The 139423-nt window shown below is 43.5% G+C and overlaps 15 protein-coding genes, 1 long non-coding RNA gene, 4 other non-coding genes and 3 pseudogenes across 24 annotated transcripts; 14 read left to right on the top strand and 9 right to left on the bottom strand.

Moving 5' to 3' along the window:
* Positions 1 to 956: 956 nt before the first annotated feature.
* Positions 957 to 2124, bottom strand: LOC133890121 (ribonuclease 1-like). The gene is made up of 2 exons (XM_062330566.1): positions 1777 to 2124; positions 957 to 1616 (listed from the first exon to the last, which is right to left on the bottom strand). Exons 1-2 carry the CDS (start codon positions 1870 to 1872, stop codon positions 960 to 962), a joined length of 753 nt encoding a protein of 250 aa, XP_062186550.1. The 5' UTR covers positions 1873 to 2124; the 3' UTR covers positions 957 to 959.
* Positions 2125 to 3594: 1470 nt separating this feature from the next.
* Positions 3595 to 3675, top strand: TRNAL-CAG (transfer RNA leucine (anticodon CAG)). The gene has a single exon. It is a non-coding gene; the product is annotated as a tRNA-Leu (tRNA).
* Positions 3676 to 16364: 12689 nt separating this feature from the next.
* Positions 16365 to 18273, top strand: LOC133891798 (transcription factor MYB30-like). Its single transcript, XM_062332553.1, has 3 exons — positions 16365 to 16835; positions 16945 to 17074; positions 17196 to 18273. The coding sequence occupies exons 1-3, from the start codon at positions 16703 to 16705 to the stop codon at positions 17860 to 17862; spliced, it is 930 nt and encodes a 309-aa protein (XP_062188537.1). The 5' UTR covers positions 16365 to 16702; the 3' UTR covers positions 17863 to 18273.
* An 11356-nt stretch (positions 18274 to 29629) lies between these two features.
* LOC133891318 (uncharacterized) lies at positions 29630 to 30970 on the top strand. The gene is made up of 3 exons (XR_009904177.1): positions 29630 to 29925; positions 30382 to 30546; positions 30860 to 30970. It is a non-coding gene; the product is annotated as an uncharacterized LOC133891318 (long non-coding RNA).
* Positions 30971 to 32121: 1151 nt separating this feature from the next.
* On the top strand, positions 32122 to 34909 carry LOC133891315 (origin of replication complex subunit 6-like; annotated as a pseudogene).
* A 1713-nt stretch (positions 34910 to 36622) lies between these two features.
* LOC133891316 (transcription factor BHLH062-like) lies at positions 36623 to 39289 on the top strand. Of its 2 annotated transcripts, none has more exons than XM_062332035.1 (5): positions 36623 to 37090; positions 37188 to 37290; positions 37754 to 37872; positions 38247 to 38374; positions 38695 to 39289. In XM_062332035.1, exons 2-5 carry the CDS (start codon positions 37220 to 37222, stop codon positions 39160 to 39162), a joined length of 786 nt encoding a protein of 261 aa, XP_062188019.1. In that variant the 5' UTR covers positions 36623 to 37090; positions 37188 to 37219; the 3' UTR covers positions 39163 to 39289. The 2 variants fall into 2 exon arrangements, with proteins under 2 accessions (XP_062188019.1, XP_062188018.1); XM_062332034.1 differs by having other exon boundaries at positions 37182 to 37290.
* A 110-nt stretch (positions 39290 to 39399) lies between these two features.
* Positions 39400 to 41406, bottom strand: LOC133891314 (pentatricopeptide repeat-containing protein At1g26900, mitochondrial-like). The gene has a single exon (XM_062332033.1). The coding sequence runs from the start codon at positions 41236 to 41238 to the stop codon at positions 39556 to 39558; it is 1683 nt and encodes a 560-aa protein (XP_062188017.1). The 5' UTR covers positions 41239 to 41406; the 3' UTR covers positions 39400 to 39555.
* A 2721-nt stretch (positions 41407 to 44127) lies between these two features.
* LOC133891670 (small ribosomal subunit protein uS4y-like) lies at positions 44128 to 46948 on the top strand. Its single transcript, XM_062332402.1, has 3 exons — positions 44128 to 44276; positions 44877 to 45258; positions 46520 to 46948. The coding sequence occupies exons 1-3, from the start codon at positions 44249 to 44251 to the stop codon at positions 46692 to 46694; spliced, it is 585 nt and encodes a 194-aa protein (XP_062188386.1). The 5' UTR covers positions 44128 to 44248; the 3' UTR covers positions 46695 to 46948.
* On the top strand, positions 45553 to 45643 carry LOC133891840 (small nucleolar RNA Z161/Z228). Its single transcript, XR_009904295.1, has one exon. It is a non-coding gene; the product is annotated as a small nucleolar RNA Z161/Z228 (small nucleolar RNA).
* On the top strand, positions 46036 to 46122 carry LOC133891841 (small nucleolar RNA Z162). Its single transcript, XR_009904296.1, has one exon. It is a non-coding gene; the product is annotated as a small nucleolar RNA Z162 (small nucleolar RNA).
* Positions 46949 to 53706: 6758 nt separating the features above from the next.
* LOC133889985 (transcription factor MYB124-like) lies at positions 53707 to 58129 on the top strand. Its single transcript, XM_062330417.1, has 14 exons — positions 53707 to 54016; positions 54341 to 54387; positions 54477 to 54533; positions 54645 to 54717; positions 55270 to 55325; positions 55440 to 55619; positions 55709 to 55887; positions 55969 to 56108; positions 56196 to 56338; positions 56415 to 56596; positions 56707 to 56857; positions 56937 to 57118; positions 57206 to 57567; positions 57683 to 58129. Exons 1-14 carry the CDS (start codon positions 53912 to 53914, stop codon positions 57785 to 57787), a joined length of 1962 nt encoding a protein of 653 aa, XP_062186401.1. The 5' UTR covers positions 53707 to 53911; the 3' UTR covers positions 57788 to 58129.
* An 866-nt stretch (positions 58130 to 58995) lies between these two features.
* On the bottom strand, positions 58996 to 59983 carry LOC133890391 (probable pterin-4-alpha-carbinolamine dehydratase, chloroplastic; annotated as a pseudogene).
* LOC133891738 (uncharacterized) lies at positions 59487 to 63383 on the top strand. Of its 2 annotated transcripts, XM_062332479.1 has the most exons (4): positions 59487 to 59599; positions 59906 to 60246; positions 60971 to 61383; positions 62648 to 63383. In XM_062332479.1, the coding sequence occupies exons 2-4, from the start codon at positions 59982 to 59984 to the stop codon at positions 62960 to 62962; spliced, it is 993 nt and encodes a 330-aa protein (XP_062188463.1). In that variant the 5' UTR covers positions 59487 to 59599; positions 59906 to 59981; the 3' UTR covers positions 62963 to 63383. The 2 variants fall into 2 exon arrangements, with proteins under 2 accessions (XP_062188463.1, XP_062188464.1); XM_062332480.1 differs by lacking the exon at positions 59487 to 59599 and having other exon boundaries at positions 59811 to 60246.
* An 87-nt stretch (positions 63384 to 63470) lies between these two features.
* LOC133891739 (uncharacterized) lies at positions 63471 to 64491 on the bottom strand (annotated as a pseudogene).
* Positions 64492 to 75423: 10932 nt separating this feature from the next.
* Positions 75424 to 76266, top strand: LOC133890539 (uncharacterized). Its single transcript, XM_062330941.1, has one exon. The coding sequence runs from the start codon at positions 75561 to 75563 to the stop codon at positions 76014 to 76016; it is 456 nt and encodes a 151-aa protein (XP_062186925.1). The 5' UTR covers positions 75424 to 75560; the 3' UTR covers positions 76017 to 76266.
* Positions 76267 to 78372: 2106 nt separating this feature from the next.
* Positions 78373 to 81025, bottom strand: LOC133890538 (very-long-chain aldehyde decarbonylase GL1-9). Of its 2 annotated transcripts, XR_009904060.1 has the most exons (3): positions 80306 to 81025; positions 78599 to 79317; positions 78373 to 78464 (listed from the first exon to the last, which is right to left on the bottom strand). XR_009904060.1 is itself a non-coding variant. In XM_062330939.1 (2 exons), the coding sequence occupies exons 1-2, from the start codon at positions 80543 to 80545 to the stop codon at positions 78781 to 78783; spliced, it is 777 nt and encodes a 258-aa protein (XP_062186923.1). In that variant the 5' UTR covers positions 80546 to 81025; the 3' UTR covers positions 78373 to 78780. The 2 variants fall into 2 exon arrangements, 1 of the variants encoding a protein (XP_062186923.1); XM_062330939.1 differs by having other exon boundaries at positions 78373 to 79317.
* Positions 81026 to 82272: 1247 nt separating this feature from the next.
* On the bottom strand, positions 82273 to 87027 carry LOC133890537 (developmentally-regulated G-protein 3-like). The gene is made up of 10 exons (XM_062330938.1): positions 86837 to 87027; positions 85761 to 85814; positions 85294 to 85467; positions 84823 to 84894; positions 84681 to 84740; positions 83837 to 83946; positions 83158 to 83457; positions 82876 to 83067; positions 82744 to 82795; positions 82273 to 82664 (listed from the first exon to the last, which is right to left on the bottom strand). Exons 1-10 carry the CDS (start codon positions 86876 to 86878, stop codon positions 82614 to 82616), a joined length of 1107 nt encoding a protein of 368 aa, XP_062186922.1. The 5' UTR covers positions 86879 to 87027; the 3' UTR covers positions 82273 to 82613.
* A 134-nt stretch (positions 87028 to 87161) lies between these two features.
* On the bottom strand, positions 87162 to 87233 carry TRNAW-CCA (transfer RNA tryptophan (anticodon CCA)). Its single transcript has one exon. It is a non-coding gene; the product is annotated as a tRNA-Trp (tRNA).
* A 3623-nt stretch (positions 87234 to 90856) lies between these two features.
* On the bottom strand, positions 90857 to 99103 carry LOC133889967 (E3 ubiquitin-protein ligase RKP). The gene is made up of 11 exons (XM_062330394.1): positions 98768 to 99103; positions 96980 to 98593; positions 95395 to 96216; positions 94767 to 94927; positions 94249 to 94387; positions 94077 to 94160; positions 93473 to 93751; positions 93218 to 93349; positions 92676 to 92875; positions 92128 to 92332; positions 90857 to 91701 (listed from the first exon to the last, which is right to left on the bottom strand). Exons 2-11 carry the CDS (start codon positions 98477 to 98479, stop codon positions 91405 to 91407), a joined length of 3819 nt encoding a protein of 1272 aa, XP_062186378.1. The 5' UTR covers positions 98480 to 98593; positions 98768 to 99103; the 3' UTR covers positions 90857 to 91404.
* Positions 99104 to 106809: 7706 nt separating this feature from the next.
* Positions 106810 to 108136, bottom strand: LOC133890390 (uncharacterized). The gene is made up of 2 exons (XM_062330776.1): positions 107916 to 108136; positions 106810 to 107845 (listed from the first exon to the last, which is right to left on the bottom strand). The coding sequence occupies exons 1-2, from the start codon at positions 108134 to 108136 to the stop codon at positions 106810 to 106812; spliced, it is 1257 nt and encodes a 418-aa protein (XP_062186760.1).
* A 2622-nt stretch (positions 108137 to 110758) lies between these two features.
* Positions 110759 to 112661, top strand: LOC133891663 (uncharacterized). Its single transcript, XM_062332396.1, is given in 1 exon segment — positions 110759 to 112661. A coding segment is annotated over 1 exon segment (1449 nt). The 5' UTR covers positions 110759 to 110988; the 3' UTR covers positions 112438 to 112661.
* Positions 112662 to 118842: 6181 nt separating this feature from the next.
* LOC133891181 (putative MYST-like histone acetyltransferase 1) lies at positions 118843 to 123973 on the top strand. 2 transcript variants are annotated; one of them, XM_062331899.1, is made up of 9 exons: positions 118843 to 119220; positions 119510 to 119598; positions 119783 to 119842; positions 120103 to 120315; positions 120907 to 120972; positions 121591 to 121752; positions 121918 to 122011; positions 122139 to 122281; positions 123614 to 123973. In XM_062331899.1, the coding sequence occupies exons 1-9, from the start codon at positions 118914 to 118916 to the stop codon at positions 123815 to 123817; spliced, it is 1338 nt and encodes a 445-aa protein (XP_062187883.1). In that variant the 5' UTR covers positions 118843 to 118913; the 3' UTR covers positions 123818 to 123973. The 2 variants fall into 2 exon arrangements, with proteins under 2 accessions (XP_062187883.1, XP_062187882.1); XM_062331898.1 differs by having other exon boundaries at positions 120904 to 120972.
* Positions 123974 to 129065: 5092 nt separating this feature from the next.
* Positions 129066 to 133809, top strand: LOC133890998 (probable inactive receptor kinase At5g10020). The gene is made up of 3 exons (XM_062331668.1): positions 129066 to 130222; positions 131150 to 132820; positions 133062 to 133809. The coding sequence occupies exons 1-3, from the start codon at positions 129301 to 129303 to the stop codon at positions 133640 to 133642; spliced, it is 3174 nt and encodes a 1057-aa protein (XP_062187652.1). The 5' UTR covers positions 129066 to 129300; the 3' UTR covers positions 133643 to 133809.
* Positions 133810 to 139423: the final 5614 nt, after the last annotated feature.

Raw genomic sequence — 139423 nt, 5'->3', positions numbered from 1 at the left:
AATTTTTGGAGAAGGTGGCGTTCGTGTGTATGAGCGCGCGGGGCGCGGCTTACCCGAGCTTGGCACGGCGACGGAATCTCGACGGTGGCGCTGGGGCATTGGGAAGTTGACGGCAAGCGGGAAGGAGTGGCTTTGGGATCCTACCGCTCCTGCTTGAATGCGCGCCGGTGGGGGGCGAAGCAGAAGCGCCGCGGCGGTGTCGCTGCTCAGTTGGAGAGGGTGACAACATGATGAGCAGCTCGATCGGACGCGGCTGCTCCCTCCCTTTGGTGCGCGAGTCGAAGGGCGTCAGAGCCTCGGCGACAACGAGGCGAGTACGTGGCGCGGTGCGCATGCCTGACGACAACCAGCATTGGCATTCGTGTGTTAAGACTATCAAGTAGACTACTCCATCTTAAAAAGAGAAAGGAAAGTTGCAAATATATACCCCGTCATCTCAAATTGCAAATACCCATAGAAATTTAATCGTTGTATTTACCATCATATAAGTCTAACCCGATGTACGTACATTGCCAAGGTAGTAAGAGGTAATATTGAGAGTATCAATCACGCTTTGAAACCCAACAGTTTGACTATTTCATCTTAGTTTGTTCCACGAACTAGACCGAATGAGAAATCCAGTTAGCCTTATGTTGTTAAACTCTCTTCCATCCCTTACTTCGTATATTATAAGCCTATGTATAACATTCAATGTCACATCACAACAGATATGATGATATAAGATCGAATATGAACTCTTAGGGAGGATATTTGCAACTATGTAACTTATGGGAGGGTATTTGCAATATCAGGTTACTTGCAGAGGGTATTTGCAACTTAAAAAATAAGGTGCATGTCCAGGTATGAAGCTGGAAAATCCACATAGTCCTAGGACACAACACAAACGCGATCAAATCCGCCGGCCGGCAGGCCAGCGTGCCATGGACCGGGTGATGCATGCGTTTTAACACAGTTAGAACTCAGAAGACGGGCAGCTTGACCCGGTCGGTGCACTTGCTGGGCATGGACAACGGGCAGTCGATGAGCTCCTCCCCCTGTCGGTCCACGCACTGGTACACCTGGAACAGCTGCGCCTCGCCGTCCGCGTCGCGGTTGCACTCCAGGTTCGCCTTGAACCCGGTCCCCTCAGCGATGGCGTCCCTGACGCTGCTGAGGAAGTACGTCCTGGTGTCGGACGGCACGATCCCGGCGCCCACGAGGATGGACGTCAGGTTGTGCCGCGCCTTGAGCGCCAGCGCGGCCTCGAAGTACTCGTGCTGGTCCAGGTTCGAGCACGTGCCGTGCTTCTTCCACTCGTAGCTCCAGAACTCGAGGCTGCGCCCGCTCTTGCACGACAGCGTCGGCCAGTTCCGGTCCAGGGACGTCATGAGGTCCCTGATCTCCCACGGGCTCAGCGGGTTGCCGTTGCTGCAGTACTCCGGCCAGCACTTGCTACCCCGCCGGCCGACGATGGAGAAGAAGGCGTCGTCGCCGAGCACCGCGCGGGCGACGCCGCCCATGCGGCCCCGGCACTTGGCGTAGTTGGGCCACAGGCCGTGGATGCCGAAGTCCGCCGCCGGCTTGCCCGTGTCCGGGAAGCAGCAACCCTGCCGCGTGTCGCAGAACGAGCCCGGCCACTGCATGCATGCATCGGAGAGCACGTTAGATTCGTCGCGCTTCAAGCGTTCGACCGTGCATGCATGCAATGCGCTCAGAAAATAATCATGTAAATACACCAAAGTAATCTAGATAGTGATCGACGATCATGAGCTGATCGATGGATGAATCGTTTATCACCTGTTGAACAAGGTAGAAGAAATCGAACTTCTCCGCCGTGGACGAGACGGCGAGGTGAGAAAGCAGCAGCGCCAAGAAGAACACAAGCTTCGCCATCGTTGCCGGTCTTGGCGAGATTTCCCTGCAATATAATCGATCAGGACAACTACTTATAACCACAATTGATGCCAGAACAATATGCGAACATGTAATATATTGTGACGGATTAGGTCCAAGGCGAATATGCTCTGGATCAGGCTTCGCAGAAACAACATGCACTTAAGATAAAAGAACGGAGGCCGACTATGAGAGTCCATATAGGAAATGAGCAGAGGCGAATCCAATCCGGTACGAGTTCGGTTGCATTGTTTTCTCAATTTCGGATTTTTTTAGGCCATGTGAACGTGTCTTCATGTTACTTGGTCCGCTGCTGCTTCCTTCGGCATGCCAGGTAGGTGAAGGAACAATGGACCTGATCAGACGATGCAATACAAAAGAATATCATAGGTTTAAGCTTCACAATGACAACTTGGGCGACTAATGCCGGCAGGAACTCATCGCAGCTTCGCATGCATCAGCCGATGACACATTGAGAGTTACAGTAAAAAATACTCTAACTTCTGCCTACCTATAGTTTCACTCCAGTCGCTTCTTCCTTTTTACTTATTTGAAAGTGGGCGTCCAAAGGAAATTGATTAAGTGTCATTTTTTTTTTGAAATTAATTTCAGCCGTTGGATCCAAAGAATAGCTCCTAAGTAAGGGTATAACTAGATTTATTTCTAAAAACAGTTTCAAAATATTTTCAACTTTGCTATATTGGGGGTATATTTTAAAATAATAATTAATAGTCAGAGTAGTGGATTTAGGACTGTTTGGTTTTTTGGTTCGGGAAGTATGGTATATCGGTAAATACTATATTGTTTGCTCAGTTAATGCGGTGTTTCCTTGGTGTACGATGTGGTTTTAGGAAATACCATATATTACTAAACTTGATGTGAATTGTAAACACAACACATCACAGGTTAGCGATACAAAAACACTTCGGTGCGATTTTACAATCAATAGCCAGGAGAGATGAATACAAAAGGCAACACACATTACAAGCTATGTTATGATAGCCAAGAAACATCCAGAGGCATGCATCACAGTATAACAGAAAACAAACACGATTACGGGCTGCGTAACGCAAAACAAACATTCAACACTCGTGGCCGTGATGCTTTTTTGTATAACACAAAACAGAAGTGTTGGCTTGTTGCGGTGTTGCCTGTTGGCGCTTTAGAGCAGAGGAGCAAGTGCCGTGTCGGCCTGTTGGGCCAGGTGGGCAGGTGGGCTTGGCGCTTGGCAGAGGGACAGAGGCAATGGGCAGTGGGCAGGTGGATTCGGTTTACAACCGGTTTTTACCGAGAAAACCGAACCTTCAAAATCCCAGATTTTTAGAAACTGAACCGAACATGGAAAACCAATCAAACCGAGCTGACCGATCCGATTTGACTTGTTTGGTTCAGTGTACAATCTTAAGTGGATTAGTGACCTCGTGAATATCAAAAATACCATACTTTTGTGACTTGAGGGAGTATTAGATTCAACGTAAAGTATTATAAAGATGTGACTGTAGATATAATAAGATCACTGTAAAAAAAATATGTATAATACATAGATCAGTTGTTGCTCCACTTCCACCTCACGTCTTAATGTTCTCATCCGGTTATTGCATACGATAATACAAGTGTCCTAAGTTATATGCGCGATTTGAAGTATGTACATTTTACTGAAATCTGTGCTCGGTGCTGCGATCAGAATTAATAAGTAAAAAATTTATTGTTGATAAACAACACGTCAAGATGGCCGAGTTGGTCTAAGGCGCCAGTTTCAGGTACTGGTCCGAAAGGGCATGGGTTCGAATCCCATTCTTGACAAGAAATCTTTTTTAATTTTTTGTGCAGGATCGTTCCAAAAAACTCGAGGTTGTAATCGTTTCCTTTTCAAAGGAAGACGATATAATTCCCGTCTCGTACTCGTGTAAATTGTACTACGTAATCAGCCTTTGCATCTCTGAATCTGACACTGTCAAAATCCAACTTCAATTAGATGCTCAATTCGGTAAAAGAAAAATAGACATACCAAATATAACTTAAAGTCTAACATGAGTATAGGAATTTAGACTCGGATTCCATGTGTCCCATTCGACAACAAAAAATTGGACAGACAACACTGAGTACTAAGGCTTGCAACAGAGAGCGGATCGGCAGACTGCTTCATTTGCCAAACTCTTGTTCATTAATCGCATGTCAGTTTATGGCCGAGTAGCCCTCCACTACCTTCATGTGATTAGAAAAGGCACGGCAAATTTCAGGCATCTCTGACCCGTAAGCTCTTTTCGTTCAAGCTCATATCCATTGGCTCTCAGATTTGCTGTTTAGATGGAAATTCGACGGAGAAATTGGCAGCGGAGGGACAGAGGTCCACCGAGATATTAGTATCACACACTAAGGTTCACAAAATCGTTTAGATCTCGAAAAATGGTTACCAGAAAATCATGGTTATTGTAATAATTGGGTAAAATTCGGTGAGAATTCACTTAAAATTCACTCGGTTAAATTTGAAATAAAATTCGGTGAGAATTCACTTAAAATTCACTCGGTTAAATTTGAAATATGATGAGAATTCATATTGAATCAACCAAACGGTAACCGGTCAGTTTGCTACGGTTACCGACCGCATTTAGCGATTTATCGAACGACTTTTTCACATTTTTCACTCTAAATAAAATGAAACCAATTTTAAATATCCTCTTAAGATACTCCCTATGTAAGAAAAATATGTGTTTATATGTTAAATTTTTTCTTGATCTAAGTTAATAAATGAGCTGCACGTTTCAATTTTTTTCTTTTTTTCAAAATTCCTCCCTATAGAATATGATGCAAACTACATTATTTTTTTTAAAAAAAATCACATAAAGTCTTAAAATAGTCTCTAGTTTTTTGAATTTTTAATATTTTGTTTTTATTTTTTAATTTCTTTTAAATTTAAATTTGAAAACCGATGGATTTCTATTATTGATGCAGCACGGTGAGCTCGATTACCGTAATTTTCTAACTATAACTGTTGATAAGTTGAACCTGGCACACTCTCGCTGTATAAGGCAACAGTGGTGCTTTTGTTGTCTTCCTGAACTTGTTTCTCGAGATAATCATGTACGCTGCCTCGTTTTCTTCAGCTCCAGCTTGGCTTCCTACTACTTTGCTTAGAAACCTGTTCAGCTGTTCTTGCCCTACCATGCTCGCATTAGCAGAGGAGTCTTTTCCAAACCATGCTTTGTTCATTGCTGGCTAAAATTCGAGTTTGAAATAATTGAGCTTGATTCGGCATTGCCTGGCCTGATCTGCTAGATGCTGCAAAATCGCGCAAAACAGTTGCCTGGGATGGTCGGTAAACCAAATAACGACCACCCCCAGATGCAAGTTTGCCGTTGCCAGAGTCACAGACGCGTAAAAACTGCGCAAAAAATCGTGGAGAAGCGTCATGGAGCTCGCACTGCATCACACAAAAATTCAGGTTCTCGTACGGTGTGTGGAAGGAGAAAGAGAAAAGGAAATTGCTGCCGGGGGTGGTCCATACACAAGAAGAGGCCAAGTGGTACATAGTAGTAGAATCCATATATCATTTTTTTTCTTCTTTTTTGTTTTACGTAAAAAAGAAACACCTGTCATTTGTATTGCTAACCATTCTTGAAAGATTTTTTATAGATGAGCCCAACTGGATTACTTGTTTGTTTCAACAAAAAAAGCTGGATAGCTGATATGTCAAACGTTGGTTCAGTCCAGTCTGTTGGGCCAAATTCTACTGTCAATTAAACCTTCATATTCTAACTGAACAATCAATCTGTCGCTTTGCATTTCCGAGTCTGACGGCAGTAGCAGGCTTTCAACGCCTGGCTGATCAGCAGCCTCTGCAAACAATTCTCCATTTGTGTTAGCCCTCCAGCACCTCCATGTGTGAACAAACGTTACAGCAATTGCAGACATGTCTGAAACGTCAGTTCTTCGAGTCAAACTCGTATCATGGCCTCATCTCCATTTTTTGATTCGCTGTTCAGATGGCGATTGGCTGTCAATGTCAGCATTGGTAGCATTGGCAAGGAAGGTACAGAGGTCCACGGAGATCTTGGTACCACACACTCATCGCTTTCAGAGCAATTAGATGATGAAACAACAGTGGTGATTTTTTTGTGGGTTCGAGAAAGAAAAAAACAGTGGTGATTTTGTTGGCTTCATCAGCATCTCGCAGTGTTAATTCTAACCGCTGCCACGTTTTCTTCAACTCCGGCTTCTGTTCCTGTTATATCACAAACTTGCTAAAATTGCAGAAAAATTCAGTAGCGCCCCGAACTATCCTGAAAATTTTCAGGTACTAAAACTGTCAATTACACTAAACAGCTATCTGCATCTGCTCTCGACATTCATGATCATGCCAGTACACTACACTCCTTGTTTGACCTCATGTACTCTTGCTGCATCGCTCGGTTTTGTGGTAGCAACTAAAGCAAAATTCTGACGATTTGTAGTGCTTTTATTAATCAGTTAGTCGTTGATTAGTCTGTTCCTGGAGGTTGCTAACCCAATTAAAACCCCTTGTCATCTGTGCCTGCAACTCTGAATGTCTGAAACTAGCTTCAGGTCGGATAGTAGTGCTCAATTTGCCTTCTTATAGCCCTAACGAAACTTCTAGAATCGGTTGATGCTCATCAATTCATACTGCAATTTGTAATGTTTAAGTGGATATGTAATGATGCTATCAATCGTAGATTCATAAATGAAGTTTGACACCCGAAGACGACTTTGTGAAGATTTTCGCTAATTTTCAACATTACTGAATAGTACTACTCAGTACTCACTACCTACTCCATGATCCATACACAAGGAAGAACATATCATTGGCATTTCTTAGCATTCCTGAAAGATATCCACGAAAACCCAACTGAGTAGCTGATCCGTCAAATGCTGGTTCAGTCTATTCGGTTGGGCCCTATTAGGGTGTGTTTGGTTGCCCGAACGTCCTCAGTCTGGTTTGTATGACTCATGCAGGCTGAGTTGAGATAGGTTGTGGAGATGTAGTAGGGTATGTTTGGTTGACTGTATATGCTTAGCCTGGCTGAAAAGAGATTGTGTTTGGTTGCCCGTATGAGTATGTATTGCATAAGATTGAAATAAAAAAAATGTTAACATGATATTTATTTTACATAAATACACTCTATAATACTTAATTTATCATATTAAACCTTAATCTAATTTAAAATATACTAATATGAGCTAATATTTACTAATTATTCGTCATTAACGCTAATTCGTTGCATCCCGTCGGTCAGGCTCGGGAGAAACGGCCGAATCCGACGTTTCCCGCCGACCTGGCTGGGCGGATGTATTTGCACCGACGGGTGCAGCGTTTCCCACCGGTGCAAGCATCCAAACAGCAGAGCAGAGCGGACGACTGCATCCGTCGGTGCATGCACGGGCGGAGCATGGAATCCAAACACGCCCTTAGTTGTTGGCACACCCACAGCTCAGCGTATCAATGGACTTGTCGACTGCACCTTGACCTCTTCTTCTCTTCCAGTTTCAGAACATTGAAGCTCTTCCCAGAGTTGACGTTTGGGTGCCTGATGTGGGCTCAAGTGAACTGATGTTTGGGTGCCTGATGTGGGCTCAAGTGAACTGTTTGTTCCTGTTGTTGAGGAGGCACAAAGTGAGCCCAGATATTACAGTTTGTCCTTTCTTGTGCAATAAAAAATGAATTTCATTCTGTAAACCAACTAAGCATAAATATTTTGTTAAAAATATCTTTTTAGTGATGTTCAACTATAAACTGTGAGTGAAGAAAATGATTCTGATAGAGAGATTGACCTTTTGGATCCTGCAGTAATGGGCAACACAACAAACTGGACTCAAATTTTCATGGCGAAAGCGAAACTACATAGCCAAATACATGCAATATATTTTCGGTCTTGAACACGCGCCAGTATCTGGAGGCTGGAGGCTGCACAGGTCTGGTATCTGGCTAAGAGCAACATCGCTGTCGAATACGTATTTGTACACGGGAGACGTTGCCCAGGTTCCTGAAGCGTCCATGCAACCAAACGCTAGCATGTTGTTCACTTTTTTCTTTTTAAGAAACATGATGATTTTATTCAATTAGTAATAAGCAAAGTACAATCAGAGACCGAAAAGAACACAGTAATACAAACATAAGTTCTGATCAGCACCGCTCTGAAGCTTCTCCCAACATCGCTGTCAAGCTGGGATGAAGGAGCCGATACTGAAACCTCCTCCACCTACGAGGTAGAGCCATTAAATGCCATTAGATTTTTTTTAGCCACCATGAGCAGCGCAAAACGTTATTAGACCACTAAACGAACCGGACAACTCATCAGACCGGATAAGATACACCTTCATTTTTAAAGAAATAGAAACAACGACACCACCAGATACCAACATGACAAAACCAACAAATTAGAGAAAAAAAGATCATCTAAAATTCATCATCAGCAAAGAAGCCATAAAGTGACAAAACACCAGCAAATCTAGACCTAAACCCACTGAGAAATCTAACCACCTAACTAAAAAAACCCAAACTATAAGCTAATCTAACAAATTAAACTACTGAAATAAAACTCACCAGGGGCGAGCCACCTCCTTCTCCAACACCAAGAGGGAGTCAGAGACGAGGGGGCCGGCTAGATCGCCGCTAAATCGCTCCGCTATCGAGTCCCCTACCAAATCGTCTCTGTCGCCTCTCTGAAACGCTCAAGAGTCGACTACTTTGCTGTTGACTTCTTGAGAAGCATTGACTTCGTGTAAACTATTCATTGTGGCCATGCCCATGCCCATGCTCCTCCCGAATGGGTACAGATCGAGTGCAGAAAAGTGCAGCCTTGGGCCCGGGTGTCACTGGAGATCGACGACGCTGGTGGACCACGGCCGGCAGCCGGCCCAACCCAATCAAGGGCGCCACATCACAGTCGCGTGGCCCGGTTCAGGAGAAGGATGGGTCGGCGGGATCGCGCCCGTCACGTCCACGGACCCACGCGGCGAGTGGAGTGAGCATGGCGAGCGAGCTGCGGCGTCATGGCGCGCAACGCCCGCCCGTCCGTCCGCCCGTCCGTCGGCCTCGCACCACGGGACAGGAGCACGGCGACGCGCCCATGCGGCGTCTCCGGCCTCCACACCCTGCGTTCAATTCGCCCGCCGGCCGGCCGACATCGAGGAGTAATGCCGCGATCCCAAAAGTCGCTTTGGAACGGAGACCGTACGCGTGTGCGTGTGCGTGTGCGTGTGCCAGGCCGTGCGTTCGCTTGGCGTTTTTGAGATGCCACGCCATGTGCCGTTGTGCGTGACAAGGCTGGAGCGGGGTTGAGCTGCCGGCGGGCACTCCGGCTTTGCTAGCGCGGCATGCATCGAGGCTCCGGGAAACAGGGCCATCATGGACGTGCGAGCGAGTCACCGGATTATCCAAGGAACGGCCACAAGATGGGTCACGAGTGACGTTGCTGTTTTTCAAGGAGGTGCCTGCTGCCGTACGTGTCAGGAGGCTCCTGCATGCATGCGATTGTGCACCAGCAAGCATCACTGCGTGCCTCCGCTCGGAAACAAATTCTATCATCCGGTCTTATAGAAACACTTTTTTTATACCATATATCTCACTCATTATTTTCAGTTACACGTGCTAGCAGTTGTATCAGAAAAAGACGATATGAATTAAAATCTCATATGAATCTTTTGATGAAGAGTCTCGTAAAATTTCCTTCCGTCCGCTCGTGGTTTCCAGCCATCAACCTGCCGCTCTCTCTTCACTACTCGAGTCTGATCTGATTCTCCTCTCTCCTTCATATCGCTGACCACCATGCATTACTTCTTTTTCTGCTATCTTCACAGACTATTGGATTCGGTCCGGGTCCACTGCACCAGCTGAGGTATATCCCGGTCGTTCATCTTAAAACCAGCGTCAATGTAGCGGCATTATTCCACAGATCATCACTAACTACACTACTGATTTACTGAAACCGCAGGCGAGACTGCAATCTCACTATCTCAGCCATTGAATCGGCAACGGATGGGCATGCAGCATCGCGCGGAAGATAAACCCTAGCCAGGAGACCCTGACCTCTTCTGACCATTCACCGTTTCACTATTCCTGCACTCCACATCGATAGATCTTGTCCAAATGAACCTGGCCACCGGCGAGGACAGTCTTGAATTCAGGAGTCGCTGTCGCGGTGTTGAATTCGAGGAGACCCGTGAAGGCGGCCGGCCGATCGCGGATGGGTCGATGGCTCCATCCATCACCTTGACTAACCTATAAGCTAGCTGAATTCGATCCCTGATGCTAATCGAGCTCTACTAATGGAGTAATTAGCAGCGGATAAAGTCTAATCTAGCTAGCTTAACAGTGCGAAGCCACGAAGGGAAGTCAAATTACGATTGACACGATTCAGTTGGCGCCGTACACCTGGGTCTCTGGCCGTGTGAACCCTAGCTCATCGTTTTCCATAATTTCGGCTTACACTTCTCTTCTCCTTTAATTTTTTTGTGCCAGTTATGTACGCGCATGCTGCACGCCTAATTAGTTTGGAGTAAATTCGTTCATGGCTTTCCTTACCCAATTACTTTGGAGTAAATACTTCAATTTCATGTGCAAATCAGCTCATCTAGATCTCAATTCATGCCTTGCCTGCATGCTGCATGCTAGATTTACACTTGTCCTCAAGTTTGCCCTCCGACCAAATGGTCCAAAAACCTCAATGTTTGCTTAGCACATCAGTACAGATCGAGTGCAGAAAAGTGCAGCCTTGATGGAAAAGTGAGCTAGATTTTTCACGGACGAGTATTAACACGCGCTTAACACTCAACCTGGAAAGGGAGGTTCATTGTTCCTCTAACCGATCGGATTAAGCATCCTGATGTATAGCTCATGAATGCTCTCAGTATCACCTCGTTCGCACAGGTACAACTCACACGCAACAATAACGTTATCTAAACTGTCAGACTGTTTAGGAAAAGCAACGACCACTGAAAGAACAAAAAATAAAACCACTTTAATTTGTTGTCTGAAACACTGAAACCATCTGGTATGGTACCACCACTGCAGTAGTACTCCAGCTTATGAATAAAATAAGGCGCCAAATATATACTTAATCTTCTTATATACTCTCTCCGGTTATAAATATTTATCGTTTTGATCAAGATACAATCATACTTTTAAAACTTTGATCATCAATAATTTTTAACATATTTAGTTTAAAATATAAAAATCACATGTGTAGATTTATCTTGATAAATACTCTCATGATATTATATTTTTATTAGATATTATAACTATATTTAAATAAATAATAGTAATCGAAGTTATTTATCAAATATTATAAAAAATTCAAAACGATAAATATTTATAACCGAATGATATATATATGTATATGAGTATGTAACAAATATTATATATATATATATATAGACACACACACGATCTGCAGAATTCAGGGCTACAATCGTAAATGCTTTGTACTACTACGCAAATCTCGCTGTAGTAGTATAGTATTGTCTGATGGCAATTTCGCGGAATGTGCTGCTTGTACTTGGATAGGCATCCATACCAGTCGATCTGATCAATCGCCGCATGGTACGGTACACCACATTAATTCTCTGTGGCTGACCGGTGACCAAGTCTTGAGCCACCACGCTCGGCAGCCGTACCTGCTTGCTAGCGGCTCCAAGTACTCTCTCCAGTGCAGCATCTTGTTCGTTATCTTTAATCAAGTAGATTCTCCATCTAAATTAATCCCGCATTCAGACAGACGATCTGGCGCCGCAGTGCCATCAGTCCTTCTGTGATGTATGAACGCTGAACCAAATTGAAATCTGTAGAGGTGTTTTGGTTTCTGCGGATGTTCAGAATCACTATTACAAAATTCATGTAGTGAGATGTCTCTTACATACGGATCTATAATGGCATATGTATAAAGTTATCATAGATTACCTTATATTAGGATTGTATGAGAAAATAATAATGAACAATCCAATAAAACAAGACAGTTTGTAATAGTACGTATGTTACAAACTCTAACTGTTTATAGTAGTAGTATAAATAATTTTAATTTAGAACCGTATATACTGTTATTTTTATATAGACAATTCTAGTTTAAAATTATCTATACGTAAACAGTAATAACACAGATAATTCTAATTAAAACTATTAATATAAAAAATAATATAAACGTTTCTAAACTTTAACCATCTATATCAGAGCACTGGTCTCGGCCTCTGTCGCGTGCCAATGCTGCCGCACAAGCAACGGCGACATGATAGCATATGTACGTGGCCTATGTTTCTTTCTCTGTGCTGCTGCATGCTGACAGTAACATGATCTAGCACAGCACCCACAGCTGCCTTTGTGTCAAGAATAACTAACATAATTTTTGCCTACGCTTTTGTGTGTCACGGCAGTGGATGGATCCAGTGGACGAGTCAGTCAGCCACTCTGCCCTTCGCCCGCTCTGTGCTCGTACGGCGTCTCGCGCATGTGAACGGGTAGGAGTGTGTTCGGTTGGGCTGCTCCCGTCGGCTTGTATCGGCGGAGCCGTACACGATACAGTTTGGATGTCCGCACTAGCGTCCAGCGCATGCACCCGCGCGGGCAGGACGAGGGATACGCGGGATTCGGATGCGATACAGACCCGACGGATGCAGCCGGTTCTGTGTTGGATTTACTTGTGAGCGATAGCTATCCCCTACATGCAGCTTTAAATTCTGTCAAACATAAACTCAAATTTAATCTACATTCTCTCATCCAACCAACCAAATATTCTTCTTTTTTAAAATACAGCTCCTACATCCTACTTTCTCTCATTCAGGATATACGATATAGCTATACGAGACACCATGCAGACAACCAAACATACCCTAGACGGGACGATCCCACGCTCTTCTGTAAAAAAAATCAGTACATCCGTCTCTAATATTAGTATAGACAATTTCAATTTTAAAATCGTATATATTAATAGTGTATCACTTATTTTAAGTATATCTCTTATATAGATTATTTTTATACAGTGATCAGTAATGGGTAACAGGTGAGACCTTAAGGGAGGTTCGTGCGAGATTAGATGTTGCGGTTTCGACTTTTAGAAAAAGCATTTGTAGTATTTTGTATGAAAAATCGTGTGATTTGTGACCGTGCCTATATAATAATAAAGAGAGTTGGTATGGGTAGAAAAAAATATTTTTTAAGATTCTTTTTAGCTAAAAAAATATAGTACAGACGGTTCTAATTTAAAATTGTTAGTACAAATCATTTACAGACGGTTAAAAAATCATTTGTATAAATCCAATTTATACCGACTCTTTTACATATACGATTAAAAAAACATACTATATAGAATTTTCAAACCATGTATACAAATCATTTCTCTGATAGTTAATTTAATTTACGCATGCCTCCTTCATCCAACCTTTTCATTCCTGGAGATAGCTAGTACTGTAGTAGTACTACTTTCTGGAATGTTTTCTCCATGTAGTCAAGAGATAGAAGATGCCTTCATGTAGTCTAAAAAAAGAGAAAAATGTTTTCTTCACGTTCGACTGATGCTATGTGTCCTTTTATTAACTCTGACTACGCACGCGCCACGTCTCTTCAGTCTCATGTTAGACAGCCGCGGTGTGACCAAAAATTGCGGACTTGTTTCCAAGAAATGGAATACTGCGTCTACAACGTAGAATGCATCTCCAAGAAATGAAATACTGCGTCTACATCGTAGAATGCATTTACTTTGAACTTATCTTGAAGCATATTTTGTTTGACAATACACACTAGCACGCCTACTTCACCAGCAAAACTAAGGGCCGACTTAATTTGTTCATCGCCCAAGATTGCCTATGTTTGTCCCACTTGTGGCAAATAAAAAGCTCACCACGACTTAGCTTGCTTACGGGTATCTTCCCACAACTTCATGAATATATGACGTGTAGGACCACGCTAAGAAAAAATTGGCACGCCTAATTCTGTAAGTTGTGACCCGGGACCAAACGTTCGTCTAATGAGTCAAACTTGGGTAAAGATAATTGTGGCAAAGTGTTTGGTTAACAAAATATGTGGCAAAGCGTGGCATTGTTAGGCGTGACATTGTTAGGTCTCTAAGAGCGTCGTCTACGGAAGAGTAGCCAAATTAATCCATCAATATTTTCGTATAGAGTGCTCTCTAAAAAGATTGTATTTTTACATCTCTTTTCAGTTCAACATACTATCTATATTTTATTTTTTATATTTCACTCTTCTATATTTTAATAATATCTTATAATAAATTATATATTTGTAACGGTTATATTTGCAATAGCTATATTTTAATGGTTATATTTGTAATAGCTATATTTCAAATATCTATATATACAAATTTATCCACTATTACCGTTGGTATCTCATTATCTACATATGCATGTCTCCTTACTGTATAAATTCGGATCCTCTGAATTCACGCTTGTGAAGTTAGAGGTAGCACAATATGTTGCGAGGAGTGCTACAGTAGTTCAGGATGGTACTGTTCTCATTACTAGTACTGTAGAAATCATTTACTGAGAGGATTCCAATTCCTTACCACATCCGCTATCCTTGGTACTACTAGGAGTATTTTTCTTTAAAAGGAAAGCAGTAAGTGATGAAGGATTTAATCCGACCCAATCCCAAGAAGCAAGCTTTGCTATGCACATACGGCTATCTATCTGTCCGTAGGCTATAGCTATCCAAGTCTTGTACTCCTGTCCCGTGGGCTCTGTGTTGACTTTGAGTCACATCCCCTTTACTCCTGCTCGTTGACCTTCTAGACACGCAGCCAGCCAGCTCGCGCATGTGCCGGTGCTGCACTAAGTTAGACCGCATGCCAATCTAGTGAAAACAAATTTTATAAAATCTTATCCTATAAAAATTCTTTTATGTGTTGATACGCATTTATTTATTTTTTCTTCTTTAACTTAATTATTAGATCACAAAATGTATGATATAGATAAAATTTCACAAGAACCTTTCTAAATAAAATTATGTATAATTTATTTCCTGATCAATTGGTCTCCTCCCGCGTATTGGCGCAACTTTGATGCACCACATTAACTATGCTCGTATACATATATATATGGACACGATTAAAGTGCCAAGGCAACACGAGCCGGTCATTACTGTACTGCCACTTTATTCATGTTCACAGGGATCGTCGGTAGGCTGCACTGGAAAGGCCCCTTTTATAGCGTCCGGGGAACGTGACGTAGAGTCAAACTCACCGAAATGCTACTACGGGGTATGTCAGTATGCCTAGCTACTATGCCATGGCGGTCAAAACTGACGAAGGCGACCAGGTTTTGGCGTCGAATCTGGTAGGAGTAAAACCGGCTGGCTTGGCTTCACTTCAATGGGATGGCTTTATGAAATATGAATCGTGACGCAACAGTATGTCGGGTTCGAGCCGGGACGGACGTGGTGCTAGACTGACAACCTTTACAAACCGAGCAGGCGCTCAGTGCCTCAGTCCCGGTCAGTCACATACCTGCTACTTGTACCAAGCCAAAACAAGAGTTGGAAGTCAGGAGATGCAAGTGAAGACGAGCGACGCTACACGAACGGAGCTTTAGATCATCTTCAATCATATTCTCTTCGTTAAGTTCTATTTTTTTATTCTCTTTTTCGTTCTCATTTTTTTTATTTTCTCTTATTTACAACAACTTTCTTTTAAATAAAATCATAAAAGGAAAAGAGAGATAGTCTCGTCGTGAAGAGAATGATGTTAGAAATTTCTTCATGACAGAAGACGTAAAGAGAAACCGTTGGAGCGCTGAAGTGAACGAAAATTCCGTTGTGAAGAGATTCTAATTTCTGAAGAAAAACCGTTGAAGATAATCTAACGGAGTCAAATACGGTTGCCCACCATACACCATTCGTTGAAGGTCCACCACCATGGCCAACACATCACTACATCAGTGGGTAATATAGTAGCAGTAGTAGATTTTATTTTAAAAAATATTAATACAACTCATAAACATATATATACAATCACATCATCACGCGTACACACTCACGCATCTTTCTTCCTCCCCGGTTTTTGGTCTACGGGAGTCGAGAAGAGGAACGTGAAGGCCGCGCGCGCACATGAGATGGCTGCTGGTAGAGCTAACAAGCATTGAATCGAAGGGGTCGGCCGGTCGGGTAGGGCAGAGATGAAGATGATCAATGGGAAGGAGAGGAAGGAACACGGCAGCGCATGCAGTCTGCCTCGTCGCATGCATACGGCCAAGGGGATGGAAGCCAAGTGCGTCGCAACACGCCATATGCGGCCACACACCCGGCGCGATTAATGCGACGCGGCATCGCAAGGAAAAGGCGGGCTAGGGCCGGCCGCGCGGCACAGCCACTGCACACTGCACTGGTGTGTGCTGTATCGCCCCACCACCAGGCTGACTTTGCCACGAGCTCAGAGTAAATGCACACTTCTCTCTCTCTCTCTCTCTCTCTCTCTCTCTCTCTCTCTCTCTCTCGATGAAGCTAGCTGCATCGGTGTCCTGGCCGGGGAAGCTGGTTAGCCTTAGCCCACACAGCACAAAGGTCAGCGCTGTGCTTTGGCCGCGGCTACCGTTTGTGTGGGTGTGTATATATACGCACCTATACCTGACCCCCTTGGACCCGGCCTTGTCCTCGAGCTACCACAGACACCAACAACGCGCGCTGGCTTCTTCTAGCTCAGTCGCTCGCAACAAGACACAGATCAGAGAGCTCTCTGCCTCAGCCGCCTCGCTCTGACGGTCTCGCGCTTGTTCTTATACGGCGCCGCTTCTTGTCCACCACCGCAGTTCACTCGCATCACAAGCCCGCGCACGCACCACAGAGAGGATTCGCAAGGGAGCAGCTAGCTCGACGACCATGGTGAGGCCACCGTGCTGCGACAAGGAGGGCGTCAAGAAGGGGCCGTGGACGCCGGAGGAGGACCTCGTCCTCGTCTCCTACATCCAGGAGCACGGCCCCGGAAACTGGCGCGCCGTCCCAACCAGAACCGGTATGTGGTTGCCTAATCCGTGTCCGTTCATTTCCATGCATGCGTGAGAGATTCTAGATTAGATCGCGTCGATCTAGATTCTGAAAGATCGTATGTGCGGATGATGCAGGGCTGATACGATGTAGCAAGAGCTGCCGGCTGCGGTGGACCAACTACCTCCGGCCGGGCATCAAGCGCGGCAATTTCACCGACCAGGAGGAGAAGCTCATCGTCCACCTCCAGGCTCTCCTCGGCAACAGGTACGGAGATTAGAATACACATGTTGTTTCCTTCTTGGGTGGACTACTAGCTTGATCTTGCGGTGTGTTACATGGTGTAAGCAAAAAAATGCTGATGTGTCGAACGCATGGTGCGGTGTAGGTGGGCGGCGATCGCGTCGTACCTGCCGGAGCGGACGGACAACGACATCAAGAACTACTGGAACACGCACCTCAAGCGTAAGCTGCAGAGCGGCAGCGACGCGGCGGCCAAGCCGCCGGCGCACAGGCCGCCGTCGTCGTCCAAGGGGCAGTGGGAGAAGAGGCTGCAGACGGACATCAACATGGCGCGCCGCGCGCTGCGCGAGGCCTTGACGCCGCTAGACGACGTCAAGCCGCAGCAGCCCGACGCAGCAGGCGCGGGGATCGTCGGCGGCGACAGCCCGGAGTCGAGCTCGTCGGGCGCGTCGCTGTGCTCCCCCTCGGCGGCGGGGCAGTACGTCCTGTCCACGGACAACATCTCGCGGATGCTGGACGGGTGGGCCAGCAGGAAGGGGCGCCGAGGCGGCAGCGGTCCGGGCACGCCCGGCGGGGCGGAGAGCGCGTCCGGGTGCTCGGAGGCATCGGAGGTGTCGTACGGTGGCGCCGCCGTCGTGTCTGCGGCGCCGGCCAAGGGTGCGCCACTGTTCGAGTACGGGACGCAGCCGACCGTGGCGGCTCAGCAGACGCAGCTAACCGCAATCGAGTCGTGGCTTTTGGACGACGACAGCAACTACCACCATGTCCAGAGCGGCAGCCTGCTTGACGTCGCCATGGATTACCCTTTCTAGCTAGTGTGTTAAGCGATGCGGCTCAGCTCAAGTGAATCACTTGAGTGAGGAGTGCTGGTACTAGTGTCCTGTTCCCTAAAGAAAACTACATAGATCCTATAGTATGTCAGTGACTAATTGGTTGTTGCAAATCAACTGTCACTTTATCTAACTACTACACTTAGGATCTGCTTAGTTTTCATTTAGATTCGAAGAACATGGAGGCACTCCTAATCTGTTATTATCCTTACTATGAGTGAATATGTTCTTGGGGTTTTGGTTTATTGTAGCCTTCAATTTGGAGTAGATCCCCTTGAGCAAGTTGCAGATTGTGTGGGAGCGTGGCATCAATATGTCACATACTTGTCATAAATTGTGGTGCTGCTATTATCACTAAATTAGTACTAATTGATATTCTAGTAATTGTTTTCATACCTCTGGGTAATGCATATATATCTCATTTTTCTCATTTTTCCGCAGAAGTGGCACATATTCCTCTCAGAGATTCATATATGGCCCCAAAAAAGTATACTATCCTTGGCCACTCCTGCAGTTTCACACATCTAGCAATGGCACGCAGGGGCGAGCCAGTATTAGACGGCCACTGACATATTTCTCGCAAGTTTTTAAGAAAATATTTGACTCGTTACAAGTCACCTTGATATAAACAATCTTAGTACGAACCCGGCCACTAACTTTTCTAGATCCGCCCCTGAAATTAGAACAGCATGATGAAAGATATGCGTTAATCCATATTTATGCATGGCTCAGGATAGATCGACATGATACGTACATATATGTAGTTCTCATTAAATACAATGCACATGGAAATACATGTTAGGTTTGGTCTTTAGGATAGATCGACATGATACGTACATATATGTAGTTCTCATTAAAAAATATCTGTACAATGCACATGGAAATACATGTTAGGTTTGGTCTTTATAGCTAATAGTACTTCGGTACGGATTTGCCGTTTGGTACGCCAGATATATCTAGATGTATATATACTTAAATGCTTATGGGCTATAATATTCTTAATTTGTTCTTTTATACCAAGCAGTACTAGTTTGAATGCAGGATAGTCCTACTCCTACCTACATAGGGCAAAATTCTTATTTGCTATAAAAACAATTCCTCTTCCCTCTATGCCGCTGTAGAAAATGAAATTTGCTTATCTACCATTTGTTTCAATTTTTCTTCCTTCGTACCACTCTGTTAGACTTTCGGTCAGTTATGTCCTATAAATTCACTGTTCATTGATATTGTTCACGAGCACAGAGATTTTCGGTTTCTTCAAAAAAATACTAGAACTTTTTGTAAATATTCTATAATCTATGTGCAACCTATTTTAATTGGATTTATTTAAAAATTTATGTAGAAAAAATTCTAAAAAAACTACTTTTATAACTTATACTAATTGTTAGGACCACAAATAAAATTGCAAAAATCTTGAAAAATTCGCTAGTATTTTTCTTATGTGATGAACTAATTTCTAAAATTATTTCTAGCCCTAGCTTATATGGTGAAAAAGTGAATTCATGTGTAATACTCCATTTATACGCAAACCTAGGGCTAGAAATAAGTTTAGAAATTAGTCCATCATATAAGAAGAATATTAGTGAATTTTCTTATATTTTAATAATTTTATTTGAGGCCCTAATAATTAGTAGAAATTATAAAGCAGTTTTTTTTGAGAAATTTAGTTTAAATTCTACATAGTCTTTTTAGTGAATACAATTAAAATAAGTTATATATGAATTATGAAATATGTATAAAAAGTTATATGATTTTTAGAGAAATAGAAGACCATTAATTTTTAGAGAAACAGAATACCACTATGTTTGTGAACAATACCGGTGAACAATGAATTTAGATGGTAGAACTAATCGAAAGTTTAACAAAATGACATGAAAAGAATGAAATGGCCAACGGCTTGATGTTTAACTTGCGTAAGACGATGCCAGGTTTGTCATGAGAAATCCAGTACCAGAAACAAATTGCCATGTTTGTTGTGCCATATCACAGCTGCGTACACCTTCATGTTGGCCTCAAAACTCCAATATTTATCTATTTACCTCCAACATGTACCCTTCGGATCACCACATGATGATTGTGGATACATATTTTTCTTCTTCTTCTAAACTACGCTGTACTAGTAGTGGAACAATCAACGATTTGATGTTTCTATTAACATTATTTTTCCAAACTTCCCAAATTTCATATAGTTGAAATTTAGAAAATGTGATAAGGCGACGAAGGCCAACAACTGGTGGCGGGGTTAGGGGTTTCGGGATTTAAGGTGTCCTCCATACTTGCCGGACTTAGAAGATTTATGGGGGAGAAAGGTTGGCCTGACGAAGAAGGTGGACATATAAGCAGCAGTGGGGGTATCGTCGGCCGTGAGCGGCGGAGAATAGCCGATCGGCTAGGATGGGACATGGGCATCTCGACACATCAGATTAGTGTGGTGGGGGTTATGGGAGTAGATCTGTTGGTGTCCTCACTGTCGAAGATGGTCAGAGGCGGGCGGGGGAGAGAATGAAAACGGTTGTGAGTCGAAATTTTTTTCAAAAACAAAATTTAACATCTGCCTTATTTTTCATTTGGAGAATAGGAAGTTGCCAGACATTTAAATACACGACATGTGTGAAGACGACACAGCCTCTCGCCAACCCATGCATCCAACGACCCATCAACCATGCACTACGTTCATTTCCAAGCTGTAAAAATGGTGAAAAGGACTAAAGTGGCAGCCATTCATGGGCACCCTGCACTCCCAAATTGCCAAATGGCCATGTTGCCCTGGCTCTCGGTTCTCGCTGAAAACCTGAAGGGCCTCTAACCAAGGCAAGAGACTTTGCGTCAGAGGGCCTTGAATGCTCTGAGGATTGTGACAGTATACGGAGCATATATTCAAGGCACATGCCCCCATTACCTTCGAATTCAGATTAAACGAGACATTTTGAAAAGTGAGATTTTCCCCTCGCAATCAAAATCATCGTTTGCAGATATGTGTATTAGCATTTGGTTATTCTTCCATTTGATAATGACACAAGTCACAAATGGCCCATGCCCTTGTCTACATGACAACCCCCGTTCCTCATGGGGTTGCACTTGGAGGTCCCATGCCGTTCGTTTCAGATTTCGCATTGGTTCCTCAAGTGCATGCAACTGATGATAACCGGCTCAGCAGACAGACAAACAAAACCCACTTAATACTGTACCCGAGAATGCTAATCAGGCACTGTTAATGGAACAGCACATCCTGTGATTCTAAACAAACTTGTACTGCGTTTGCGGAATCGTCGCGTTATTGAAGTGAAAGAGATGAACCAGCTACAGGTAGCGCAAAGAGCAATTAAAGGAGGAAGGGAATCAACCTGATGCTGATGGCGTTTTAGATTCTGTTATCTGATAATAGAAATGGGGTTACCCGTGTTCGAGAAAAAGGGAGATGGCGTTCGCAGAAATTGTAACGGGGAAGGAGGAAGTTGAGGAGCAGGACCCCAAGGCTTGGGTGCATTGAGCTTCCTAGCGATTATTCTGTGTTTGTGTTGAATTCTCTCCCGATGGGAGTAGGGATAGGCGTGGAGTTGGGACGGCAGTTTCTCCTGTTTATTCACGAGTAAATATTTTAATAGATTCATATTTGTTCCTTATATACTGTCTGCGGATATATTTATAGGTATAAATCACTACCTAACATATATACAGGTACCAGTAAACACTTCAACTCCGACTCCACCCCATGCCTCCCCTCACACTCCAACTCCACCCCTGCCGCCCCCTCATACTTTCACACACAAGAACACAACACACCATGACACCAGCCCGCGTCCCTACTCCAGGCCATATATTCGCTGCGGGCTGCCATCACGTGTCGGTTTGCTGCTATCCGAGCGTCGTTGCCACCCAGCCCTATGGCTCCCCGGCTCCCCGCCCTGAGCCGCTCCACTTAGCACCACCACGCCGCTCGTCTGCCACCGTCTGAGCACCGTCGCCTTGAGCTGCGTCGTCGCTACCCTGCGTTAGCGGGTAAGTAGGTATACCTGTGGATGACAGGTTTGATCTTCGCTCTTCGCTCACATGCGAAGTAAAAACTGGTTAGTACAAATATGGGTGAGCACTATCCATATTCATAATATCTTATTGTCATTTATAGTGTAGAGCGATATGTATATCCACTTTATTTTAACTTAATTAACTAGTTAATTAAATTAAACTATAGCAAATTTATGAATATTCACGAGTCGGCCATCCCTACATGGTAGCAACCAGGGGGCTGCCTGTAACTGGATAGGTAAACCCCTCATGAACTATATGCTTTTCCTCTCTGAATGAACGGGCAAAAAAACTTGTACAGCGTTTGAGCTAATTGCTTTGGCTGAACACCTCGGTTGATTCGGTGCTGCCACTACGCACTTTACGGATGAGGACATGTTACAGTGCCACAGGTTATGTGTGAGTGACGACTCGAAATTGCATTTTGCGTTTATGATCACATTGGGGTTACTTCCCGTGATTGCACAAAGCAACAAACCAGACCAAGCGCGTCTCACCCGTGGACAAGCGTGGAAGAAGATAGTGAAAAAGAAAAGAGAGTTTTTTTTAAGAGAGAAAAGAAAAAGGTAGGCAAGCAAATGTATGGCATGTGACCATCTGTACAATATAATATGTATTTGAAAGGAAATTTTTATAAGATCTGATCTTATATAAAGACACTCTTTTATATATGTCACATGTACCTTTTCTCTTCTTTCTCTTAGTTATACGTATTATCTTTTAGATCAGAAAGAATAACATATAAATAATATAGATTAAAATCTTATAAAAATCTTTTGATAAAAAATATTATAAAATTTTCTTTTCGTGCATCCTGATCTCCCAGTCCCATGGGCCATGGCAGATTGGCCGTTCGGCTGGCTAGCTTGCCCAGGCTGGCCGACATGTCATGTTTCTTCATTAAGTGCCCTCCGTGCACCCAGCTTCAGGATACAATCGGAGAGCACGGCATGATTTCTTTTCTGGTACAGATAGTACATTTCAGCGTCGATTTGTCAAGTTTTCATTTTCGAGCCACTGTTCGAGCCTGAGCTAATCAGGCCGCTACACACGTTGCACATTGTTCAGTCCTTCTAGTGAACGTACGTAACAGTGTCACAGTACCCTCGTTCCTTTTTCTTTTTGACATGAACAGTGTGACAATCTGTTATTTCACCACCTTTGACATGCATAATCCTCATGGTTGCTAACACTTCCAATATTTTTGATTAACTAGCGAGGTTGCTCATAAGTATTTCATAATTAATGATTTAATGTAGCTACGGTATATTTTGGAGATAGATCTATAACCATCATGAGGTAAATAAGTTATGTACTGATATCTCAAATATGTAATCGTGTTCTATATGAAAAATCATACCTAGACTAGGAAAGATCTTCCCGCATATTCGAAAGTAATACAATATAGGAAGGTTACACTAATAGACTTTAAGAGCTTATTTGGCATAGCTTACAAGTAGTTCCTAGAGTGGAATCAGGAGAGCTATACCAAACAACAGTTTTCAGTTTTTAATTTCCCGAGTAGAATCCGTAAGAGTGATTTTCTTAAATGAACTAGATATTAGAAGCTGAAAAAATAGTTTTCCCTGATTCACTTATCATATAGAATCACTAACAATCATTTTTAGCTCCAGAACTACTTTCCTCAGAGAATCACTCCCTCTAAAGAATTTAGATCAGAAAAAACTCTACCAAATATATCTTAAATATAATACATCTCTTCGACTTTGACTATATAAGGAGATAACATCCAATTAGGAATCTAAAAGAAAGAGAGGACCAAGACTAAAGGAAAAAGACTAGGGTAGTTATCTATTGTATTCTATTCAAATCCGTATGTCATTGACAGATTTACACTGTTATAATCTGGATTAAATAGTTGGTATAAATCTTTTCTTTTTACAACGATTAACGGGGAAATTTCTAACTCTTGAGGATTAATATGGAAGCTCATTTTTTAAAATTTACTAACATAATAGATATCATCCAAACAACCACACTAATTACTCTCAACTCCAACTTGCAAAAGCTTCCGATAAAAGTTTTTTTTAGAAAAACATCACATAAAAAACCTAAAATGACATCTAATTAAGAAAATAAAACTAACTTTGTAAAACGCATCATATACATTTTTTTTAAAAGGACCTATTAATTTGTCACCGCCACGGTTTTCATTGGAGACCATAAATAAACTGACTCCACCCGTGAAGCAACTGAAATAAAAAATCCCGAGCTCAGACATTGAACCTGGGACGAAGGATGGAACCCAGTGACCCTCCCACTGAGCTATCACTCAGTTTCTAACATCATATCCATTTCACAACTGAGATGGAGAAATTTGTAGCGCTACAGTGCTGAAGAATATGATTCCGTGGAGGGAAAGTCAGCTCAGACTAACATGCCCCTCTCGATCCTCGTGATTACTGTTCACAACTGCATTATCGGAATGATCGAGCCGATGGTATTAATTGTATGTGCCCTGTCTTAATTGTGATCACGATACGTACGTACGCGCAGTCAATGGAATGAGTCCGCGGTGATCGCGACTCGGCGAGCGCGCGAGAGAAGCTGGTGCGATTCGTTTCCCTCCCGGAGAGGCAAAAATCGTCGACTAGGGATCGATCGGTCGACACGATCGCATTCGCGTGCCATGGGCGTGGCGCCGCACCTAAACCTGACGCCACCGACCGGGTTCGACAGATCCGCGGCGTGCGCGGAGTGTGCGTGGCCGAAGCCTGCCGCGCCGTGTCACCGCATGTTCCCGCGGCCACCCTGCCGCGCATATGCACTGCAGCCAACAGAAAAATAAATTTTATAGATCATATTTAAAAAAATTCTCGTAACATCTTATTTATATTATTTATTTTGTAATTTAATAGTTGGACTGAAGAAAAAAGAGATGAAATAGACATGTATCGTTACAGAAGAGCCGATCTTTCGTAGAATAGGATCTTATAAAATTTGCTTCCAAATATAACAGACTACTCCTCATCATCCGTCGTATGTGCCCGCAATGCCCCGTCCCGGTCAAACAAGGATGGCTGATGAGAAAAGCATCTTCAGTGTGTATACACAAATTATCTCATCCGTTCATACTTTTTACATAATATTCAATTATCTATTGGTTCTCTAATATATTTTATAGTTTTTTCTTTACTTTCCAACATGAATATTTTATAATTTTTTCTTACCTTATCAATATGAATCTTAACTTAAATGGTAAAACCGTTGTTTTGACTAACCCTGTGTAGAAACCCTTTTTCTAGTATTTACTAGAAAATTTCGTTCTTTCTTTCTCTTTTCTTTGTTATAGTTGATATAGTTGCACTTAATGACAGATACCGGAAGTCCATACGTACATAAATATTAGTAGAAATTTTCCCTTCCTATATGACGAGATGGTTGAGCTCACGCAGCTCTACAACTTTTGTGGCTGGCTAGCTAGGATGTTTTTGTTGCTTCGTGTGGCTCAGGACTGTCGATGCGTGGCGTCCTTTGGTAAGTCGGTAAGGGCCTGATTGACTCGTCGCATATTCTAACTTAGTCCATATTTGTGAGCTAGACTCATCTAATTAGACTACATACATGTAATAATATTTTGTTTCATTGTTTATATCTATTCAATCTAATTGAAAAGAGGTGATGTTTAATTGTTTGCATAGAAATATATTATATAATATAAAAATAGACAAATGTGTACTACTATAATATTTATTTTTGCTCAACTATACTTTTATAACCTTAATTTATCTTATTAAGACTTAATATTCTTCAAAATATATCAATATCACTTAATACACACTAATCACACATTAATCACATAATTAGTAGGGCACCAGCCTACATTAAACGAGCTCGACTCTATGTAAATACCCAAAATATACATATCTACAAGACGCCAGGCTAAAAGGGATATACATGCAACAAAAACATACTACCTGTATCCAATAAGCCAGATTGAGCCATATACAAGCAATCAACCTGCACTAAGGGTCTGTTTGTTTCAAGGGATGAGGTGGAATGGGATAGGATAATTCTTGTTTTTGTGGTGTTTGGTTCAGAGACAGCAGGGATGGGATGATCCCTCTTAAAAAATATTCTCTCAATATGCTGAATGAAGATATCCCTCAAAATCGATGGGACAAAGCCATCCACCTTTGCTAATCATGCACATTAGTAAAATAATTAATGATATTAGTATGTTTGTATTACTTATTAGTACATATTACTATGAGATTAGAATTTGTAAGGGTTAATGTACTAATTATTGCTAATTAACGAGCCAATTAGAGTATGATTATAATTAATTAATATATTTTATTGTTAATTAGTAATGACTATGGCAAGAGTAATATTAATATATGTTAATTAGTGTATTAATAATTATTATTATTTAAAATTAAAAAATATAATTAGTTAATGATTCTCATCCTCATTCGTCCTCATCCTTTCAACCAAAAAAAAAGAGACTCATTCTATCCAACCAACTTAAAAAAAAGATTATCTCATCTCTAAAAACAGGAACAACTCTATCCTATTCCACTTTGTCTCGGATGGTCTTCGTGCGCGGCAGGGTAAGGCACCCGACGATAGATGATATCTGGTACGGCACATCTTTCCTGTCAAATCCTCAACCAATCTTTTCCGCGGCTAGCTGGGCGGGCGGCCGTGTCAATACTCAATAGATGGATCTTATCAATTTTGCTAAAGAACATATCTTAAAATTCCACGTACAAGCTTTAGACTTATGGAATAAATATATATATTAGTAAAAATGTCTAAACATTAGTATTTTTTTTTGACTTTTCTACATCTGAACTTGCAATACTTATGTGTGACCCACTTTAATGCGTGACAAAAAAAAGATTAAATATTTGATAAAAAAAATCTATCTGTTCGTCTGTCTCTTAAATGTAGTTATGTAAGTAACTTTATAAAAAAATCATAAGTAAATTAGAACGGATCTCTGAACATTTTAAGAAACATGTTAAGCCAATTTAGATCGGTTGTTCAACAATTTTTATGAACATATTAGAACCATTCAAATATAATATCAGATCTAACTGCTATTTTTTTTTTTAAAGAATAATTTTGTTGCAAGCAAGTTTAAAAAAACAAATTGGTTCAAACTTGTAATAATTTTGTATACTTTTAAGAGCAAAATAGATATGTATAACATAAGACTAAAATATGCATGCGTTGTTTTTAGATTTAATCTTTGCTAAAAACTGAAGGACCTTCCGCAAAAGGGGAAATGGAAATCCATGTTCCTGTAGTTTGCACAAGCTCGATCAGGATTGTGTATGCAAGATCTAGCGGATAAAAATGAATGGAACTGCAAGTTTCAGCCCTGGTGGCGACTAGCGATAGCTGTAGCGCTAGGCATGTGCCCCTTTTCAATGTAACTTTAGCTTATCACGCTAAAAAAACGAGGCTGTTTTTATTTACTTATCGAGGGAGAGTTTGTCTGATTTTAACCCTCAACTATAAAAACATGTAATTCACACATTAGGATCTTGTTTTGCAAAGATTCAGATCTTAAATTTTTTTAGAGCTGCTTATATCCAGCTCTAAAAAATCTATATCCTAAAACTATAGATGGATTGAAGGTATTTAATTAAGTCATTTATTTTTTATTTTAGATAAAAAATAAATGTTTAAATTATTTTAGTTTATTATACAAACTTCAGATCCAGCATAGATCTCGGATCTGGAGTTGTGCCACACAACCCCTAAACAATCAATTCCGGTTCAATTAACACCCAAACTGTTTTAGGTGGGTTTTTTTTGCTGACATAGCAGTGGTACTGAAGGTTGGCCCCCTTAGCAGTGCCATGCAACCATTGACATGTCTTCCTCTTATTTCGTCCAGTCAACATTGATGTTTCCTCCCGCTTTAACGACCTTGTACGACCACCATCGTCGTCCAGCCGCTCCGCTCCTTTCAGCAGCTATAAAAGGGCACCTTCGGCCTCGACACACCCTTTCTGCACGCATCCACTGCTCTCTCTCTCTCGCTCTCTGTGCCCAAATCACCACCGCCAAGATCGTCTTCTCCCACTTCGGCGAGGGAGCACCCACGCTGATCTCCTCTGGTGGGGAGTGTCGCGCCGCGTCTTCACATGCAGAGCACCACGTCACTGATAGGAACATGCGTGAGGGCTCGCCTTCGTTCATCATCCATTGCAGCACCGCCACGATGATCTTCACCCTCGGTCGTCATCGTTCGCTGTCGCCATGCCTCTCTGCGTCATCTTAGGCCAAGGTAAGACTACCTTCGGCTTCACCAAGACTGTGCGGTGCCGAGGCCCCGCCTCATGGAGCCCCAACATCGCCGTCCACTCGAAGCGGCGGCTACCATTCCCCTCACCTCAATCGCGTGACACCTCCATGGACGAGCTGGTCAGTCAAAAGGGGTGGCGAGACCGGTTGGAATAAGAGGAGATCATCGAGACTACCGGGCTTTAGGCGAGCTCGGTGTACAAATTGAACTGGAATTGATAGTTAGGGGTCAGAGTTATACAATTTTGTAGTTTCGGATCAAAATCAGATGAACTCAATAGTTGAGGCCCAAAAGTTTTTTTTTTCTAAAAAAACTAATCCCCAATTCCAATGGAAGGGATTGCTCTGGAAATTGTTATGTTCAATTCAACTTTGGACTATACACTCGAGATTTGATCCATTTTCCAAACTCGCTATTTTTTTGAGGACTAAATTCACTATCTAAACTGGCAACCGCCTAACAAGAATTGGCCAGATGGGTTGAAAAAAAGAATTGGGCAGATGGCCCATTAGCACAGCCCATTGGCTGAGGACGCCCAAACCAACCCACAACGCGATAGCTTTTTATTTTTATTTTCGGCCGAGTCATCCTGTATTTGCAGAATTATATTTTAAAAAAAAATTACAAAAACAAACATCCGTTTGAGAAAAATCACTTATCCTGAACGAAGTAGGCCAATTCTTCAAAAAAAATCAGATGGACATATATTTTTACAACTTTTAAATTTTCGAAATCTCTCCTACTTAAAAAACACGCAAGGCGTGTTCCGTCCGCTGCCGAATATTCCTTCGCTCCACTCGCGATTCCTTCGCCTCCCTCGCCTCACTCTATCAACCCCGGCCGTGCCTCCCTCGGCCCTGCCGCCTCCCTCTGCCGCCACACAATGACATGAAGCTGGACATGTCCGTGGTTGAGAACCACGTCAGCTTCCCTACCGGCGACGACGGCGGCCTCTCCTTCGCCGCCGAGGCTGGCCATGGAGCTCCCCGCCTGCGCCGATGTGAGCAGCCGATCCCCCTCCCCGCCGCCTCCTCTGATTGATGCGTTGCCGCCAAGTCAAGCGGGTGGCCGACACCGTACAGCCTTGATGGCCAAATGGATCCACGAGATCCATGCGCTGCCAGCTCAACGGGTGGCCGGCACCATCGAGGCGGTGGGCGGAAGGATCTGCTAGGCTTGCGCACGTCGTCGACTCTGGTCGGTGACCAATGCCATCGATGTGGTGGATGGATGGATCCGAGAGACCCGGGCACGCCACCAGGAGCCTGACTAGCAGCAGCCGCCCTGTAGTGGTTCGTCATTCCCCTCATCCTCCTCCTTGGTCTAGCATGGTGTGGAGATGCATCCGACCCTGGGGTTGATTTCTTTCTTTGCAAAATACTTTCTTTTCTGGATGCTCATCACTGCTTTTGTTTAATCTCTCTTATACCCGCAGCAATAGTGTTCATCCAAGCTTTTTATAATCTCTATAAATTTTTGCGTGTGTGCACAGGTAGTTCCATCGCAGATGTGGATGCTAGCTTTATCCAAGCTTAGATAAGTGCTTATTTTCTCAATGCTTTGATATATATCTGTTGTTGCATAATTCATAATGAGTTGTGCCATTGTGACTGAAACTTACTGCAGCTTTAATCGCAAGGTTCTTTTAGTTTCTGGTAGTGAAACTTACTTCCGATAACCAAGAAGACAAATGGTATAGAAGATGAAGCAAAGTTCAGACGATATTTGACAATCAGGTGATTGGCATTGCAAAGAAACTCTGTGGTATTTCGCAAATGATGCCTTCAGCCAGATATTCATTGTGAATGCATTTTTGGCAGTTGTAGTTTATTATATTTGAAATACTAGATGGAGCCTTCTCACCTGTGGTTCCAAACTTTGTAGGAACTACTAAATTGAGTCCTTACGCTTGACTGATTTTTCTCAGGTGAATGCTTTTAGCAATTCTGTTTACTAGATGGATCCATTACTTCTTAACCGAATTGTTGTTGTGATACATCAATGTAACTTTCCTGCCTTACATCCATGGTCTTTTTGTAATATCTCATGTACGCACCATGGTCTCTCTATTTAGTCATGTACTCTTAAATCAACTGTAAATTTGTCCGAACCCTCCTAGAGTGCATGTTCACTCAAATATAATATTGTTATACTCTCACAGTTTTATTCATGGCTTCTTCTCTTTTGGACAGAAAGCGCTAAAAGTGTAGAAAGGGCCTTGATCTGTCGACTTTTCCAACTAGCAAGCATGCAAGATGAATAGGTTATTGTGCGTTCATTATTTCATTATGTTGTGGTTTGTGTGTTCCATGAGTTTGTCAAAACGACAGCAGTGTCGGTTACTGCTGTTCTTTCAGGTTAGCCCTTCTTTTTCCCATTTTTTACCTCTTCCAAATAAGATTAACTACATAATTTTCTTTTTTAAGTAGCTGCTTGGTTGTTTTGTTGCAAGAAATCCATATGGGGACCAGATATATGTTGGATATAAAGCTCTGCTTACGCATCTGCTATTTCTCAGCTCCATGTATTTTTTTATCCATGTCATTAGACAATGAAAAGGCAATGTAATATGTGCCTGCACTGCAACAGGCTCCATTTTTTTTAGTTGGCATAGGTGAATTGAAATATTGTTAGTTTTACACATATCCTAACACCTGGGTAGCTCTGCAGGCTATCAGAAGAAAGTTGGCGACCGGCAAGGCGGTGCAGCCATGGATGATCCATTATTATCGTTCATCAGAGTCCAGTAAGTGTGAATTTTGGGGATGCTCTATTGTTTTCCTGTTTTTATTTTTTGCATATTGCTTTTGACATGGTTCCTATGGGTTGTGAACCCACCTGTAAAATGCTATTTATACCGCGTTCTAAACTTTAGCCTATACACTCAGATGGATCCAAAATGTAGCTTCAACTATCCATCATATAAGCAAGAAATAGTTCGAACTTCAGACTGACAGCTGGCTGAGTGTAGCTATGTTTGAGGCATTTATCTTCTTTGATGGAGCAACGGAAGTGATTTAGAGGTAGTGGGACTCAATATTTCGATTGACATGAGCTAAGCACTCTATGTGCATTTATTTCTTTACTGTTAACCATCATGATATTGAACTATTTTGATTTAATTTATGGTTTTTAGACTTACAATTGAACTATAATGAGTGTGTACTATAAGCACATGATAAATATTTTTAGCGGGAGGGTTCAAATTCTTGCATGCAAAGCTTGTTCCCTATTTAGTTAGGGTATAGTGAGATTTTGAGAAAATGGTTTGCATTTGTATCTATACTACATGACATTGACAAGAAATGTACTCACTGATGCTTACACCTACATGCCACATTTCTTGTCAATTTTGACATGCTTTTGGCATTTTTTCGTTGTTCCTTCTAAAAGCTTGATATGCAAGTCCTTAGATCGTTGCAAACTAAATCAGAAAATCTAACAGCATAAAGTTAAGCAACCTTTGTTTTGAGATTGCAGTATGTCCAAATTACCTTAGCATTCACGGTTACTTCTATTAATATTAATAGCCACAAGTAGTCACGATTGTTCTATTACTCTTAAGAATATAAAAATAACTTGAATGGTCAATTTATCTTTTATCTTGGAAGTTTTACATTTAAATTTCTAACTATAGTCATTATTAAGACGATGGCAACACATTATAGTGTGAAAATATTTGGTTCCTGTTGCAACGCACGAGCATGTAATTAGATCACCCCTTATATTTGGTTGTTGTCCCATTGCAACGCACGGGCATTAACTAGTATATAAAAAAAATCTAGGCGCGACACGCGAATGGCATCAATTCCCAACTCCCGCCAAAACGATCCCAAAACCGACCAGATCGCCACTATTTCTCCCCGCCAAGTCGCCAACATTCAAAAACCGCCTCCCGCTCCCCGTCCCCACCCACCCGCCCGCCGGCGGCCATGGACATGTCGGCGATCGCCACGCGCCTCGGCCTCTCCGGGTCCCGCCCCGTCATCCGCAAGGCGGCCGAGCTCCGCCGCCTCTGCGACGTCACCTTCGGCTCCTCCGTACTCGGCATCGTGAACGACCCGGACTGCCCACCCTCTTCCTGTCCTTTATCCGTCGTGGTGATGCGTCTCTGATCTCTGCGCTTTGCAGGGGGAGGTGTGCAAGGCGATCATCTGCCTGGAGATCGCTGCGTCCAAGTGAGTTTGTGTTGCTTGTCGAGCCGTTCGATGATTTTCCCCAGCGGGGGGATCGTTTTGGTTCATGGGTGACCCGTGTTGTTTCGTTTGCGGATTGTGCAGGTTTCAGGTGATATTTTACCGGGCGGAGGCGGTGCGTATGAGCGGGATGTCGGAGAAGGCGTACATCAGATCGTTCAATGCGATGCAGAATGGCCTTGGTGTCAAGTACGCTTCTTTGCACCTCTGTTTCACCAATCGATGCGTCAAATTGCGACCCGTGATTAATAGAGTGGAATTTGGCTTGTAGGACAACGCTGGATGTGCGTGAGTTGGGCATCCAGTTTGGCTGCGTCAGGCTGATACCTTTCGTGCAGAAGGGATTGTCACTGTAAGTCTGCTCTCTCCTGGCAGTTTGATTGTACTGGCATCCTGTATTTGAGTCATTGGTGGAAATGTAACAGTTTTGCGAACCTAGAATGTTACGTCACCTTTATCTTGAGATCATTACGAGTTGTAGACAATGTCATTCTGATCTTCAACGGCCTATCTCCAAGTATGCAAAGAGTGAGATGCAAAGTCATGCTTGAATGCTATATTGAGGGTAGAATTTATCTGTTTCAGCTACAAGGAGCGTTTCCGTGCTGCTTTGCTGCCTTCTCGCCGAGCAAGCACTGACTTTGGTCGGCCGGTGTTTACTGCAGCAGCGTTCTATTTATGTGCGAAGCGGCACAAGGTGCTTGCCGGTTCAGAAAAAAGTTCGCTCTTCTGCAATGCTTAGACGATTCGCCTCTTGTAGTACTGAAGTTTTTCTTGTTTTTCCCATAGCTCAAAGTTGACAAACTAAAGCTAATAGATCTATGTGGTACATCCAGCTCTGAATTTACAACGGTAATTATTCATATCCTCTTTGTATGTGCGCACACATCTGCACTGTGCACTTATTGTGTGTGTTCACTTAGATTTGTGCACTGTACTTCTGTTCTCTTCTTACTTCCAGTGGTTCTGATTGCAGGTTTCAACATCAATGGCAGACCTCTGCTTTGATGTTTTCGGGATGGCCAAGGAGAAGAAGGATCCAAAGTCCATCAAAGGGAATAGAGGTACCTATATTCTCATGATCCATTCCTTACATCACTGTGCTACTCACTCACTCTACATATGAGAAAGTGCATGCTACAAAGTATCTAGTTTTCTTGGGAGTTTTGTACAACTTTGTATTGCTGCGCTCCTCATTGAACTCCTACGTTTTGTCATTGTTGTAGAATTGCTGGATGTTTTGCCGAGCAAAAGAAAATATGAGGATGACAGTGATTTATCTGATGAATCCTCAGAGGACGACCAAGATGAGCTAGATGTATGCGCCTGATGTCCTGATTAGTGCTTATTGTGGATTATCGATCACATTTTTTTCTCCTGAAATGCATGCCATAAAGCTATAGCAAGGACTACTGAAATTTAGCCTATCTGCCTTTTGAATTGCATGCCATGAAGCACAACATGATTCATTGATATGCTTTGCCTGACGAAAAATGATTTTACGTTTAATTTGTACTGACCTTTCTGTTTGAACTTAATCCTGCAGTGTAAAAGTCACTACTGTAATTTCTTATATATGCCTTCAACCTGCATGAAATCCAGGTCGCAACTTTTATTATGCATATATAATCCTGGTTTCATCAATCAGGCTATTTCAGTATCAGTAGCCCCCCTGGTTTAGTCAAAATCGATCAAATAGAGGTTTAGCTACATGCTAGATGGCTGAAGTCTGAAATGAATCAAAAGACATAAAATCAGTAGTACAGTCAGTTCTTTCTTCTGTAACAATGCCTGAACACATAGTTTTTTTAGGGCTTTAGAAAATTGTGATGGTTCTTTCTCCATGCGTCGCACTACCTAATAGCATGCAACATTTAACTGCACCTAATCCTTCTTATATGTTGTGATGTGTTAAAGCATGGTCTAGTTCCATCCACCACAGTTTTCCTGCTGAGATTACTTTTCTTATGTTTAAACGATTATTTTGGTGCCAGAATTTTCCTAGCTAGCTTTTTTTGGTGACCGCTGTCTGTTTGCTCCAATATCAGTTACCGACTCACAAGAGGCACAAGATGGAGAAACAAGCATACAATGAGTGGAAGTCATCAGTTCTTTCCTCCAACAAGCAAACCAATGCAGGTTTGTACATTGCACTGTTCCACATCCTTGTCTAGTCAGTGATTCTTAATCTAACCGTATGCCTGACGAATTTAATTGTTCTCTTTTATCTTCAGACCCTGCCAAACCCAGGAGACAAGCTCATCTTTACTTCAAGAAGAAGTCATCAGACATTGCCTTGGAAGTACCTTCAGCAGCCAACTAAATAGATCTGAACCCTCTTCGCAAGAATGGAGTTGCCGAGACTGAAAGTGCTATATGCTCTATCTTCTTAATGCAGAAGGGAAAAGAAAAAAAAAAGACACTTTCGTTCCCCTTCTGTTTTTACATGTTATATCTTTCCGACATAAATTATCCATGAGAAATATAAATTGCGACATGTTTATACCTACATGAGAAAAAATTTTAGTTAGTGTTTGGTTTGTGGAACGAGATGGAACGGAGCAGATTTATCTTGTTTTTGAGCTGTTTGGATGGAGAACAGTGAGATGTAATGGTTCGAAATTAGAGAATATTCTTCAAAAATTCAGAACACAGTCGTTTCAAAAAAATGATGTAACCTAGTTATCTTATTTCAAATGTGATACTGACGGTGGACTCGAGTTAATAAAGTAGACTCGTTTCATCTCACATACTAAATAATCATCTATATATAAATAAAATCATCATATTTTTAAATATATAAATAAAATTATTTTATCCCACCTCGCTCTCTAATCGAATACTGTCTTAATTCTAGAATGACTCGTTGGTCTCTTGCTCCCGTCAGTCCAATTGGCGCCTCCTCCTCCGTGACGCCCTGGCGTTAGGTAACCTATTACATCCATTGAGCGGCTGGAATCTAGAAGACGAGATACTATCATAGTATCCTGAGTAGCTAATGCATACGGCCGTTCATATTGAAAAGTACAAGTAAAAGTGCTTCTGACGTCTTCTATGAAGTGCTCGTTGTGTTTAACCTAGTGGCTGATGCAGACGTTGTTTTTTAGTCGCAGTATATTGTAATCGTGATCTGCTGGATTTGTGAAACGATGAGTTTTGTGTTGGGTGCCCCTGCGGTTGGCTGCGGGCGTCCGAATCGAGCCCGCGACGGCGGCTGCATGCGCGGGCAAAGGGGCACGGCGGCCCGTGGCCGGGGGCTGCGGGCTACATCAAGAAGTAAATTTTATAAGTCTCGATCTTACATATAGATTTTTATAAGGTATCGATACGTATCTTTTATTACGTAGATACGTATGTACATAAATTATTGAATAAAAAATGATGGTGTAAATAGAGGTCTCGTAGATGTCTTTATCAGAAAAAACTTATAAAATTTGCTTACATTATCCAACGTGTGGGTGGAGATAAACTTTGCCGAGGGCCAACTACGTCGCCTGTACGTGCGTATCCACCATGCGTCCTTACCTGCCTTCTGCCTCCGTGTCTCCGTGATGCGATCTTGTTACTCTTTTGAGTTATGACCGAAACTTCACCAACCACGGAAAAGATGTGATTAGAGCGAAAGACAACTATCTCGTGTGGACATATTAAGTAGTGTTTGATTCGTTGTAATTAGAGCGAGCTGAGATGAAATGATTCTATTTATATATTTGAGAATAAAATAATTCTATCTATGTATAGATGTTTATTTGGTAGGTAGTATGTAACGAATCTATTTTAGTACCTTGAGCTTACCGTTAGTATTATGTTCGAAATAATATGACTGCGTTATATCATTTTTTTAATGGCTCCGTCCCAAATATTTTCTGATTTCAAACCATTTCATCACATTGCTTTGTATCCAAACAGCTCAAAACATGATAGATCTACCCCGTCTTGTCCTATCCAACAAACCAAACACTACCTGAATTTATCTATCATTTCTATTAGATATATATGTATTGGTTGATTCTCTCCTCTATCTTATATTTTTTTACCTATTTACTTAATATAAATCTAAACGTAAACAAACGAAAGTATTAATGAAATTTTCCCTTCGAAAAAAGGACGAAGGCCAGAATGAATTTGTCTCAGTCTTAGGCGCCTCTTTCACTCGCAACTCGTAGACAGATATTTTCTGTGGAAGCAAGATTTTAGTCACCTTCAACTTGGAGAAAACTCTGTCGATGGATATGAAACCAAGCACTTGCATAATAATTTAACCTTTTTATTTCGCCGTGGAAAGAAGGGAGGCGGCCGGCACATGCGGCGGCGACGGCGGCGGCGCCCACCACGCAGACGCGGGAGCACGCACCAGGGCGGAATACCGGTGGCCGCGGGTGCTTCCCACACGCCCCCCCCCCCCCTCGCGTCGCCATCCTGCCCACCTGATCCGCCGGCTACCCCTTCCACCGTCACGTGGGCTACACCACGCGCTGGCCCACGGTTCGGTGAAGCAGAAATCGTTTCCCCCCGTTCTTTCCTCCCCCGATCGAGCGCATCGACGACTCGTCGTGGGAGCCGCCCTCGTTTTGTTCTTCTACTCGTCTCTGCCTCCCCCTCGCGCAATCGGAGAAGGACGGACGTAGCAGAACCGAGCCCTCAGATCCCGCAGCAGCAAGTCGTCTTCCCCTCGCCGGCCTCGATTTGACGTACTTGTTGGGAGGTAGGGAGTTTTTACCTCCGTGACTTCTGCTCGGCGTCGATTGATGCGCTGTTAGGGTGTGGGGAACTGATGCGGAGCTCTTGATTTGTAGTTGCAGGAGAGGTATCGAATCAAGTTTCTTGATCACGAATGGTGCCCAGGGATAGGGCGCATGGCGCCGCTGCTGCCACCGCGGCCCTGACGGAGAACCTCGTCCAAGGGTGAGTCCTTGGGGACTAAACAGAAAAAATATATATTTTGAAGTTTTTCTTTTGATTTTGATAGATGTCATGCCTGTTGGTTTCCTGAGAAAGTGTATTATGCAGCAATTCTTACTCCTATGGTTTCAAGAGAAATGTGGGCAAAAACACTGATGTTGATATTTTTGAAACACATAGGCTGTGTATACTTTAGGCTGTGTATACTTTGCACCTGACCCGCGAAGTAGTGGAAACAAATGTGGATGTTTGTCATTGAATACGATAATCCGATTAAAGGAAATTAGAATTTCTCTGATGTGGATGTGGATAAGGGAGAATGGGTTCGATTTCTTTATATTCTTGGACCATGATCCACTCCTAATACATCATATTGAACCATCCCCCAAAAGGAATTGACCCAAACAGTTATAGAATCATGTGACTGGATTTTATCACTGATGTTGAACATTCAAGTATTCAACAGGCCTATCTTGAACAAGAAGTGCGAAAAGAATGCTCCAATGAAAGTGCATAAATCTGAGAGGGAGAAACATAAGCGGGGCAAGCAGAATGATCTCTTCGGTGAGCTGGGAAATATGTTAGGTATGTGTTTTCTTACAATCGAAGCTGCAACGACTTGATTTCTGGCTGCACGGAGTTAGATTGTTTGTTTCTTAACATCCTGTTGTTCGTTCTCTGTATCGAAATTGTCTGCCTGATGGTAGAGCTCCTTGGAGTCCTGAATCCTAGGCTAGTTTCAGATTTGAGTGCCATTACAAATTGACGGATTGCGGGGAAGTTTTATGTTTACATGGTCATCTGTACTAATTACCTACCCAACGATTGACAATATAAGACAGAAAATCCTCACCAAGTGAGCCATGTGTCTATGATTAGTTGTATCAACTCTAAAACTACTGTATTTTGTTCAAATATGCACTATATTTTCCTAAGCGATGCATGTCATCTCTTTTCAGAACCTGATAGGCAGAACAACGGGAAGGCATGCATATTGAGTGACACTACACGGATACTGAAAGATCTACGTTCACAAGTAGAATCTCTTCAAAAGGAGAACAACATACTGAAGAATGAATCTCATTATGTAAGCTCTTTTCAGTTGAGACATCCACTTATGCATACTAGGACTTCGGGACAATTAGTCAAATTATTTTGCTACCTTTGCGTAATCTGATGATTTGAGGCTAGCAATTCATGAATAATAAAATTTGGAGTACATTTTATTATGCTAAGAATTTGTTAGCATAGGGGCCCAATTCCACTAGTGTCAAACCGAAAATCATGCTGGGTAACATCATTTCAGAATATATCAGCAACTAATCCATGCCATTATCATCAATCGGATAATCTTGCTATGTCCTTACCACTGATACAATATCTACTTCAATTAATGGTACAAAACAGGTTGCATTGGAGAGAAATGAATTACTTGATGAAAACAATGTGATCCGCAGTGAAATCTCGGAACTTCAAACTGAGCTTACGATGCGGTGTTCCATTTGGAGCCATGGCACAACTATATCAAATCTCACGGCTGCTCATCCTGCAAGCACAGTATTTGCATTGCAACATTCATCACATCCACCAATCATTGCAACGATGGCACTCCCTCTGCAACAGCCAGCAGTCCTTGAGCAATCTTATGCTGCACCACGGCGGGAGCTACAGCTCTTCCCCGAATCTGCATCCACAGAAGATATTGAACTGCCACAAGACCAGGGGACTTGTAATCGTGTGACACGGCCGCAGGCAAGGTACCCAACAACAATGGCTACTTTGCCTGTACACGAATATCCAATCCTTTCAAGAATGGAAGATGAGCAATGTAGCAGTGGCATTACTGGTAGTGGTAAGAGCTCAAGCACAGAATGAGAAATCTGGTTCACGATCTGAAGAGTTTGTCAGTTTCAAGCTTTACCTTTCCCAGTGTACCTAGTGTGCTAAAGAAACCTGTGTGGCTCTGTGCCTGCGGGTGTAAATACCATTCCATTCTGTATCAGCCGAATTTAGTGTTCACCTAGTTACTTTGACGGGAGCAACCTATCTTTGCTAGTTTGTTATATCATATATAGTAATTATCAGGCAGAAGTTCAAGGAGTAAATACCTGATAATACAAATCATGTTGAACACTTTTTTTATGTTTCTGTACACGTATCGATTGCTGCGAACAAAACCTAGTCTGCCTGATGTTACTCACGGTTAGCTACCTACACAGGCCTATTTTTCTCTCTGAAAACCCGCTTTGAGTTCAGTTGGTTGTTGCTTCAATTCAACAAGCCTGGATACATTGGCAAGACATCAATGGAGCTGCAGCCTGCTTCCTTCTTGTCCACGGCAATTTTCTGCGCTTCTGAATCCCTCACCTGAGCTATCTCATCCCATCGTCCTTGTGACGCGTATGTGTTCGACAGCAGAATGGCATCTGATGGATGGTAGTGGCCCATGGCGTCCAACTGTGCCTGCACCATCCTCCCCAGCTCGACATTGCCATGGATTCTGCAGGCCGCAAGCAAGGCTCTCCACGACGTAGCATCACCCCGGGATGACATGCGTAGTATGAGCTCATACGCTTCGTCTAACCGCCCTGCTCTCCCCAGGAGATCAATGACGCAGCCGTAGTGCTCAGGGCTTGGAGATAAGCCGTGCCGCCGCACCATGGTCTCGAGGAACCCCTTCCCTTCCTGCACTAATCCGCCATGGCTGCAAGCACTCAGCAGCGCGAGGAAGGTGACCTCGTTAGGGACCACGCCCTCTTCCTCCATTGCACGGAACAGCGAGGTCGCGGCGCCTGATTGTCCATTGACCCCGAACCCCATGATCATCGCTGTCCAGGCCTTCACATCCCTATCACGCATTGCATCGAAGACTGAAGCTGCCTCCTTGAGGCACCCGCACTTGAAGTACATGTCCATGAGCGCCGTCCCGAGCGCGGTGTCAAGCTCCAGCCCTGCCTCCTGAGCAAGCTCATGGGCACGACGACCGGGTGCCAATGCCCCTGATGCCCCGCACGCAGAGAGCACGCCCACGAGCGTCCCTGAACTTGGTCTCATCCCTTGTTGTCTCATCATGTCAACCAAGCTCAGTGCCTCCTGGACTCGCCCTGTCTTGGCATAGCCATCCACCATACAGTTATGCAGCACCAAGTCTCTCCTGGTCATCTCACGAAACACCTGGCTTGCACACTCAACGCTGCCTTCCCTTACGTACAACCCCACCATTGCTGCCGCCACCTTCACATTGCCGCAGAATCCTGCCTTGACGCAGAAGCCATGCACTGACTCCCCTCGCCACCCACATCCGATCAGAGCGATCACGGCTGTCACGTTGACATCCATGGCACAGCACCTCATCGCGGTAAACATCTCCACCGCCGCACCCACCTCCCCCGCCCTGGCATAGCCCCCGATCACCGTGTTCCATGACACGGCGTCCCTCTCCGGCATTTCGTCGAACACGCTCCGCGCGTCCACCATGCTGCCACAGCAGCAGTAGAAGTGGCACAGCACGTTCCTCAGGCTCACGATGTCCAGGAACCCGTACCGCAGCACAAGTGCGTGCAGCTGCCTGCCGAGCGAGGTCGACTCGGCGTCATCAGGGATCTTCGCGCAGAGCGCGAGGAACGGCTGGAACGCGAACTCGTCGAGGTCGGGGAGGCGCGCCCGCGCGGAGGTGAGGACGGAGAGGGAGGCGGCGAGGGAGGCAACGGAGGGGCACGCGGAGAGCGAGCGGAGGAGGGCGGTGTGGTGGAAGAGCGTGGGCCGCGGGACGGCGGCGAAGAGGGAGACCGCGTAGGGGAGCGGCGCGAGCGGGGAGGCGAGGAGCCTGGCCGTGGGGAAGGCGTGGTGCGGGAAGTGGGAGGATTTCAGCATCGCGGCGTGGAGCTGGAGGAGGTGCCCTGGCTGCGTCGCGGACTTGAGCAGCGCCGTCAGCGGCTTCCGCGGCGACATCGCCCTCGGTTGGGTTGGCCGGCCGGGCGCGCGGCGGGAATCCTCTCGGTTGAGTTGGTGACTTGGTGGCCGAGACACTCGTTTGCCGGAGCAAAGCTGACTTGCCGGTGCCGGCGTGCCGCGCGCTCGGCGTGGGCGTTCGCCGCACCTGTTTCACACGCCGTAGCATCACCTCGCGCCGATGCGCGCTCGGCCGGGAATAAGGGTGGCAGTGGGCCAGTTCGGGTCGGGCCTTACGGTTTCAGACTCGGAGGGGTGGTTCGGGTGTACAAACCTCTCCGAGGCTATCGGGTTGGAACCTGACCTGAGTCGGAATCGGGTTGTATTTTAAGCTCACGGGTCTTGAAATCATGAGGCCCGTTAACGGCCCAAACGCCACGCGATTCGTTTTGCAGCACAACCCTCCTGATCTCTCGCGGTGTACTACCACCTATCGTCCCCGTATCTCCCTTGTCGCGTCGTAGACTCGTATTGCACTACACACGCGTGCGCCCGAGCAACCGACTTTGATCGATGCACCACACCACTCTATTCGCACCGAGCACGTCAGCTTCTTACTTCGGCCAGTGGTCCTCATACACCTTGAAACCCCTCATCACTTGTCTCCTTTTCCCGAAGCCATGACCCCGTTCACCCTGTCCTCTGGCCGCTGATATCGTCATCGGAGCCGGTGCGCAATAGGTCGTCGGTGCCCGCTCCATCTCTCTCCTCTCGTCTTTTGCCCTTGCCCCTTCCTGCATCCACCTCCCCCTACCATCTCCCCTCTCCACCTCAAACAATCATGCCCGCTCCTCACCGCCTTCACCCCTCCGACGAGGCCCTAGATGCCATGTTCCTGAGCGAGCAGACATCCCTTCTCTCGTGGCAGTGCCAATGGTGCCACGTCTGAGACCTGTTCGACTGCATGTGCATGCTCCCGCGGTACGCCTCAACCCTGTCTATAATGTTGTCCTCATTTGCCACCTCGCCCACGCAGGCTGATGGGCCGAGCTCTGCTGTGCCTGGCTCGTGATGGCCCCACACGCTTCGTCGTCCGCTCACACTCGCTTAGACGGGACATTCGGTGGTGCGTCGTGGCTGCTCTTGTGCGGGTTTCGAGTTTCCCATCGGATTTTGGGTCCTTGCTGGAGCCGGAGGAGGGCTAGATTTGCACATGTTTTGATTTTTGGGTCCAGATCGAATCTCATATATACAATAGATATTGTGTAGCAACTTAAGTGAATGTTTGGTAACAATTTTAATTAATAGTTTGGTAGTAATTTGAATGGGTGTTTGATGTCAACTTAGGTGATTGTTGTGGTATAAATTGAGCATAATTGATAGCAACTTATATATATATATATATATATATATATATATATATATATATATATATATATATATATATATATATATATATATTGTAACAACATCAACGAGTGCCTCGTAGCAACTTCTGTTAAGGTAGCAAACTTCATTGGACTTCTGGTATCATATTATTTGAAGACTATATAGCAAATTCAATGAATAATTTGTAGTAACTTGTTTGAAGACATCAATATAAACTTTACTGAATATTTTGTAGCAACATACGTGAGGGCTTTACTACCAAGTTCTGCATATAGCTACATAGCACAATTACATATAACTTGTCAGTATAGATAAAATATATCGAAACATATACAACAAGTATCTTACTTTATAGATCTCATAATAATGAATAAAATGATGCAAACGAAATCGGGTGGGAAACTAATACTCCCTCCATTTTAAATACTTGACACTTTGATTAAAATTCAATCAAAAATTTAAAATTTTAACCATCAATAACTTCCAAAATATAGCTATAATATCTAATAAAAATATACTATTATGAAAATATTTTTCAAGACAAATCTACATGTATGTTTTCAAACTAAATATTTTGAACACTATTAACGACTAAAATTTTAAAATTTAACTAGATCTTAATTAAAAGATCAAGTATTTAAAATCAGAGCGAAGAGTGGTTTAAAGTACTTGAAACGGGCTAATACAATGTCTCCACCTCAAGCTTCAGTAAAAAAAACTGCCTCCCACGTGTGAGCCAACTAGCACTCGGCCCACGTGAGGCCGAATAACCTGTTCGCTCGGCCAGCGCTGTGCAGAAGTCGCGTTGTGCGTTAAACTTTTTTTTTTTGCGAGAATCGTTCAAAACGTTCTGGTCACTACGCGCTAATGTACTATGCCGATATCACCCCCCCCCCCCCCCCAAAAAAAAGAAAAGAAAATAAGCCAAAAAAAAAAACTAGGGGATAACTCAACCTTGTGTACCACCGGCCTCGACTTAACAAGTCAATCTGATCCAGCTTCCAAGGGCCGAAGCTACAGTAGCATAGCGAAGTGCATCGGCATCCGTAAAAAAAATCAATTATTATTAATTCAATTTTACATATTATGCACTAAATAATCTCAAATAAATGCAACATCTAAAGGCATGTTTTTTCGGCTTCAGATCGTAGCTTTCAATTTTTAAAATTCAAAGCTTAAATAAAAAGACAACTTTTTATCCTAGTTTTGTACAATTCACTTATTGAATTGTGATAACCTAATAACCAGATTTCTCTCATCTTTTCATAAATTGTTAAAGTTCATTTTGGTGAACGGCCTATCAAAGTTTTTTAAATCCGCAATCTAAAAGCTTCTTATCACCTAACTTTTTACTATTTAACTTTTTACGATTCATAATTTATAAACTGTTTTTCAGAATATACAGCTAAAACAAACAAATCTTAAACCTAGATATATATTGGTTGAAGTGCGTACTCAGATTTTAAAGACTAGCTTCGCCCTGATCGCGCCCATCGTCAAATAGTAAGGCTTGTTACATAAGTGAACAAACATAACCTATCGAGGCCCGGCCCACCTACTCAAAACTAGGGTTTACCTCCCTTATAAGATATCTGCCTTCCAACCTCGCGCCTCTACCCCCACCACCTCCTCCGGCGGCGGCCAGCTCGACGACCAACCGCGCCACCCTGCCGCTGCAGCTATGGTGCACGTCAACTTCTATCGCAACTGTGAGATCCCTTCCCCCATTGCATTCTACGCGTGTTGCCTTGCAACTTGCGAGAGACGTAGCTGTCGTGATCGATCCAATACATGCCGCAGTTTCTTTGAGGAAACCTCTTGTAGTATTATATTCTGGAAAAGAGAATTACCTGGCTTTTGTTTACAGTGCTGGTTTTGATCCGGAAGAACCGGATGCGGACTAAATGGTGATGAATATGTTTCTCAGATAGGCGTACTACTAGCAAATCGGATGCCAGAACAGTATATTTTTGTTTATCTTTGATCTGTCATGCTCAGCTTCGGCGTTTGCGGTTCTGAGAGTCGATCGCACAATATACATTTGGTTTCAAATTTGTATGTCCGGATCAAACTGCCTTGGATCAGAACTCCAAGCCAGGCAAGTATGGAAGTGGAGTTAGATGCCTTGGAAAATGACCTACATAGTTCTGTTGTCGTTTTGCTTATTGCTCACTTCGACACTGATGCGAAGACCATTAGATATAGCTCTGTTTTGAATAGTAGAATCTTTCTTGTTTGCTACATTTTATTGTGTATGGTACTTCAAAGCCGATTTTCTAAGTAACTTATGATGTTGTGACATGATGTAGATGGGAAGACTTTCAAGAAGCCAAGGCGCCCATATGAGAAGGAGCGCCTTGACGCTGAGCTGAAGCTGGTGGGTGAGTACGGCCTGCGGTGCAAGCGTGAGCTGTGGCGTGTGCAGTATGCCCTGAGCCGTATCAGAAATGCAGCGAGGGAGTTGCTCACCCTGGACGAGAAGAACCCCCGCCGTATCTTTGAGGGTGAGGCGCTCCTACGCCGCATGAACCGCTATGGTCTCCTTGGTGAGGGTCAGAACAAGCTTGATTACGTGCTCGCGCTCACTGTTGAGAACTTCCTCCAGCGCCGCCTCCAGACCATCGCCTTCAAGAATGGCATGGCCAAGTCCATCCACCATGCTCGTGTCCTGATCAGGCAGCGTCACATCAGGTTCGTTATACACGCTTGATCTCTCACATATGTATCAAAATTTGCAGTGCCACTATAGTTAGTCGTATCATGAAATCCTCAGAAGGAATCGATAATTTTGAGTCTGATCATGTCCTGTGTTTTCATTGTATAGATGATTTCTTCCTTTATACTCTGGTATTCTGATGCCGCATGTGAAATAATGGTTGGGCAGGTTATGAGTTTGCAATATACTTTTCCAGTTTCCTCAATTTTGGTATGTTTTGCTGCTAATAGTTTTATATGTTAATTGTAAAGATACAACTGATCTCGGATGGGCCATATGATGAGAAACCATGTGCAATACTCACGACGGTCGTCTGAGACACTTAGTGTGTAATGTTGCAGTCATATTTATCTGATGCCCATGATCATGCTCAATTCTAACATCTGTTACCATAATGAATAATTTTTTATTACCCTTGCCCTTTCTATTTGGTTTATCATACTGTAGTAAAGTCCTTAGTCTTCTCCTGTGTAATCTTGGCAATATGGTACAATCTGAATTTTTTGGAATCTGTATTTCAGTGCATAAATACCATGCCTTTTTCTCCTCCATTGTTTATTTGCCAATGTAGCTTCCATGTTGTGGGTATCAACAAATTTTATTATGTTCAAAATTCTTGTTCGACAGTCTAGATCAAAAGTTCATAGTTGCACTGTACTTTTGCATATTGGTGTTTTTTGTTAAGTTGTTTTATACCTTCTCATCGCTGCCATGTTGTTTTGTAAAGTTTATGTGACTATTTATATGTTTTCTGGGGCACGATGAGGATCCAATTTAGCTAATGTATCTCTGAGACCGAAGGTCAATGACTCTTATGTTCTTTTCATTCCGAGTACCTTAATCTGGATGTCCAAGCAACATGCTTCTTTTTTCTCAGTTTCTTTCAATGTGTAATTGTGTTATATTTCCTTCAGATTGTATAGTTTTTTATTCATGTATTTAATCTCAGCTTCCCGTAGTTACTGCAAACATTTCATTGGTTGCTTGTTTATGTACTAGAATAGTGTCTTCCATATGTCAGTTTTAGTAAAAATGTGATGTTTTGTACTCCACCTCCCAAACGAGGCATGGTGCTTACTGGAAGAGATCACAATAGTCATGAACTGTTGTGGTGATGCTTGTTCTTTCAATCCTTGCCACATTTTGGTAGATTTGGCAATAAGTTCGTCTAGCAAGTTTTGATCTATGTGCTTTTTGTGTCTTTGATCTAACTTTCTACATCTACCACTTTGACAGGGTGGGAAGGCAGCTTGTCAACATCCCCTCATTCATGGTCAGGGTTGAATCCGAGAAGCACATAGACTTCTCCCTCACTAGCCCGCTTGGTGGTGGCCTCCCTGGAAGAGTGAAGAGAAAGAACCAGAAGAAGGCCTCCGGTGGCGGTGATGACTGCGAGGAGGAGGAAGAGTAAGAGAGCCCAGCCATGTCTCGCAGGACTTTGCAACATGGGTTGGTTTTGAAACGAATTGTTAAAACTTGAAATGAACTTAGTATTTAGCGGCGCAGTTGGTTGTCCCTGAGAGTTGTCGTCTTAAATTCAGAATCCAGCAGTTTTGCTCTGTTGCTTGTCACCTCTTAATTTAAGACTTGCGGCATCCCTTGAATCTGAGGAAATGTATGTTCTGCCCGATTTGTCCAACCAATGGGTTAGTCCTTTTGATGTCAGTAGTTCATTTCTGTTGTCGGATCAAATTTGTAATGCACGTTTTATCCTGATGTAGTCTTCGAGATATATTTCATTACAGTGTACGTGTCACTGGCACAGTAGCAATCCTATAGCGAGGCGTTGCGTCGTCTGTGCTAGAAAATATCGAGTACGATTCTGTCAGAGATTAACATCTCCGAGGCACACCGGATTAAGCCCTCGAAAAAGAAAGGTTTGCGCTCCGTCCGCTGCTAACAGTCTGACGACGGCACAGCTGCACAAACGGTGTCGTGCCCGGCAGTCCTCACTGCCAGGGAAGTAGAGGGATGCTAGTTTTTGCTCTCTTTTTTTTTTTTGGTTCTTGGATTGATCCATACCTCACTCAGTTCAACTAAACTTGTACTTCCATCTATTTGAGTTTTGAGTGTAAATGAACTAAACTAGTGGTCTAGAACTACCTATTGCACATTGCCCTATTAGCGTGGATAATCCCAACATCTCGACACTTCATGGTTTATATGGACCTCTTAAAACATTGGTGAAGCAAGTCTCTCTCCCTACACTAGTTACACAGACAAAAAAAGGGCCCACAGATCTTATCAAGTTGGACTAGCGCTCGCTGTCACTCACACTACGAGGAACATGTTCAGTGGGATCATAACAGATTAATTTTGACATTCTAAGCCTGGACAGAGTGAAGGGTATACACAGCCAGCGCACAGCAGCTTGAGAGGACAACACGGAGCGTCGGTTATGCAAATCCATATACATGCAGCAAGTAATGCAGGGTTCAGTTTTTAGACATGGCATTGCATGAAGACGTCCAATGGTGTGGCAACAATATATTGTAAGTGTGCATAGGTATCATTGCCACGACTGATACTGCACGAGAAGTAACCTCCCAAGAACTCCACCTCGAGATGACAAGCCAAGGAAACAAGAAGAAAGAACAACCAGTGCCAAAAAATTCATGAAAGCCATAACCAAAAACAAATAACAGTAACAAAGTATCATAAACGAGACCCAAAACTATAGATCCAATCAAACTTGACCACCACCCACATATCGATCCCAAGATCTAACCCACACTATTGGAGAGATGGAGCATATATTCAAGGGAGCAACGTTTTCTTATAGGCTTCTATCCTTCTTCCTTTTATTTAATTGCCAATAGCTTGCAGTTAAACGTTGCTACCTCTCCAAAAACATGGGCCTGTTTGATCCACATCTAAGTTTAGCTAAGTGTGGTTAATAAATTTTTAGTCACAAGTGTGATAAAACTAGTAAAAAAAACACTGAGTGTATGACGTGTGAACTAGGAGCTAAGAAAGTGTGACTTGCTACAGTTGTGAGAGTCAACTAAATAATTACTAAAAATTTATAATATAACTAATCTTAGTATAGTAAACTTAGACGCAAACCAAACAGTCCCAATCTGTTTCCACCTCTCAATAAAGTAGGGTACGTTTGGATCCTAGCAAGAAAAAATCTAGCATTGCTGGGTTAGGCTAGGCACTTGGACCGTCAAAAAAGAGAGTAAAATCATAATTGCACTTTAAAACAGAGCAGTCATGCAATTTCCCCTAATAAATTTGTTACTCAAAGTCACGGTAGTGCTCTGTTCGAAGTCACTGAATCCTATTTGACACACAAAAAAAGAAGTCACTGAATCCTGACACTGACTGACAAGGATGGTGGCGGGAGTTTTTTCTGCATTCGCCGTTGGAGCACCTTTTGTCTTTTGAAATGCTGAGCTTCCTGAATCCGAAACAAATGAAATGGCTAGGAGGTCGCGATCACTGACGCATATAGTGGACAAAACGATGGCTTTCACCAACTACTACTACACCTTCTAGTTAGGTTACCCAACTCCGACTGCTCTGTTCATACTTCAAATCCTCTTTTACCCATTCAAACTCTCGACAATGTTTTTCAAACCTTGGCGCAAAAGGTGCATGGATACGGAATTGTGAGACATACTACGCCAACGTGTCACTTCTAATTTTCAGTAGTACTAACTACCATACCGGTCCGTCTTCAGAGTTCAGAGTATACTGCACGATGAACCGAACGAACAAACCTGCCGTCTTATTAAAATAACTTCACCATATAAGATATCTTAATGCCAATGCAGATAGCAGTTCATGCTTTACTATTACTACATTTAGATTAGTCATATGTACTGTAAAACTGTGGGAAAGAAGGTTAATTAGAACCTAAATACAGGGCTAAGATCACAGCTTAAAACCGAAGGAGAAAGCTAGCAGGAGAAATGAAAAGAAAGGTTCGAAACACAAATTTCAAATTCTCAAGCTTGGCAAGTACCTTTTCTTTTCTGTGCACGAAGATGAATCAATTTCACAAGTTTCGTATGCGTGGGTATAGTCTTCCAGTTCCCTTCAAAACGGTCGATCAAATGTAGCAGGAGCGTGGCACCATAAACGGAGTCACACGAACTCACCTCTCACCTATGGCATGAAGCATGCATGACGCAACTCATGAATCCAATTCACCAAGTGATATATAAAAAAAAAAATCGAAATGGAGAAGTATGTGTGTACATCTAACTCTATCATGTCATATCTGACTAACTGTTCTCTGAAGTGGTACAAGGAAATTAGCTACATGCACTGGTTACAGTAGAAATGGTGACGCCAAACTAGCTGCCATTATACACGCAAGACTATGAATGAGTTTCATAGCTATTACGGTGGTGCAACTAGGTGTGGCGATCCACTATCTTTATATCTTATGGCGCGCGGGCGGCGTGACGACACAGCACACTCATGCTACAATTAGTAACTTTTCTTTTTTTATATGCAACTCTTAACTTTTCTATGCTTTCTATGTCCAATAATTTTTCTTTTAAAGACCTTGTATATTCATTTTTCAGTACTCCACTTAGAGCATTAGCCGACATAATACACTAATAATATGTTATAAGTAAATTTTAAAAACCTACAATTATTTTGATATATATTGTAGAAAACTACAATTTCTAGTGTCTATTTTAAAAATCTACAATTATTATTGACATATGTTGTAAAAACTACAACTTTCTAACTATACACCTATCTGTTATCCTCTATGACATGTAATAGGATGATTGACCGTGAGCTCACATATTGCTAGAGGATAACAGGTGGACCTACAGTGATAAAATTATAGTTTTTTTAATATATGTTAAAATACTTGTAGGTTTTTGAAATGGATACTAAAAGTTGTAGTTTTTTTTGCAAATGTATCAAAATAGTTATAGATTTTTAAAATTTACTCTATGTTATAAGTATATATAAAAAGGAAAAAAAGGAGAATACACTAATAAAATAGAGTAAATTTAAAAATCTACAACTATTTTGATATATGTTGTAAAAAATTATAACTTCTGATGTTCATTTAAAAAACTTATAACTATTTTAACATATGTTGTAAAAAATTACAACTCACTTCCACAAAAAGGTGATCACTGTCGGTTCCAAAATCCTATCACTGCCGGCTTTGGAACAGATAGTCCTTACTCGGCACTGATGATCGCTACCTATCCCTACGGGTCTAGAACCATCAGTGATAGAACCAACAGTGATAGGTGTTCCCGAGAGAAAAAAGGGGAAATGAGCCGGCTTGAAAAAAAGGGAAATCGAGCTGGCTCGGCTGCCGCCGTCGCGCCAGGTCGACCCTGCACAAGAAAACACGGTGGCATGAAGGTCGCTGCCACAACACACAATAGAAGGAGTGTGTCGCCACCATCCTTCTTGACGTCAACCACGAGCATGGGTGATGAGCCACGACGAGTCGTCCCTTGGTCCTGCTGCACTCCACGCCCTTGGACCCGCCGGCTGTCGCGCTAGCTCGAACTTGCACAAGAAAATGCAGCGGCACGAAGGCCACCGCCACAGCACATAGCAGAAGGAGCGTGTCGCTACTGTCCTTCTTGACGTTGACCACGAGCCATGACGAGTCAGCCCTTGATCCCATCGCGCTCCGCGCCCTTGGACCCGCCACCCTTGGAGCCGTCGTCCTTAGGGTAGCCTCACTTGGACCCGCCGCCCTCGGACCCTCCGTCGTGGATCTTGCGAGACCGATGGGGAAGCGGGGTGGGGAGGGCGGCGATCGTGCCCAGAGAGGAGGGGCAGCGAGGGTGGGGTGGTTGAGAGAGAGAGAGAAAGGAGTTGTCATGCCTAGAGAGGGAGGGGATCAGATAAGGGCTACCGGATGTGAGCCGTGAAAAAAAACGAATTGAAGGTCAAATTTCAGGTCCGATCATTCGCTTCACTGTCAGTTTGTAATAAAAACCGGCAATGATACTATCACTCATAGTTTTTGTTATAAACCGACAATGATGATTATTAAAACCGACATTGATTCACTAATAATACTAGTTTGGTATGAACCGACACTGATGATGCATCAATGACGGTTTTAGTCGAACCGACACTGATGAGTCGCTATTTATGATGGGTTCTATAGTAGCGACTTTCTCATTATAGGTCTACCTGTCATCCTTTATGGCATGTAATAGGAGGATTAGCCATATGCCCACATGTTGCCAGAGAATGACATGTGAGCTCATGATGAGAAAGTTATAGTTTTTTTCGCAATATGTATCAAAATAGTTGTACGTTTTTTAAATTTACTCAATAAATAGACTGTCAACTTGCACAACCCACTAATTCGACCCATGAAATCTCCTTAGCACATGCCCCTTTTTTTTACCCTAACAACCACTCTCCATTCTTTCTGTTGCTGCCCACCCTGTCTTGCTTGTCCACTCCGCCTCCCCATGTCAGTCTGCTCCCTCCGCATCCACCCCACACCAACGCCTCCATCATGCGCCCTCCTCTCTAACGAATGACGGTCGCCGCCACCACGACTCCTCTCTCTATGGCACACAACACCTGCCACCATCGTCTTTTCCTTTCACCCGTCGGATCTGTCACTCTCGACTGCCAGATCTGCATGATGAGCATGCAGCGGCTCAGCGGGAGGCGGCGCAAACAGTGGCTCGACCTTAAGGTAAGTGACAGCTTGCCACACCAAACCATGGTGAGCCACGAATCTTCACCATAGCAATATAGCATCGATATGGTGACAATTTCTCGACGCCCTAATAACTATGATGGTTTTAGCATACAAATAGCTATATAGTTAGGTTAATTTATGCTGAAAAACTATTTGACTTCCCTAAACTAGGACTAGGTTAGCTAACAACAAATGGAATGGAGTAACTTTGTCCATGTTTTATCAGCATTAGCTGAGAACCATCATTATCACTCATTGCGGCTACAAATACCTCAAAAACCTAAATTGATAACTTCGTCGGCATGGTTGGCAACACCAATGTCGCCTTGCTGCACCATTGCCTACCTGAACCCATCACTGAGCCATCGTCGCACTAAGATATGGTGTGAGGTCCAGGTGAATCGCAAGCCTTAATATGCAAAATCACAATGCAAAATGACAGCGAAAGGTGTGAACGTGCGTTTCTAAAAAGAGCAACTCTGGTGCTGTTTTAGCAAATTCGCTCGAGTATATAGAACATCGTTGCCGGAATATCTTTGACAACCATTTTTATTTTTTTTTGCGTGGAACAACCAGTTATTGCTACACCGGTCCTTCTAAGATCCTATTTATGGAGGGAATTAGGATTCCATAAATTAGGATCGAGCTCTCTACATTAAAATCATCAATTTGAATCAAATTCCAAAGTAGCAATGTACTTCACTGCACGTGTTTCAATGACGAGACATAAGACCTGTTTGGTTCGTATTCTAAGGTTGTCAATATGTGTCACAATATTTTGTCAAACATGTCTAAGATTAGGTGATCAAAATGAGCATCACAATTTAGCAAGAAAAAAGGAATCTTGTCGCACTTTTCTGAGATCCAACCAGATGGGTTTATAGCAAAAGGAAATGAATCTTGCTGCAACTAAACAACTATCTAAATTGATCAAATATGTCTAACTTTAAGCGTGACAAAGTGTGACAACATAGGGCTATAAGCACTTTCACTGTGCACTCTGCAGTAGAGATGTGTACGGATGGATCTATCCATCAACTCTTGTTTAACTTTGCTAACTAATTTTATAATATAAGATAAAAAGTTATCTAATTAGTTATTTAAATTAAACTAAAGTGTATCAAGGAATATTTATTGATGCTTCATTCCAACACTGCAATAGTCAATACTGTCAGGCTGCCAGCCGGCTAGTTCCACTGTTCCGTGGACAGGGTTTAATTATCGTCAGTAATCGTTCTATTATCATGGTTACTAGACGATTCTATTCGCACCATATTCATAAACCGAGCGGTTACCGACCAAATTTAAATTTAAAAATTTAAAAAAATATATGATAAAATTTAATTAATTTCTACTAAATTTTACTAAATTACTGTACGATCACTACGATAACAATAACCGACGGACGGTTTTTGAGATCCAAACTTATTTATAAGATCATCCTAACCATATTCTCTTCATTTCGTTCTTTTTCTGATTCTCTTCTCTGTTCCTATTTCCTTTATTTTCTTTCATCTCTAACTGCTTCCCTTCGAGGGAAATCGTGAAGGGAAAGGAGAGAGAATCCCGTCCTGAAGGGAATGACTCTGAGAATTCCTCGTGAAGAGAAATGTGAAGAAAAATTGTTGAAGCGCTGAAGAAAATGAAAATATCTTTATGATGGGATTTTAACGCCTAAATAAACTCTGCAGTTCCGAACGGTCTTTCCCTTAAAAGGCCACCGGCCGCCCACCTTTTAAAACCCATCCCACCCGACACCGCTGCAAAAAATTCCCTTCCTTACCCATCCCATCACGTTTCGTCACTCCCCTTCTCTTCCCTTCTCCATCGTTGGCTGCTTCCTCCGGACCCCAGTTCAAAAATTCCTCCATTGGCGCCCAAACCCCAAACCCTAGCCGGCCGGACGGGCTCGCCAGTCGCCGTCACACGCGGGGCCGCGCGCGGAACATGCGGGATCTCGGCCCATGGCGACCGGGCCCGATCTGAGCGCCTCCTCCAGCGCCGCCCCCGACGCTGCGACGGCGGCGGCGGCCAAGAAGGACCGCCACATCGTCAGTTGGAGCGATGAGGTGCGTGCGAGTCCTGTTCTGGTGTGTGTTTCTGTGCGCGCTTCGCAGTTTGCAGGATTTTGCGCGTGTACCTTTTCTCGCCAATTTTGCTGCCCCGAGCTCGGGATTGGACCCATGTGGCAATTTGCTGTTGAGCCTCTTTTCGTTTGAGATAGAAGGTGCCTTTTGACGTTTGGGATTAACTTCACTTTCTAACGCCTTGTAAAGAAAAGTGTTTTGAGTTTGGCGTCTCCTGTACTCTTTCGATGCTCTTTAAGTTACCCCGGATCTTGTCTGCGATTTGGACTGAATTGTTTTCTGGTGCTTGTACCTTCCTGGCTGTAGGAGGATGGCGTGCTCCGTGCTCAAATCGCCATTCATGGCACCGATAAGTAAGTATTCTTTGCTAAACTCATCCCTACTACGTCACTTGCCTTGCTGATTTAGTCTCTGCGTTTTTTTATTTCTTTTCTTTCGATAGCTGGACCATTATAGCAGCACAATTCAAGGACAAAACGGCCAGACAGTGCAGGCGAAGGTGTGCACCTCCTTCCTTCTCATAGAGGAGGGAATGTTGGCTAGAAATTATTTGATTTCTAATATTGTTTGGGTGTTTGCTTGAAATTTCTTTGCTTGATTGTTGCTGCAGATGGTACAATTATTTGAATTCAGAGTGCAAGAAAGGTGGGTGGTCCCGGGAAGAGGACATGCTATTGTGTGAGGTGAGAGCTTGATGTGTTCTAGTAGCAGCTTAATTGCTGGATTCATGCAGTTAATTAGCTCGAAACTAGACACTGTTTGCATCAAATGCTTTTGATTTCCCATGGAATTTATAGGTTACACTTATGTTTTTTTTGTTTTGCAATGGGACTTATGCGCCACTTAATTCATTAGTGAACATTAACAGTTGAACAGAAATGATTGTGACCATGGAGTTTAGCAATTCTGTAGATTGGGGCTTATCCTTCGTTGCACAAGTTCATCTTAAGAATGGGATTGCATTGTTTTTTACCCGGACATATGGTTGATATGCCCTTTTTTATATATGAGAAGCCTAGAAGGGATCATGGGGTCGCTTGAGATTGTGTAGCATCGTTTCAAGATTGTGTAGTATCATTTCTAATCTACTTGCAGATATGATAAAACATAACATGGAAATTAGAAACTTCCTGTATGCTTTGTTTTGCTATTGTCTTCATAACTGTTTGTTCTTGCTGCAGAGCTTTTTAAAATGTCAAATTGTATATTCTTATCTACTTGTTACTGTTATGCAGGCTCAAAAGGTTCTTGGCAACAGGTGGACTGAAATTGCTAAGGTTGTCTCAGGAAGGTGGGTTTTTCATATTGGATTACTGTTTTCTGCAAGGTGAAAAGAATGATAAATAACGAGACATGTGGATTAAGATATATGACTCGTGTATTTCTTTTTGTTTACCTACAACAGAACTGATAATGCAGTGAAGAATCGGTTTTCTACTCTATGCAAAAGGAGAGTCAAGGATGAGGAGCTATTCCAAGAAAATGGTGCGCCATGTTCCAATGCAAATGCAAAGAGGATACTGACACAAACCGGATGCCTCACACCTGGTGTGCCAGGCTCCTTGCTTCCTATTAAGCAGACGAGGTATACCAAATTACCAGCGGAGCTTGTTGTAACGTGTGCTAAGCAATTTAATGACTACACATCTTTAATTTTTTTTTATCTCCCACCAGGTTTTGCAACTCTGACTCGAAAGATAACACTGTACCAAATATGAGGTTATTTGGACCAGAAAAGGGCACACAAGATGCTCGTCAACCTCTTGCAATTATTTCTTCAAACAATCAAGATAATGTGAAAATAGTGGAACCCCATAATCTTGTTGCTAAAACAGCGACAAAACAATTATTTGGTAGGGAAAATAATTGTGAATCTGCCCCCTTAGCTTCTGAACATTTATTTTTATTTTTATATCCCGTGTCCATAATTTCAGGCGTGAAACACGAGGGTAATTTTCTGAACAAGGATGATCCAAAAGTTGCTACATTATTGCAGCAAGCTGACTTGCTTTCATCCCTTGCGACAAAAATTAAAACTGAGAATACAAGCCAAAGTATGGATGAAGCTTGGCAGGTATGGCGACACCAACGTCATATTACCAAGTTTTCAGCTCAAAAGCTCCTGCTAATAAATAAACTGTTTTCTACTTGACTTCCTCAGCAACTGCAGCATCATTTAGTCAAAAAAGATGACAGCGAAATGTCAGAAAGTAGCATGTCTGGAATAGCTTCACTCCTAGAGGATCTTGATGATTTAATTGTGGACCCCTATGAGAATGAAGAGGAAGATGGGCAGAAGCTAAGGTAAATTATGAACCACTCATCTTTTTGGCCAAATCTATTGCTTCAGTTGTTGACCCATCATCATTCCAATGCACAGGGAACAGAATGGACAAATTGATGGGCATGATGAGCACTGTAATGGTCCTTCACAAACTAGCATGGAATTAAGATCTCATATGGCTCCTGATCAAAAGATGGATGATTGCTCAGTAGATGTTATCAAAGAAGACAATATTGTTTGTACAAACGCGCTCTCTGGTAAGATGGAACCTTGCCTAGGTAACCTACTATTGATCAACTTAGGTAGATTCAGTTCTCAAAAAAAAGTGTGCAGATTCTGTTTCATCCACATCAAAGAAAACTCACTGAAATACTTGAGGCTAAAACAGGTGCAGAAATACCAGCATCTGAAAATTTGAGCGAGGTTGCTGAAGATAGCAAGCTTCAATGTATGGAATCGACCTCTCCTGTTGTAACAGATTTTGATGATTTAATTATAGACCCCTATGAGAGCAAAGAGGAAGATGAACAAAAGTTAAGGTAAATAATGAATAATTGCTCATCCTTTTGGTCAAATATATTGCTTCAGTTGTTGATGCATCATCATTCTGCTGGTCAGGGAGCAGAATGAACAGATTGATCTGCATGATGGGCATTCTAATGGTCCTTCACAAACTAGCATGGAACTAACGTCAGGAATGGCTCCTGATCAAAAGATGGAAGATTGCCCAGTGGATAACTGCAAAGAAGATAATAGTCTTTGTAGAAGCGTGCTTTCTGGAAGTACGGAACCTTGCCCAGGTAACCTGTGCTATTGATCATAACTTAGGTAGATTCTGTTTCATCCACATGAAAGAAAATTCACTGAAATTTTTGAGTCTAAAACAGCTACAGAAATATCAGCATCTGAATATCTGGGCGTGGTTGCTGAAGATAGCAGGCTTCAAAGCATGGAATCTACCTCTCCTGTTCTAACAAATTTTCAAAGTAAAGAATGTGCTGAAATACCAGCATCAGAGAACCTTAGCGAGGTTGCTGAAGATGGCAGGCTCCAATGTATTGAATTCACCTCCCCTGCTCATACAGTTTCCCAAGCTAAAGCCGGTGCAGAAATACCCGCATCCCCAAAGTTTAGTGGGGTTGGCAAAGATAGTAAGCTTCCTTCTGTGGCATTCACGTCTCCTGCGCACACAGTTCCAACATTCCAACCGTACGCAGACGACATGCCTACTCCAAAATTCACTGCTAGTGTAAGCTTTTGTTTGATCTGTGCTTGAGATATTTGGGAAAAAAATATCATACCTAAATTAATGAATAGTAAATAATTGGTAGAAGCTGCTCACATACATTTCTTGATCTTTCCAGGAGAGAAATTTTCTGCTTTCTGTACTAGGGTTGACCTCACCAGGGTCGAAGCCAGAAACTTCTCAGCAGCCTTCTTGCAAAAGGGCTCTTCTTAATAGCCTTTGAACTGGGTTGCATGGGATCCAACAGCAAGCCTGTTATGCTCCTCAGCATAAACAATTTGGCTTCCCTATATTGATTCTTCATCATACTCCTGTTTGCATAAAGTGTGCCTACCTCATTCCCGGTCCATTTGAGATCTCAATTGTTGTCTCAAGGGTCTCATAGTTTGGTTTGTTTGCTGTGTATATATTACATTGGCAGCGTTGTAGTGGCTTACAGAAATTAAAGGGTGCTGGTGTAAGAGTTTACAGCTTGTATTCAAAATATAGAATAAGTAGTATTCTTTGTGTAATTAACTCTTGTACTTATTCTTTCCGATATATATTGGATTGTTGTTTAGTGTGATGTAATGGCTTTCCTTTTCATGAGCTGGTTAGATTGAACCTACATACAGACTATTGGTATGCTTCCTGTGGTTGGGTACATATTATTCTGTTGAATTTGATTTCCTGTCCATTTTCAAATTCGTATTTCCCATTCCTCCAGTGACGTGCATCTCGTGATGTGCTTTGTCAACAAATACTACAGTACGTCAGTCAGCAGTCAGCTGAACTCATTTTCTGTGACATAGTGAATTATTGTTTTTTTTATAATAACTGGTATCTTCTTGGAGGGGGAAACACAAGAACTCAAAAAACTGAAATCCCTAGCAACTGCACACGCGTTTCACACACGTGAAATCAATTTAGAATATAGCAATCCGAAGAAGTAAAAGAATATAGCATAAAAAAAGAGAGATTTGCATGTACTCAGGTGGCCATGCGATGCGGAGATGGATGTTGTTGAGAAGATAGTTGTCATCGATCAACAAAGGTGATCGACATTGATGAGGTGGGTGCGAGCTGATGAGCAGAGGTAGCCAATGCGATGATCGTGTGACTGGAGTTAAGGTTGTTGCCTGTCGATCCGTGTAAGTAGTAGTAGAGACCGAATATTGTGGCTGAATTTTGGAAATAGACCAAGAAAAGGAAAAATAGCACAATTGTTGGAGATCTTGTCGTAGTTTTGAAAAAAAAGTAAGAAAAGAACGCACCGCTGATTGGCCTTGATATTTCATTATATGATGATCAATTATCTTGATTTAAGTTTCGGAAATATAGTGTCAGGAAGAAATAGAGCACACTGCAATTAAAGAAGACGATCAAAGTTGACACATAGGAGTAAGTCGATTTTTAATCGGTTAATTGTACCATTTAATTGTGTACGATGGACCGCAGAGATCTTCAAATCTGTCATAACCCGTTCAATTTGCAGGATGATAGATTCATTCATTCAATTGCACACCAAATTCAAACACTAGGAAGGAAGGAAATAAGTCAATGGGAGGACACATAATTTCGATTCATGCTCAGAGCCCCAGACTCGCTTCTTTGGGATAAGATCGAGCGTCTTGACTTCATCTATCCTGGCCGCGACAATGTAGTCGTTGACGGTGAGGCCGCCGGCGGAGGGCGTGGAGAGCTCGGCCCTCACTTGGTTGGCTGCCTCGAAGACGAGCACAACCGGGGTGTGGTCGGCGCCGTCGAGCGCGGCGTTGATCCTTGTCCGTAGGCCTCGTCCCGCACCTTCCAGATGCACTGCAGCCGCTCGTTGTCCTCGGCGAGGATCATCCTCCATCCGACGACCTTGAGAAGGAGCTTCCGCGCGTCGTCGAGGTGGACCGGCGCTGCGTCGGGCTGCAGCGGGAGACGGGCCAGCGAGAGCACGGAGGGGGTCGGGATGAGGATGCGGTGAAGGGTGTCCACGTTGCCCAGCACCTTCTCCCCAGAGTTGCACTCGATCTCCTCCGGGAACGGGTCCCACACCTCTTCTTACGTAATAAAAACTTTTAAAATTCAGATAATTTATCCACTTTTATCATTCATTTTTGATATTCAGTCTCCTAATCTTATTACCAACTATAGATATATAACTCGTTTTACTAATAAAAATAAAAAATTAAAAGAGATATTAACCGATAATCTACTCTCTTTTTCAGATTCTGTAATATTCATTTGATCCTCTTATAATATATACATATCTTTATATATTAAATTTATACTTAATATTAACTACCTCTTCTTAAATTCGACTACACGTGCGCAATGCCACTCGCTCGTCAGCCTCAGCCACTGGATGCAGGGATACGGACAAGAGGAACCAGAGGGCGGAGCCGGAGGTGGTGCTGCCGGCGGGAAGCCTCAGACCTTCTCGGATCATGCTGTGCCTGTGCTTTCGTAAGCCCATGCGGCCCAAGTGTAGGCCCAACGAGACGGCCCGTTTAACTGCCAAACCCAAGCTAACGGAATCCGAGGAGGAGCAGGGCCACGTGTACTCAGCTCTCCTTTGTATCCGCCTCGCCTCGTCTTCACTTCCCGCCCGGCCGAGGCGAACACTCTCGCCGCACCAATGGCAGCGTGACCTTGCAGGCGAGAGCGGCGAAGCGTACCGAGAAGGCTTCTCGAACCTCCCGCCGATGCAAGGTGGGCCTCAACCTCGTATCGCCGTCTCAAATCTCTTTCATGGTTTGAACTTTGGACCTTTTCTGGGTTGTTCCTGTGTGTTTTATTTTTATTTTTATCTGTTTATATCTTTTATGCTTAAAACTTCCAGAGCCTGTCTAATCAGTGTGCCCTGACCGAGTTTTTTCTTCGAGGAAGATTTCTTTTCCACTTCGATTTATTGGTGCGGGAGAGATCCGAGTGGCTCTGGAATTTGATCTGGTGCTTTTTTTTTTTCCTTTGACTTTCGAATTTTCTTTTAGATCTTGATCTGCCAGTTCGTGCTGCGCTGTTCTAGGTTTTGGACTTCACGAACTGTTTGGTTGCCCTGCATTGTGTTCTGCGATCCAGCTAAAACTGTGTGGTTTCCTTGTCGATTTCTGCAATAAAATTCGAATTTTATTTGATTTTACCAATGCCCGGATGCCCCCAAACCTCGCAAAACCGGTTTGTTCGATTCCTATTGCTCATGCACGCGCGGATTTATCGCGACTCCGCAACCGCCGCGTCGTTGGCCGCGTGCGCCTTTCCGGGAGGAAAAAGCGGGGATTTTTTTTTCCGATCCGAAGAGCCCCCATTATTCGGAGGATTCATAGTTTCCGGTTCGAAATTTAAATCGCCCCATCCGCAAATCTTTCGGTTTCCCAAATCTCGCCGCGAATCTCTCGGCTTCCTAAATCCCTAGTCGCCGCGGTGCACTGCGCAGGCGCAGCAGAGAGCTACGGACTCGCCGCGATGGACTTCGAGTACGTTCCTGCGTCCCCCGGGAGCCAGTGGGTGGGCGAGTCGGCGGCGCGGCGGCGGCAGCGCCGCCTCTCGTCACCGTCGCTGAGAGCCTACCTCACGCCGGCCTTCGACGCCGTGGCCGCCGGGGATGGCGGCGTGTCTGGGTACACTTCGTCGTTGTCCTCGGGCGGGCTGGACCTCGGGTTTGACGCCTCCCTCCTCCGCTACCGCCGCGCCTGCTTCGCCGCGTCCACGGACCTGGACAGCCGCCTCCTCCTCTACTCCCCGCAGTCGGCGCCACCGCAGCCGCCGCCGCAGGTGAGGGCGGCGTACCCAGCGGCCGACGATGGGGTTTGGGTCGCCGGCGGTGGCCGCTACAGCTCCAAACGTGAGGTAATTGTGCTGCTCTCCAGATCTAATTTCACTGACACGTCGGGTCCGGTTTGTCAATGGCAGAAGTACCTAGCTGATGGGGTCAGGTACTAATGGTTTGTGATTTGTTCTAATGGTTGGACTACTAGTTTGGTTAATGCCATGGTTGCATGATTTAATGCTTTCTGCTTTTGATCTGAGTGAAAATGAAAATCAGCTGGAAATTGCGTAATGCCGTATCTATTTCTGCAGATATTACCGTACATGTAGACCACATTTTTACTAGGCACCAGAGCATATATGTTTCTAATGTACTAACATGTCAGCTACGCTTGCTTGTACCTCGTGGTTATGCCACCAAAATTTAATAAAAAGGTTAGATGAGATCCTCTCCCTTTGTTGTTGCCTAAAAAACACTTGCTTCTAAATAAACCTCATTTGTTTCAGCATAGCAGCACATGCTATGGTTCATCTTAATTCTTCATCCCCAGCAGGTCTCTGGAACTGACAGTGCGTTCTAGCCAAAGCTGTAACTAGTTCAATACTGTTAACTAATAGCTGCAGGTTCTAGGGAATGCATTATTGTCAAACATGATTTTCATTGTAGTGTTGTGTGCTCTTCTAAAAGTTCAGTTAGTTTTGGATTTCGTTTAGTTATTTAGCTTGAATGCATACTTGCTTGTTATTCTTGCTAACCGGAGAAAAAGATCATGATGGTTTTGTCTTCTAGAAGTAGTAAGAGTTTTTGGATTTGGATCTGACTCAGTTACCAGCTGTTCCTCCTATCCCAGGGGGAAAAAAAGGCAGATGGACATGACATATATGGTAGGCTTGTCATTGTAATGTTATTGTGGAAACAAGTTGATCTAGTTCTATTGTCAAGCTTCAGCACAAGTTTTCATTTTTTTCTATCATTTCCCTATCATGTTATTGTCACTAGCTGAACAACAGACGTTCTTTGTGGTGTATTGTTACCATTTCCTTATATTTTTGCTACACAAAGAGCGTGTGACTATTGGATGGTCCTCCATATAATAAGCCATTTTCATTTTAACACCTCCTGGTGTGCTGACTTTTCTTCATTCGTTTACCTGATTTGTCTCATCAAATAGTTAGCATGTTCACTTGTTTGAAACTAGTTAGCATGCTTATTCAGCATCACTGTCAATCGAATCGACGGTAGACAAAAATGTGTAAAATGGCTCACCAACTTCATTCTTTTTATCAAATTCCCCACACCGGACCTTACGCTAACAGATCTTTTACCTGTTTTCATGTTGCATAGGCCGGTGGGCTTATTAGTACACCAGGTTTTCAGGATTTCATCTCGCCATGGCAGACAATCACCGATCTTCCTACTGCAGCACGAGGCGCGTCCAACTCCATCAAACTACCAGCTGACCTCCGATCACAAGAAGGTATCATCCTAGCAGCCAAGGCAGAGCTTTCGACACCAAAGTCTGAAGCAACACCTTCAGCCCAGGGGACATCTGCAGAGCCAGAACCAATCGAGTTGGACGATGACCGCATAACTGAAGCTCTTTATGGTCACAGTGGTAAACGCAGGCTGCCCATTTTCAGGGATATCTGTCCGGAATGAGTACACGTTCTGTATATTCTGTGTAGCTATCTTGTGTTCATAGGCCTCGTATGTAGCAGTTACTCGGAAGTCTGGACCATTATTTCTAGTTTCCCAGGAGAGAATCTCTCCTCTTGATCTCTTCTTTAAGCGAGGAAATTATGCTATACTTAAGTTAGCCGGCAATTGATCCGTTTTGCTTGCCGTTGTTTGAAGGTGAACCCTGGTATGAATTGGCGAATGAATTTGCCTACTTCTCCCCCCTGTTTATGTACACCTTTGATTAGTGAAAGCTTGGTATCTCTGCTCTAGGAAGCATTCCATGATAAAATAGCCGTTTATGTCATGATTCTGACATTTCATCAGCATGCCTGCAGACTGCTGCTGTTTGTAGTTATACAAATTGGATGAGTACATGCAATCATTTTTTTTTACTTGAATAGTCCCCTGAATTTCGTTGCTTGCTTCTCCAATCTGTCAACCCATGGTCTAAATCATCTAAAAAAGTCTCATGGTCTGAAACTCTGAATCACTGAATGCACCTTCGAAGCGTCATTTTGCATCGCAGCACGTTAACGTCTCGTATCAACATGGTACAGAAAGAAGTTTCCGCAACGTTGTAGACTCGTGGTACGTTCTTCAGAATTCTACACACTACAGAGTACAGAGCACAAGGTTTGCAAAACAAACCAAAAAAAGAAAGAGAGAGAGAGAATTCCATTCAGAGGTCTGAATCACGGCGCCGCGCCGACGGCGAGGGCGAGACCTTCCTCTTCATTTTCTCCGTGGTCCTCTCCAGTGCCTCCTCCGTGGCCCTGGCCGCGGACTCTGCCGTGTGCTCCACAGCCTCCTTGCCCATCCCCAGGCTCTTCTTGGCCGCCGCCTTCACCGACGCCGGGCTCCCCAGATCGTACCTTGCCATGGATACGCCATGAGAATACACATTTTCGATTTCAAAGGAGACGGAACAACAGCAATATAGCCTACCGCGGTTCAGCCGGCCGGAACTTGAAGCACGCCAGCTTCGCCCACGCGCGGAGCGCGTCCAGCCAGCTCTCGTGCCCGGCGATGCCGATCGCCAGCTCCATTTGCTCGCGGGGCCCTTGCCGGCGTCGCGGCCGCTCAGCGTCGGCGGCGACAGCAAGAACAGGGTCGTCGAAGACACAAGGAGCAGGAGGACAACATATACGGTGGTGGCGGTCATGCAGCTCGCCGCCAGTCGTGCGGCAACGATGACACAACCTCTTGCTCCGTCCTTGCTCTTACCAGCCATGTTCAGAGGAAAACTGAGCTCAAGATTAGGCTGTGTCCATGGATTGGCCCGGAGGTTTCTTCGTCCCGGCAGACAAGTTCCGTGACACGTGTCGGATAGTCGCGGGAGTATGGTGCACGTGTCATAAGTGCTGGCCAACTGGTCCCTACTGGACACTGCTCCTCCATCTCGGCTGCCCAACACCGCACGGTCAATCATAGGCCGCTCTTTTTACACGTAGATCGGTACGACATGATCCAATTAGTTAGCTGAATTTGACAGACCGTGTTTAGCCGGATTCATACTAGTCAATCTCAGAGATCCAATTGGCAAGGTCAGCGTGTCATGGCATGTGGGCAGGTCCTTGATAAAACAAAGCCAACGGACTGGTGTCGTAAATATACGTGAGTGTGTTGTTTAGCACCATAAAGCACAACACTAATAAAATGTGTTTCTTCTTTATTTCTTCATTCATCCTAAATTTTAGAGGCTTGAAATTGTGAATTTTTAAGTCGATGGTGTGAACGTAATGACATGGAGACGGTGGTGATGATGGCTTACTAACGGGAATTTATCTGTTGCTGGGCTTAGAGGGAGGTCGATGGGTAGTAGACCGGCCCGATGGAGTAGGCGGGACAACGAGCAACGGAGGACTGCCGAATGTGCCAGTGCCAGGCAGGAGAGGCAAGTCGACGACCCGACAGAACCGGACTAGCTGGGGACGTCACTGGAGATGAGAGGATGTTACGAACCCACGCGATTTGAGTCGAGGGAATGGGGAATTGGACGAGAAGGTAAAAGAAGAACAAGAATCTGGAGGTAGATCAGCAGAGGAGAAGGACAACAAGCCGGGATGCCGCCGGCCGAACTGGCCGTGGCGAGTTTCTATTTGCCGATGTCTTTATCGATGCCCAATAGGTAAGCAACAACTGGCTTATATAACCGCCAGTTCCCACACACGAAAATGCCTTCACTACGACTTAACATGCCTCCCAGGATACGCCTATTACATAGAAGAAGCAACTTGGGCCGATCTGCATACAAGAAACACTCTCTGTCTTTAGTCTTTTGTTGCCAGTTCCAAAACAGCGGCAGACTCGCTGCCTGACGAGCTGGCTAAAATAGCTGATGGCGCTGCCTCTATGGTGACATTCCCCCACGCTTCAAAAGTGGCTTGCCTCCAAGCCGGTGCAGAAGGAAAGTATTACAACATCGCGCCATGGTCCTCCCAAGTCGTCAGATTGTCACGCAGTTCGGTCCACTTGACAAGCAAATGTCGGACTGAAGATTTTCCCCTTTTCACCAAATTGTGGTCGAGGAAGGATTCTGGTATGTGCTCCGCCTGCAACATAGACACGCTAGGTGGTAACTGAACACAGATGTAGTAAGACGAATAACCCTTTTGAGTTGAGATACGTGTACAGCCGAGTGGATCAGACTGCCTGGAGGTAACTGAAGCTTATAGGCGACTGAACCAATACGCTGAATGATTGCATAAGGGCCATAATATCTTAAGGCTAGCTTCTGGTTGAGTAGAGATGCAACTGATGTCTGAATGTAGGATTGAAGCTTGAGGTAAACTTCATCTCCCACTGCAAATTCCCTTTCAGATCGATGCTCATTAGCCTGATTTTTCATACAAACATGAGCATGTTGTAACTGTTGTTTCAGTAATTCTTGCATTATTTGTCTTTCCTTCAGCCAGGTCTCTAGATCCGGGACGGTCACATCTATGAGCTGAATCAAACCAAAATCCCTTAGCTTCCTTCCAAAGATGACTTCAAAAGGAGTTGTACCCAATGATGAGTGATAAGTGGTGTTATACCAGTATTGAGCAAGGGAGAGCCAATGAGACCAGTTCCTACGGCAGGAATGGACTGAACACCGAATGTAGCCCTCTAAGCATTGATTGACTCGTTCAGTTTGATCATCGGTTTGTGGATGATAACTAGAGCTCATGTGCAATTGTGTATCTGAAAGTTTAAACAATTCTTACTAAAGATTGCTAGTGAAAATTCTATCCATGTCTGAAATGATAGCCTTAGGCATGCCATGTAGCTTAAAGACAATATTCATGTATGCTTTAGCTACTGTCAGTGCAATGAATGGGTGTGTGAGAGGGATAAAGTGAGCAAACTTTGAGAATTTATCTACCACAACTAGGATGATGTCAAAATTGGCTGACCTGAGAAGCCCTTGAATGAAGTCAAGTGTGACAATCACCCATGGTTGATTAGGAATCTGTAGTGGTTGTAGGAGGCCAGTAGGAGCAATCCTCTCAGTTTTGGTTTGCTGATAAATGGCACATTGCTGCACAAAGACTTTAATATGTTGCTTCATATTGTTCCAAGCAAAAAGTCTTTTAATGCAGTGGTAAGTGGCAAAGAAACCCGAGTGACCACCTACTGCACTGGCATGTAGAGTAGAAATCAACTGGTGATGGATCTCTGAATCTGCACCCACACAAATTCTCCCTTTAAAACGCAGTGTGCCATCCACAAGTGTATAATATGGATATGTTCCACTAGGTATGGCTAAAACTTCCATAATGTGCTTAGTGTGAGGGTCAGCATTGTAACTGTGAGTGATAGTCTGTAACCAAGCTGGTTGACACACAGACATAGATATGATCTCGATGTCATGAGCAAGTGGTCTTCGAGATAAGGCATCTGCCACCCTATTATAGTGCCCTTGTTTGTACTGAATCTGATAAGTCAAGCCCATTAGTTTTGTTAATGTTCTTTGCTGGATAGGTGTGTTTACCCTCTGCTGAGTGAGGTGAATGAGACTTTTGTGGTCTATTCTGATGATAAAGGCTGCTTGCTGCAAATATAGCATCCAATGGTCCACTGCTCATAGAATTGCTAGGCATTCTTTCTCATAAACAACCAAACCTTGATTTTTTTGACACAATGCCTTGCTTAGATAAGCTATGGGATGACCTTGTTGCATAATAACTACTCCAATGCCCTTCTCACTAGCATCAATTTCAATCACAAATGTTTTGTGGAAATTAGGTAGTGCCAAGACGGAAGCATTAACCAATTTAGTCTTTAACTCTTGAAAGGTTGTTTGTTCTAAGGGTGTCCAAACAAAGACTGATTGTTTCTTTAACAGATCTGTCAAAGCCTTGCTAATGAGTCCAAAGTGAGGAACAAACTTTCTATAATACCCTACCAATCCCAAGAAACTCCTAAGATCTTTCACATATTGTGGTGGTGGCCAATTTTTGATAGATTGGATTTTATCCCCAGGTGACACCCCAACAGTTGAGATCAAATGGCCTAAATAAGAGACCGGAGCCTAAGCAAAAGTGCATTTGGATTTCTTGACCTTCAAGCCATGAGACTGCAGTAGCTCAAAAACCACTCTAACATGTTGCAAGTGCTCATCAAAGGAAGAACTATAGATAAGGATATCATCTATAAATACTAGGACACATTTTCTTAAGCACGAGCTAAGATCTCATTCATGGCATATTGAAAAGTTTCCGGAGCATTGCACAATCCATAAGGCATTACCTTAAATTTAAAGTGACTGTGGTGGATTTGAAAGGCAGTCTTCATTTCATCCTCCTCACACATCTTGAAATTGGTGATAACCTACTCTTAAATCTTGTTTTATGAACCAAGAGGCATCCGATAACACATCTAACAACTCATCAATAATAGGCAAAGGGTATTTGTTCTTGAGGGTAATAGCATTTAGATAATCTCTAGTTTCCATCCTTCTTTTTGATGAGCAAAACTGGTGAGGAAAATGGGCTCATGCTTGGTTGGATAATGCTAGATTGGAGCAGCTCGTTCACTTGTTTCTCTATTTCAGACTTTTGCTCAGGTGTGTATATATATAGTCTAATTACCACCGGTTTGGTGCCAGCCATCAAAGGAATGTGGTGGTCCCAAGGTTTATGAGAAGGCAAAGTATTTGGTTCATCATACAATGTCACATGCTCCTCTATCAGCCTCTTGAACTGCTCATGTGGCTCTTCCTTAGAATTGTCCGCATGCACATAGAGTTAAACTACATGATGCATGGCATTGCTAGCAATAGTTTCTTCATGTGTGCTGCTATCAGTTCAGAGCAATCAGTGAGTGTTAGCAGAACTTCATGCAGTGAGATGATCTTGCCTTTGTGCTGGAACGACATCCTCTTCTTGTTCCATTCGTGAACTATAGGGATATGAGCTTCTAACCAGTCCATCCCTAACACCATGTCATAGCACCCCAATGGTAAAATCCTCATATCACTGTAGAAACTGTTCCCTTGAACCCACCAAGAGCAATTTGATATCATCCTGTCACACTGAATGTACCTCCATCGCCACTCTGATAGACACAATGGGAATTATAGTCTTCTGCATCTTAAGTCTTGCAGCTATGTGGGAACTGAGGAAGGTGTTGGTGCTTCCAGAATCCACCAGTAGAAGAACCTCTTGATCCTCAATCATACCCCACAGCTGCATGGTCCGAGGACCCTCACCGCCAGACACTGCTACTTTGGAGATAGCCATGAGCGTGCTTTCAAAGTTTGATTGCTGAACCGGTTCCAAAGATTTGTCCTCTTATTTAGACCGAAAGAAACTAAATAGCTCTTCAACTATGTGCAATTGAATTATTGGCACACACTTATGGCCTTGCCCCCATCGCTCGCCGCACTTGTAACACAGACCATGGCCCCTGCTATATGAACACAGTGTCATCAAACGATCTTTAGGCACACGACGCTTAGTGGCCCTGGCACCGTCCAACCCACGACGATCGACGCTTCCATCGCCCAACGGCCTGACAGGTGTTTCCGTGGGTAAGGATACCCGTGGGCGCATGTTGAATTCAGATTCCATCCAATCGAGTGAAAGTGCATCTAGGCCTCATACTGGGTTTTGGTGGTTGAATGAAAAAACAATTAAAGAACTAATATGTTTGTTGAGCTTGAATAGACTTTTACTTGTAAATGAAAAAGTCAAGATCATGTCATATGAAGTATGTAAAAGTAAAGAAATGACGAGCAAAGATTAAAAATGGCAAAAGAGACAAGGATGCAAGTGTAATTGTATGGTTCCATTGGTTATTTACCTGCATAATCTAAGGAAAATTGAAAGTGCATAAAGATTGATCAAGATTACAACACTAAGAAGAAAGATGATCAAGGGCTTAGTATTTCAAGAACTTTGCAAATCAAAGAAGATTTAGTTGAGAGCTTGATTGGTCACAAAAATGATATCTTGATCAAGAAAGAAGATACGTGATCAAAAGCTTAGTTGATCAAGAAGAGTTTATATGGAAGTTTGCTTGGTTACAACATCAATATGAAGAAAGATATTGAAATAAAGATTAAGTTGAAGAAATAGAATAAATGAGTGCATATTGATGATGATGAGATATGTGATCAAGAGCAATGGGAAATCAAAGAGAATTGCAATGATAGAGCTTGGTCACATGAATAGTATTCTTAATCAAGAAAGAAGAAAGTTGATCAAGTGCTTAGCAATTCAGAAAAAGTTAACATGAAAGCTTGTTTGATCACAAGATTGATATAAAAGCAATGTTCAAGTAAGGATTATGCCATTGAATAAATTGAATTCAATAAATGTATATTATTGATGTGAGGCTATGTGTGAATCAAGATGGCAAGATTGTGAAGGGGTGGCAAATGGCTTGGCTACGAAGATCCATGCGAGTGGAGAAAGGCAAGCAAAGGGCTTGGCGCTGAAGGACCCATGCGATGGAGAAGAAGCAAGTATTGGTCTAACACCAAGGGACCGATATGGCCATAAGCAGTTGTCGGAGGGTAAACTCCTCTAGCAGGGATCCGGAGGGACCCCTTTGAGATTCGGCCAGGGGGATGATTCTGAATCTGTTTTGCAGGTGAAATAAATGGGTGTAAACGCGATGCAGGTGGAATGGAATGATCGGATGCAGGAAGTAGTAAATGCTCAGGAGGTTTTTAAACAGGTTCGGGCCGCACTGAACGTAACACCCTACTCCTGTGTGTATGCTATAAATACTCTGAGAATGTCCCTCAGAGGTTCTGCTGGGTTACAAGAATATTTGTCTAGTCTAGAGCTTCGTGCTCCTTATTCCTCAGCCGATCGAAGCTTCTGTGCTCGTCGCCGGTTGCCGAGGATTCAATCTGGTCCGAACTCGTGTCAACTGTCTTGCCTAACTTCAACTAACCTCTCCTCTCCGGGGAGCCCGCCCCGCCTTAAATACCAGCCGGGGTGGTAGCGTGCCCAGAAAGGGAGGGCGCGAGTTCCAAGGTGCCATAAATGAAAAGCAACCATTATGGGTTGCTGCGTGAAGTGACGGGGAGGGTTGAAAACGCGCCCCCGTCCGATCTTGTAGGTCATCATGACGTTCGTCAACGGGCATCGCGGGGAGGGCCCACCAGGCAGCCACCGAGCGGCCCGGCGTGCCCGTCCGGTCTTGTACACTTGACACAGCAGGGCGGCAGGCGGGGCGCCTTGGGCTTCGCAATGTTATCCCGAGGCGCACCGGATGTTCCGCGATGGGACCCGTGCATTAAATGTCCCTACGCCCCCCTGCCAGAACGTGGCAGGGACTGACAGCAAGCGTGGGGGAGCAGTTGGAGGTGACAGGCCGCATGCCCCCTTAAATGCAGCATCGGGCCTTTCACCAGTTGACATCTCACCGCTGGACCTCTGTGGGGGTCACCGGCGAAGGACTTCTTAGGCCCTCGGTGAACCGAGTGCTCGAGGGCCACTGTTGGCAGCCCCGAGCATGCTCTCCCGGAACTGACTGTTCGGGTCCTCGGGGAACCGAGTGCTCGGGGGCCACTGTTCGCAGCCCCGAGCACCCTCTTCAAGGTACTTGACTTTTCTAGTCATCGGGGGACTTGAGTGCTCGGGGGCTGGCCCCCGAGCACTCTCTTCCCCGCACTTGGTCTTCTCGGGTCATCGGGGAATTTGGGTACTCGGGGACCACTGTTCATACCCCGAGCATCCTCTCCCGGGACTTAGTCTTCTCGTGCCCCGCGGAGATAATCCCCGCGGGAGGGTGCCACGTGGCAACCTGCTAATCTGGCCTCGGGACTCGGAGACCCTTGGTTCCTATGTCACCGACAGCAGTCATATGTTTTTATCATTAAATCATTGTTGAATCGTAAGGTTTAAGGTGGCTTAAGAATGACAAGTTAATTCTTGACCATATGTATTTAAGAATCTTAAGTCACAAGTTTAAGGAGGATGTGCTCAAGAAGAAGAGACAAGAAAAGGTTAGACCCTCATAAAGTGAAATTAAAAAAAAAGTGGCAAATTGAAGTTGACCAAGCTCAATAGATTCAAATAGATTTCATATTTGATATTGAGTATAGGTATGTCGCTCTATCAAGAGCGATGCGACATAGAATGATTTGACTAACCAAACCCAAGTACTAACTTAAGAGAAACATATGTCATGACACTTGCACATGGTGATCTTGGAGCTTGTTTTTTGTTGGGATGGATAGCCCTCCGAATAAGCTTTTCGTAGAGTCCAAGATCATCGAAATCGGAGTTCATAGCAAATCGTTATGGCGTTTTCACTACGTTGACCTGAGCTATTTTGTTAAGCTGTGGAGTGTCCGTATTTTTGCGAAATATCCGTATCTTTTTGCAGATAGTCCACATTTTTATGAAGGGTCTGCAAATTCAAGGTCTAACGGCTAGTTTTTTGAAACAACGGCTAGTTGTGTTAAGGTCCAGGTGTCCGCAATTTTTTACGGAGACTCCGCCCCTTTTTGTCTGTAATGGCTAGTTCTTGTGTGTGGGGTATTTGTACCCCTTCCTCTTTCATTTGGAGGTGGTGTTGATGCTAGTGCTGGTGTTCCTCACGCCCACAACTAAGATAAAAGCTTGTAGAGCTCTTTCCAACCCTTCTTTGTGAGGTGTGTGCGTGATTTGTGAGAAATCCTAAGAGTTAGGTTAAGAGATTATTTTTTCAGAGCACAAGAAAGAGCAATTCATTCTTGGGCACTTGTGGGCTTCTTCAAGCAATTCGTGAAGCATTTGTTACTCTTGAAGATAAAGCCTCCCAGACAGCTAGGCATTGCCCAGCGAACTCTCGAGCTTGTGGTGAGTCACGGGAAAGTTTTTAGATGTCTTTCTCGCCTTCGCCAAAGAAGAGATCAAGCTAGTAGATCGAGTAAAGCAGTTGAAAGAGACTCGGCTCCTTGGAGCTTTATCAACGGAGACGTATGATCCACGGTGGTGAATCCAAACTTCAGGAAACAAATCTTTGTGTCTCCACTTCAATTTGTTTACTTTTAAGTTCTTATTTTGATTTATGTTTTTCACTAGATCTACTTGGTTGTGCGTTCTTGTGAGTGTATTTCTTTTGTGGATCTTCTATTGGACACCTCCATACGCATATCTCCTTGTTGGTTTGAGCTAGAACTCTTTAAATGTAGTTTACATTCAAGCTGCCTCTATTTTTGCGAAAGGTCCGCAAAAGTGTAGATGCTCTGCAAAAGTTCAGAGAGTCCAAGAAATTTGCGAAGACTCCACTTTTAACTAATCCACTGTAAGTTTGTTTGAATTACAAGGAACCGCCTATTCACTCCCTCTCTAGGTAACATCTCGATCCTTTCATCAGGGCTGGCGCGGGTCGTCAGAGAATTGCTTTCCTGCAATGTTGCCACTGAGAAAGCTGTATGCATATCATTTGGTTTGTGCAACAGAATCATGTGCTGGATGTCTTCTTTTAAACCATCTGCAAATCGTGTTGTGAAGAACACCGGATCATATGAGGGGTTGTGTGCTAGAATCTGATTCATCAAAGGTTCAAAATGAGCCAAATACTCTAATATTGTACCTGTTTGTCGAACTTCAAATAATTGTAGAATCAAATCCTGGTATTAGTCCCTTCCGAAGCGATCCATCACTCTAGAACACAAGTCATCATAGGAAGAGAACTCCTTCTGCGCTTGTAACCACATAGCGGCGACGCCGGTGAAGTTATATGTCGCCACCCGCACCTAGAGCTCAGGCACCACCGCATACACCCCAAAGTAGTCCTCGCACTTGCGCCTCCAGAATTGTGGATTCTCCCCCTCGAAACAAGGGAAATCAAGTTTAAGCGTGAGTCCCCCAAAACTTGAGCAAAAATTTGCATATGTAAGTGTGTGATATCGATCTCCAGACAACCCAAATTGAGGCGATTCGAGTAGAAAATTTGACGACGTACCTTTAACCGTGGTTGGCATGAGGGTCATTACCGACCCATGTGTCGTTCCCCGGTAATCGAATGCTTCACGGTGGCATTATGGCCCAAGGTGCGGAATTGAACGGAAGCACCCCAAGTACGGATGCCGAGACAACAGCCACAGCTCCGCGCTCAGCGGCGGTCACACCCGGAGCTTCGTGCGCGCCCTGCTACAGAACGGGATGCTGGGCAAACTGATGCACATGATAGCACTGATCGTGCACAGCTTGACTCAGGGTCTCCACGCGATCCCCCATGGACTTCCACATCTCCATGGTCTGCTGGATCATCTCCGAGTGCGCCTTCCGCTCCTGACAATCGGCTTCCAGTTCAGTTGATCATCGTCGTACCTCTTGAGGAAGTCCGCGAACTAGCTTTCGATCGTCATCAGGTGTTGTTGTTGACGTGAGACGTATTGAGGATTCGAATAGGGGTCCTCGCCAGCTGGGTTCATGGTCGCTAGATCTGGAACTCCAATGAGGACTCTGGTCAAACAGGTGGTGAGCGCTAACTCTGATACCAGACTGTTACGAACCCACGTGATCTGGGCCGAGGGAATGGAAAATTAGATGGGAAGGTAGAAGAAGAACCAGAATCTTGAGGTAGATTAGCAGAGAAAAAGAACATCATGCCGAGATAGGCGTCGCCGGACGAACTAGCCATGGCGAGTTTCTATTTGCCAATATTTTTGTCGATGCCCAATCAGTAAGCAACAACTGACTTATATTACCGCTAATTCTCACACACAAAAACGCCTTCACTATGATTTAACATGCCTCCCAGAATACGCCTATTACATAGCCAGTTTCAAAACAGCAACAGACTTACTATCTAATGAGCTGGCTGAAACAGCTGATGGCGCTGCCTCTATGGTGACAGAGGAGGAGGGAGAAGGGGGGAGCGAGCAAGCTTCGATGAGACATGGCGGTCAGGCGGAAGCCTGAGGAAGAAGACTGTGCTTGGAAGAAGACGGTGAGAATCGATCGACTGAGATCACCAGACGCCACAAATATATAAAATATAGCATGTTTCTTCGTACGTTTCTTCGTACGTGCGATAACTGAGATGTGGCCGCGGAGTTGATTGCACGCAACGGACGCCCGACGGTCGAGTGCACGATGGAAGCTGGAGGTAACAGATTCGTACGTGCGACAACCGAGGACCACGCACGCACGCACGCTAATGCGATGGAGTCGAGGGGCACCGGTTGCGACGCACAATCGGATCATGAGACCTGACCAACCGAATCGTCCGGCGCAAGCACGCGCTGAACAACCATTAAACACCTGGACATGGACAATTCGTCCACCGGACGTACTTGCTCCTGATAATTTCATCTGGGATGGAAACTGACACTCTTCTCTTTTCTGGGTTTGGTTGTGTCGTGCTGAGAAGCCTCGGCCTCGGCCTTGTTCTTGTTTCAATTTCAATTCGCATACGACGAGAGGCACCAAACCTGACAACCACGGGTGATGTCTGCTACACTCGACGCTAACCACCACCGATCGAGCTAATACGGTTTTTTAATGATTACAGGGTCGGAAGGTGAATTAGTGCCGGCCTCCAGATCAGAGTAGTAAATTAGTGCGATTAATTAGGCTACCAGTCACCCATAAACAAATGTTAGATCTAGAATATCGAGCCGTTGCTGTGTCTTTCCACATGAAACCAACTAGTAATTTCCACATAGGTTTAAGATTCACAGTAGAAATTTGTGTACGTGAGTGAATTTTGAGAGCATTTTCTCTCCCAAATTCTGTTGGACAGGGTATAGTAACTTTGGAACTCCAATCAAGATCTAGCGAAATAGCTTTTTCCACAAAAGCAGACGCAGAAGCCAGGCACCTCGGGGGAGAGGCGGTTCATGATCCTAATGCAATACGGTATGGAAAACGCCGAACACTAAAATTTCACTAAACCCGATACACGCATATTTTATTATAATTATTCATTTATATTAAGATTCGTGTTAGACGCCAGACCATATCTGCTCAAGAGGATACGAAATTGTATTTGCAGAAAATCCACTAGCCGACCGTTAGTTCCAAACCCTCCTGATCCCGGCATAAAAGGCTCCGACCCAAGGAAAGCATCCGACCCAAACCCGACACTAGACAGCCCAAGCAAACGCCCGCGCACGCCTCTTCTCCCTGCCCAAGAAACCGGCATGCCGCACCACCGCCGCCGCGGCGCGCCCGCCGAGGAGGCCCCGTCCCCGCGTCCCTCGGCCGCAGGCTGCTACGCCTTCCTCCGCTCCGCGCCGTCGTCCCGCCGCGCGGGGGGCTACCGGCGTCTCGACTCCGCGCCTGCGCCCAAGGGCGCGGACTCGGCGGCGGTGAGGGTGGAGGTCGGGACGACGAGGGAGAGAGCGAAGAGCGTGTTCCACGTGGACCCCGCCGTGCTGGAGGCCGGGCCGGTGCGGCGGCTGCTAGCGGCCGCGGGGAGGAGGCTCGCCGGCGGCGCGGTGGCGGTGGCGGTCGACGTCTTGCTGTTCGAGCACCTGCTGTGGCTGGCGACGACGGCCGGCAACGAGGAGGTGGGGTGTGATGACCCTTCCGGTGACCTGTCGGAGATCGTGGAGTTCTACTCACAGGACGACGACAACGACCACCTCGGGTTCTAAATTCTAATGCTAAGTTAATGATATCTCTAAATTTGTGTCATTTACTTGTCGCTCTCATGTGTATAATACAAGATCGTAGTACTGCTAGTACGAAGGAGAATAAGGCGCTAATGGCCGTCTATACTTTATAAATTTAAGTACAGTTACATCTGTCTGTATGTCAATCAAACTGGGGAGGGCGGAGGGGGGCTAAGCCCCTCTGCGCCGGGTCACTGAACTGGGTTGGATGCTTAATAGTGCTAATTACAAATTATCGGTAGATTAAAGAATCTTATTTATCATTGCTGTTACTCCGAGATCCATATATAATTTAGATTTTATAAGATAAAAAAATTGTTTAAATATTTATCTTCAATTTAAAATAAGATTAAGATGTCTAAACAAAAACTCTAGATCTGCTCATAGCTCTGGCTAAAATAATATATGGAACAAATGGCCGTCGCGTGCCGAAGAGCGAGACCGCGTCTTGATTTGAAAGGTGACGTTGTTGATTTTGCAAAGCGGATGGCGGAGTCACGGTCGAGCTCACGATCATGGCCAGCTCGATCCCCAGCCGGCAGGGGACGTCGAAGTCACGCCGGTGTTACGCAGCAGCGGGGCGCCCAGCCGTGCAGCAGGCCGGCACAGCGCGCGGCAGCCGGCTGTTCCTCGGCCGAGCCACCCCACGGAACGGCCCACACGAACCACCCGCCCGCGCGCCCCTCTCCTCGGAAGTCGGCACGCACGCAGGCACGCTCGATGCGACAGCCGCTCTACAAGGAACGACGCGACGACCCGCGCGGCCTCCGCAGCCGACGACCCGCAGCACCTCGCGTGATTTCCTCCGGCGAGCCGCACGCCCGCACCGCTAGCACTAGGCACTAGCCTCCCGGGGTCGTTGGACCGCCCCCGCAGCGCTCCTTGTCGGAATATATGGGCTTGGCACCAGCTTATTATATTTATGTAATTTTAAATAAATTTTAAAGATTTAAAACACGCGACAGCTGCAGAATGTTCCGTTAAAATCGGATCCAGTTACTTGCGCAGATGTAGTTTTTTTATATAGTTTTATTCTTTTTATTGTGTGGACAAACAAATAATTATATAAAAATCGTATCGGTTAAGAATCCGATTGTAGTGCGTCTCAACCACATGATTCTCCATCTCTCTCTATATATATGTTAGTCGTCATCACAAACATATACGTAATTAGGATTTTGCCAATTTCTCTCTGTTGTGTCGTCGCACGTAGTCTACTCCATCTCGCTGCGTTGGTGTGCCCCGATGAATAAGAGAGCAGGTTTTCAGAATCCATCGCTCTTAGAATCCTGCATTGCGAGAGAACAAACAAGGTTTTTGAAAGTACTCGTCATGACTGCTCACGATCTATATTCTTTATATCATCTATCATCACGATCTACTTCAACTACTTTATCATCTTCGTCATCGTCTATTGCTTAGACACCACGAGAACCTCTGCATCACATATCGTCATCGGGTATGGATATTGCTATTTAGTCGAACTATACTCAAGTGATAGTCGAATCTAATCGAGACTTATAGGAACTAATCGAGCCTTATTCGAGAGATGGTCGAATCTAATCAAGGCTCATCAGAGCTAGTCAAAACCTAATTGATATTGATTATATGTATTTATTCTTATTCATGTTATATCAGAAATTAAATTAAATTAAATCTCAAATGCTATTTTTCTAACATGCCCTACTACAGCAAAACCCGTTCGCGCGGGCCACTAGCGCTAGGACCTTTTCCACCAGCAAGCAGCAGCTGGTGTTGGACGGCCATGGCTAATATCCATCAGACTCAGCACAAAGGAGTCAGATAGCTCATCATGCTCGTTTCGTGAGAGATTTCGAAGGAACGAAATGGACTCATCTTCCGTCTTTGGCTCAACTCGTCCAAGCCATCAAGATGAAGCCTCTCTTTGGGTTTTTACGGACACGCGTCACCTTAGACATCTTATAGTGTGAGAGTAGTCTTTCTTCTTCGTCTTTCTTCTGATTAATACAACGGACAGTACTCGGTCGGTTTCGTTTAAAAAAAAAGCAGGCAACAGCCGCGCGTGCACGCGTTCGGTTCGGGAGCCCGGCCGGCTCGACCAGACCCTTTGCATCTACCTCACTTGGAACAAGAACAACAGGATACCTAACGCCCGTGTGGTTGCATCATCCAGCTCAGCTATAGAAGATGTTTGATTCCCACCAGGTTATACAAGTTCGGATCAAACAGCAGAATCCAAACAAAAAAAGTGCAGCTTCAACCAGCCTACAGCCCACCAAGATCATCTGAATTCTCATCCGGGTCCCGTTTTAAGAAGCGTAAGTTGATCTGTGATTGATCAAACAAAACTGCACAGTAGACGATACTCAAAGATACTGATCATGCCCAGAGATTCAATTACATAAATTAGTTAGGTACATATAGAAGTGTGATCTTCAAATACACTACCTGCACAGCAATGTAAATGTCAGCTCTGCACAAGAAAAGAACCATGATAAGGAAAACCATGAGCACAAACCGTACAGTATCACACACACGCTCTAGCTAGATTAACTGTAGGAAATGAACAAGCAACGCAAGACCTTCAATCTCTTCCCATGCAGCGCGTGGCTTCAAATAAGATTCGAAAAAAGAACCGTGTACTGGAACGGCTTCATCCTCTTTGAGTTTGATGGCCCCTTTGAGCTTCTAATGATGTGAAAGGGAGGCTGAGCATTGTATCTCACTCTTTCACTGGAGTTCTATACACTTGCATGAGTTCAAGCTAGTCTCGCAATGCTCTTGCTTCAAATCCACCTTCCTTCCGGTTGACCAAGTTGTAGGGCATATGGGTCCCCAATATTCTATCCCAGATTGAAAAGAAAGGCTGAGAGTAATTGTATTTCGATCCTTGCAGCTGATGGTGGATATCATGATAGGCAGTGTTATTTTGGAACAAGTGCTGGAAGATGTTATGCGGCAACCAAAGTCCGCAGTGATCGTCAACTGTCTTGAGTACAGCAAAACAGAAGAAGAACACAGCAGTCCTTGGCGTCATACTAGAGATCAAGAAGGAGATGGCACCACCTAAAGTGTCCAAAAGTAGCCCCTCCAATGGATGGTTGTAGAGAGCTCCAATAGCATAAGGAACAATAAGCCGATGGTGTTGTGAGTGGATGTGACGATAGAGGAATTTGTTTTGGTGCATGTAGCGGTGAACAAAGTATTGCCATGAATCCATCACGAGCATTGCAATGAAAAACTGAAAGATCTGAATGACAATAGGTGGCTGAACTATAGCTGTTGAACTATCCGAAGTGACCTGCAAACAATCATGTAGAGTTGGGTTAGAAAGGTTAAACATGGGATTAGGTCGCCATCAACTTTTTCTATAAAAACAAACCACAAATTCATGTATTGAATTTGAAACTCCTCATCATCCTGACAAGGGAAAAACAATAATCTAAAATGTATGCAGTGCACAAGTTTGCAAAACCAATGCATCAGAAAAAACAGGTAGGCTACACAAGCGGGAAGCCAATTTCTTCGCCCACAAATTCATGGGGGGTTGGGTCTGGGGGCAGTGTTAAGAGTATATGTGAATATTTACAGATCAAATGGAACTTCAGTATGCAAAACAAAGAGGTTCAAGTATCATAGGCTGAGCACATATGCAAGGATATGACGCCAAGGACTGCTGTGTTCTTCTTCTGTTTTGCTGTACTGTTGCACAGAAAGCAAAGGCCAGAAATGAAGGGCAAAAAATGTAGGAGGAAATACAGTCACTTACCAAGACAGTAGTAAACATATTTGCAAGATGAATTTCTGATGTACAAAGTGCTAAGGCAAGCAGACTGCCTATCACAACAAATATATTAATTGTGCAAAGAGATGCTTCTCTTCAACATGTCCAAGCCCCGAACTTGCAGCACTCTCTTGTTCTTTTCTATTCCAGCCTAAACTACCTCTATAGAGTCATCACCAAAATGACAAAAGAAGTTACTCGACATCCCAAAAGTTCTCTACTGTTCACTTGTCTATCATTTGCCATTGCATTCAGAGAGTAATAGTGGCATGGTGGCGACTATATTGGTTCGATGGTTTAAAATTCAAGAGTACCTGATAATAGTAACAACTAACAACAATAAAACAACTTAGCAAGATGTCAAAACTACCTTCCAACATCAAGAACATCAAGACTATCATTATAACATAATCAACCTCGACTGTAACTCGGTTATGTTCATCTCCATGGCAACACAAGGAATTGAACAAAAATGCCAACGGATGAGAGCTGACCACATCCTTACCCTGAACAGGATCATCGCAACGATGGTCTGGACGAGCTGCTGTAGGAGCACGCCGCGGACGACGGTGGGGAGGCTGACGAGGTTCTTCTCCTCCTCCTCGGCCTGCGTGTGGAGCCTGTATCGCTCCAGCGGCCGGCGGTGCAGGATCAGCTGGTAGCCGCCGGCGTACACCCAGTAGAGCACGATGGGCGCGAAGGTGCCCATCGTCTCGTCGCTCACGTACCCTTCCCACGGCACCATCTCCGCCCCGGCCTCTTCTGCTCCTTATCACCACAGGAAGAAGACGATGGCGCACGGTCGGCCGCCAAGATTGGATTTTTTGACAGCGAGCTCGTGCGCTCCTCCCAATTAACCACGAATCCTTTTGCCGGATTCGGGCCCCTCGTCGCGTCCTCGCAGATCTAAGGAACAGGAGCTGGTCGTGTTCTTGTTCTGTGACGCCACCCGGTTGGGAAAATGGGGATTCGATTAGATGGGACGAACAGAAAATAAAGAAACAGTAAAAAGAAATTCTTTTTTGCTCGGAACTACGACGAGAAGGATCAGCTGATATTTGCAAAAGGATTAATTTCTGGTGCTGCGAAAACAGTGATGGAAATTTTGAACGGAATCAAGAGGAAACCAAATGGAAGAGAAAAGATGACGCCTTTAAGAGCTTCTTTTCCTCCTCGCTGTCCCTTTTGATTTGGGAAGGGTGCCAGAGTCGCAGAATTATTGCACGTGGATATTCCTTGTTAATTGAGGGGAAATTTTTTGGTACCAATAATTACCACTGTGGTTTTTTTCTAAAGAAATTAAGGAACTTGAAGGAGACCTCACGAACGACCGCAACAGAAATGGCTACGTTTACGTTTAGCTGCACAGTTCCCAGTTCATACGGCTCCACGGTATCCAAGGGTGTCGAGCTGTGACAGGAAAACGTGTCAGCTTTATTTTCCTCTTATACATCACTGATGTTTTTTTTTTTTAAGAAAGAGGAAGCTCTATTAGTTACAACGGACCATTACAATCCTGCGCAACTAGATGCTCCACACAAACTGGAAAGTGCTCAAGCCATATCGCACTATGACATAACCATTTTGCTAACTTGGCAGACTCACGCACAACACCATTCTGCTCTCTTCTGATTTTCTCGCCACGGATTCCATTGCCTCACTAATGTTACACACATGACATTTATCCATGTTTTTTTTTCTTCTCATAACTTTGTTTTATTAAATTGAAAACATGTGACCTGAGCAAGGTTGAATTGCCAACTCCACGTAGTTAAGCAAGGTTGGATTGCTAATTGAACATGGTATAATCGCGCAAGTAGCTCCCACGGAAGACTTCTCCCTTTGAGGTACTATATTATTGCGTTTGCCAAATTGCCAAACCCATTTGGTGATTGTTATATCAAGTCAATTGCTTCTGGCTGTTCACGCAGGCTTAGCTTTCGAGAGCTGACTGATTACCCTGTTAGCCAATTCGAGAGCTGGTTGACTCAGCTGGCTGATTACCCTTTTAGCCAAAACCCATTTCGAGGGCTAACTCAGCTGGCTGATTACCCTGTTAGCCCCCAAATCAAGACTTCATAGCAGCGACCAAAAATAGATCTACAACCAGCACCGCAAGCCCTCACTGAACCTAATCATTCATGGGGAACATGCTTCTACAGCTCGTATTGCAACCTACCCCAGCGTCCAGCTTAACCACTCGCAATAGGACAAGGCACCGTCACATGCAACAGAACAAGCAATGCCCCGTACAAGGTCCTATTCTGTTGCATGCTTGCAACACATCACCTCCAATTCTCCGTCACAGGATTAGGATTAGGGTCAAATGATTAACAACTATATTACAGGTAGCACCGCGGCAATCACCAGGAACAAGCAACGAACAGCTCGACATGTAATCCGCAATTACAACCAAATCCAAGATAATCGAGTGAACCAACTAATGCGTCCTCACGTTCTTCATCAACAAGATAATAAGGAATCTTCGCTAACAATAGCTGAAAGCACCATCATTAGAGAATGTACGTACACCTAACAAAGTAGGAACACTTGTAATACATGAATCATCTTATCATGCTCTAAAGATATGAAGAGCATCTTTCCACATGCCACCAAGTAGGGGAGAAGAACCTCACAATTACATGACAAGCTGGCAAAAGAAAACATTGTCTTTTGATCAAATTCTACGTGAACCAGGAACATAAGAGCATTACAGCTAACAGATGCGTCGTTAGAAGCTCTTCTAACGACGCTACTACTCAAAATCCTCATTGGTCCTTCCAGTTTTGCAAAACAGTTTTTTCACCACATACCTATACTTTCTTAATAATCTGGACAACGTCCTCATCCTCAAGCTCATGGTCCTGCACGAATGTATTCCGAATCAGTGCCAGAACCAAACACCGGTATGAGCATGTAACATCATACTGGTTGAATGCATACCTTGCCAACTCTCTGCGGCTTATGCTTGACACTGGAACCCCAAACCAGAGCACTGCAAGTTTTTGAGTGATTAGCCGCAAAGGTCGAAAATGAGGGGAAAAAATATTTGGCAGTCAATATGATGACACTCACTATTTAAATTGTTTCACCATATCCTTGTGGATTCTGTTGCAGAAGTCTTCCACTGTTTTCCTCTTAGATGACACGATAACAGGATCCTCGTAATCTGGGTTCAGCCCTTTTGGTTTTGTGTATATCCTAACCAAATCTAAGTATTCCCATATCTTCTCTAGGAGTCCATCAAGATTCCACTCAAGATGAGCACTTTTATATAAGGAAAGAAACAGAAGTACTTTAGCTGTTGGAGGGAAATGAAGAGAACCAAACATAGTAAGATGCCAGGTAAATGCTCACCTAACCGGGCAGTAATGAGGAAGTTTGTCCAAGATTTCCAGCTCTTCAAGTGTTATCTGATCTATCTTGTTAACAACATAGATGCAAGGCATGTAAATTCTACTTCCCTCAATGACATCTATGAGATCATCTGCTGTTGCATCAAATCTGAGGGAGACATCAGCATTATGGATCCTGTACTCACTACAGATTGCTTTTACTGTCTCAAGGTCCAAGTTTGTGTTCGTCACTGTTGATGTAAAGTTGATTCCACCCTTGTCCTTTTTTCTGAAGGTCAAATTGGGTGGTGTCTTGTTCAACCTACCACCAACGAAAAGAGCAAACAGGTTAAAACTTCTTTCAATGGGCAGGACAATAGGGTATAAGAAAACAGACACAAGCCACAATGTCCCTGAAAACGGACACAAGCCACAATAGAATATTGTAGTAAAAAGAACATGATAACATGGGTGATAGAGTTCATGATTCAGTAAATGTGAGTGCCCCTGATGTAGTTTAATAAATGCAAGTGATACATCCAGGGAAAAAAAACAAATCGCGCCATGTAGCTAGCTGCTAATTGCTAAATGATGTTTTACAAGTTGGAACAAAGAAAATATCACAAAAGAACTGATGTTACAAGCTGTCTAAAGGTTTGATATAATAGTACTTGTCAAAAATGTCCATGCAAAAAACTTACCTAATGCCAAATCCCTCGAGCTCCTTCTCAATGAGACGCTTGTGAGTTATTGGTTTTATAGCATCAAGAACAATCAAAATAACATTGCATGTCCTAGCCGTGCTGATAACCTGGGAATCATAGAAACTATTAAGTTTCCGAGAAATGACAAATCCTGAATGCATAGAACAGGGAATAAATCAGGGAATTCGTAGACTGAAGTGTGTTGCACAACTATTTCTTAGTAAAATATTTATCATAGTAGCATTAGCATAGAAAGGATAAATAGGACCTTACGCCACACCTTAACAGTCCACAAATTACATAATTTCAACATTTTATCATGTATGATACAACAGAAATTCACTTAAACTGTAACACAGGATACCCAAGTCGAGAACTCACTCAGCCTTCAGTATTTTCAAGAACAGAGCTAGTTACTTCCCTGGTTTCCCCTACATGTTTAGTAAAGCTCTGCATTTTTTTATGGAAATTGAAAATATATTGACAACTATTAGAAGGCTATTCAAAACTATTTATATAGTAAACCATTCAGACGGAAAAAGTGCTGGTGCAGGTTTGTGTACAAAATTGTTTCCACAGATGATTTCTCAATAGGTGAGTGCTCAGACGATTTCCAGAAGATGTGGAGGGTCATTGTTCATAGAAATATTAAACTTACAGTGTCATGAAATCTTGTAAAGATACACCAGTTCTTGCAAACTACGGAACGACCCAAAGCCCATATATGCCCGTATAAGCCAAACAGAATTAGGGTCAATGCGAAAGAAAACTTGTTTTTTGCAATCAGGTCAATTCTAAGGCAGACTTAGGATCAGGAAACTTGTGGAGCTTGGCATATTACCTGCCTTCCTCTACCCTTTCCATCTTTAGCACCTTCAATGATCCCGGGAAGATCTAGAAGCTGAAATGAACAACCAGGTATTGATCAAGGTCAAACATGCTCAGAATAACTTGCAGCTTCCTTTCTGAATGCAAACTATTACCTGGATTTTAGCCCCTTTATACATGATAACTCCAGGAATACATGTTAGAGTTGTAAACTCGTAGGAAGCAACCTTTTGAAACATAAAAGGAACAAAAATAGTGCATTACTATACAGAAAAAAGATTAACAGTAATAGTGGTAGGAAAATATTGATCCGTAGGAAGGTACAGAAGAACAATAAGTTTGATCCATAGGAAAAAGATTTCTTTTTCTAATAATTATGATTTCGAAAATAACAGGGATAAGCAACCAAATTCAGATCTTGCTTTCATAGCTGAACTAAAATCTGACTAGGCGGCTCCTCAAGCTAACATGCATATGTAATTTTTGGGAGCATATCCATAGAAAAAACATCGTGCAAGGTATAAACATGGGGTTTTTCATTATCTAATACAGAAGGTAGGCAGCTAAATCTGGATAAACCTTTTTTAAATACTTAAATGTAAGCAAAGAGCATTAGTGCAGCAAACCTCTGAAAATGTTCCTGTCAACTTGTTCAGCAATGTTGATTTCCCGACAGAAGGAAAGCCAACTAAACCAACACGTGCATCTCCACTCTTCGTGACATCAAATCCTTCACCTGCACCACCACCACCTTTGGATGTCGGAGTGAGCAACTCCCGCCGTAATTTTGCGAGTTTAGCCTGACCAAACAATCAACACTTAATAAGACCGAAACTCTGTTGAAATTCAAAGATTAACTGATGAACAAAAGAACAGGCTCATAAGTATAAAATACCAACATGAATCATACTATGGAAACTGCTTAATTGCAAACATGGCAGCATCAATATTACAAAACAGCTTAACTGTCCAAAGTCAGTTTCTTAGGAGTTCGGATACTTTAGGCAACAACAGCATGATATAAGATGGATGACAGATATTCACCAAAGGAAAGTATTTTGAAAGAAAGATATGGGGAAATAGTTCAAATCACCTTCAGAAGACCAAGATGGTGAGCAGTGGCTTTGTTCTTCTGTGTCCGTGCCATCTGCAAAGTCAAAGAAAAGCAGACAACATCAGCATAGGGATCAGAAACTGGTCAAATATGCATGTCACCGACAAGTAATAAAAACTCATTTGTCCAGCCCTTCAATTGCAGCAATAGGAGATCAGGAGTATATGTGGGGGGGGGGGGGGATCAGTTCCCTGGATGACATATTACTCAAAAACTGAGATACCCACTAAACATGTTTATCAGTATCCAAGAGAAGAAGAAACATGTTACTAATCATCAGTTTGTCACCATGGAACACAAGATGCAACTAGGCAGTGCACGTGCTAGAACTGACCTAGAACCTGCAGCTTCTGATCACAGCCATAGAAAAGCAAGTAAATCCAACAACGCAATAACAAGACAAAGGCGCAGAGCATCTATGGTACATTAGCATCGAAGCCCCACCCCTTGCCACTATCAATTCCAACTTCCAATTGAAGATCCCAGCCATATCAGTTCCAGACATCTTATTACATGTTCATGAGCAAACAAAGCAATCCCTCTGACCAGGAGGCTGGAAGCATTTCAATCCGTAATTAAGGAAGAAAAAACGGCCATACAGATTAAACTACCGCCCAAGTCTCACCAGTCTCTAACCTTAGCATTGAGCACAAGTCCAGGAACTAGGGTTAACATCCCTTCCCTCAAATAATAACAGCCAAGACAATCCCAAGCTCACAGCTACATGAAGAAAACACCTCCCACCACATCAAACATATACACGCGCCTCGCGGTGAAACCTAACAGTTCAAAATTGGAACTGGACAAGTCAAAAGCCGGTTAGTTCTAATCCAGCATAGCTCCCAACCTAATCTATATCTATCTACCATTCGGACCGCAAAAAGTAACCGCAGGTCACAACCACAGCGGTCAGCGAATAAGCATCAAACCATTTCAATCCGAAACACACCCTACGCTGCTACGTCTAGCAGCCTATAACTACTAATTGCCCGCGAAGGACCAAATCTACCAGCCTAGCGTTGCGACCTTGAGGTGGTCCGGCGGAGGGTCGATACCTCGTCTTCGATGTCCTTGATCTTCTGCATGACGGTCGCCATGGCTGCAGCTCGGAGGGGAGGCGGGAAGATTTGGTAAGGTTCGTCCGCTCCTCGCTTCGTTCGTGCGGATGCGGAAGGGAGGCGAGGTCGGGGAGAAGAAATGGAGAATGAAGGTTCGAGAAGTGGGGTGAGGGTTTGGGTTTGGAGGGGATGGAGGCGGCCCATGAGCCTTTAAATTCAAAATGGGCCGGGCTTGTTTTCGATATTTGTTTAAGAACTAAAAACTGAAATAATAAGGATCGCAATGGCGAAAAAAATAAGGATCCGGATTGGATCGGGAGTTTGAACCCGACGTGAATCGAACACGCAACCTTCTGATCTGGAGTCAGACGCGCTACCATTGCGCCACGGATCCGGTTGGTACAGTTCATGATTTAAGTTTCAATTGAAGTTATTTCTATTGGCATTTCCCATCGGGTAACAAACAGTGAAACAGGACCGTTTTGCCAATGAGAGAAATAAATATAGTTTGTATGTAGTTATAATAGAAAGAGGCGCGTAGTTACAAAGAAAGGATAGGACATGTTTATTTAATCGGTAATGATGTGGCTCGATCGTCCGGACTATCGGACATTTTGATTGGGTCGGCTCATGTAACAAAAAATTAATTATTTGAATTAATTCTTATATTTTTTGTATCTTTAATATTTTAGATGTTTAAATTTAATGTTTCAGATGTTGTAAAAAAAATTCTATAGTTATTTTTTATGTTGCATCTCGAAATCTCTAGCGTACAGATCTAATCCGAAAAAATCCATTCGAATTAATTCTTATATTTTCGTATCTGCAATGTTTCAGTCGTTTAAATTTAATGTTTCAAATGTTATGGAAATTTGTTATCATAGCTATTTTCGTATGTTGTATTCTAGCATCTCTTGCATCCAGATCGAGACCCGAAAATATTATCTATTTGAATTAATTACTATATTTTCGTATCTTTAATATTTCATATGTTCAAATTTAATATTTCATACATTATAAAAATTTGTTATCATACTTTCTATACTATATAGGTTTTGCATAAAAATATTGCGTGTAATATGAAGTAATGTTGCGGATGAGAATTTTTTTTTAAAATCAGATACATATAACGAGGTATTTTTTACATATTTTTTAAGTTACAAATATTAACTTTTGATGTTACAGCCATTAGCGCATCCGATAGATCGGATGTCCGGACACTTAGTAGATTTGTTATTTAATTCATGAAAATAGAACATAAGACCGCTACTGCTCTTCACGCAGCAAACGAACTTAGGAATGCAGGGACTCATCCGAAAGGATGTGCCAACAACGATTGAGCCTCGGTGGCGGATCCAATATTATAAGAATGAGGGTACAAAATATTAATTTTTTATTATTTTAGTTGATTTTTTTCTAAATACAGGTAATCTTTGACATACATGGCGTCATAAAATAGTTAATTAGCAAGTCGTTCATACTAGACTAACATCTCAAAATAACTGGCCCTCGTATGGTCATACCTAAACTTAGGTATGTTTGATTCTTAGTCTAAAGGTATGTTTGGTTCGTTGTCGTATTTTGTTATATTTTATCAGATATTTTCTAATAGTTATTTGTTTCGCTATCATAGTTTTAGCGTGCTATTGTTTTTCAGTATTTGATCATGTCTGTCATAGACTAATTTCTTTACTAAATTTTTATTTAAAGTGTGACGAGCAATTTTTTCGTTACACTTAAATACGATTTTACTAAAGATACAATAATCGATAGTAATAAACCAAACAAACCCTAAATTTGTCCAAGCTTGCCTACCAAATTTGCTTAACTAGTCTAAGTTGTGGCAGATAAAAATGACGCCAGAACTTGGCATGACTAAGAAAATCTTTCTACAACTCTATGACACGTGAGATCTATTAAATTTTTTTGACACGCTTAACTTGCGGCTAGGAACCAAACAACTATCTATCTTGGTCAAACATGCCAAAGTGTGTTAATCAGGGTTTTACTTACCGTTTTTGAAACGGTAATCGCTCCCGAGTAGTAACCAAAAATACGCGATTATCACGATAACTGTTTGAAATTCGGTTGAAATTCACACAAAATTTATTTGCTAAAATTTAAAATTTGGACCAAAAAAATACTAGATTCTTCATTCGGTAATCAGTCGAATCGGACCGATTACCGAGCGATTTTCTCAAATTTTCCGCATTATCGATAACCGCTCAGTTTTCTCGATTTATCGAACGGTTTTCTCGATTTTCAGTGAAGTTCAGTAAAAAACCCCAAAAAATAGCTTAATTTTATAGAATTAATAACTAATTCATCTGAGCTTCAAATCAAGTGAAACAAATTTTGTTAGTTTCCTTGTAACATGATCTACATGATAAAAGTATTTATACTCATAAAAAAGTTGAAAATGTTCTGTGAGAAAATGTATTTATTAAACCAAGTTAAATGCATATTTTACTCTTTGCTAATCCAAAAATCATGAAACTAATTTTGTTAGTCTTATTACATGATCATATGTCTTTTAAAAATACATGAACTCATGAATTAGTTATTGTATCATGCGGGATTGTGTAAATGTGTTGTGACTTGATTAATTCATAACTGGCCCATCACACCTCTAAAATTAGTGAAACTACTTTTATTAGTTTATTTATACTATGCTTTATGTAGGAAAAATAATGATAGGCATGAATAAGTTAATTACAGTGTTATTTCTTAACATATTCACTTTATGCTTATAAACTTTGTAAATATTATGGAGAAATTAATAAAACTCTAAATGAAGTGAAATCAATTTTAAAGATACTCTTAAGATACGTCCTACACAAGAAAATATGTGTTTACATATTAAGATTTTCCTTAACATGAGTTAATAACTGGATTGCACGCTTCAACTTTTTTCATTTTTTTAAAACTTCCTTCCTATATAATATGATGCAAACGGCATTATTTTTAAAATTTCACAGGAGATCTTAGAATTGTCTCTAGTTTTTTTATTTTTAAAATTTTTTAAATTCAAATTCAGTTATCATTCGGATTCTGAAATGAACAAATCCCATGATCCCAACCCCTGCAAAATCACAATTAATCTCGTTAATAACACTCTAATTGCAACCTAATTGACGAGAAAAATCAGTGAACCATGGAGGCAATGTGCGCAGCGCTAGTCACCTGCCAAAGCGTGCAGCCGATGTCCCCAAGCCAACGGAGGAAGGCGAGCGCCTTGTCGCCGAGATCACCGATGCCGTGCGGGCCCCGCAACGACGTCATATGCAGCACCACCCCCGCGCGTCGTCACCGCGCTGACTTCACAGTGGGCATCATCTGATCGTACCCCTCCGGTAGCTCCTCCTCGACGCCCACGGGCGCGGCCGCGGCGGGGTCCAGAGCCACCGCCATCACATTCGTGACGCGGCAGGCAGCAACCCGCACTCCACACGGCAGGAGGAGGAAACAGAGGCGGAGTGAGGACGACGGGGTGGGCATCGGGAGCGTCGTGAGGGCTTGGGCGAGAATCATTTGCGACAAGGGGACAGGCGAGTGTGGTGGAGCGGAGTGGGGAGGGGAGGGAGGTATGGGTGGTGGGGGATGTTGAGACCCGCATGTCGAGCTGGCGCACGGGACTGGGTCGCATGAGCAGAGACGTCGGATGTCAAAATTCACAGGATTAGGTTCTTTAAAAAGACCTTCCTTTCTAATAAGATACGTGTACTTTTTCTCTCATATACGTGTCAACAGGGTAAACTGCCCATGACACGTGGGTCCCACAGGTGTGTATAATACGTCTTCCTGAAGTACGCTTCTTACCTTACGTTGTGCAAACCTGTCCTTCAGTATTAGATGTGCGTGTACAAGGCAAAATTGGCTTTGCTTGTATGCTATACGCATCGCCATATTATGTGTACCGTATATATACTGTATTATGCAGGCAATAATTGACTTTCCTGAAGTAGTATGTGTACTGTATGTATACTTATGCTATGTATCCAGAATTTCAGATGCAGCTTGACGAAGTAGCTTTTGACATTTTTGTCTGAACCTTTGGCACTGTAGTATTACAACCGATTGCATCTTACAAGCAGAACAGAAGACTTTATTTACTCTTGACGCTACACCGTGGTGAGGAAAAAAAAGACGAGCTCTCTCCAAATACAAAGCATCTAGTTCTTTTATTTTTGGCTAATTACAAAAGGTCGATGCATTGATCCGATCACCCACTTTATCTGCTTCATATCTCATATTTACATCGTGGAATTTCGCTAAAACCTACAAAAATTGTGATTCCGTGAATCCTTTCGGTGGTACTGGCTTCCCACCTTGTACAGAAACCTCCTTCTGCAATAATGTTATTGAATCCCTTTTACTACTATCTGATCTTTACGCAAGGAAAACGAGGACCCCTTCTGACCTTTGACAACGGCAATGTAGTCTTCCAGGAAAGCAAAGGATCTCTGAGTCGTCTGCGCCTCCCGTCAAGCAAAATGGATAGATGTATAAATGGCATGATCTTCTCCGGGTCATGATACCAAAGGTGACCATGAGTAGTGTGTCGCTCATGAATTGTCAATCCTGGTAACTGAAGTTACTACTGCATTGCAAAAGAAGCACCTTTGGCTGTTCAGGAGATGCCTGCTTATGCAGCCAAAGCAGGACCGGTGATGGCATGGCTGGAATGTTGCATCTGAATCACAGTTGTAGCAAATGCAGCAGGTGTCATCTTCTTCCTCATCGGCTGTGCTGAGATTGTGATCTTCACCGTTCACAGACGTTGTAATGCGTCGGAAGTAATGGGAGAACTCTTTAAGCTGTGCCAGCTTCGCAAGGGAGGTGTCCCCTCGAAGGACATGGCTCTGTAGAAAGACATGCATATTTATGGCAAACAAATGACAGAAAATTATAAATGGAAAGTATGTCACAAACAGGGGCCTAAACCAAGCGAGAAACTACCCCCCCCCCCCCAAAAAAAAAAAACAACACATATTGCTTCTTTTGAGAATTCCATTCGTAAAGATGTGCATATTAGAGGCTAATAAATACTTTCCCTCCAAAGATCTCGAAAATTAGCAAATTCAAAATCAAGTTTTCAAACTAGACTGATTTTGGGGGTTTCCAGCCCCACGACGGTTTCTAAAACCTTGGCCACAACACATAACCAAGTAGATCAGACTACTAAAAAATAGCTATCTGATCAACAAGAATGCTACTACTTTTTAGTCAAAACAAAGCAAATCCAAGGAAATCAAATACAATAGAGAAGAAAAGGAAAGAAATCTAACCCAGTTGTAGCTCAGTAGGTACTGCAACCCAAAATGGATTGTAGCAGGGCAATCCATGCTCGCGAACACTGCAATCACATCATTTAGCTCCCTGTGTTCTGATGTGCTGCTGCATTCCATAAGATTCAGGATAATGCCAACAAGAGGAGCCAAGATCATAGTACGATTTGTTTTATCTTGATGCTGCCCTGGTCGTCTTAGTGTCCTGCATGCACGAAGCTTCATACTGGTTAAAAGTATGCCCATTTACTTCTGTACAGATAATATTAGCTGCTGAATGAGCAAACGAAGGAAGCATCCTAGGTGAAGTGTCAAATATGAAGGAAGAACTACCAAGATGGAAGCACAATGATTCATAATCAACTTCGCTGAGCTTGACTGAATTGTAGTAGCAATTTATTTAGGCTATGAATGCAATAAAATGAATACCTTTCAAAGATCATACGCTAACTTACAAGAACTACACCACTGCTAATTTTCAGACTTTCAGTAAGGGCGCTGTACCACTCAACATTTTTCAGAAACTTCAGATTAAGATGTTGACTTACATGTCAAAGAACTCGGCATCAGCTGCTGATATGATGTGGTTCAGAATAAAGACAACCAATTCAGTCAACCTCCGCAAATTCATATCTGGTCCCATGAGAAATGCAGAAGGAATCTCTCGGGTACAGAACTCCAAGATCCTGGCAAGACTACATGATATGTCAAAAATAACACTGCACTTCCTTTGCTGCAAATCAGCAACCTGGAAATAGAATATGTTTGGTTATAACTTCATAGTCGCATGGCCAAGCCAGAGGAAAGAAAGAACATAGATTATGCTTCTCATAACAAATCCTATTGAAAGCAGTTAACAGGAGCAATCAAAATCCAGCAAATGATTCTTATCAATAGATTTCATTACTGTATGGCTGCATTGAGAGAAAATACTTTTCAGTTTTGATAATGCACTTCATTGTATCAAAATGGTCCCTGCTTGTATTGTTTGAATCGACAGTGTTAAGGGAAATGAGCACTGCAAGCTACCATCAGTCAGTGCATAGTGTAAGTCATATACCAGTAAGAAAAATGCAAAACAATAATCCACCTGGTGTTTATCTTGCATCTCTCGGATGGACATAGAGAATTCGGTCATTGTCCAACTGAGTGTGTTGAAAAGTCGATTGAGGAAGGATAAGAACAGTTCTTGTTCATGAATGCAGGTCTCTCTAAGTAGAACCTTCAAAGGAAACAAACCAAACAATCAAATTGATAGTTTGCATAACAATCACACAGAAACATATACCCGATAGAACAGAAGACTGAGCAAAATTAAAACAAAACTGATGATATTCAATAATACCTGAAAAGTTGCAGAAGATGAAGATTCAGCATTCTTTGAGGAAGCAAATCCTGAGCCTTTGCAGAGCCGGAAAAGTATGTTCGTAACAGGTATCCATGATCTGTTATCAAAGGCTGATAAAAGTGATCTTGGCATTCTATTTATAGCCTCCCGATTGTTCTCGAAAACAAGCATGAATTCTTTGTACTGTACAAGGACAGATATTGATTGAAGAAGAAGATCTCTCAAGTCTGGATTTGCTATCCTCGTATCATCGAAGTGCTTGACAACCAGAGTGACCTATTAGTAACAAAATAGAACTCTCAGATAATTCTGAAGCACTTAAGAGCATGCTAAACACCTTTCAAGAAAACTCATGATTTGGCTGAAACTAAGTTTTCACTTTAACTAGTTTTTTATCCCTCTGTGCTATATTCCAAAGAGAGTAGCATGTCATGAAAGCTGGCAAAAAACAGTTTGCTGAATGCATCAAACTTCATAATTTTGAATGTGAACCTTCATACCATTAGTATCAACAAGAAAGATGTGTACAGTTAGGTTTCATACCAAGAAAGATGGTAATGAACTAAAGAATTAAGGAGCAACAAGATGGTTTGGTACATACAAATGAAGCAAGCCCTTGCTTAAGAAATACTGCAGGTGAAACAAAAGGAGGATCGCTCCTTCGCAGGGCATGGAAACAATCAACCTGCAAAAATAACAAAAAGAAAATCATCTAGGGCACATAGTTCATCGCGAATGAAAAAACTTGACAGCAAAAGGACACATCAACCTACCAGTGATTCCACATAGAACTCCGGAACATACTGAAAAATGATTTTCTTGTCACTGAGGACCAAAAGAAGCTCCACAACCCACATGCAAGTTGCATACATTCCCCTTTGCTTCCATGAAGAGAAAAGAGTGGCCCGATACCTGAATACACCATAAGAAAGGTCAACAGATTAACTCAGTATCCCACAAAAATTATTGCACCAACTGTAGCCCATACAGGTTCTGATGCTGCAACTTGCACCATATCAGAAGAAATCAAAAGAACAAAGTTAATGAATATCTGCATAAGCTATCTGGCTGGAAAGCATCAAACATTCCTTCATTTGTTCTTACGGGCTACTCACAACCATTTAAATCTGTTTCGAATAAGTCAATATTTCAATTCCAGAAGAAAATACAATAAAAAAACATGTATATGGCACAATCGTAGACTTTGCTAGCACGCACAAAAAAAATCACCATTTTACCATGGTTGTACAGCAAGGTAATACAAAAAAGTTTGTCTTTTCAGAAATCATACCAAACACAATGCCTGACACAATCCACCAAATCCTCATGATAGCTATTCCGGGCTTCTTTCAAACGCCTTACTTGCTCCGCGCATGACTTTTCCTGTATCAGCCTATCAGTTTCTTCTAGTAAAGAAATGGACTGTGACTGCTGGGACATGAAATAAAATGCCTGCTGGGACATGAAATAAAACTTAAGTCAGTACTATAATTTAAAACAGTATATACTAATATCATACACCGATGAGTATTAATAGGTAACAATGGTCAGCAAATGACTCATAGACTGGCTAGGATCACATGATTCACTTCATGTGAAAGGGTGGCAAAGTCAATGAACAGGTAGATACTTTATACATGAGGACCCAATTTTCAATCACATCACCACAAAGTGAATTCGTCTATAAAATTTTCATATGTTGATCAACAAACATGCACATCTTTGCAAAAGCAAAATACATGCATGTCCTAACTCGCAAATGTATGAAACTAAGACAACTTATACAGAGACTAGTTGGGAACAGCATGTCATTAAGTTTGCAGATCGTGAGAATCTTCATGGAAGCAAAGATATGGATCCTTGCTGCAGCATATATGTGTTCGTCTGCTTCAAAAAAAGATCAAAGAAATATCACTTGCCTGCCTAAAATTTGGTGAGATGCCCAAATGATATAACAATAACATAACATCAAGCAGCTCTTCTTCTTTAAGCGCTTCTGAGGAAGATTGAGTTGTCATTGGCATGTTTTCCAAGTTATGCAGTGCTTCATATCCATATTCAATCTCTGATTGAGTACTTGTGCTAGGTTTGTCTTCGATCTCATCATCCAGACTTCTCCCACTGCACTCAGCAGCAACATGAGCAGATCTTTCAGGCATGGGCTTGCATGGGCCTTTTGAAGTTGATGGTACATACTTAGCATTTTCTTTGTGTCTTAGGCGAACAGTGACATCTGATATTGAGCAGCAACAAGGCTTCTGCACTGTAGTGTGTGTTACTCGTGTCTCTTCATCACTCATGCAGCCTTCATCCCACTGCACTTCATCTTCCACGACATCAACTTGGGGGTAATACATCATAAGGCCTGGTGGTCCACCAATTCTAGGAATTACACTATAATAGGCATCATTCCTGAATAGTAACTGTGTCGGAAACTTTCGCTTCCCACCTTTGTGAAGAAATCCAACACCATTCCCACAGTTCATTCTGGACGATGATGCAGACCCAGAAGAATCCATAGAAAATCCTTCAGACAGCAAATGAAGGATTACAGTGTACAATGAACCAAGCACAGTGTTGTTGAAAGTCCCATTGACAACCATCCTATGATCTCCACCTCTAGCCTTTAGTACCAAACTTTGTACGAAAGATCTAAATACAGAGCCTGGAGGCTGAGGGGGAGAAACTGGTGGTATAAAGCAAATTACCAAGCTGCAAAGCAAACGATGCATCTCTTCAATCTGCAAAAGAAAGATAACAGCATGAAAACTATTTAACAAACAGATATAACGGAGGGAGGCAGGGAGAGAGTTTTAGCTATCTACAACCAATCATGGTCTTAAGTCAAAAATTGAAAGATTGATCCCAAAAGGAAGCATGAACTTTATATTGATAGAGCAACACATAAGTATAGAAATCAAAATATAGTGGAACTGCATAAGTTCACTAATGCTAGCTATCCAGTTACCATGTTATGAATAGCACTTGTATTGAATAATAGCCCCAAGGGGCAATATATAACAGTACACAAGGACACTAGGAATATGAAAAGGGCTCTAATGCAGAATAGGAAAAGGACTCTAATACTCCTAACAACAACAATGCAATTTACTTAGAAAACTAAAAGATCGAAAACAAAAATCAAAACTCCAAGCTAGGTCAGCTACAATACATCATCCAAATCAAACCTATAAAAGGTGTAGCATGGATATCCAAGTGTCAAGACAAATAATTACAACACGATTCAAGTCAGAAAACATATAAATGTAGAATAAGAGTCATCAGCCTGGAACAGTATCCAACTCTAGAATAAGTTAACAGAACAGCAACAACCCGCACTATTTTGTTGCAGTGGCATCATTATATAAGAAGTGCACATAATGGAATAAAAACATACTTCTTCTCTATGCAACACAGAATTTCTAATTTTCAGGAGGAGAAATGACAGCTTACAGCAAAATCTCCCTGTGTGACAACTGACAAGAGAGGCAAGGGAAAAATTACCTTCTTGATTGCATCTGAGAGTGCTGTCATCGTTAATGTCATGCTAACTTCATCCTCAGAAGACCCAGGCCACCAAACAGATGGTATAAGGCACTGTAAGTCCTGCTTATTTGGAATCTTCCTTGTAAGGAACCCTTCAAACGAGAATGCAAAATCTTTAGACTTCCACCATAGATGCATTACATCCTTGTGCCCAAGAAGGTGGCAAGCCAGTGCTAAAAATGGATATGATCCAGAATACGGGCATTCTGTCAACACAAATGGTGCAGCTTTGCACATGCAAGAAAGAGCCACAATGAGCTCCAGCAATAATGAGGTGCTCCCTGGAAACTGAAGGAAAAGGTCGAGAACCTGATCAAGGCATGAGAAATCATGTGACTCGCGTGCCCTCAAAACATCTAAGAGAAGAGTGGTTAATGAGCCCCAGGCAATATACTCAAGGCACCCCTGGCTTCCTTCAATAGCACTGAAAAACTCAGCACAGATTCCTTCAGAAATTGGTTGAAACAGTTCTTGTAGTGGTGCGAATTTCTTGACCCTCCTCAGTTTCTCAAAGTAAGCTGATTCAGATTTCTCCAGATTTTGAACTTCTAGCAATCGGAACAAACATCTAAGAAGATATGCAGCAAACATCCAAGAACATGGTGGCGCCTCAATTGGATTAAACCCATCAACAGGATACCTGAATGGATGTGAGCCAAAGTTCAGATGGCAACGCTCGCCTTCTGAGAGTGAGATCGCAGCATAGTAGCCCTTCCTAGGATCCACCTTGCGAATTCCATCAAATGCAACACCAAGAGAAGTCCCATTCCTGTAAAAGGAGATCTCTCTTGCATCCAAGTTGATGCAGCAACCGATCACATCCCCTACAGCCCATGGCTGGCCATATGGCTTTGGGTCATTGTTCCACTTAGTCACTCTCCGTCCATCAAATGAATATGAATCATCAGCATCACCAACACCTTTCTGATCAGTGAAGGGGCAAGAGAGAGTAGCCCATCCAAGCTGCTGAACTCCGGAAGTTTCCAGGGTCACTTCATACATCCACTTACCCTTCCACACACAGGCATTAGCCCTGGCACTGCTGAACGGCGCAGAGCTTTCAACAAGTAAATGTTCCCGGATACTCTTGAACTTGCCACAAATGCTCGAATCGTCAAGAACAACCTTGCTTTGCCCAGCATCTTTGTCCATAATCAAGATGCTGTCATGGTATCCACGGCTACATTTTTCCCAATCAAGATCAAATTTTCTAGCCTGATTTCTCAATACCGAGCGGACAAATCCAGCATCAATAGGTCCGCAAGGCTGGACCACCGACTTGTGAGGGAGATCAAAGATGTGTTCTATCGTCCTCTCAACAGCCTGGTGCCCAATCTCATCATGATAGGACACCAAGTGCGACTTCTGGGGGCTAATCTTAGCTTCGTCACCAGACAATAACACAGCCAACCCAGGGGAGAACGCGCTCCTCCTATGGCTACTGCTTCCTTCCGCCATCAAGTTCGGGGGCGGACCTAACGTGGAGCATGGGATTCAGTTGAACCCCCCCCCCCCCCCAGCTTTTTTGGAAAGTAAACTGTACCAACACCTTGGGTGGATTGATCTTGTACGCTGGAGAATAAGAATAACACGATGGATGGATGGATGGGTTAGACTAGAGTCACTAGACTAGATTAGATTGGATTAGAAGGCAACTAAGCAACAAAGAAATTCGAACTAACTAGATAAAGAGAAAGAGATTGGGACTGATAGAACAATCCGTCCAAGCAAGCCGCGATTACTTACCAGCAAGTGAAGAAATTGATCCAGGAATCTCCACACCGCACCACTCAAATACAAGTAGAGGGCGGGGGTGAGGACGGCGGCGACGCCTCCCGTCGCCGGTTGTGAGGTCGCCGATGATGAGTCACACCAGATTGTGGAGGCGGCAGAGAAGGGGGAGAGAGGAGAGAGCGAGAGGGGGAACCCTCGATTGAGATGTCGGCGGCTATCACCGAGCACTCCTGCTCACCAGTTGCCGGTGATCGTCGGCGGCGGCAGCGGGAAGGTTAGGAGCTAGGGTTTCACCTTGAGAAGTCACGAGGAAGACGAGGAGGAGAGAGAAAGAGAGCAATAGTTCGATTGGTTAAAGAATTATTTTTACACTTTTTTCAATTTGGTCCTTTTCTTTCGCGGAAATTACACTTCTTCTGTGGACGTGTGCTGCTGTGATTCAACCCTTCATTCTTTATCGATGGTCAACTCCAATTTGCATGCCTCTCCTGACAATGGATTTTGCCACATTTAGTGCTGCGAAAAGAGGATATTAACTTTAAATTTTCTAAAAGTATTATGCTTCGTTGACCTTTGTTTTTCTAAAGATAATAACCTTCTTTCAACATGAAATTCAGGTCAACTGTTAACTTGGATCAATAATAATGCTAATTATACAGTGGCGATAATATAAAATAGTTAACTTGGATCAACAATGCTACTTATGCAGTGGAGATAATATAAAATAGTTAAACAGATGTAAGATGTTCCCTTGATGCCCAATTGGCCTCCAAAACTATTGAAATGAAATTTTCAGGACGGCACTGCCGTAGTTGCTTCTTGTGAATAAGACACGAATCATTAGACGCATTGTTGGATATTTTATCCTGTTCGGTGTGTCCATTAGGATATGAATATGAACCATTCTAGCGTTTTGCTTGGTCGATGTGTGTGTGTGACACCGGTTCAAAAACGAAAGGACACAATTCAGAAGATATCCATCATTGAGAGGTCCCTTTGAATCATGGGCTTCATAAGATTTTAGGATAATTCTATTCTCTATGTTTTTTTCCAAGCTCAACGCCCGCTGCAGCTAGCGCCAGTCTTGCTACTGTAATCCTACAGCGGCAAGTGCTTTGGATAGCAGTAGGACAAGCTGAGGCAAGTTGCTCTCTGTTTGGAACTTGCAACCAGTTGTTCAGTGGAATTATCGATAAAAATGTGAGAAGTCATTAATCATCTGGACTTTGAATCCAGCTGTTTGAAATAGGAGAGCTATAGCTATATTTCATACTCCTGTTTTTTTTTCAAGCAACGCCATCAGCCGTCCGATCCGATGATGACTCCGCGCTTTTCTTCAACCTCCCGCTCTCTCTTGCACATCATCTCACCGTGTCAGCCTCCTGCCCTCCACATGCTCGCCCCCGCCTCATGTCCCCCTCCACTCGTCTTTGGCGACGCTTCCGTCGCTGAATTTACCGATGTCACCCGTCACCATGCTCACCAGGCTCTGTTGGGTTGTCTCCGCTTGCCCCCACCCTGCCCCTGCTCATCCGGTCATCCTCCACCGCCTCGCTGCTCACCGAACCACCTTGTCGCCCATCGACCTCCCCCTAAGTTCAACAGAAGATAAATCCCCACCGGAAAGCTGTCGTCGCCAACCCTAGAAAACCACGGTGGGCGTCGCGCGTTCACACATGTTCATATGGTCGCCCGCTCTTACCTCCTAAATTTCAAGCATCAAAAAATTAGGAAGTGTGAAAAAGAAAAGAAGGGAAAGTCGTTTATGTTTCTGCCAACGAAGCAAGCTATGCTCTGAGCAAGCCGTGTCCAGGAAATCATCCTTGCTCGTCACTGCATCTAGCGCAACCACACTAAAGGCTTGTTTGGTTCTTTGGAATTTAATCCCCAATATGAACCTATCCAAGGAGGGATTGAATGGATCCCTCTCATATCACCCAAACCGTGTGGGGAATGAATCCCTTGCTTCCTCCTAATCCGTTTGTTGAAGAATATGTTTGGTTTTAACTGGGATTTTAGCGTGTCATTTCTTAGTTCTTGCTTGATGTCAGATAAGATAAGTAATTGCGTTCTCTTTGACTGTAATATGGAATTTATTCGTTGTTACTTGTGAACTCATTAAGGTACTCATAGCATCCACTACACTGATCTTGAGCAGATGTCTCTCACAGAAAAAAGCTAAGAAATTTTGGTGCCTCAATCTACATGTGAAGAAGCAAATATCAGGGATTTTTTATTTATTTTCAGTTCTCTAGCAAAACATGATTTCTTCACAAATTCCTGCAGGTTAAGTTGTTCGTACAGTTCTAATTATTGTTGTTAGTCAGGAAGTTGTTGGTGTGACATTAGAGAATACTGAAAAAACTCGATGCAACAATGCCGAAGGATAAGACCACTTTTGATGTCTGAACTATGGATCAGCATTCAGCAACATGGTATATCACATTAAAAATCCAAACTTTATGACACATCTCCACCGATTTCTCCAACACAAACACCCCCTACAAACATCAAAAACATATTCTGTACTTCGCAAATCATGCCAGTTTCGCGCCAAATGAACCACCTTGATCTTCCCCTAAATATATCTAGCACTAGTACTATAGTGATAATTTAGGAGGTTGCCGTTGACGATGTTTCTACTATAGGAGAAGCAGCCGCAGGAGGACGTGTCGCTCCCTGATAGATAACGGTGGTGGCTCATGCCTTGAGCCGTTGAATGTTCTCTACGGTGTGCCGCAGCTGCTGTAGGTGCTACGCATGTGCCATGGCACGCCACTCCTCGATGCACTGTTGCACAATGCTCATCCGTCTCATCAGCTTCTCCTCTAGGTTCGACCGCATCTTTTGAATCTTCACATAATGAGCTCATTGCAAAAAAAAAAGTGTGACCAACAATGACTCAGAAAAATGTTCAGATTTGCAACTGATCTTGTGATGTATGTCATGTGTGCAGTCTACCTAGGGCAGTGCAGCATGGAGGGAAAAGTTTCAAACTTTGAACTTGATGTCTATACTAGCTTGCAGCGAATATGCATTGGTAATAGTAGTATATTAGTACCGCAAATCATCATAATATCACCTCAAGCAAATGGCTTATCATATGTTATGGTTAAGAGGATATCATATCGCTTGGCGCTCTAAGATCGAAGTTCTTCACATAGCTTTGAGAATGGTAACCTAAGTTAGGAATTACCAGACTAGTGAAAGAATTTTGATGAGATGTGGCTATGAAAAGGAGAGGGGAGATGTGGCTATGAAAAGGAGAGGGGGTAATATAGAAAGCAATGAATAATCATGCTTCCTAGTTCCCACAATTCTAGACAACTCAGATTAGCCAAGCAACGTGAAGGTGGTGGACAAGTGTTTGCAAAGGATCAAACTCTGTTGGTGGCTGTCGAGGTGAAGAAACAGGAAAATGACAGCTACGATCTAATGATCCCAACCTTCAGTAATTTACAATTATGAAATTTCTTGGTACTTGGAAATTCTGTGTTATTTGTTAGTAAGCTTGAATTCAAACACATAGTTTCTAAAAAATGGTACCAATATGTACTTATACAATGACCATTATAAGTTCACAATGCAAAGTTTGAACTAGATGTAGTATCAAAGCAGATATGTAGATGCATGATTTTAATTTTAGTAATTTTGTTCAGTTTGTTCAATATGTTTCAGACTCAATATATCATCATAGTTAGGCAAGCAGGGTTCAGATATATAGATACAAGATTTCACTGAACACTTGAATACTTGATTTATATTAGTGAATTTATTGGGCAAAGATCACAGGGCTCTTAAAATGGCCACGTATATTTCCAACTTAGAATTGAAGTGATATAGCTATTGAGACTAGTTTTAGCAACTTTCATCATTGAAGCATGGTTAAAAAGTATAAATTTGACTGCAGTTTTGGCACTCTTATGCAGTAAATTGACACTAAAATTTAGATTTACCTAGCCCTTTCTTGATTGTGCTTCAGCTTTGGCACTCTTCAGGGTTAATCCAAGCCTGAATCTTTGCCTCTTCCCTGTGATACCTAAGGATCTTCCACCTCCTCCTTGGATCTCCAGTTAATGAGCATGGTGTCAAACGTGCACCCAGGTCCAGCTTGGCGAGGTGGCAATCCTCCAGCTCCGAGATGTCCAGCCCGTTGTCGCATTGTACGACACCAGCGGGCCCGATCGGCTCGCTGGGGTGTTGTCCCTCGTGGGGGACGTGCTCTTGATCAGCATGTGGCATCTTGAGGTCGTGGAGTTGCCCAACAATGTCATCTCCGTCCCAATGTCCCTCTGGTGGTCGGTGGCGGCCACTGCTTGCACCATTGTGCCCTTCACCAGCGACGGCTCCTCGTTGTATGTGAACCTAGGACGCGAGGAAACCCAAGCACGCGAGAGCAGCGGGGAAGGAAGAGGAGGGCGACGCGATAACCAGCGAGAAGGTGGCCACCAGAGGGGAGACCACCACGTCACCATCGCCTCCCAGTCGCATCGCCACAGTAGCCACCGCAGCACTACCTCCGACTCGCGTCGATGAATTTTTCCACGCCTACAGGCTTGATGATTTTTTTTCTCAGGCCAGAGGGAGGGAGAAACGACTGGGTGAGCCATGTTAGAATTCCGACTAAGCTTAAACGAAGATGCAGAAATTGTTAGACTAAAAAAATCCTCCCCAAACTGATGTGCGGAGATTAGACTGCGACCCTGCCATTTCGAGGCCAATTGAACAAGACCTAAGACCAACCCCAACGGGTTCCCGTCCCGGCCTTCATTCCCGTCGCGATGGGAAAGCGACCTCGACGGGAACGAGAAACGTCGCCCAACGCTTTCCCTTCCCGACACGGCGCGGGACAGGAAAGGAGAGAGCTTCCCTCGGCCGTGGGAACCTCTCTCTGTTCCCTTCGCGCAGAAGGTGAGCGGGGAAGGCTGCGGTCGTTGGCGTCGTGCGCTCGGGCGGAAGACGCAGAGAGGAGGGGCGGAGGCGGCGCGAGCAAGGAGGAGGGCAGCTGAAGGAGGGCGACGTGGTGCTGTCGGGCCAGGTGGAAAGATCCAACGCGCGGGGAGGGAAGCGGTGACGTCCCCGGAGGCGACGAGGCGGCGAGGACTGCAATCGACGAAAGGTACCACTGTTTCCCCATCTTCTAGCTCTGGATCCGGGCGTGGGTAGGTTGAACCATGGATCTGGTGAAAGATTTGGGGTAGGGGATGCATTTGGTTAGTGGGGGCAGAGGTCCTGCGGCGGTGGATGAAGGGGCTGGGGGAACGGGGTACCCGCCCAGGGGTGCGCTGGTGCTGCCGTCGTTGATGGTTTGGCCTCCGGCTCATAGGATTCCCCTCGTGGATGTTGTAGATGGACCCGGCAGCTCTGGCGGCCCTTGTCTCCATGATGCAAGACCATGTGCAGGAGGCCACTGACGCGTTGAAGAAGTTAGCGAACGACAACTTGAGCCCAGAGAGCACCCCGACGGCAGTGGACCTGAACATGGCGCTGCTAGAGGTGGACGCCATTGCCGCCGGTTTGGGTCAGCTAGTATTCCAAGTGGAGGATGCGCTTCGCGGCTCCTCTGTGTCGATGGCTGCTGATTTGCCGGACAGCAGTAGCCTGGCACCGGAAGAAGACCCATGGCTGTCCAGGAACAACGACAGAGACGACATCGTCCTATCGGAATGGAGCACGGATGAGGTGCTTTGTTCCAATACGGAGGAGGGCGTCTCCGTTGAATCGGATAGATCCTGGCGGCTGTAATCGGGTGTCGTGTTTGGTTTCCGATTAGTGAGTTCGTTGTACTCGAGTAGTGCTTGATCCCTCTCCTGCAGCACAGCTAATGTTAGATTTGCACTTGGTCTTGTAGTCGGCTTGCTCTGTGTAATTTCACGTAATTGTGACTGTATGAATGCATAAGCTTGTGTGCCCATTTCAATGAAGAACTGGCATTTGTTTAGGTATCTGGTTGTGGTTCATACCCCATGTGGATATTGGTTTGTATGTGTCCTTGACCTGGAACCATAATATTGGCATTTGGTACATATGTTTTGATACGGTGCATGTCTTGGAACCTCAATTAGGTCAGTTGGGTAATAAGTTTTAATGTTCTGCAAGCATATTTTCGACATTTGGGTACTGTCGTATACATATGCAATTTAGGGTAAAATGGCAGCTGTGTTTAGAAATATGAAGTGGTGGAACACATTTCTTGTTGGTTACAATTGCCACATGTGTTACAAATGTGAAGTGCTGGCACTATGAAATGTGCATTTTGGTTTCATTTTTGCAGTACGACATTTGGTTGTTTTCATTCCAGTAACCTGCTACCATCCCATGTTAGATTTACCATTAGTGTCAATTGCTTCCTAGTTAGTATTGTAATGGGTCATGCTTCGATTGTATGATGTATGCAAGTATATATTTCCTCCAATGATGGTGTACATATTCTGCTCTTTGCCTTAACATATAATGCATGTTATCACTGAATTGAAGGGGCGGTATGGATCCATTTTATGAGACTATACTTCAGGACGGTTTCGACCGTATGACGTGGTCGGGGCAGGAGATGGGGACCCAGGGTGGCTCATCTGACGTACCACAGCCTGACCTGTCACAGTTTGGTGTATCCGGGACTTCAGTTGGAAATTCGGAGGTAGGCCAATTCAGCGTGGGCAGCGAGGATAAGGGTCGGAAGAAGGTTACCTCAAAGAAGAAGAAAAAGGTCGAGCCAAAAACTGATCGAACCAAGTGGACAGACGAGGAAGATGAGTTGCTAGTGTCGGCTTGGCTAAATGTGAGCCAGGATCCGGTTCTTGGGATAGATCAGTCGAAAGAGACTTATTGGGGACGAATCGCCAAGTACTTCAACACATATAGGAAGCCCAGCATGATGACAAGGTCCGACAAGGCTCTGATCAACCACATGAAGCTCATCATGGATGCGGTTAGCAAATTCACCGTTCATTATAGGAAGGTAGAGCAGCTGAATCCTAGCGGCACCAACAAGCGTGACAAGGTAACCATGGTTCGAGCTTTAGTTTTTCATGTTCATGTACCATGAATGAGGGGGACAAACTGAATAAGTTTTTTTGCAGATGGCTCGAGCATGCACGGCATCTAAAGCAATTGAGGGCAAGTCGTTTGCCTACACTCATTGTTGGGTGATGCTTGCCGACCACCCTAAATGGCATGCACACGAATCGGCGAAGGCACAGAAGCTACAGGATGTTGTGGACACATAGTGTAGCCAAGCTGAGTGAAACGAAGTGCCGAATGACACGGTCTCGAATGCGTCGATGGAGCTTCCACGTCCTATTGGCTGTGACGCAGCCAAAGCGGCCTGGGCACGCAAATCACCGTCCACCTCCTCATTGCCAACCGTATACGGAGGTATGTATGAACGACACATTGCTGATCTCACCGAAACAAAGAAGGTTATGGTCGAGTTGAAGAAGGAGCAGATCGAGGTGATGCGGCTGCAGGCGTCGATCCGAGTGAATGATCAAGATGAACGAATTATGAAGGTGGACTTGCACATTGTTAGCAGGCTTCTACGTGAGTACTACAGGAAGAGGCAAGAAGACATTTTGGCACGATGGAAGCTCGTAGAGGATAACCCGTAGCCCACTTCATTTCTGTTTCTACGGATGTGCTTGTCATTCAAAAGAACAGCTTATTTATTTGTTTCCTGCGTATATCTTATTCGAAACATGATTTCCATTGTGAGGTAGTTGACCTTAAACTCTGGATTGTAATATTTGTGTGAGACATAATGGTACCTTACTTTTGAAACATGGATTATTGCATGAACGATACCACATGGATTGCAAGCATGCACTATTATACATTGGTCTGCAAGCATGAACGATTGTACATGGACTGCAACCATGAACGATTCTATATGGATTGATGCATGAACGATACTACATGGGCCGAATAGCGCGGGGCACAATACAAAGGTAGCACGATACATATTACGTGTAGTACCATCAAAACATAAGGTACCTTAGGGGATAAAAACCATCATACATGCTACAAACTAAACAATACAATACTTCACTGGTACATAGCTACTGTGTCCCATGTAGACTCCAGAGGTGCTCAACAAGGTCTTCACGCAATTGGTGGTGCATTGCACGGTTCCTGATAGCTTGAGTGGCTTCGACATAATGCAGGATTCCTTGGTTTGGATCTCGATGCACTGTCGTTGTCTCCCTCATAAAGTCGAACACCTGCTCCGTTGAAGCGCTGTTATTTTCGTCCTCAATTATCATGTTGTGCATAATGACACATGCTGTCATTATATTCTGCAGTGTGTTTTGATCCCAAACTCTAGCAGGTCCTCGGACTATGGCAAACCTCGACTGCAAGACACCAAATGCACGTTCAACATCCTTGCGGACAGATGCTTGCATGACGGAGAAATGGACGCTCTTGTTGCCTCTTGGTGCTGGAATTGCCTTCACTATGGTCGTCCATTCGGGGTAAATGCCGTCGCCGAGGTAGTACCCCATGTCATACCTGTTACCATTAACGGTGTACGACACGTTTGGCGCAGTCCCATCGGTAAGCCTGGTAAATATGTTAGACCGGTGCAAAACATTTATATCGTTCAGACTACCAGGCATCCCAAAGAAAGCATGCCAAATCCATAAATCGTACGACGCAACCGCCTCCAAAACTATGGAAGGCTTGCGAGTATGGCCCGTATAAGCGCCATGCCACGCTTTCGGACAGTTCTTCCATACCCAATGCGTGCAGTCGATGCTCCCCAGCATCCCGGGGAACCCTCGCCGCTCGCCTTCAGCCAAGAGGCGAGCAGTATCCTCTGCAGTGGGAGCCCGGAGATATTCATCAGAGAAAAGCACGACAATAGCCTGGAAAAACTTCCTCAAGGCCAGCATCACGATGCTGGCCCCGATCTGCACATACTCATCAACTGCGTCGGAACTGACTCCGTACTCTAGTTGACGTATTGCCGCAGTCATTTTTTGTAGGGGGCTTAGGCCGAGCTTCCCGGTTGCATCCCTCCTCTGCCAAAACCATGGGTCATGCTGCTCCACAGCGGCCGCAATTCTCAAGAACAATCGACGAGTCATCCGAAACCTGGTACGATAAACATTCGTTATTATGGGACGCTACATGTATATGTGGTGCATTTCGAATATGACCTTACCTTCGCCGAAACAGTGCATCACCATACACAGGGTTGTTGGCGAAGTAGTCCCTGTACAGCCTAGCAGCACCTTCGCAGTGGCCACGGTCTATGACCGCATGGCCCGGGACGGAGCCACGCTGACGACTCTGACCCTCGGATGCAGCCTGTTCCTCCTCGATGGCGACAAGCAAAAGCAGTTCATCCTCTTCGTCACTCGAATCCGAGAAAAACATTAGCATTCCTTCCGAATCTAAAGAGTTCATTGTCTATATGAAAGATGCGGAAGAAGTGTGCCTCTCACTTCTGGAGGCCGGCCCCTTTAATAGTGAGTCGAAGCTTCGCATGCAAGCCACCCGTGATTAGCTTCCCCGGCAAGGAAGACTATTGGACCACAATTCCTTTCACAGGAAGCCTTGTACGCATGAATCAATCTCCCATGTGCTGCATGCGACCCATGACAACATTCATGTACACGACGGTACGGCCAAAACGCTATCAGTATTGACAGGTCTTTCATCTTCGAAACTAATTTTTTGCGCTGGTCGGCGTACAAATGTAATGTACGCCGTACAAGTACCACATATACGCACCGTATCTTAAAAAAAGGTTGTGGTTAAAAGAATGATACAATATTGAAAGTCTGTTGGGGAAGAGAACGGGGAAGGGAATGTTGTTGGAGTGCAGGAACCTGAAGGGAATGAATATGGGAAGGGAATCCCGCCGTGAAGGGATTTTAAAGTGGGAAGGGAAGAAAATTGTTGGGGTTGGTCTAAGACTACTTCCAACTGTTTTCCTTCAGGGACGAAAATCCCGTTGTGAATGGATTTTCGTTCCCTTCAGCGTTCCAACGGTTTCCTTTCACGGTTCTCGTCACGAAGTGATTCTCAATGTCATTTTCTTCAGAACGGAATTCTCTCCTTTCTCCTCACGATTTTACTTGAAGTGGAACTGTTGGATATGAGAGAAAATAAAAGAAATGAGTACAGGGAAGAGAATCGAGAAGAGTATGAAATGAAGGGAATATAGTTAGAGATAGTCTAAAGGAAAGAAAAAGCGTAGAAAGAAAGCTTTGCGCATATTCTTCTGGAGGGAAAGAAAAGAGAGATGCTTCCTACAAGTCGAAAAGGCGTAGCCTACCCGCACAAGATTCGTCGATCATTACGTGCACCATGGACGGACGGACGGACGGGAAGATCAGCTTCACGTGAATTCTTCTCGGGTAGTTTCTTATCTTGCTTTCTCAAAGGCTTTGTTTTTTTTTTTTTTTTGAATTGTTCGGAGAGGTGTCGTTGAACACTACTGCTGAATCGAACTGGGAATGCGTGGGATAGAAACACGTGTGCTCTTTGCCATTGAGCGTGCGTGATCAGCCGTGTGAGCTGCAGCGAAAGCAATCGAAACCGTATCGCAGATGTTATCTTCTCGCTATTCCGTTCCAGAGTAGACCAGGCGCTAGAGCGACGTCACCAGATCACCTAACTGCCCAAGCCGTGTGGCACGGGGACATGCCGTTGCCGCGCGCGTGGGCCGGTGGCGGGCAGCCCCTGCCCGATCCGCGTACGAGCCAATGGCGCCGCCGCGCAGCGACACCGTGCGGTGCCGTGCCGTGCCGTGCCGGCCGCGTCAGCGCGTCACTCGCCACCGCTTTGCTGCGCGCGCACAAACGGCGTCTCCTGCAGGTGCTCCCTCGTTCCCGTGCCGTTGCGTCGCCGCTGTCGACCACTGACCACTCGTTGTTTGAGAGCACTATGTTGGGTTTGGTTGGGAGAATATTTTTAGATACGAGATGACTATTTAGTGTTTGATTGGATGGCATGTTGCATACGCTATTTATTTAAAGAAATATTTTTCTTAAATGTTGGATGAGTATATTTGTTAAAAACTATAGAGTTATCCATATTCTAAATAAGTTTTATCTTTGTTCATATGATATATTCTGATTGATCAAAGTGAATGTACTTTTTCGTTAACATGTTTTAAATATTATTATCTCTTAAATCGTTTATCTGATTTGGGATCTAATTATACTATTGTATTTATTACCATTAAATCAACAAAATAAGATATCGTATTATTATATTTGGATGAAAAACTAAATATATGATAAGCGGATCGTATAAATTTTGGCTAATCACATCTAAATTATATCCGTCCAATCAAACAATAAATTATATCGTTCTATCTATACTACCAAATAAAAAAATTAAATCACTCTATCCAATAAAATATAGATAAACATATCCCATTTAACCATATAATCCAACCAAACGCACTTTATGGCGCTGTAAAGAGTTGCACTTGGCAGTTGCACGGGAACTCTCGCACCTTTCCGACCAATCCCCAACTTTACTTTTTTGAAAAAAAAAATCGTCCACGACTTTTCATTTTTGAAAACTTTTGTAAACAAACTTTTTTATCAAAACTTTTGAGAAAAAAAGTTCAACTCAAATTATTGATAATTTTTTAGAAAAAAATTAGTTTAAAAAAATTGAAAAAAAAGAGTTTTAGCTCAAAACTTTTGAGAAAAAAAATACCACGATTTGGACCCCGTGGGCTGCCGTGGCCATCACGCGCTTGTGGGCCGGCTCGCGCGTGAGCGAGCTTTTTCGCAGTTTGCACCCCATGTTTTCCAGTCCCACCCCTGCCATTCCATTATCGGAAGAAGGTCGGAAATCAACGTTCAGATTTAGCAGTTGTGCACGCAGCCCCTGTCACACAGTTTCCTCTTACTCTTTTCGTCACGAGCATGTCATAGTGTTGTCCTGTATCAGATGAACAGAGTTGGTGCTTGCGTGAAAAATCTGAACAGCAATGCCATCACACGAATTTCGTATAGCTGCTTGTCATTTGGCGCTCAACACAAGCTGACACTGTAAAGCAGTTGCTCTGTTCCTCGTCCAGCATCATCATCAGAGAGGATAACCCGCGCACCACCACTCTCTTTCCCAAGACCCAGTCTACATACACCCACCCACAAGTGACCCCACAACCAGTATCCTAGCAACAGCTCTCACCCGAACACCGATTCCACGCACGGACGCACCAAACCACCATATCCACAAGTCCATGCACGAGCTCCTAAACCACCCGAATGGCCAAACCGCCCGGCCTCTTCCCGCCACTCGCTGCAAGTGCAAGTGCAAGCTCCATGCACGTCCACGTCTCCCACCTCCTCCCCGCGCCGCCCAAGCCCCACCACCATGCTCCGCTTCGCTTCACCGTGGCCGCCTCCGCCGCGACGCCGTCGGTGAGCCCCACGGCCGCCACTCGCAAGGCCGTCATTGTCGGCGGCGGGCTCGCGGGCCTCGCCGCGGCGACTCACCTGACCTCGCTTTCCGTGCCGTTCACGCTTGTGGAGGCCTCGGACCGCCTCGGCGGCCGCGTCGCCACCGACGAGGTCGATGGGTACCGCCTGGACCGGGGCTTCCAGATCTTCCTCACCGCGTACCCGGAGTGCCGACGCCTCCTCGACTTCCCGGCGCTGCGGCTCCGGCCGTTCTACCCTGGCGCGCTCGTGTTCGTCGCCGCCGGAGAGCCGTTCTACCTGCTCTCCGACCCGTTCCGTCTCCCCCTGCGTTCCCTCTCCGCGGTGTTCTCCCCCGTCGGCACTCTGTCCGACAAGATCCTCGTCGGCCTCACCCGGCTCCGCGCGGCCGCCACCCCGGACGACGTCATCCTCTCGTCGCCGGAGACGACTACGGCGAGGCACCTGCAGGGGCTCGGATTCACGCCGTCCATCGTGGAGCGGTTCCTGCGGCCGTTCCTCGCCGGGATATTCTTCGACCCGGCCCTCGACACGTCGTCCCGCCTCTTCGAGCTCGTGTTCAAGCGCCTCGCCCTCGGAGACAACGCGCTGCCGGAGGACGGCATTGGCGCCATCGCGTCGCAGTTCGCGGCCCGTCTCCCTGCGGGATCCGTCCGCCTCAACACCCGCGCCGCCGCCATCGACCAGTCCGGCGTGACGCTTGACACCGGCGAAATCATCCGCAGCGAGCTAGGCGTCATCGTCGCCGTCGAGCAGCCGGAGGCCGAGAAGATCCTGCCGCAGCTATCGAATACAGAAAAATCCAAGAACTCCGAGAGGAGCACCGTCTGCCTCTACTTCTCCACGGACCGGGCGCCGGTACAAGACCCCATCCTGCTCCTCAACGGGTCCGGCAAGGGCATCGTGAATAACATGTTCTTCGCCACCAACGTGGCACCGTCGTACGCGCCGGCGGGGAAGGTGCTGGTGTCCGTGTCCCTCGTCGGCTCGTTCGCGGACCGGGAGGACGCCGAGCTGGCCGACGAGGTGGTCCGGGAGCTCGGCGGGTGGTTCGGAGCCGGAGAGGTCGCGTCCTGGACGCATCTGAGGACGTATCGCATCGGGTTCGCGCAACCGGACCAGACGCCGCCCACGACGCCGGCGGGGAGGGACCCGAGGATCGGCGGCGGCGTGTAAGTGTGCGGGGACCACTGGTGCTCTGCGACCTTCGACGGTGCGCTGGTGTCAGGGAGGAGGGCGGCCGAGGCTCTGGTCAAGGACAGGGGACTGTCCTAGCAAGGCCGCGCGCGCGTTGGTTTACGCATCAAGTTACACCTTGATCGAGTGAGCTGGCCTGGGGATCTCATTTTTTTTAGTGACAAGCACATCTTTATCTTTTTGTAAATTTTGACTTGTATATTCCTTTTCCAAATTCCAGTCACATTCAGTAGAAGAATGAGTGAAGATTTGCCGAGGACGTTCCCATCTCAACAAAACGGTGTTATCCCCATAACATCTCGTCATTTCTTTTTGAGAGGATAACATTTCGTTTCGACTAAATTGCGATGGGTGTTAGAACTGAATGAAATCCACCTCTCTAGATAAATTGGTAAATTATGGGAGCTGGCTTAGGATGTACATCCATCTCTACCATACACCAACTTGCTTAGGATTAAAAGATATTGTTATTGTTTTTAGGTCTTAAACGTCTCTCATAAACTGCTCAAAACAATATTAGGAGTATGAGGCCGCGCCGTCCCGGCGGCCTCCGAGCATATCCACATTAACCTCTTTTAGCTGGTCTGTTAGATATACTTTGTATGATTCGAATGAAGCCCCTGTTCATTGCCACTGAGCTCAGCGGCATGTATTTCATATCGTTCTTCCATCAATGGAAACGTTTAGACCAATATGGCCATAGTTTCGGTTGTTAATATAAATTAAGTGTTATGTCAAGTCTAACACATTTCATGAGTCCTCAAATACTACGATGATGGAGTTTTGGTTAGAGAATATACATGATCTTTAAGGTTTTGTGCTATACCAGTTAGGTCACTCGTAGCGAAGCGCAGGTATCAATGGCTAGTCTTATATTATTATTTTAAAGAAGAACAATATTACATCATCTACATATGTGAAGAAATGGAATCATGGTTATTTTAGGAAGAAGTTCATTTAACCTTCCTTAATTTTTGCTCCAGTCCAATCCCCTCTCCCCAACCAAGATATGCAGGCCCCCTCAACTATTGAAACCGGATTTTCCCTCTTGAACTGTTTAGACCCCAGTTTTGTTTGAGTTGCACACATGTAAGCCTGCCCATGTCAACAATTATTGATGATTGGTGAAGTTGATTATGCAAATATTTATTGACTGTGCACATCGAAGAAAAGACACATGAGATTTTATACAAGTTCAAGCTTCTTTCATGATAACAACCATGTGCATTGTTTTATCTTACTTAATCTAGGGAAAAGATAATTATAATGAGAGTTTATCTATATCTAATCCTAAGAAATCCGACAAATTCTCTCGCGTTCTAAATCCTGAAGCCCTTGTCCTACGAATCTCGTCATAGTATGACTCTATTGTGGATCTCAATAGATTATCTCTATTCCTATTTATTATCTGGCTTCTTGCTTGGAATCCCTTGCCCCCTCTGGACGTATCCAATCCCCTCATCATATAGTCAAGTAGAGGAAGCATAACATGCTCATAATATCTGAGCGTAACTTTTTTGGGTTGTGTTACTTTCAAATGTCTAGAAGACTTTTTCCTAATCTAGAGATAGTTTCTATATAGAACATGATGGGCTGCCTAGAACATCGACACGCGCCTTACTTACCACGTGACAGTTGTGAAGCCTACCGTAACAGGTTAAGAACACATGTATGATAGATACTCGTTCTATAGATATAATGTATTTATATTAAATATATATAATTATTTATTTGTCATCAACAAGTTTCTTTTTTATCTCTTCTTCCTTCTTCCATTCTTGTTCCTTTTGTTTGTGAGTGCTTATCTTTCCCGTCTTGCTTTGGCTCCCTCGTCACTCATTCTCTCTCTCTCACCTCTCACATGCCTACAATGGCTCTATCTCTCTCCTCTCAGGCTCTCATCACTGTAGCCCATATCTGGCAAGAGCCATAGGCGAGAGGCAGCCGATGAAGTCCACCGGTGAGAGGCCGCCAATGACGTCCACCAGGGAGCATCGAAGGTGGTGGCAGTTTGACGTGAGAGACACGAGGTGTATCGCGGGTTAGTACCTCAATGATTCCAAGTTGTACCGGTCGATAGAAGTGTGAACAATACTTGTGATGTGCATGTATTTATGATGAATTCAAGAACACATGGGTTATTTAGGTTCAGATCTCCCATAGGATAACAATCATACGTTATGTGTATTTTATTATCAATGTTTGTGAACTGATTATCGATCAATCATCTTTCATGCTAGACCCGTTCTCCTCTTTATATACAAGAGAACAAGAAATTACAAGTGAGCTCTTTTTTCACTAACACGTACTTTAGCTAAACCTTTCACCCCTAGGCTATTAAAATGGGCTGCGCATGTGCCCCCTTTTTGCTTAAATGAAGCTGTCGAGCCCATCCCATCCGCTGGACACCTCTATACCTACCTCACCCTGGTCTAGGGATGGCAATTTATCCTAATTACCCATTTACCCGTGGCTAAATACCCGAATAGGGTAGGATATGGGTAGCAAATGGTACCCATGGGTATGTTCATAGGTAAAAAATACTATCTGACAGGTAAATAAGTACATGTATGGGTAAGGCATACCCATATCCGTCATATAAATATCTCACCTCTACACCATAATATTCTACATCATATAAATACCCTACCCCGATCCACCCCTACCGTACCGCCGCTGCCCCGTGTCACACCACCCCAGTCCATCCCGTGCCTCCCCGCATCGCCTCGCCCCGCCTAAGCCCACCCCACTGTCCTGTCTCGCCGCCATCGCTGCAACGCCGCCCTGTCACGCCACATCGCCGCGCGCGCCCCATGGGTAAACGGGTATATCCTTTGCTAATGGGTATACACAGGTAACAGGTTTAGGACCAGCTGTTCACCCGCGGGCGTTCGTGGATATACCTACGGGTGGGTAAAAAAAAATCGGTGGGTACAGGTATGAGTGAGCACTACCCATACCCGCCGTACCTGATTGACATCCCTACCCTGATCAACCGGTCTGCTCTGTTCCATTAACGGTCTCGTACGCGCGCCGGTGAAGTAGTCTGACATGCCCGCGAGCCCTTCTCGTAACATTTAATGCTACGACCTAACCGCTGAGGAGGAATGTCTAAGGATGTAAAACACTTGAGTAAAAAATATTTAATGAGAATAGATTGGTTTGGTGAGTACATATCCTGCAACTAGTGACAGCTGGTCGTGGGAATCCCTTATGTGATAAGGATCCTAATTGTGAAGGTGCAGATTGGTCACGCGGTGAGACCCTAATAGAGAAAAAAAAAATCTTCTATCAACTAGTATTAGCTAGTGTGAATCCTCATAATAGAGAACTCCTATTATATACACCGACAAAGTGGTTTTTCAATTTGGCTGCGACACGCAGCGGGACTCACACCATGATAGGCAATGCTTCGGAGGGGGCGTGTGGTGGCTCCTAATGGGGATGCACAATGGCTTTGGCTACATTTTGTGGGGGCGCAGCCACATCTGGCCACGTGGGTGGTACCCTTGCCAGTCGATGAAGACACCACATCTAAAGCTTTGTCCAGCATGTAACGGGAGCGGAGCACCTCATTGCACTGTTGCACCTCCTTCAACCGCAATGCAATACCTCCTTCCCCTCTGCCGTTGCCTCATCATCTCCATCTCCGTAGCAATGGTGCGTGCCTAGGGATCCAACAGCAATGTGTACAAGTTCATGGGTGGAAGACGTGTGGCACCCTCGGCGTGTACATGATCTGTGGCCATGGCTCTAGCTTGTCTTCCTAAGAATCCCTCTCTATTCCATTGATATTATTGACATGTGGTTCCACAGCTAACATGGAGCGACGTTACCAGCTTGGACAAACCGACTTGTGTCCAGCTCAGACAAAATTGGGTAGAAACTACCAGAGGGAGGGAAAAAAAATATAGTTTCAATAGTTAAGGGTAGGTTTAGTTTGCTGCATTCGAGTCTACATATACGAGAAACTTACATCCTCTTATGCATTTCCGTATAGAAGTTTGTTTAATTGTCTGTATGACTGATACAACTTGTATGAGTTATCTTAACTATACGATATGTTCAAATCAAGTTTCACTCGCATCTAGACTGGACATATGCAGGCTATATGAGTTACAATATCAATAGGACCAACTCCTCAGTCTCAGATCATAAAATCATTGTATCTGCTTATGCAGACAACCAAATAACTTCACAATTTTACTATATATATCATTACATCAGCTCATCCAACCAACTAAACACTTTTATCAAGAATTATATAGCTCCCCAGTTTATTCCACTCAACCTGGCTATATGATACAACATCTCTTTTGCAACTAAGCACATCCTAAGTGAGCCTGCATATTTGATTGTGCGGTTGAGGAAGGCAAATCAGAATCCCAAATGAACTTCTTTTTTATTCAGATATTATTGCTCCTTCAACTATCAAATTGGATATTTCCCATACCAATTTTGAGCCAACCCATGTGACTCGTACAGTCACACGTGGTTGTAGGACCCACCCGTTAGCCTCTCTTGTTCTTTGTCCTTTTTCTCTTCTCCGAGTCCGTCCATCAAACTCCAGGCTGCCATTTCTTGGTCCTCTTCGTTGTCCTCCTAGCTCCATCCTACCGCGCATGGTTGTTAGAACTATTTTACATGTTTATCAGATCTTAAATATTGAATATTTGAGAATAATAAAATCAGATATATCTAAATATTATCCAAGTCTATCTTCTAAGCTCCTATTTTTTTTATACAGAGTTAGATGTAGATGATTTTTATACGAAAATTATAGTCCTTGATAAGACCTACAAATTTTTAAATTATATTTTTTTATTTAAAGTTATTAATATATTTAAATAATTAATAAAAATTTTATCTAACATATTAGATACTCGTAACTTCTTTGATATCACTTTAACATAATTTTTTCATAGAAGTATATTACTGATTGCTTATTGGAATTTTAATGTAGTTTAGTTTTGGATACGTAGAATTGTATATATATATATATATCTATTCTACATCGTTCTTGTTCGACTCTTATTTGTATAAACAAATTACACCGTACTCCATCCTTTGCAAGGCCGCGTCCGCGAGTTCATGACCCAAAGTAACTGATCCTCATGTCCCCGAACTCGGCTGGCGCGAGTGCCCCTGTGCTCGTCCTCCCCGGGATCAGCTGTGCAGTACTGCAGACGTCCCTGCAAGCAATTGCCATGGGCGTGATGCAATCTGATGCGGTTGGTGGGCTAGGTGCAAGATTGGTCTGCATGCTTTGAATAGAATGCAATGATGAGACCGAACGAGTTTGAGGCAGTACAGATCAACGAGCTCAGATTGATTGTTCGGTGCTGCTCAGACTGACAGTGGGGCCCACTGCCACATATGAGCCACGTAAGATAGAATCAGGTTAAAACCGTAGGGGAAGGAAAGCATCCGATTTGAATAGTCGAGCGAGCAATAATATTTAGTTTTACGGTTTAGAAAGAAAAATCAGACTGGAACAAAATTTAGAGAAAATCGACAATTCGTCATCGAATAACTACTGATTCTACAATCCGCCATCGAATAAATTCTATTTACTTCTATACCATCGAATAAATATTTCAGTTCCTTGTATGCCATCGGCTTCCGATACTACCCTCCGCTGCACTGTTCATGAACAGTATGAACAGTACCCGTGAATAAAATAAATCACAAAAAATATGTCGATTTTTGTGCACGCTCTATAATTCATAATCAATCCGTTTTAACTGTATTCACTAAAAATACTATATAGAATTCAAACTAAAATTCTTCAAAATGTACTACTTTTGTAACTTCTTGCAATTTTTAAGCCTCATAAAAATTTACAAAAAATCTGAGAAAATTTACTAATATTCCTCTAATGTGATGTAATAATTTCTAAAATTATCTCCCACGGTGAAAAAATTAGTTCTTTGTAATGCACAGTATTACAAAAGTAGCTCATTTTGAGAAATTTTAGTTTGAATTTTACACAGTATTTTTAGATGAATACAGTTAAAATGGGTTGATTATGAATTATAGAGCGTGCAAAAAATCAACATATTTTTTGTGACTTTTTTTATTCTTAGGTACGGTTCATAAACAGTATAGCGGAGAGCAGTATCGGAAGCGGATGGCATATAAGGAACTGAAATATTTATTCGATGGTATAGAAGTAAACAGAATTTATTCGATGGCGGATTGTAGAATCAGTAGTTATTCAATGGCGAATCGTAGATTTTCTCCAAAATTTGAGGGAAACGAAATAGACTTTTTTAAAACAACAAAAGAGAAATTTGTCGCTACCAGCTGGGAAGGCCCAATAATGATGTACAGTAGTTACCATAGCTGGGCCGACGTGGCACAAACTAGCCCACACACCTCCCCCGTTCAATTTTGACCGCAACAGACAGAGCTTCTTACATGTGGGTCCTACCAATGATCCATCCGGACCGCAACTCAGCAAGCAGATAAAACTGGCATCCGAAAGCCTAAACGGGCCGAAAAGGCCCAGCCCAAACCGGTCACATCCGATCCGCTCCGACTCCGACGACGAGATGGGCTCCATGGAGGAGGCGTCAACCGCGCCGGAGAACGGCTCCGCCGCCGCCACCACCGGCGGAGGCGGCGGCACGGCGTGCAACGGGGCGGGCGCCGCGTCGAACGGAGGTGGGCTAGAGAGGAGGCTGAGGTCCTCGACCGCGTCCGCGTCGTGGGCGGCGCACCTGCCCCTGGAGGTGGGCACGCGCGTGATGTGCTGGTGGCGCGACCAGAAGCTCCACCCGGTCAAGGTCATCGAGCGCCGCAAGCTCTCCTCCTACTCCTCCCCCGCGGATTACGAGTACTACGTCCACTACACTGAGTGTAAGGAGCCTCCTCGCTCGCCCCCATCAGGTTGCTTCGTTTCTAGGGTAGGTTTAGGGCGCTCCGTGTTGTGGAAATCTGGGGCTTACGTGGTTGATTGGGTTTATAGAGTGTCGAATTAGAAGGTTTCTAGTGATGGATTGAGCTTTCGGTTCGCTTTTTCTGTACATTTCGGCAATGGTCATTCTGATGCTCGAGGGTTTTCTAATTAGAGATAATCGTTTGTAATAATTGCAGCGTGTTCAGGTCCTTGACGACTAACTGTAACTTAAATGATTTGAACTCCCAGTTAATAGGAGACTCGACGAGTGGGTTAAGCTTGAGCAACTTGATCTTGATACTGTGGAGACCGATGTTGATGAGAAGGTAGAAGATAAGGTAAGGGAAATGCATGCTGTTCTCTTGTGGTTCTACGTGCTATTGATATCTATACCATTTGCTATAACATTTAATCAGTGGTTTGGTTGTGATATTTTTTAGGAAGCAATGTGTATAACTTTTATTGGCAGCGCCAGTTTCGAGAGAAGAATTCTCATATAATTATCTTTTTACATTTATTCAGGCAACAATCTTAAAGATGACACGGCACCAGAAACGTAAAATTGATGAAACACATGTGGAGGTATGCTACAGATTGTTACTAGTTATTACTCATTATACTTTTACTATTTTCGGTCAAACTATTATGTGAAGATTTTTTGTCTGAGAGTGGTAGTGCATGCATTAGGCGCAAATAATATTTCTTGCTCGTTTCTAGCAACTTTATAGAAATTCTAGGAATGCATACATGAAAAAGATTTGTTGCTGTCTTGCGATTAGATTATGTCTTTCTTTTTAGTTTATGAGCTGAAAGTTTTTTTTTAATCTCAATTGCCCTTGTAGCAAGGTCATGAGGAGCTTGATGCTGCCAGCTTGAGAGAACATGAAGAGTTCACGAAGGTGAAAAATATAGCGAAGATAGAACTGGGGAGATATGAGATAGATACTTGGTATTTCTCTCCTTTTCCACCAGAGTATAATGACTGCCCGAAGCTGTTTTTTTGTGAATTTTGCCTCAACTTCATGAAGCGCAAAGAACAGCTTCAGAGGCACATGGTAGGCTATACTTATTGGTTTGTGCTTTGTATTTACCGGTTTGCCAGATATGTGTTGCTAATATGAGATGAAACCTCCTTGTATTTACATAGTTCTTTAGTGTTTGTCTCGACCCAATTATCATTGATTTCGGTACATAGTACATCTACCACAAGGCGCCACCATGATTTCTTTAAATTTATGCTCTGCAGTTTGTGCAGGATTGATCACAGCTATTTTCTCCCATTTAGTGCAAGGAAATCAATTAAGTAAAACCCTGTGACAATAGCGTTTCACGAAATTTCATAAAATGCCGCTCCTCCGGTCACCACTTATTTTCCTTACGTCTCAGCAAAACCTTCTTTAACAAGCTGAAGTCATGGTTGCAGTTCACTGTCAATACAGTACCATATCTAAGATGAGCCTTACTAGCATCGTAGCATGTGCAGCATATTCTGTTTCCGAGTTGATCTATGATCATTTTATGATGCATTTATTGCATCCTTTTTTTTGTACATATGGTTTATTTTGATGGGTTCTGATTCCTATGCATGTTAAACTACTATAAGGCAGAACTGAATTGTGATCTTATTGTGTTTACTTTTATAGAAGAAGTGTGATCTTAAACATCCTCCAGGTGATGAAATCTACAGAAGTGGAACTCTGTCGATGTTTGAGGTAAGTTTTGAATCCATTTTAACTTCCTCTTAAGGTATTTTGCTATCTGGACATCTTGGCTCTTGATCCTTGGTTTTATCTACATTATGTTGATCGTGTACCAAAGTTTTACTGTTGCTGCTTTTGAGCAAACATTTTGAGAAGATGGCTCGAGCTGCAGATCTGCAAATAGATGCTTACATATTTCTATTTTAGCAGTAGTTATAGCTCACAGTTTTCCCATTCTATGAAGAATTTCTTAAAGTTTCAAGCAAAACAGAATGAAAGGCCATGCATTCATATTGTTAGCAATTTTATCCAGTTTTCTGGTACTGTAAAAGATATCCTGCCGAAATAGGTTGAGAAATCACTTGTTATTTTTCAATTAGCACTGGCCTTTAAAAAATTGAAGAAAATATTTTCCACGCTGTGGTTTTGATGTTTAGAAATGTGATCACGGACATTTATTATTCAAGAGCATGTGATGCAGGAGTGCAGTTGGTGACATCCAGCTGTTTTTCTTATGAAGGAACATATTCTGTTGCCAAACTGCTTGAATTTTCTCTTTGGAAGTCCTGTAACTTTCCTTTGTTCAGTTCTATTAGTATAATGACGTGAAGGGTGCTTGAACAATGGCAGGTTGATGGCAAGAAGAACAAGGTTTATGGACAGAACCTTTGTTATCTGGCCAAGCTCTTTCTTGATCACAAGACACTGTACTACGACGTTGATTTGTTTTTGTTTTATGTCCTGTGTGAATGTGACGATCGGGGGTGTCATATGGTGGGATATTTTTCCAAGGTAAAGTTCACAACAATTCTCTTCAATTATTTATGAACCTATGATACTTGTTTTTACCAACAAACTGAATTCTACTACGTTAGGCTGCTTCAATAATTTGTACGCAAGATATGATGCTAGAAAATATACAGGCACATATGGTTGAATGGGGTGTTCCCTTTGCAGGAAAAGCACTCTGAGGAATCTTATAATCTGGCTTGCATTCTCACTCTCCCTCCATACCAAAGAAAAGGATATGGAAAGTTCCTGATTGCTTTCTGTAAGTTAGGCCTCTTATGCTATATATATTCCATTATCTAATTGCTCAATTTTGATCATGTCATGGACCAAAACTATTTCTGCACCCTAGCATTTTGTTCACCGAGGAACTGTCTTCACTATTGCAGCATATGAGCTTTCCAAGAAGGAAAGTAAAGTCGGGACACCGGAGCGCCCTCTTTCGGATCTTGGTCTGCTCAGTTATAGAGGTTATTGGACTAGAGTTCTTCTAGAAATTTTAAAGAAACATAAGAGCAACATATCTATAAAGGTAACACCCTTCTATCCAGGTCTGTTGCTTTTGTTTTCATTGTTCCCTTTTCAAAAGCTGATTGAATTATGATTCAACAACCTAAAAAGAGATACTTTCTTTTTGGTATTATTCCTGAAACTACCCTACCTAAGCCTTTGATCATCTGTTCGATGACAAAGAAGTGACCCGTGTTTCAAAGGTTGCTTTTTAAACAAGTAGGTGGATATTCTATGCTGCAATGCTGCATTAGTCAAGCATTCCCTAAATAAGGACATTTAGAAGTAGTATTCAGGAACTTAATTTATGCTAAGGGCCTAATGGGATTGCCTCAGGAATTTTCAGGATTTAGTTCAATTTCAGTCTCCCCCTTTCCAAATCAGCAGTAAGTTCTGGATTTCCATAGACTAATTGGCTTTTCACCTTAGCCTTGCTTGCACGTCTTTCCTAGGGCCCCATCCCTAAATACTTTTGGATGTGTGTGAAGCAGACTATTTGATGCTACATATTAACATTTAAATTTGTCTGGATGTCTATGTGATTGTTGTCTTCAGCATAGCGTACTGTGATGCTATTCTGGGAGACAGTAGGTACATGCAATGGTGAACTGGGGTGGAGATTCTCGTACCTTGTATTACTCTTTTTGCAGTAAGAAAAAATACTATTAAACTGGTAAACAAAGTGATTATACAAGATTAGTCAATGTCTTTCCACATTGAAGAATCATGTTTGTAGCTGTAACCACTATAATATCATAGGCAGCCATAACTTATAATGTCATGCGAATTTCATAGGGAGCCGTAACTGGTAATATCAGGATTGTAAGGATTACAGCAAATAACTGATCAGGTTTATATTCTTCAAGCAGAATTATATCCTCAATGAATAAAAAGTGTACTGAATAGCTTTATTTCTGGAACCCAATATCGACAGAGTCATGTGCAACTAGTGTAATCTGCAGAAACTTCCTGCATACAAGGACATGTAATCCATGTGTTCTCTGGCTCTTCAGCCTGTGTCGTCCTGTTCATCTTGCTCTAGCCCTTGAAAACTTTTGGACGTATGCAAAGCAGACCATTTGATGATAGTACATGGAACAATTGGATTCTGAACGTCAATTGTTGTTGCCTTCTTGTCTCTGACTTGTACCACAGTGTTTATTGTTAGAGTGCACATGCTCATAGCAGATCCTTAGAGTTCACTTTTCACAAAATAAAGTCATGAAGAAATCCAAATGAGTTCCTGAATCAAAATGATGGCATAGCGCAACCTCCTCGTCTGATCACCAGTTTCGAACATATGGTTCTTATACGCAGTCATAACTATTTCTAACAGTTTCACACTTGGACACAGGAACTCAGCGATATGACGGCAATAAAAGCAGACGACATCTTGAGCACGCTGCAGAGCCTGGACCTAATCCAGTACCGGAAGGGGCAGCACGTCATCTGCGCCGACCCGAAGGTCCTCGACCGCCACCTCAAGGCAGCGGGTCGGGGAGGCCTGGATGTCGACGTTAGCAAGCTGATCTGGACTCCATACAAGGAACAAGGCTGAGGGCAACAGCTTCCGCCCCAGATTAGCCAAGCTGACCGATCCAACCCTGTACATTTTCTAGGATCTCCCTGACTCGTGTACCGTGACTGTAGTCTGTAACTGTAACGTTGACATTGTTGTTTGTGCTGCAGTAATCTCTGAAAGCGAAGGAACTACAACTCCCACTTCCATCTATCTTGCATCAATCATGCCGCCCTTATCCTCGGTAGCCAATTCAGGGCGAGAAACCAGCAGCAAAGTGAGACTCATCTTCTTCCCCCATGATCCAAGGGAACAGCTATGCTGAACTGCTGACTGTGCCTAGTGCTGATTACAAGATAACAGATCCTGTCCAGCCACTCGCTTAGAAAGGAGGGCCTGGCCCGGTGCCATGTTTGCGGCACATTTGGCAAGTAGCAGCTTGCCGGCTTGGGCACACCTGTACGCCCATATGGGGGGTGGGGTATGCGTGTACGTGCCCATGAGCCTGTGTGCGCCACGATGCGTGAGGGAGACAAACAAACTGGGTCGCTGCCGAGCAGGGGAAGACGACAGAAGCAGTTGGGGCTTCAGGCGGGACGAGATCCATCGTGGCGTGGGGCTCTACGGGGCTGGTGGTGCGTGCGCTCCACCTGCAAACACGGCAGTCCACGAGCCTCCCGCAGGGCGCCCATCCCTATGCTATCCGCAGGACTGACTACTCGCAAGCCTCCGAGTCATCGGCGCATTTCGCATGTCGAACGTGCAGTGCGCGCGCTGTTGCGAACAGTGGGAGTGGTTCCGCATGCATGATGAAGATACGGTCTCTTCTCATGCCGTAAGAAGCTGTTGGGATAAAAAGATCTCTACGCTAATACCGATGCGCCCGCTCTCTCTCGAGCCCTGATCACGCGGGCGTTGTCTAGTGGTTACTACTCGCGGCTGGTTGAGCGGTGAAGCATCTTGTGCGCCACGTGAGCGCGGAAGGAGGACTTCTCTCTCAGAAAATAATACTAAGAGACTGTTTTTATATATTTGTGTTCTAGACTTAATTCATAGTGTGATATATATTATTTTTTTCATATTTATTTATATATGTTTTTCTCTAGCTTCGTCATAAATTTTTATGGCAAATACATTACACCAAGTCTGTTAAGATTATTTTCCCCCAGCGTTGTCCGTTGACGACTGGCCCCACATGCTCCCTGGCATCGCGTGGCACCGCCACGAGGGTGCGATTATATTATAGGCGATGGGTTGAGTTGAGACGCGCCTCGACCTTAATCTGAATTCTTTAATCGGGCTTTACCGGCCACGTGACGTCTCTCCCTCGCTGAACCTACCGCACGCAGGCAGCCATGCTCCGGGCATCATTTCGCACGAAACGCAACGTGGCTCCGGTTTCTTCTTTCGATATCCTCCGTCTTTTCACTTTTTTTGTATAGTTCCCTCCATGTACGCAGTTGGAAATAGTAGCAAAATACAGGAATGAAAGATCTTCATCGCAGAAACGAAAAGAAAAAGAAGAAACAAGCTCGCGAATCGCGAGAGACACAATCTTGTTGTTGTTCTTGCTCACGCAGAGTCGGGTCCTCAGCTATGAAAGCTCGCGATCAGATTTCAAGCACGAAATCGGTCTTCCCGATTCATCCGCCCAACCTGTAAGAGGGCTTAAACTTCACAAGCACTATTTGATATTTTGACGACTCTACTACCACGCCACATGAGACCAGACATCCATATTAGCATCGCACTGCACTATTCTATTCTCGGTCAGACAGACGATAAGCAAGTAAAGACAGTGATGGGTGGGCTCGGCACCGAATGCCTTGACGAGACAGATAGAGAAAGCGGCCAGGGTCGGCGAGGCGGCGAGCGACAGGGAAGGAGACGCATGGCATGGTGCGCTGTAACCCGCGGGGATTACCTCTGTAAAGCACGCATGCAGAATGGTGCCACGGAATGGAGCGCGGTGGTCTAATCCAGCACCACTCCCTTCTGTCGTTGTGGAAAACCATCTGTTTCTGCTTTCTTCCTTTTACTTAAATCCTGTTTCTGCTTTCTTCCTTTTACTTAAATCCTCTCTCTCTCTCTCTCTCTCTCTCTCTCTCTCTCTCTCTCTCTCTCTCTCTCTCTTCCTTCTGCCATGTCTGGTCTACCCTCCTCTGAGCCTTTTCCATTGCAAAACTGACAGAACGGACAGTCAGTGTCTGGGGCCCACCGAGAAAAGAAATGGGAACACCATGTCCATTGCAGAACTGATAAAACTTTGTTTGCCATTGATGTGTTTATTATTCAGAATTTCTGGTCAAGGGCCTGTTAGCTGTTACTGTCTTTTCCCTCCAACCTGAGCACCGCACCACCATGATGCGCTGCATGCATGCATGCATGGCTCATCGAGTTAACCAACCCAATCCAGGTTTATCTGCAAAAGATCTCACATAAAAAACTCCATCATCTCATCGAGTGACAACAAATTACTTTCTATCAGATGATTCAAATCGAAGCAAAGCTAGCCTGCCCAGCTCCCTGCCTGTCCCTGGCCATCGATGACAGCCCCGAGTGGTGTGAGCAGTCCCAGGTCAGTTCATCGTCTTTTCAGTGAAAGTGTACCACCCATATCTTTGCCGTCCTTTCCCATTTGCCGCAATAATTATCCTGCTGCACTTCATTGAAAAAATATCGTGCTGCACTTCAATTTTCTTTCAAACTCACCGACGTTCGTAAGAATATTTGGTCATCTGATTCAATCAGAGCAGCGGTAGATCAGAACAAAAATAATCGAATGTCCTGAACTGAGCTGGTTTGTTAAGGGTTGGGATCTTCCACTAGGTTTCAAAGTAATCAAATGCATTTCTTTTGTCTTGCTTGCCAATGTTGTACATGGTTTGGTGTGGTTACGTACAGCTCATGCGTTGGCTTGGGTTGGTAGTCTCAACCAATTTCCACTCGGAATTTTTCGGTTCAGTACGTGTGAAAAACGTCACTTGATTAATTCCCTGCATAAATTAGTCGTTGCATCGGATTTGCCCCCAAGAAATTGCGTTTCATAACAGCACGGCATGATGATGAACCTATAATCAAGCTAAGAAACTTCCTGAGCACTTCACAGTGATAACTAGGGATTTTTTTGTGTGTGACGTGGGAATTGGGGATTCATAATTATGTTCAAATGCGATGATTATCATTTTTTCCTTCTTGTGACCGATAGTATATCATACGGTGCATAATGTGATAATGAGCTGAATTGATATATCATATGGTGCATAATGTGATAGTGAGGTGAATTGAGTAATCACAAATAGCTCCTAACACATGGCTTTGCGTACTAATTGCGATTTAAGAACTCCTTACACCAATAGGCATCCCATGCAGTTCTCCTAACTGCATGACACCCCCTCATCGTTTTAGTCTTGACAATTAATTTTTTCACCTTTGACATGTTTCTCCTTTTATTGCTTCAACTTCTAACACTTTCAAATAATAGTACTCAATTCACTCTGGGCTACAACTTCTAATGACTTTTAATACGAGCTCTTTGAGAAAAAAAATACTACCTAGAAAACCTAAAATGGTTTATATTTAAGAACAAAACCAACTTTGTAAAACGACATCAACCGAATGTGCAGTACGTTACATACAAATCATCGGAGGTAAATTAGGAAGAATATTTGACTTGTGCAGCTCCAATCACGCTGGCCCCTTTTAAACTAGAAATATATTCCCTGTCCTGACCCAGCGCTTGCTTTACATTCCTAATTAAGCTTCATGTTCTTTTTCCCATGATTCCTCACAATTTTCCAGACACTCACTCATGTCCCTGTCACGACAGCTCCTGGATGGATGCCAAGAAACTCCAAGCTCCAACGCCCATCACCCTTATCGGATTGATCAATACAAGACACACAGTCATTTTCAGGGCATATTTCCTCCCAACAGCAAGCATCCCGGATTAGGATATAATCTAGTACCCTTTTTGAAATCTGTCATGCACTGTGTCCATTCTTCTTCTTTTTTTGTCATCCTTAAACTCCAAAAAAGGCTGCAGACTACTCCATTTCACTGGGCAATTAGTGGAGCAAATTAACATTCTTTTTATCAAACAAAGATTGCGTTTTTGTCTTGTAAATTTTCGAGTTGGCCCTAAAGTTTGCCGGAGAGATAAAAGTTTTCCCCTGATCTACAGCTACCTGGTACAGAAATTGGAGGTAGTTGGACATGTGGACAGGCTCCTGAATCCAAGGCCCGTATGCCTCTCTGAAACTCTGTGAGCTACTGAAATAAATATTCATCACATCAACCTTGGAAAAAGATTACTAGCAGCACCGACTGCTCATCTGATGCTACTTGTCCTCCTCATCCTCGTCACAAAAAACTGTAAGCTTGATAAGCCTTGTTTTTTCCCCAGTTCTGTTCTGACGTTTTTTTTTTGTAGCTAAGCCTGTTTGGATTGTTGAGTGGTCTGAACTCTGAAGGAAGCATGGGGAGGAAAGAAAGCAAGGCAGCTCAAGTGAGCTGGAGGAAAGGGGTCAAAGTCTGAAACAGCCTAGGGGCATGTGGCCATGTGGGGCTCTTGCTTTCCTACCAGTACCCGGTGCGGTGTCTGCACACATCACAGGGTAGATTTATATGTGTTTCTGTTCCACCCTTTGGTTTGGAAGAATGGGAGAGTAATATCGGCCTTGATTGTTTAAAATTTCACTACTTGCTATTTTCAACGGGGTACATGCTACATGATGTATGAATAGATAACAATTATCCAATTTTTATCATCTATAATTCTATAATTCTATAAAATACACGAGTTATGATAGATTTTATCGATATTCACCGTCTACCCGAGTTAACCAAACGGTAACCATATAAAATTGGATCTCGTTTATCCTTAAAAATACATTTAATATCCTATTATTTACTTTACATATCTAGATATCTAATATATGTCTTTATAAATTAAAAAATACATTCAATATCCTATTATTTAACTTTCATACCTAGAATTTTAATATTTACTGGATTGATTCCACATGAGCAATTGCTAATATTATTACAAAACACACTTTCTCGACATAGATGTGATTTTCATACCATGGTAGAGCAGAAAACAGAAAAATGAATGGAAAATTGCCCAAGGTTACCATTCTTTCTTTTTTTCGAGATGCATTACCATTCTCTCTGCTCACACAAAAAATTGCAATTTGCTAGATTTGGTGTAGCCGGTCACAGCAGTCTCACAGCTAGCTTAAACTGCTAAGCACACCCCCCCCCCTACACCACCGCTGCTGCTCCACACAACCACTTGTAGCTTTCCAGTCTGTACTCTCTCTCTCTCTTTCGTTATACCATCCACCCCCTCCCATTTCCAAAAATTTGGCCTTTCTCTCACACATCTCTCGACCACCTCTCTCTCTCTCTCTCTCTCTCCATCAGACACACCCTCTCCAATGGCGGCCGCCGCCACCACCAGCACCACCTCCCACAGATCCTAGTCCTAACTAGGTGTTACCACTAACTTCCCTGCATCTATGGCTGCTCTTCCAATACTTGTTCTGGTACTACTTTTCGGGGGCGCTGCCGGCGACGACGTGGCGGCGCTGCTCGAGTTCAAGAAAGGCGTCGCGGACCGGGCCCAGGACCCGGTGCTGGGATCCTGGTCGCTGCCGGCGACGACCGAGGCTGGCAACGGCGGCGCGGGCTGCCCCGTCGGGTGGCGGGGCGTGGTGTGCGACGGTGGCGCGGTGGTCGGCGTCGCTCTCGAGGGCCTCGGCCTCGCCGGGGAGCTCAAGCTGGTCACGCTGTCCGGCATGCGCGCGCTCCAGAACCTCTCCCTCGCCGGAAACGCCTTCTCCGGCCGCCTGCCCCCCGCCATCGGCTACCTCTCCTCGCTGCGCCACCTCGACCTGTCCGGGAACCGCTTCTACGGCCCCATCCCGGGCCGCCTCGCCGACCTCTCCGGCCTCGTCCACCTCAACCTCTCCCACAACAACTTCTCCTCCGGCTTCCCCACCGACGGGATCCGGCAGCTCCAGAACCTCCGCCGCATCGACATCCGCAACAACTCCTTCTGGGGCAATGCCGGCGGTCTGCTCACTGAACTCCGCAATGCCGAGTACATCGATCTGAGCGACAACCTGTTCACCGGGAGTGTCGATTTGGAGCTCCAGAGCTTGACCAGCATTGGGAACACGGTGAAGTATCTCAATCTCAGCCACAACAAGCTGGATGGTGGGTTCTTCCGGAATGAGACGGTTGGGGCGTTCAAGAACTTGGCGGTCCTTGATTTGAGCGACAATGGGATTGGTGGGACAGTGCCCAGGCTCGATTCATGGTTCTCACTGGAGATTTTCAGGGTTGCTGGCAATGGGCTATTTGGGATGGTGCCTGAGCCTCTCCTCCAGAACTCGATGCGGCTTGTCGAGGTTGATCTCAGCAGGAATGGCTTCTCAGGTATCTTCCCGTTTCCAGTCCATGGACATATCTTGTCGAATTGTTGTGATCTACCAGTATGAATCTCAATATGAGTTGAATGGTGGTGATCTGTTAGTTTATTTCTTGTGTTGTTTAGATGCCCGGACAATGTGGATTGCCAATGAGTTCCCACACCATGGGTGCTTAAATCGCAAGTGGCAAATCAGATAGTGGGCATTCGTGACATGCATGTTCCTTGTGACGGCATTACGAAATATTTACTGCATCTTGAATCTGGAAGACTCCATTTGCTTGGAAGACGAAATATTTACTGCATCTTGAATCTGGAAGACTCCATTTGCTTGGAAGATTTAATGAACATACATAAAAACAAGACTCTTACATGAATGTTGCTTGTGGTGATGTAGAGAGTATGGCATTTTCGTTTAGACGGAGATGATTGGCAACCTTGCACTTGCATGCATTGCTGGCTGACAGTTTCTTAACAACTGTTTTTTCCTGGTTGTATGTATTGCTTTCATAACACTTGTGATATTTAGCAATAATTAGTTATGGAACTAAACATGGCATTAATCTACAATTGTCTAAGTAGTGGTGATTGATAAGCTTAAAGTCAAGTAAGCACTTTTATGCTTATGTGACCAACAATCATGTCAGCTCGTGATTTCTTCTATTTTAAGCTTATTGCTGGATCCATGCCAGCTATTCATGACTATTCATTTGGGATTTCTTCAATCAATACTTTGAGAAACTATTTCAATGTTATGACACAAGATCGACTATCGGAAATATGTATACATTAGAGCTTTCTTGACATTGAGCATGTACTAGTTTTAATAATATGCCAACCTTACCATGATTATCATCTTGTTTATATTCACAGATACTCTTGTCATTGACACTTGTTTCAACTGTAAATGATGCATGCACCCTCTAATTTTGCAGGGTCAGTGCCGGTTGTGAACTCTACGACATTAAAAGTGTTAAATCTCTCCACCAATGTTCTATCAGGATCATTACCATCCACTGTCGGCAAGTGTATCTCAGTTGATCTGAGTGGGAACCTGTTTTCTGGGGAACTAGCTATATTGCGTTCCTGGGATGGGACTGTGGAGGTTATTGACTTGAGTTCAAACAAACTGGAGGGAAGCTATCCAAATGATGCCTCCCAGTTTCAGAACTTAGTCTCCCTAAAGTTGCGGAACAATTCATTGTCGGGATCCCTCCCTTCGGTGTTGGGATCCTATCAAAAGTTATCTGTCCTTGATCTCAGTCTGAATGCACTTGGGGGATCTGTTTTGCCTACTTTCTTCCTGTCACCAACTTTGACAGTCTTAAATCTTTCTGGAAACAGCTTTACTGGGACTATTCCATTTCAGAGCACCCATTCAACAGAATCATTACTGCTATCTTCTCAACCTGCTCTCAAGATTGTTGATCTGTCCAGTAATTCTTTGTCTGGTCCATTGCCACCAGACATTTCTAACTTGCAAAAACTTGTGTTTCTTACTCTTGCAATGAATGAGTTGTCTGGAGAGATTCCGAGTGAGATAAGCAAGCTTCAAGGATTGGAGTATCTTGACCTATCACATAATCACTTAACAGGCATAATTCCTGAGATGCCTCAAACTGGTTTGAAGATATTTAATGTATCTTACAATAATCTACAAGGAACCGTTCCTAAAAGTGTTGAGAAGTTCCCCTTATCTTGCTTTCGACCTGGAAACGACTTATTAGTTTTCCCAGATGGTCTGCCTGCTGGAAATGATGATTACACTGGAGTTGGTCAGAGTCAAACGTCTAACGGACACAAGGCTGGTGTTCGAGTTGCCCTTATTGTTGGCTGCATTGGAGCCATCTTGCTTGTGATCTTCATAGCATTGGCAGTCTATGTGGTCAGGTCTCAAGAGCTTTGTGGAAGAAATGGATTTAGAGGTCAGATTACTATCAGAGATCTAAAGGGGAGATTAAGCCGTCCAAACCTGTTCAAGTCGCCCAAAGATAATGTTATACCTAGTAAAACAAGCTTCTCAAATGACCATCTCTTAACAGCTGCAGCTAGATCAATGTCTGCCCAAAAAGAGTTGTTGGCTGAAGCTGCTGTTGAATATGGCTATGCTGATCCAAAGGAAGTTGCTGGATCCACAAGTTCTGGTGTGGCTGAGACCTCTGCTGCAGTCCAGGCTCAGGAGTCTTCTCCACGGTCTGCATTGCCAACATCACCACATTTTGTTGATTCTAGATTTCATGAGGAACCTGTAGCTTTTGAAGTATACTCACCAGACCGGTTGGTTGGGGAATTGATTTTCCTGGACAGCACTTTGGTTTTCACAGCTGAAGACCTGTCACGTGCACCAGCAGAGGTTCTTGGAAGGAGCAGTCATGGCACAACATACAAAGCTGTGCTACAAAGTGCGCATGTGCTGACAGTGAAATGGCTGCGTGTTGGTCTTGTGAAGCAGAAAAAAGAGTTCACTAAGGAGACAAAGAGGATTGGCTCTATCAGGCATCCAAATATAATTTCATGGAGAGCCTTCTATTGGGGGCCTAAGGAGCAAGAGAGATTAATTATTTCTGACTATGTCAATGGTGATAGCTTGGCACTTTACCTTTATGGTAACTATCTCATGCTCATTTTCATTTGAATAATCAATCTTTTTTTTGCTTATTAGAATGATATACATTGCCCATTTACGATGTAGTATCTTACACTTACATCATCACCATGGGGGAAAAATGTTTTTCTACTGCTATATATATTGATATATATGTTGCATCTAAGTCTTTAGTCATTCCTTGCAATACCTAACATTTGCTTCCAGTCACTGAGGATATAATCTCATCGTGTGTGCTGCAGAATCAACTCCAAGAAGATACTCCCGACTGTCAGTTTGTCAACGGCTCAAAATTGCCATCGATCTGGCTCGCTGCCTCCAGTTCCTACACCATGAGAAGGGCCTGCCTCATGGCAACCTAAAGCCAACTAATATATTCTTGACTGGTCCTGACCTCTCCCCGAAGCTGGTGGATTACGGTCTACATAGGTTCATGACTCCAAGCGGCACTGCTGAGCAAATACTGAATTTAGGAGCGCTAGGGTATCGAGCCCCAGAACTGGCAAACACAACAAAGCCTGCACCATCCTTTAAGGCTGATGTGTATGCATTTGGGGTGATCGTTATGGAGATGTTGACGCGCAAGAGTGCTGGAGACATCATCTCAGGCCAATCTGGTGCGGTTGATCTGACCGACTGGGTTCAAATGTGCAACAGGGAAGGACGGGGAACTGACTGCTTCGACCGAGACATTGCAGGCTTGGAAGAATCTCCGAGGATAATGGACGAGCTGCTTGGGATCTCGCTTAGGTGTATCCTTCCTGTAAATGAGAGGCCTAACATGAAGACGGTCTGTGACGATCTGTGTTCCATAACAGTGTGAGTTTCCCTTTGGTTTCCGGTGTACATGTAACCGATCGATTTTTGGTTGGTCCCGATTTTTTTTCGTGGGTTTTCCAGAGCCTTGTAGCCAGGGTTTGCTTGATTGGTAACTGTTAGTGTAAAGAGGATTCGATCCACCCATTGATTGATTGATATCAACCTTTGCCATCTTTCTTGTGTTAGACACCAATGTCTTGCTGCCTGCGAACCAAAATCTTCCACAGAACATTTCCCTGTGAATTGTACGGTGCAGCATTGTCCCCGTTACCTGATACTGCAGCTGCAACATGCAATCCTGCAAGATTGCAGCTGATCTGCACAGCTCGTGTGAAGTTACTTCGATTTGGCCCGGCTATTACTGGCTTTTACAAGAGGCACATGCTGTAGCAACCATACTGGCACAAGATTTACTGATCCAACACAGGAGGCGTTACCGAACCGGTCCATGCTGCAGAGACCACGTTCTTCCACCTCGGAATCTCATGATCAGCATCTCAGCATCGACTCCCAGCTGTCCCGACGGACTGGATGGACGGTCGAGATGATGCCAATTGGCCATCGGATTGACCGGTGGGGCCTGCGCACGTTGGCACGGGCCCAGTTCCCAGCCTCCCAGGTGGGGCAATGGTCTTGTTACCAGACAGGCATTTGGGGGCAGTCCTTTGGTTGCAGAGCAGCGGACATTTCGGCCATGGCATTTATGATTTTGCTTGAGCAGTGAAGCCGTGAAGGCCTGCCAGCATCGCTGTGGGGGCTGTGGTCCTTTTCTGAAACAGTTTTCGTATCGACACTCTTGTCAGCACGTCAATTCGCAAATGCACTTGTCCATAATTACAGCTGATTCTTAGTATCTTGAATCTGGTGGATCAACCTTCTGGACGCCTTCTAAAGGCAGCCACTCAAATCGAATCGAATTGAGTTCTTTTTATGCATCAAATGTCCGTTTCTATATTGCTAGGAATCGAGCAAGGAGCACCTAAAAATTAGAAGTCTCATGGCTAAAAATTAGAACCTCAAGGCATTTAAGTTGCAGGCTCCTCTTCCTTGCAGACAGGTCCGCCGCGAAGGCAGGAAAATCTGGGCCGGCGCGAGGGTGTGTGGGACGAAACAGAGCACGAGGCTGCAGCTCGGCAACCCAGGGGCCACGCGCCAAGGTGGGGGGAGGCGATGCTGCATTCCTGCCTTGCAGAATTTTTTATTTACATTTTTTAATAAAAAATTACAAAACTACACGGTTATTTTGGAAATTTATAAAAAAATAGACTCCTCTTGTATGTGGAGTGGGTGAGAAGAACTTTCCAATCATCCAAGAGGCTTAAAAATTATAAAAATATCACAGACTAATGCTCTTAACCTTCAAAACACCATCAAAATAGTCAGAAAAAGTAATGAGAAACATAAGTGATGTAGAGGATGCTTTCATCTAGAGCTTCATAAATTTCGGACAAAAATATCGCCTGTAACATTAGGAAAAAAAAATACAAATTTCAGGAATGCTGAAATTTGTCTTTTTTGTTTCTTATTGTACGAATAATTGTTTGAGTTAAAATTTTGTAGAGTGCTAGATTATAGCATTCTCTAGAACACATTTTTTTAGAAATTTTATAAAAATTTAGATAGTATTTTGAAGGTTGAGAGCATTAGAGTGTGACATTTTTATGTGTTTTAAACCCTCCTGCACGTTAGATGGGCGGAAAGTTTAAAAATATTCTCAACCTTCAAAACACTATCGAAATAGACATACAAAATTCTGAAAAAAATTTGTGGTATTGAGAATGCTATAATTTAGTGCTTCACAAAATTTCAACTCAAATAATTACTTATACAATGAGAAAAAAGAAGACAATTTTCAACATCCCTAAAATTTGTCTTTTTTTTTTCTCATCTTACAAGTTATATTTTTGTCCGAAAATTTATGGAGCGATAGCTAATAGCATCCTCTATATCACAAAAGTTTTTATTATTATTTCAATAGTGTTTTGAAGGTTGAGAGTATTGGAACGCGATATTTTTATGATTTTTAAACCTCTCGCATGTTGAACGGAGGGAAGTTATTCTCGCCCACTGAACGGACGGAAGAAATCTATTTTTGCAGATTTCCAAAATAGCCACATTGTTTCATAAATCTTAAATTAAAAAATATATATAAATAAAAAAGGTCGCCAAGTGGAAGCAAACCCTAGGTACCCGCTCCTCTGTTTAGTACCAGCAGAAATCAAGGCCCGTAAGAAAGCTCATCTTTTCTCTTTCATCTTATGAAAGGGTAATCTGGATAGATCCATAACTACCCTGTATTTTTAGCAAAAAAAAACCCATCACTATGTAGCCCACCTAAGCCTAAGTCTAAGAAAATAGTACTCCATTTATTTTTTTAAGGATGTATTAGAATTTGAAAAAGTCTTTTAAAGTATATTTTGACTATTAATTTATCTTGTAATATACCATCAATGGCTATAAAATCAATATCTTATTAAAAAATACGTGAAATACGAATATATTGATACATCTTTTGTACACTAAACATATATATAATTTAACTAATTGTTAATTAAAATTTATAAAATTTAATTTTTTATAATTCTAATACGTTCTATATTTTAAAATAGAGGGATAGAGAAGATGAAGACCCAAGTTAAAATAGGGGGATAGAGTCAACTTTCTCTAACCGACCAACCCTCATCCCTCTGGGAGTCTGGGGCTCTGACGGCGGCAGTGGGTGGCGGACATGTGCGTGCAGTGTTCGGGCCGCCTCATCCCTCTAGGCTCCAGCGACCGGTGGCGGTGGGCATGTGAGGCGGCCGGGCGTGCGGTTGCATCGCAAGCAAGCGCGGCGACCGGCGGCCCTGCTGCAGCCTCCACGGCTCCACCCACCGGATCTATGCGTCTTGTAGAGAGAACTGGGGGTGAGCTTCTGCCTACATTTGTTCTTATTGGACCTAACGGAAGGTTGGAGACGAGATAGAGAGATGGATTCCTCTTGTATTTCATTTGCAGCAATGCACGGCGCCAATTCTGGGAAGATTTTTGAGGAAGAATCGTAGGTCTCCACCATGCCGAATTTGCAATCATGTTTGTGAGAAGCAGCACGAATTTGTCCTTAGAATTATATATGAGTTCTAATTGCATGGGCCCTAAATATTCACCGGATATTCTACCTTCACTTCAACATCTTACTACTTTGATAAATATTAGTCCGGGAAAATCACTTTAGTAAATATTGCATCTTCAGGATCTGTTGGGAAGGATGCCAAGTCTTTCTTTCCTAAATGCTTCCCCCATGAGAAGCAGAAGGCGCATGCGCATGACAGACGTTGCTCCGAGCCTTCGGCTCCTGCACATCGCAGGCACAACAAGAGGGCGATGGGAACCAAGGTTCACCTTACCGACTAAAATTCACGGCAACAGCTGTAACCGGTTAAAAATTAAAAAAAATTGGATAAAATTTATTTGGTAAAATTTGAAATTTGAAAAAAATCACGATTTTAACTATTCGGTAACCGATCGGTTTGGACCGGTCCTATGCGATTTATCAAGCGGTTTTCTCAAATTTTTCGTATTTTCGATAACCGCTCGGTTTTCTCAGTAATCACTCGGTTTTCTCGATTTATCGAGCGGTTTTCTCAATTTTCAGTGAAGTTCAACAAAAAAAACCCCAAAAATTATCTCAATCTTGTAAAATTAATAACTAATTCATCTGAGCTTCAAATCAAGTGAAACAAATTTTATTGGTTTTCTTGTAACATGATCTACATGATAAAAGTATTTATACTCAGAAAAAAGTTCAAAATTTTCTATGAGAAATTGTATTTGTTAAACCAAGTTAAATGCATAGTTTACTCTTTGCTAATCCAAAAATCATGAAACTAATTTTGTTAGTCTTCTTATATGATCCTATGTCTTTTAAAAATACATGAACTCATGAATTAGTTATTGTAACATGCATGATTGTGTAAATGTGTTACGACCAGATTAATTCATAACTGACCCATCACGTCTCAAAAATTAGTGAAACCACTTTTATTAGCTTATTTATACTATGATTTACGTAGGAAAAATAATAGTAGACATGAAAAAGTTAATTATAGTGCTGTTTCTTAACATATTCACTTTATGCTCTGAACTTTGTAAAAATCATAGAGAAATTAATAAAACTCTAAATAAAGTGAAATCAATTTTAAAGATTCTCTTAAAATACGTTTTACACAAGAAAAATATATGTTTGCATATTAAACTTTTCCTTAACATGAGTTAATAACTGAGCCGCATGTTTCAGTTTTTTTCAAACTTCCTCCCTATAGAATATGATGCAAACGACATTATTTTTGAATTTTTTTTCACATAAGGTCTTAGAATTGTGTCTAGTTTTTTTTAAAGATTTTTTTAAATTTTTTTTCGAATTTTTTGAATTCAAATTCGTTTACCGTTCGGTTTCTGAAACCGAACCGGACCGAGAAGGTCGATTATCGCGATTTTTGAGCGGTTACTGTCGGTTTTTTGAACCGTGATGGGAACAGGGACAACTCAAACGGACGGATATTTCCCAATTCAAAGCAAATATGATGATTGGTATCTGTGTCTGACTTTGGATAAAAGATGTATGATACAACAAAAGATAACTGATATCCGTCCAGATGTTACGAGAAAATTTATTATAATTTTACTTAAAAATATAATAATTTATATGTAAATTGTCACATATCATAGTTAAATAATACTGAATTATCTTGTTTTTACATCTCACCAATCATTCTCTCTAGACTCACTTTAATTACACACCTATACTGTTTAATTACACCCCTATAGCATCATCTGTGACAAGAGGGTGTCACCAAAATTGAAATATAAGTTCTATAGGACGGCGATTCGACCTGTGATGTTATATGGCGCTAAATGTTGGCAAAATAAAAGATGATATGTCTAACAATTAAGTGTAGTCGAGATGCATATATTGTGATAGATTTGTGACCATACAAGAAAAGATTGGATCGAAAATAATAATATACATGATAGAGTAGGGTAGCATTAATTAAAGAAAAGCTTATCCAACATCGGTTGAAATAATTTGGATAATCCAATGTAGGCCTCCAGAATCACCTGTGAATAGCGAGATACTGAGATGCGCTAATAATACAAAGAAAGGAAGAATTGACCAAACCTAATATGAACTATTCACAGATATAAACGTGTGAAAATTGACAATTCACGTGCCAAAATCAAAACTACAGGTTTATAAATTAATTAGAGGTTTCTAAATAATTAAAAAGGAAAGAAATATGAGCCTAACTTTGATTATAAATCGTTTGATCGTGTAAGATATACGATAAGAAAGAAATATGAGCCTAACTTTGATTATAAATCGTTTGATCGTGTAAGATATACGATAAAGATCATTTAGATCTATCATAGCTGATCTATTTTATAGGTAAGATAAAACCAAATGCTGATCAACACGCTAGATGTTTATGTTGAACACAACAGAGAGCACTTAAACTGTTTCACCCAATTTACCAGTTTGCATCATAGCACATGTTCGGTCCATTTCCTCATTTTTATCTTCCAGCCTATTCTGTAATCTGACCGGGTTAACATGTGCTTTCGTCTGAATAAAAAACATGCCACTGAGTAGCTCCATTTCACTTTATGAAGCATAAAAAGAGTATTTGGTTACAGAACAGCAGCTGCAGCTCTTGCAACTTGCAAGAAACACCACGAAAATTCAAGTGGAGAACAGCATTAGAAGCAATTATAACACGAATTTGATACCATAAATTGGAGGCCAAGC

Source organism: Phragmites australis, chromosome 14 (assembly GCF_958298935.1).
Source record: "Phragmites australis chromosome 14, lpPhrAust1.1, whole genome shotgun sequence".
Lineage (NCBI taxonomy): Eukaryota > Viridiplantae > Streptophyta > Magnoliopsida > Poales > Poaceae > Phragmites > Phragmites australis.
The sequence above is the reverse complement of the archived record's forward strand: the minus strand, read 5'-3'. Positions and strand labels throughout refer to the sequence as shown.

Excerpts from the sequence above, each read along its gene's own strand:
- LOC133890121 (XM_062330566.1), bottom strand. The coding sequence starts at position 1,872 with ATGGCGAAGCTTGTGTTCTTCTTGGCGCTGCTGCTTTCTCACCTCGCC. Across the intron at positions 1,617-1,776 it reads TCTTCTACCTTGTTCAACAG|TGGCCGGGCTCGTTCTGCGA; the intron begins GTGATAAACGAT and ends GCATGCATGCAG.
- LOC133891798 (XM_062332553.1), top strand. The coding sequence starts at position 16,703 with ATGGTGAGGCCACCGTGCTGCGACAAGGAGGGCGTCAAGAAGGGGCCG. Across the intron at positions 16,836-16,944 it reads CGCCGTCCCAACCAGAACCG|GGCTGATACGATGTAGCAAG; the intron begins GTATGTGGTTGC and ends CGGATGATGCAG. Across the intron at positions 17,075-17,195 it reads CAGGCTCTCCTCGGCAACAG|GTGGGCGGCGATCGCGTCGT; the intron begins GTACGGAGATTA and ends GGTGCGGTGTAG.
- LOC133891316 (XM_062332035.1), top strand. The coding sequence starts at position 37,220 with ATGGTGCCCAGGGATAGGGCGCATGGCGCCGCTGCTGCCACCGCGGCC. Across the intron at positions 37,291-37,753 it reads ACGGAGAACCTCGTCCAAGG|GCCTATCTTGAACAAGAAGT; the intron begins GTGAGTCCTTGG and ends AGTATTCAACAG. Across the intron at positions 38,375-38,694 it reads TGAAGAATGAATCTCATTAT|GTTGCATTGGAGAGAAATGA; the intron begins GTAAGCTCTTTT and ends GGTACAAAACAG.
- LOC133891314 (XM_062332033.1), bottom strand. The coding sequence starts at position 41,238 with ATGTCGCCGCGGAAGCCGCTGACGGCGCTGCTCAAGTCCGCGACGCAG.
- LOC133891670 (XM_062332402.1), top strand. The coding sequence starts at position 44,249 with ATGGTGCACGTCAACTTCTATCGCAACT. Across the intron at positions 44,277-44,876 it reads CGTCAACTTCTATCGCAACT|ATGGGAAGACTTTCAAGAAG; the intron begins GTGAGATCCCTT and ends GACATGATGTAG. Across the intron at positions 45,259-46,519 it reads ATCAGGCAGCGTCACATCAG|GGTGGGAAGGCAGCTTGTCA; the intron begins GTTCGTTATACA and ends CCACTTTGACAG.
- LOC133889985 (XM_062330417.1), top strand. The coding sequence starts at position 53,912 with ATGGCGACCGGGCCCGATCTGAGCGCCTCCTCCAGCGCCGCCCCCGAC. Across the intron at positions 55,620-55,708 it reads CTTCCTATTAAGCAGACGAG|GTTTTGCAACTCTGACTCGA; the intron begins GTATACCAAATT and ends ATCTCCCACCAG. Across the intron at positions 57,568-57,682 it reads CTCCAAAATTCACTGCTAGT|GAGAGAAATTTTCTGCTTTC; the intron begins GTAAGCTTTTGT and ends TGATCTTTCCAG.
- LOC133891738 (XM_062332479.1), top strand. The coding sequence starts at position 59,982 with ATGCTGTGCCTGTGCTTTCGTAAGCCCATGCGGCCCAAGTGTAGGCCC. Across the intron at positions 60,247-60,970 it reads GAACCTCCCGCCGATGCAAG|GCGCAGCAGAGAGCTACGGA; the intron begins GTGGGCCTCAAC and ends TGCACTGCGCAG. Across the intron at positions 61,384-62,647 it reads GCTACAGCTCCAAACGTGAG|GCCGGTGGGCTTATTAGTAC; the intron begins GTAATTGTGCTG and ends CATGTTGCATAG.
- LOC133890539 (XM_062330941.1), top strand. The coding sequence starts at position 75,561 with ATGCCGCACCACCGCCGCCGCGGCGCGCCCGCCGAGGAGGCCCCGTCC.
- LOC133890538 (XM_062330939.1), bottom strand. The coding sequence starts at position 80,545 with ATGGTGCCGTGGGAAGGGTACGTGAGCGACGAGACGATGGGCACCTTC. Across the intron at positions 79,318-80,305 it reads TTGCGATGATCCTGTTCAGG|GTCACTTCGGATAGTTCAAC; the intron begins GTAAGGATGTGG and ends GATTGTTTGCAG.
- LOC133890537 (XM_062330938.1), bottom strand. The coding sequence starts at position 86,878 with ATGGCGACCGTCATGCAGAAGATCAAGGACATCGAAGACGAG. Across the intron at positions 84,895-85,293 it reads TGACAGGAACATTTTCAGAG|GTTGCTTCCTACGAGTTTAC; the intron begins GTTTGCTGCACT and ends ATGTTTCAAAAG. Across the intron at positions 82,796-82,875 it reads ATGGTGAAACAATTTAAATA|TGCTCTGGTTTGGGGTTCCA; the intron begins GTGAGTGTCATC and ends AAAAACTTGCAG.
- LOC133889967 (XM_062330394.1), bottom strand. The coding sequence starts at position 98,479 with ATGGCGGAAGGAAGCAGTAGCCATAGGAGGAGCGCGTTCTCCCCTGGG. Across the intron at positions 96,217-96,979 it reads TCTCAGATGCAATCAAGAAG|ATTGAAGAGATGCATCGTTT; the intron begins GTAATTTTTCCC and ends TTTCTTTTGCAG. Across the intron at positions 93,752-94,076 it reads AGCAAGGGCTTGCTTCATTT|GTCACTCTGGTTGTCAAGCA; the intron begins GTATGTACCAAA and ends TGTTACTAATAG.
- LOC133890390 (XM_062330776.1), bottom strand. The coding sequence starts at position 108,136 with ATGCTAATGTTTTTCTCGGATTCGAGTGACGAAGAGGATGAACTGCTT. Across the intron at positions 107,846-107,915 it reads GATGCACTGTTTCGGCGAAG|GTTTCGGATGACTCGTCGAT; the intron begins GTAAGGTCATAT and ends TTATCGTACCAG.
- LOC133891181 (XM_062331898.1), top strand. The coding sequence starts at position 118,914 with ATGGGCTCCATGGAGGAGGCGTCAACCGCGCCGGAGAACGGCTCCGCC. Across the intron at positions 119,599-119,782 it reads ATGAGAAGGTAGAAGATAAG|GCAACAATCTTAAAGATGAC; the intron begins GTAAGGGAAATG and ends ACATTTATTCAG. Across the intron at positions 121,753-121,917 it reads TGGTGGGATATTTTTCCAAG|GAAAAGCACTCTGAGGAATC; the intron begins GTAAAGTTCACA and ends TTCCCTTTGCAG.
- LOC133890998 (XM_062331668.1), top strand. The coding sequence starts at position 129,301 with ATGGCTGCTCTTCCAATACTTGTTCTGGTACTACTTTTCGGGGGCGCT. Across the intron at positions 130,223-131,149 it reads CAGCAGGAATGGCTTCTCAG|GGTCAGTGCCGGTTGTGAAC; the intron begins GTATCTTCCCGT and ends CTAATTTTGCAG. Across the intron at positions 132,821-133,061 it reads CTTGGCACTTTACCTTTATG|AATCAACTCCAAGAAGATAC; the intron begins GTAACTATCTCA and ends TGTGTGCTGCAG.